General features: G+C 54.1%; 5 protein-coding genes across 8 annotated transcripts; 3 read left to right on the top strand and 2 right to left on the bottom strand.

The window, feature by feature from the left end:
* The first annotated feature begins 295 nt into the window (after positions 1-295).
* IDH3A (isocitrate dehydrogenase (NAD(+)) 3 catalytic subunit alpha) lies at positions 296-11,796 on the top strand. The gene is made up of 11 exons (XM_016125830.2): positions 296-389; positions 2,093-2,155; positions 4,156-4,239; positions 5,578-5,692; positions 6,331-6,518; positions 6,896-7,029; positions 7,688-7,790; positions 7,884-7,948; positions 8,833-8,917; positions 9,323-9,475; positions 10,435-11,796. Exons 1-11 carry the CDS (start codon positions 363-365, stop codon positions 10,516-10,518), a joined length of 1,101 nt encoding a protein of 366 aa, XP_015981316.1. The 5' UTR covers positions 296-362; the 3' UTR covers positions 10,519-11,796.
* Positions 11,797-12,052: 256 nt separating this feature from the next.
* ACSBG1 (acyl-CoA synthetase bubblegum family member 1) lies at positions 12,053-41,384 on the bottom strand. Of its 2 annotated transcripts, XM_036231835.1 has the most exons (16): positions 38,306-41,384; positions 37,518-38,019; positions 36,367-36,465; positions 35,580-35,680; positions 26,767-26,990; positions 26,375-26,463; positions 25,997-26,117; positions 19,988-20,068; positions 19,742-19,891; positions 19,288-19,464; positions 18,359-18,540; positions 17,236-17,466; positions 16,327-16,544; positions 14,727-14,866; positions 14,116-14,362; positions 12,053-12,632 (listed from the first exon to the last, which is right to left on the bottom strand). In XM_036231835.1, coding segments are annotated over exons 2-16 (2,148 nt in total). In that variant the 5' UTR covers positions 37,520-38,019; positions 38,306-41,384; the 3' UTR covers positions 12,053-12,546. The 2 variants fall into 2 exon arrangements, with proteins under 2 accessions (XP_036087728.1, XP_036087729.1); XM_036231836.1 differs by lacking the exon at positions 14,116-14,362.
* Positions 41,385-46,857: 5,473 nt separating this feature from the next.
* On the top strand, positions 46,858-57,006 carry DNAJA4 (DnaJ heat shock protein family (Hsp40) member A4). 2 transcript variants are annotated; one of them, XM_016125834.2, is made up of 7 exons: positions 46,858-47,067; positions 51,056-51,236; positions 52,627-52,731; positions 53,598-53,825; positions 53,918-54,148; positions 55,055-55,155; positions 55,247-57,006. In XM_016125834.2, the coding sequence occupies exons 1-7, from the start codon at positions 46,936-46,938 to the stop codon at positions 55,460-55,462; spliced, it is 1,194 nt and encodes a 397-aa protein (XP_015981320.2). In that variant the 5' UTR covers positions 46,858-46,935; the 3' UTR covers positions 55,463-57,006. The 2 variants fall into 2 exon arrangements, with proteins under 2 accessions (XP_015981320.2, XP_036087730.1); XM_036231837.1 differs by lacking the exon at positions 51,056-51,236 and having other exon boundaries at positions 46,945-47,067.
* A 744-nt stretch (positions 57,007-57,750) lies between these two features.
* Positions 57,751-70,640, bottom strand: WDR61 (WD repeat domain 61). Of its 2 annotated transcripts, none has more exons than XM_016125831.2 (11): positions 70,566-70,640; positions 68,114-68,164; positions 67,400-67,427; positions 65,573-65,678; positions 65,071-65,243; positions 61,853-62,001; positions 61,562-61,655; positions 60,720-60,813; positions 59,959-60,051; positions 59,461-59,539; positions 57,751-58,024 (listed from the first exon to the last, which is right to left on the bottom strand). In XM_016125831.2, the coding sequence occupies exons 2-11, from the start codon at positions 68,123-68,125 to the stop codon at positions 57,935-57,937; spliced, it is 918 nt and encodes a 305-aa protein (XP_015981317.1). In that variant the 5' UTR covers positions 68,126-68,164; positions 70,566-70,640; the 3' UTR covers positions 57,751-57,934. The 2 variants fall into 2 exon arrangements, with proteins under 2 accessions (XP_015981317.1, XP_015981318.1); XM_016125832.2 differs by lacking the exon at positions 70,566-70,640 and adding an exon at positions 70,339-70,530.
* A 10,092-nt stretch (positions 70,641-80,732) lies between these two features.
* On the top strand, positions 80,733-86,850 carry CRABP1 (cellular retinoic acid binding protein 1). The gene is made up of 4 exons (XM_016125506.2): positions 80,733-80,899; positions 81,358-81,536; positions 83,351-83,464; positions 86,587-86,850. Exons 1-4 carry the CDS (start codon positions 80,830-80,832, stop codon positions 86,635-86,637), a joined length of 414 nt encoding a protein of 137 aa, XP_015980992.1. The 5' UTR covers positions 80,733-80,829; the 3' UTR covers positions 86,638-86,850.
* The last annotated feature ends 33,012 nt before the right edge of the window (positions 86,851-119,862 follow it).

Below are 119,862 nucleotides of genomic sequence, written 5' to 3'. Positions count from 1 at the left end.
CAGGAAAATGAAAATCGAAACTGAAAGGAGACACCACTTCACCCCCTCTATGATGGCCGTAATAAAAAAGGCAGTTAATAACAAGTGCCTTGCATGTAGGATGCGCGCAGCCACGGTCCATTCTAAACGGTGCGTCAATGAATGGAGGAGGAGCCGGGGCAGTCCGCGGGGGAGATCCGAACAGGCAGCTTCCGGGTCGTGGCTGAGTACGTCACCGCAAGACGAGCCCGGCGATTGGCCAGCGGAGGCGGAGCGTGTCCCAGGGGGCGGGCTCTGGGGCGGGGCTTCTTGGGGGCGTGGCCCGGCGCGGGCTGCGCGGCTGCGCACTCTGGCAGTGCTGTCGCCGCGGTGAGAGGGACGCGATGGCGGGACCCGCGTGGATGTCCAAGGTGAGCGCAGGGCGGACGGGCGGCGATCGCGTGGATCAGGCGGGCCCAACGGGGAGGCGGCCTTGTGGCCTGTGGGCAGCGCGAGCCCCAACGGCCGCGTCCGAGGGGAATGGCGTCAAGGTCGAGGGGGGCGCGGCACTGCTCCCAGAGGCACCCCAGGCCGAAGCCCAGGCCCCGCGCCGAGCCGGACGGTCTGAGGCCGGGCTTGCGCCGTTCCGACGGCTGGGACTCCCCGCGTCCGCTCGCGGACCGCCGGCTCGGGGTGGACGGGGTCCCGTGGCGGACCTGAGGCCGCTTCCTGCCAGGACCCGCACCCCAACTCCCCGGGCTGCCCTTGCGGTTGTGTCCCCGCCAAAGGACACGGGCGCTCTACACCGCAAGTTGACCCCTGAACCCCCGGAGGGGGAGGCCAGCAGCTCCTGCACCTCCTTGGTGAGAATCTGCCATCTGGAGAGCAGCTGCTTCTGACGGCCGCGATGCCGGGGCTGGAGAGGGCTCAGACCATCTCTGAGGCTCCGTGGTTCCTGGGTGGCGCGCACCGCTTGAGAGGGCATTCTCAAGGTCACACAGGAAGTTGGTGTCAGAACTGGAGAGGAAACCAGGAGGTCTGGGTGTTCCCAGTTCTTAGTCCCATTCTGCCTGCTCTGGGCCAAGATCACAGCACAAATTGTAGGTGCAGGGAAAAACAGGCCCTCATGCCTCCTGTTGCTGGTGAAGAACCTCGCCTAGAAATCTACCATCAACAATTTAATTGTTCCGTGGCATTTGATACTCTATTTCTCCTTCGTTTTGTGTTTAAAATGAGGTCCCCATACACTGTTATTTAGTGATAAAGCTCTACTCTGGAACGTAGGTGTCTCCGGTTTAAATCCTGGAGTGCTACTGACTGGCTCTGTGACCCTGAGCAATTTACTTAACATCTCTGAACCCTAATATGCCCATCTATAAAGCGTCTATACTTGCTTCACAGAGTTGTCTGATGATTAAATATGAAAGCACCTAGCACCTGCAGAAGCTTTTTTAGTTATTGACACATTTATCCTGCAGTCACCAAACAGATAGTGGTTCTTGGGCATCAGTAGCTATGTAACTTCCATGTCATTGTCTAAACTGAAGCCAGTCCCTTAACCACTGAGTTTACACTTAACACCTAATCTGTGACAGGTACACGAAGTCTTCTGAACAAGGGACTGAAGCAGCACATTTGATAATCAACATGCTAGTCAATTTGTTTTGCCTTTATTGTGGCCTACAAGAAAAAAAAATCACATGGATATTGAGAAAGTGTTGGGTTGTGGATTCAGAGGACAAGGTTCTCCTCTGACACAGACTCCCTATGTGACCTTTGACAGTCATTTGACCTCTGTGCCTCAGAAACAAGTCATCTGAGGAAAATCCAATGTCCGAGCTAAAAAAGTATAGTTTCATTTTACCTTCGACATCTTTGACAGCTATTATTCATGAAATCAACTTTAAAAGTGTATTGTACTTAAGTTCTACAAGCAAAAGTAAACTGAGTATTTAGGTTTTCAAATCTGAGGTAGCTTGCCACATTGAGCTAATAGATGAGAAAATATTCCTAGGAAGTTCCTGAGTATCTCTGCAAACTTGCAGCATTAGCAGCCGTCAGAAGTGGCTTTGCCTCTGCCTCTTGCATGTGGTTTAATTCTGTGCATGGCATTTCTCTGTTGATATTAATATAGGTCTCTCGGCTGCTAGGGGCGTTCCACAACCCAAAACAGGTGACCAGAGGTTTTGCTGGTGGTGTGAGTATAATTACGTTTTTTATTTTTTCCTTTTAGAAGTTTCTCAAGAAAGATGCTCTAACACATTTATTATATAGCCCTTGATCTCCATTTATTTAAAATTAGAGAAAATTGGCCATACTTATGCTATATATTAATATTATCGGCTAACATGTATGAATCTATTAGGTCACATTTAAAAGAATTATATTACAACTGGCTATGTAAGCCTGTCACTTTAATATCTTGTTAAGGAGCCTTGTTAAAAATAGATAGAAATTTCCCTTGAGCCTGTGCCTTTTTTTCACAGCCTCATTTTGGTAAGACAGTTTTCTTCAAACCCACTACAAGTTGAGAAAAATTGTTGAGAAGCTTCAAAACCTGCTTTGCATTTTTATTTTGTGAGCTTCCCTAAAAACAGTAGATTGGTCGCCAATTCGAAATGCCTCAGAGTCCGTGCGGCCCGTAGGCTTGTGCTCTCCCTGCGCAGTCTTAGAGACTGTCTGGTTAGTGGAGCCTCTATTTCTCATTGAATCTGCTGCTTTTAGAATTCCTGCCATTAGAGTTCTGTGCTTTGAAAGCTGATGACCACATTTTTAGAGCATTCTAAGACTGTGGGTCAGTGATTTCCTACGCGGTTTTATTTTACCCCTTCCTACAGAACCTGATTTGTGTTTCATAATTCTTATACTCCCATATGACATCTTACTCCATGAGGGATTTGTAAGACCATAATATTTTTTTTCCAGTCACGTTCTGTACTGTGGAATAAAGTAGATTTTTCTGGTGGCCTGATGACATTTATTGAGACTAGTGAGGAGAATAAGAAGCCAGAAGGTTCTGGGCTCTGCTCATAACAAAGATGCAGAATACAGCTGCACTACAGGCTCAAGGACAGTGAAGCGTTTTAAACACATTCTAAAAGCTAATGAGATCATCATGGAGCTCTGCTATTATTTAATTTTTAGGCTATCCATTAAAAAATTGTTTTAGCCTGGTGGGAAGGTAGTTATATTTGAAAGAAATAAAAGGAAAAACTAATTTTTAAAAAGATTTCTTCAATGTACAGGAAAATTCAGAAATCATTAGTCTATCTGCTCAGGTAATATGACTGGAAGGCAAGACCAGGGAAACAAATCAGTGATTTAAGGAAGCGTAGTGCAGGCAGCTGGAAGAGACCATCATCTGGACCAAACCTCCAGGCTGGGGTTGTCCTCAAATTGTGATGTATCATTTCCATATGGAGAGAGAGTGTCTGAATATCACCTTAAGTCATTTGACTCCTCTCATTATTCCTCTTTACACATTTTTTTTTTCTGTATTTGAAACGCTGGCTTCATTTTGTTTGAAGCTTTTGAAATAAATAACTGATGTTACATTATAAATACACTGTCACTCTAAGTGTAACTCAGACTTTGTAGGTTTGATCACGTGCTGTTCTTACTGGTTACATGTAAACTTTGCTGAGCTAATTTCAGTTACATGTATCATTAAGGAGACAGTTTTATAGAGGAACTCAGAAAGATGGAGACCCTCTCTTGATGGTGATGTCCCATCTTCTCTGAGTGCCAAAATGGGAAGTGTTTCGTGGGGTACGAAACTTACTATGGAGAGGAAAGCACACACCTTTGTGACGAGCCCCCTAAATGTCAGCGAGAGGACACTGTCAAGATTTTTGCTTCCTTTAGTTTTATAGACATGAATTAATGGGACCCTTTGGAGCTTTTCTGAAAAAAAAAAATATCAATTGGGAAGTCCATTTAGTAGTTTAGTTTTGTTTTATCTAAAGAGTATCACCTGAGTTCTTTTTACTACCTGAACTCAGGTGAAGAGCAGCATCATGGAATATCTTGATTCCCACCTCCACTCTGATGAGCCCTCGGGAGGTCGATCTGTTTTCTTAATGGCATTTGGGTCTTCCTGAGATCCCCCATAGACTGGATTTCCTTGTCAATAATACTCTTTTTTAAGCTTTCAAAAATCAATGCTTACTGTCTTCTTTGATGATTTCTTATGTTCAGGTTCAGACAGTCACTTTAATTCCAGGAGATGGCATTGGCCCAGAAATTTCAGCTGCAGTTATGAAGATTTTTGATGCTGCCAAAGTAAGTGGGCTTGACACACACCTTCAGTGATAACTCATAGGGATGTTTTCTCACCCATTGGAGTCTGTGAACTCTTAGGGTGAACTGTGCACGTTTGCATGGGGTCGGAAAGACCTGTGCTTAATCCTCACAATTTCGAACAGTGGTATTCCCTGCTGTCAACTGTCGATAGTGTCAGCCACCTTATTGCCGTCAGTCTCGAGGACAGCAGTGCCACAGCATTCGTGCATCTCTGAGCCCTGCCTAGGTTTGAGGCCTCCCAAACCTGCTAAGTCACCTCTCTACCTCTTTCTGCCTTCTGCCGAAGAGGAGCACACAACTGACGTTTCAAAACACTGTATAGGCGATTTTGAAAGATTTTTTTTTTTAAGTTTCTGACGTGGTATTGTCAAGTGTGCGGTATTATTATTCCAACAGCCTAGCCTTCAATGCATGTAGACGTTTTTAAATCCTCTTGACTTGGGAATTTCGGAGACTTAGACTTTGTTTGATCTGATGCTTTATTATTGCTATTTACAGCTGCTAGGTGATATAACGTGTAAGATTAAATTGAATTGTTATGACACTGACAGTTATAGGTCGAAGAACAAAATTTATTTACCTAAACTATACATAGATTGTTTTTCCTACATGAGTTTCTTATGAAAGCTCCTGCAGAAGAAATGACAGAATCTGGTCGCTCCCTGAGCTGTGAGCACCCTGAGGACGAGGACCACGTCAACCTGCCCTCTTCCTAGTCCACGCTCAGCATGCTGGCTGCCACGTGGGTGGACAGAAAGGACAACCCTGTGTTTTATACCTTAAAAGTGGCCTTCGTAACTCACATTCTATACAACTCACCCTTTTAAAACGTACAACTCAATAGTTTTTGCATATTCACGGAGTTGTGTAGCTGTCACCACAGTCTAATTTTAGAGCGTTTTCATCACCCATAAGAAACCTCATACTCATCGGCAGTCGCTCCCTGTTCCCCCTGTGGCTTTCACCCCACCCCATACCAACCCCAGGCACCCACCAACCTGCTCTCTGCCCCATGGGTCTGCCTGCTCTGGGCATTCCACATGAACAATCTCAATGCGTGGTCCTTTGTGGCTGGCTCCTTTTGCCAAGTGTGACGCCTTCATCCGTGGGTCGCTCTATGGAAGGTTTCTGGGAGCCCTGTTTCCCCTCCCGATGGTGCTCTAATTATAGCCTTGTTAAGAGCCGTGATAAAAGGAGTGGGCAGGTGGAAGCTAGGAGTCTGAGCACACAGGGGCTGGGCACGCTAGACGACGACACCTGCTGGGCGTCAGTCATGTTCAGGCTTTACAGCTCACTGTGCTCTGGTGTGGCATCTAGGCGCCCATCCAGTGGGAGGAGCGGAATGTCACCGCCATCCAAGGGCCCGGAGGGAAGTGGATGATCCCTACGGAGGCCAAGGAGTCCATGGACAAGAACAAGATGGGCCTCAAAGGTACTCAAAGTGGCCGTGACGGCACCGCGGGTCTCTACCACCAGTGCTAGACTTTGGAAAGTTATGCATTTAAGCTAAATGAGGCCAGCCTTTTATAGAGCAGCTTACCCATAGTGAGATGCTTTGTTTTTCGTGTGGGGACATTTTTCCCCAGTAAAAACATGAAGTATTATTGGCCAATGTCAAATGAAAGTCCATAGCTACCTTTATCTAGATTTATCTTTTGCATAATTTTTACATTTTATTTGAATCAGTACATACTTAATGTCATGGTTCAGAATAGTGGCGTGTGACAGGTTTAGATTCAGCATGGCTCCAAACCCAGATGGGCCAGCTTGGGTCTTCCTCGCCCCCTGCTGGCCAGCGGCCAGCCATGATGGGCTTGTTCACCGTGGGGAGAGTGTCAGACTCAGCAACAGCACCCGTCTGTCCTTTCAGGTGACTCCTGCCCTGAGGTGCAGGTGTCCCTGGATCGTGAAGCACGTGCATTAGGTCACACCACCACCTCATGCCCAGGGAAAGGGCCCTGGCACAGCTCTGATGGAGAAGTGAGAGAGGAGAATTTTCTAGGCAACACCGTGCGCTCGTGTCTATGGGAGAGGGGCCTCCTGCCACCTGTGTGCTCTGCTTTATTACAGGCCCTTTAAAGACCCCAATAGCGGCTGGTCACCCATCCATGAATTTGTTGCTGCGTAAAACTTTCGACCTCTATGCAAATGTCCGGCCGTGTGTCTCAATCGAAGGCTATAAGACCCCTTACCACGATGTGGATATTGTCACCATCCGAGAGAATACAGAAGGGGAGTACAGTGGGATCGAGCACGTGGTATGTGCGTTCGGATCTCCTTCGTCCTTGGTCGGGCTGCTTCCTGTGCACTGGGCAGGTGTTTGGGTTCCCAACTGGGCGTCTGTCCTGGTCCCGGGTCTCTGTCCAGCAGCGCTCACGGGATGCGGGAGGAATGGGGCCCGGGCCTGGGGACACGCCCTGCGCTTGCATGGGAAAGCTGCTCCACAGGTGCGCTCCAGCGTGCGGTTCAGTCTTCCTCGTCTGGGTGGCGGGCGTCTGACTCCTGCTGCATAGGGCTGGGCCCACAGGAGCCCCGCTGACACTTGCACATGCTGCGGGGGCGCGCCGCTAGCGACCCTGTCCGGTGCCCACCATGGGTGCGGTCTTTGCAGCGGGCGGGACCACCTGTCTTCTAGATCGTGGACGGCGTTGTGCAGAGCATCAAGCTCATCACCGAGGAGGCGAGCAGGCGCATCGCCGAGTTCGCCTTTGAGTACGCCCGGAACAACCACCGGAGCAACGTCACCGCCGTGCACAAAGCCAACATCATGTGAGTCCCTGCGGGGTGAATGCAGGGCTTCCCCTCTGCGCTCTGGCCTGTTCCCCGATTCCCCGTGTCTCTGAAAAACACCTTCAGCCAGTCAGAGGTCGCTGTTTCTGTTGTCGCAATATCCCGCTTACCGGGCCTTGCTGCTCTGAGGGGAGCAAGTCGGGGTTCTGGTCCTGGGAGGCAGGAGGGGCCCAGAAGGTCGGAGAAGGGAGCTGTGGGCCACGGAGCCCCCGACCGGCCGGGCAGCCTTCCGAGCGGAATGGTGGGTGTGCTGGGGCGCAGAGCAGTCGGTGCAGGGCGCTGGCACGTGGGGACCTGAGCAGTTTACCACTTCGTGGCCAGTCTGCTCGAGGCCATCCCTGAATGTCTAAAGCAATAGCTTTCCTCGCCTAGGAAAAGTGCTGGATGGTAAAGTAGGAAAACCACTCACGTAACAGAGTGAGGTAGCCTTTTAAAGCGACTTCACCATTTTCTTACTAACAGGTTATTTGGTAATTATTGCTGGATAACATCGCTGCCTAAAAAAACAATTTTGCTCTAATTGAAATCAGATACTCTGGCTTCTAGAACCAAAATTTCTTGAATTTACTTTTCTAATGCTTTTCTTTCTGCAAGTTTTTGCTTCCAACCATTTTTTAATTTTTTTAATTAAATACAGGCGGATGTCAGATGGGCTTTTTCTGCAAAAATGCAGGGAAGTTGCAGAAAACTGTAAAGATATTAAATTTAATGAGATGTACCTGGACACAGTGTGCTTGAATGTAAGTGTTGCCCCCGCTTGCCTGCTCCTTTCCGGGCCGCAGGCTGCATGCGTGCGCCTCTGACTCCTGGACACACAGATGCGTTTCTTGTAGATGGTCCAAGATCCGTCCCAGTTTGACGTGCTCGTTATGCCGAACTTGTATGGCGACATCCTGAGGTGAGTCTGGCTGCACCATTTATCCTGTAATTTATAAATGTCTGAAAAAAATTGTAGTTTAAAAATCTCCATCCAATATTATAAAATAGCATGTGCTGTAAGATGTGAGTTCTGACAGTTGAGGTGGCTGCAGTAATCACCTGCTGGGTGGGTTATTTCCTCATTTTTGTGCCCTGTTGGCTCCGGGCTACTGATCCTTGGTCGTTAGTTCCTTCAGATTTTTCAGATGTTTTACTGGTTGGTTGGGTGATTGAGTTCCTCCTATAGCTAGGAAGGTGAGTGGTCATTTTTTACAAATTTTTTGGCAACTTTTGACATCATTTCAGACTAACAGAAAAGTTGCAAGAGCGGTACAGAGAATTCCTGTGTGCTCAGCATCCACATTCCCCAAATGTAACATTTTTCCACATTCACTGTTTTAGTCCCTCTCTCTGTTTTTCTACACACACACACACACACACACACACACACACACACACACACACACACGACACTGGCCACATGGTGATTTTCCGAGTTCGCTGTTTCTTCTGCATTCGTTAGTTGGCATTCTGTAAGGACAAGCATTTTCTTGTCTCGTATGTATGTATCTGTTGTTTGTTTGTGCCCTTTGGGACTCATGGTTTCCCTTTGATGCAGTGGTTATGTCTGTCGCTATCACTCACATGATGCTCCGGTTACCCCCACGCAGATGGAGGGCGTCCCTGTGAGCCGTCATCAGCTTTCTGGCACAGTCCAATGCTCCAGGCTCATCCTGTATCTTCCAGTGTCTCCAAGGAGCAGTGGTTCCTTTTTCTGGACGATGGTGTTTAACAGCTAAAGTCTGCGTGCTGGGTGACATGTTGTTTTTCAACCCAACACCCTGACGTGCTTTCTGTCCCCAGTGACCTGTGTGCGGGACTGATTGGAGGTCTCGGCGTGACACCAAGCGGCAACATTGGTGCCAACGGGGTCGCGATCTTCGAGTCGGTGAGGTCCCTGCTGACACTCGAAGCAGAATTTAAGTCAGGGCGGCCTGAGGATGGGGGGCTATTGGGGGGGCAGGGTGCATAACTGGGTTAGAGCTCTTGCGACTTTGCAGCTGTCAAAAGGAAATAATGCCTCCTTGTTCAGGTTTTTTACACCAGTTTGCTTTATTTGTGGTCCCCCTTATTTATTTTGTATCCTTATTATTTATCCTTTCTCAATTAAAATATTTTATCAGAAGTTGACCAAAAGTTGGTCAGTCCATAGTTTGGCAGTTTTTAGAAATTCCTTCCGCCATTTCTCCGCGGCTTTCTCTCTGCATGGGGGTGCGGCGAGTCCTCCACAGCGGTGAGGGCGGCGGCTGTGAGTGGCTCACTCCATGCTGATGGCTGTGCTTTCCCGAGGCAGGTTCACGGCACAGCCCCAGACATCGCTGGCACGGACATGGCCAACCCCACGGCGCTGCTGCTCAGCGCGGTGATGATGCTGCGCCACATGGGCCTGGCCAGCCACGCCGCGAAGATCGAGGCGGCCTGCTTTGCCACCATCAAGGACGGGAAGGTACCGCGCCTCACAGGCTTGCCCCTAACCTGTGGGAAAACAGGCATGATGTAAAGTGCACCTTTTTGATCCTTTTGACGTGTTCCGGTCAGTGCTGTTAAGCACCGTCACACTGTTGTGTGACCGTCCCCGCCACTCATCTCCAGCCCTTTTTTCATTTTCCTAAACGGAAACTATCTTCACTAAGCACTGACTCCCCATCTCCTTCCTGCCTTCTGTCCCCCCGACACTGGCACACACCCTTTGCTTTGTCTATGCCTTCGACTCCTCTAGAGACCTCGTGTAAGTGGGGTAATGGATTTGTCATCTTGTGACTGGATTTCACATAGCGTAGTGGTTTCAAGGTTGGCTCCTTTTTAGAAAATTCTGTAATTTGAAATTATTTCTTACAGCCAAAACAAAAAATCCGAGCTCGTTTTTGATAGCCTGGTAGCCACACTGAAGGGCAAGTGATCATGTTAGTTCTTTATTCCGACACTGTTTGTGAAGTCACAGAACCTGTGTCACGCGTCACGGGCAGCCCCCTCATAGTTGTGCGGCACACGGGGTGTGGGAGAGCAGGGGGAAGTGTGGCTGTCTGGGATCCAGGAGGGGGAGCTGCCGGAAATGGGGGTCTGCGGAGAGCCTCTCATCTGAAGAGGACGTTTCACAGCCGGTGACTTAAACATCGCCCAACATTTAAAGTACAGCAAAACGTCATAAGCTTTTAAACTTGAGGGACCCTGGGGGTTTATGAAACCTCCAGTCTGGTCTGCTCTCATTGTCCTCACCGCAGACATTCTCTTTGGGTCTATTGTGGGGACAAAGGCCTTTACCAGGCTTCCTGGGGCAGGCGGGCGGCTGTGGGGAGGGTGCACCCCTTCAAAAGAGGGGCTAATGCAAGACAGCAGCCCAGTAACTGCCTAGCAGCCTTCTCACCAGGGGTTTTAAGTTTTACTGTTGCTTGTTCCTTTCCTCAGAGCTTAACAAAAGATTTGGGAGGCAGTGCGAAATGCTCCGACTTCACAGAAGAAATCTGTCGCCGAGTGAAAGACTTAGATTAAGGCTTCTGCAGGAGCTGTCCACACTAGTCACTCTGAACAGACCCACGTGGCTATGTTAGGACACACACCCCGTTCTGCGTGCGCTTGGCTTGCTTGTTTCCTGCTTGAGTACACCCTAGATCTGGCCTTTCCGTAAAAATCTGTGCAAAGGATGCAGGCGACGTCCCTTGGCCTCCTTTCAAAGGACTTTTTCCAAATGCTCGTTTTATTTGTTAAATGTCTATTTGGTTATTTGGTATACATTTTTTGTAAACTCTAAGCAGATTGTATCATTTGGCATTGTGAACCATTTTACACTTTAGTTAAAAGTTTTTCCTTCTGTAAATATGATACAGAATTAATAAGAGAAAACATCTAACTTTTTAAAGAGTTTTCCTTGGTTTATGAAAAATATAATAGAAATAGAGCAGCATCGATATAATAGCACAGATGACATTCTTATCAACGGACGGGCACGAGAGACGTTTCCTAGGAAAAGGCTCACATCCAAAACTGAGTACAGCCTATTTCTTAGTGACATGGAAAATTAAGACAAATTTGTCCTTTATATGAATTACTGAATATGAATAAAGACTCTAGATCAAAGAAATTTGTAATGAGATGTAATTTTTATTACTAAGATCCAGGTAACCTATTGGCCACAAAGACACAAATGCATTTTTTGACTGTTACCTTGAGATTTGCTGTTCCCTTGAGGGGGTGCTTCCTTGTCAGCCGATGCTTTTCAAGTACCGTGCATGACACAGCCGGTGAGTCCCGGGACTGGCCGAGTCGACGTGGGAACTGACCATCACGTATGGTGATGCTCCTGCAGCATGTGTATCACACTCCAGCTGAGCCTGGTAACAGGCCTGACCCCAGGGCTGTTGATTTTGTCCCTTGGCACCAGGCCCAGCAGACTCTGCCCTGGGGAGGCTTGGCTCAGCATTGACCTTCAGGTACCCTGCCCCACCCCCGCCCATAGCATGATTTTTCTAAATCTTCAGACAGACCCTGAGTTTATTATATCGAACACTTACCCTTTGGCCCCAAACCAAAGGCAACTCATGACCTCCCTTGCCCCTTGTGTAATGTCACAAACCCGTGGCTTTGCATCACGTGCCCAGGTCACAAGGATTTGTTAAGGACAAGCACCCTGTCTGGGTGCTGCTCCAGGCTCATAACCAGACTTACAACCTTACGTGTATTGTGCTCTGTTTAAGCTGCTGCCTCCTCTGTTTTACGGAATTGTGCTAATTATTTTGGGGCTCGCTAATAAAGAATTCCAAAACTGACCGAGACATACGCTTTCTCTGCCTACTTCCGTCAGATGCCTCAGGTCAGTGTGGCTCGGCTTGTATTATGAATGGCAGCGCCAGGTGTCAGGGCAGGGGTGGCAAGGTGGTGACACCTGCAGAGCTGGCCGCTTGCCTGGAATGCTTTGCTTGTCCCTCTGGCGCCTTCGCTTATGCCAGGCGCCAGTGGTCACCCACACAGCCCTGTGGACTGGTTCCACCTGCTTGACAAAAAAAAATCAGGTCCTTGCCGACAGTTCTGTTAAGAAGTTTAATATCCAGATGATACATGAAATGTAATGCGTCAGCTGGCGTGTGTGTGGAGGAGAGCCCAGAAAAGGTATAACAGGTCAGCAGATTCCAACGAGGTCCCAGAATGGGCAAGTGAGTTACAACCGCTGGCACACAGGGTCATACAAGCTGACTCCCCCTCCCCCACATGGCCTGCCCGGTAAGCTAGCAGCCGTGAAATCTACCTGGAACCAAGACCAAAATCTGTCAGCTGTTTAAGTCTGGAAGAAGAACTGGTATTCTGTCACCTGAATAAAAAGCAACACTTAAAACTAGGCACACGTGTAGCTTTTCAGAATTGTTGGCTATTGGCACGAGACCTAACAAGTGCAGATGCCGGTGCCATAACTGACCAGAGGCGTAGCAGACCCACTGGGAGTCTGCACGCCCAGACGAAAGGGGATGCGGGCTCAGGAACACGCCCCCGCCACCTGCCACCTTCATGATACGCCGGGGGACCTGGTCATTTGCTCTGCTCTTGATAGAAAGAGTCGATGATGGCTTTGTACTTCTCCAGGACCACGCCTCGTTTCAGTTTCATCGTGGGACCTAAAGGAGAGATTAGAAGAAATGAGTGAGGCCTGGGCTCCGAGACCCCTGAGAAGGTGCGAGGTAAAGACCTCGCCACTGGCATTAGGCAGCCGGCCTGTGATGGCCCTCAGCCACCCGTGCTCCTGCTGGTCACCCCTCCCATGGCACAGCGGCCTTGGTCTGAGTGGCTAGCGAAACACAGAGCAAGTGACAGTTTTTCACTTCTGAGAACAGTCACGAGAGGCTGCAGTTCCCCTCACGTATGCAGCAGAGTGTGAGCTGCGTCCACCTCACCCTCGACTCATGCCTGCCTCTGATCCTCAGCACATCTGTCGATCTGTCCTTTAAAGGAACAGAGGATTTGAGCCACCCAGACAATGGAAGACAAGTGGGTCTGGGCTGGCTCTCAGACCACCCTCCCCGGGGCTGCAGCTGCTGCGTTGTGGGACATGGAGTGGCCTGTGCAGGGGTCCACTGGTTTGGCCAACAGCTCCAGTTGACATCTGCTGTGACCACAGGCAAGGCCCTGCAGGCCACCCAGTGAAGCGGCCGGTTTCTGGCCCACAGAAACCAACACAGAGTGGTTGGTGTCGGGTCACCTGCTACAGTAACGGATACGCAAACCCGTCTGCATTTCCGTTGAGTTCATACGATGCTGAGCAGCCCGCTTTGACCATCTGAGGATGCGGGTGCCCTGATGGGGATCAGCTCTGCCACAGTGAGAGGGCACCCCCAAACTACCTTTCTTGGCCTTGGTCCCCCCTCAAAAGCAACGGTGAAAGGGCTCTGATTCGAAGTTGTGGGCGGCTGAAAGCCCATTTCGTGTGAGCTGACTCTTCGCCGTGGAACTGGGGACCTCGGCGTCATTTCTGTGAATGGCTTAGTGAGGACATGACCATCTGGCTACCCGGCACTCCACATCACAGCAACGGCCAAACTCACTTGGCACTCTGGGTACCGGGTCAGCATGCAGCCTCGATGGGCCCAAGGGAACCTTGTGAGGACGCCATCTCTGCACTCCACCCACCCCCCAGCTGTGGACAGCCCGGGCACTCCATCCACCTGGCTGACGCCGCACAGAGGTCTTGGCTGATTCTGCGGACCACAGACCACTGCCCAGAGTGGGCTTCGCCCCCTTACCTGTCACAGGAGCTGACTTTACAGAACATGGTAGTCTCACCTCCTAGAGCCAGGTGACTCCAGCCCAAACACTAACGTGACTTTGGTGCCTGCCTGGTGGTCCCACGGTGATTTCGGGGGGCAGTGGTCACAGTCAAAGCCAAGTCAAATGTTGTATGTTCAAATTAACGAGTTCCAGCACATGTCCCATAATGTGGCCCTCACACCCAAGCCCATACACTAAGCAGTGAGTGTCCCCCATGGGGGGGGACATGGGTGTTCATCACCCCAAGTACCCTCTGGGACCTTCCTGCAGGCACCTCGCAAGCTCTGCCATGGCCTCCGCCCTCCCCAGGCAGCATTGGAGCTAAAGCCCACCTACCCAGCTCTCCACCCGAGATGGAGAAGTCTCTCTCGAGAACAGCCCACTTCTGGATATGGTGGGCCCGGGCCACTGCCTTCCTGTTGACCCTCTGGATGCCCTCTTCGATGGCTCGGTACACGGCCTCATCCCTCGTCCCCACGATCTTGGAGATGGTGGTGGCCGTGCTGCCCACCTGCTGGCAGAACTCCACGGCCTGCTCGGTCAGGTGGTCAGTTGGCTCAAACGTGTCTGGGTCCAGAATGCACTGAAAAGCAGACTGGGTCAGGGCTGAGCTGGTCACGCTGCTGGTGTCGGGGTGGGACGTCACCATGAGCTCCAGATCTAGGGGAACGAGGCTGTGGCCCCACTGTGCTGAGCCCAGGGTGCTGGACAGGGCAGTGGTCCGAGATGGAAGACCTCAGACAATGAGATCACAGCTGGGACAGAGACTGTGCCCCAGCTGCATCCACGCCGGAGGCCAGCACCCGCTGAGCTGAGAGGGCAGCAGCACTTTGTGAGTCGGCTGTGCCAGGACCCATGCTGCCAACCCGCATGCCGGTGGCACCTTGACCGTGCCAGACATGTCCTGGCTGGGTGTGACTTCCACTTGGGCCAGGCCCCAGACACACCTTCAGGGTGAGAAGCATGGACAGGAACTTCCTCTGGTCCCCAATCAGCATGGCGCAGTTGATGATGGGCAGCTCCTTCCTCACGGCATCCTCGATGGGCACCGGGGACACATTCTCCCCGCCGGCTGTGATGATGAGTTCTGGGAGGCAAGGCCAGGCCCTGCTGAGCCTGGAGCAGGCCTCGGCCGGCGCCTCCTAGCAGGAGCTGCGGCAGCACTGTGGGACACTCAGGGAGGCCCAGAGGAGCAGCACGCCCAGAGCCCCTCACTCCTGCTAGGGTGTGATGCTCCCAGAGGACAAACACTCACCCAAGGCTCCCCGCCCCCTACCCTGCTCATCCCCCAAGACTCAGCCTGCTCACACATCTCAGCCAGCAGGCCTCAGCCGGCCTACCTCACCCCTCCGGTCCCTATGTCACCCCTCCCAGCCTCTGCTGAGTGACCGTCACCTGTCACCTACAGAGCACTGACCATGTGTGGGCACCATGCCTAGTGCTGTGCTCACAGTCAGTCATTCAGCCCTCAGCACAGGCCTGCGACGTGGCATTCTTCTTGTTTTACAGATAAGGGACCCAAGGCACAGAGAGGTCAACGGGCTTGTCCGGGGCCATGGGGCAGAGCTAAGTGTAGTGCAGTCCCACAGTCTGTGCTCCTCCCCACCCTGCTAGAGGCCTGTCACCTTGCTCACATCTTCCTACTGGGACGCTCTCCCCTTCGCCCTCTGTCAACAGATGGCCTATTCTTCAGGACCAGCTCAGTCACTTCCTTCACGAAGTGTGTCCCACTCTGCCTGGCCACACCCACTCAGCCTCCTCTGAGCCATGCCCATGACCCCAGGTCCACTCTTCCAATCACATTTGCACTGGGTGTGTCTGGACCCTTGACGCTGTTTGGATGATGGCTTATGGCCAGGCCAGGTGGTGACACGCGGCCATCTCATACACACACTGTGAGTGATTTCAGCTGCATTGCGCCCCTGTCCCCAGTTCTACCTAACTCAACAGAGGTGAGTGGGTCCCATTCCGTGCACAGATCCTGTGTTGACATGAGGCACAGAACAGGACAAGACAGTCCATGGCTGCGAGGAGCCCACATTGTAGGGGGCAGTGTGACAGGGAGGCACCTGGCCAGTGGCCATCACGTCCACTTCCCACGGGCAAGCCCCCAACTTCTTTCTCTGGGAAAGCCAAATTCTTCAGGAGGAATTTCTCTGAGGCCTCATGTTTTATTTTGAATCTCGTGTCCAATTTGTGTTCTACTCTACATCATATCTGAGTTTGCATATAAAAACGAAATATTTGTGCCTCGAATATTTTGGGGAGATGGCCTCGTGTCTCCAGGGAGTCAGAATCTCAGCTCCTCCTTTTACCGCTGGGTGGCTCTGGACAAGTTGCTTAACCTCTCTGGGCATCGTCTTCGTAAGTCGGGGTGATGGCAGTATCTACCCCACATGAGAGGAGACCAAAGCGACGTCTCTCGAGGTGGCGGCACCCAGGGGCCCATGAGTCCACTGCTCGTGGCGCATGTGAGCGGCAGCGGCAGTGTCGCGTGCCCCTGCTGCAACCCCGCACCTGTCGCGTGCCCCCGCTGCAGCCCCACACCTTTGATACGCCCGGTGATGTAGAGAAAGCCGTCGGCATCCAGGCGGCCGATATCACCTGTGTGCAGCCAGCCGTCGGCATCAATGCACTCGCACGTCTTGTCCTCCTTGTTCAGGTAGCCCATGAAGATGCTACGGCCCCACAGGCAGATCTCGCCGGCGCCGTCTGCGTCCTGGTTCACCAGCTTCACCTGGCAGCCAGGCACTAACTTGCCGGAGCTGGGGGGGGGGGCGGCCAGAGGGACAGTGGGAGGGAGCTGGTTCCTCCAAGCCCCGGAGCAGCGCCCACCAGGAGACCTGGGCTCTCTAACCTCTCTGTCTTCACCAATGGGCAGAAGGTGTCCCCCTCCTAGGAATTTTGTATTTTAACAGGGATCTAGTGCTCAATTCAGGGCCTGTGAAAGGTTCTAGGGTGAATGAACAAACGAATGAATGAAATCCTAATGAATGAAAACTCGAAGTGCTGGGATAGGTGGGCAGAGAGGGGAGGTACTGAAGCACAACACTATTCTTCGACTCACCCCCTATACTGACTGGCCTCCCTGCCCAATGCAGGGCTGGCTCTGTCCCCCAACTCCCATCCCAAGTGGAGTCTGGGCCATCGGCAATGCCGGGACACCCTCTGACACACCTCCAACCTGGATGGGGACAAAGGGAGGCTCTCCAATAGAACTCTGTCCAGGGGTCCCGGGGCCCTTATGCTGCTTTCAACCACAGACTCGTGTGACACTGGCAGAGACCGCCTCCATGAGATTGAGGCCTGGCCGGGGAGGCAGGCCCAAGACAGAACTGCTTGCATCTGGGGACCCCGTGGTTCAGTGGCCCAGGCTCTGGGACCCATTCAGCAGGTGGGCACCAAGGGGCACGAACAAGGGCGTGAAAGCATGCAGGTGCCACACTGGGGCCATACCTGCGCAGCCGGTAGTTGCTGGTGCCGGATAAGAATTGGATGCCCGAGCTCTCGCTGAGGCCGTAGGCTGAGTACAAGCGGAGGTTGAGGCCGAGGAAGAAGAGCTCCACCTCCGCGGCTATGGGGGCAGCTCCGTAGAAGCTCATCTGGCACCTGGCAAAGCCCAGTGCCTGGCGGACCTTGGCCAGCACCAGGTAATCCACCAGTCTGGCTTTGATGGGCTTCGGGGAGCTGGCAGGAGAGGAGGAATGGGTTACAGAAAGAAAAGGACGCATGCGCGTGCCACACTCACACAAAAGGGTGGGCGCACACTGGCCTGGCCACTTCTCTGTTCTGACTGGTTGGTGCCTATGCTGGACCCATTGCTAAAGCTTTTAGAAATTGGCACTGGCTATGAACATGCATGTGCACACGGTGTGTGTGCATGTAGTTGTGTGCAAATATGTCCCGAGCCAGGAAGTGAGACCAACAGATTCAGCTATATACAGACACACAGGCGACAACACAAATGTACACAAGTTTGCACACACACGTGCAGAAACTTGAAACACATATGCATGTGCACACATGGACACACATGAGCCCATGTGAACCCCGTGACTGGGTCGGCCATACACGTTCACTTTTCAGGTCTGGGCTAGAGAGGTGTGGGTGCAGACACATGTACGCGTCTCAGGAGGCATAATGTGGTTTCACAGACATAAGTTGTGGAAAACACTTCCAAATCGAACAGGCCAGATTTATGTCACTCCCATGGCACTGTGTGGGAGTTTGAAAAGCAGCCCGGGCCACCAGAGATGCAAGTGGCCACTCGGGAAAGGCTGGGGATGTCCCGTCTCCGGGCCCCTTCTCAGCCACCCAGCACTGAGGTCAGGGGCCACTACATGATGATGAATGCCCCTTGGAGGGAGTCAGTTCTCAGGCACAGCCCAAGGACGGTGACTCCTGTGGGGGCTGGGAAGAGGACCGGGTGTCAAGCCCCGCCATCACTGGGGCCTCTGCACAGGGTCCTCATAGCTGACAGGCCAGTCGGCCTGGGACGAGCTGGCCTAGTGGATCCCCAGTTGTGTGCCGGGGGTGGGACTGAGCCCAGCTGCTTGCCCAGGCCTCCCGCCCGCCGCACCTGTCAGGGCAGGCGAGGTTCTGCTCCAGCATCACTGACATGGCCCACAGCAGCACCCTGCGCCAGACAAAGCCTGAACTGGCTATCACCTCCTGGATGTGCTCCATGATCTTCTCCCATATCCGAGGCACCGCTAAGTAGAACGTGGGCTCCACCTCCCGCAGCGTGTCCATAATGCTGCCCTGCTCACCGCCAGAGAGACACAGGCAGGTCTGCTAGTCCAGGGCCAGCCAGGGGCGGCGACCCTGTCACCAGTCAGCGCGCACACGACGCAGCACCCTATACACAGGTGTGCAGACGGGAGCACACACGCCTGCACACACCGCGGCACACACTATTGGCTGAGGCCCAATAGCCATCCACTCTCTGCTTCTCTGCCCACAGAACCCTGATGCCATTGAGATGCGTTAGAAGCACCTCAGTTCCCAGTCCTGGGTGGTGACTCCTCCTCAGTCTAACTTAACCGTGATATCCTGTCCCCCTGAGCAATGACTGGCTTAGGAGTGGACACGTGACTTCACCTGGGCCAGTGAGAGGCCACGTGGGGGAAAGTGGGCTGTGGGGGAACATCTGGAAAGTTCTGGTTAGAATAAGAGCCCAAGGAACAGGCGTAGTTGATGAGACAGGTCGGAGGGCAGGACGGTGGCCAGCTGTGTCATTACCCTGAGGATGGCCATCCTTGAAGGCAGCAGCCCCAGGACACCACCCTGCCTTGACTTTCCTCTAGGCATCGTCGTCAGCTTCCCTTCCTGTCCAGCCACTAAGGCTGTGCCGGCTGCAGCAGGAAGGGTTCTGACTCTGGCACTCCCCAGGAGTGCCCGCAGGGCCCCAAGCACACGCCCGCACACCAGCACACATGCATATACCAGCATGAGTGTGGTGGCCCGGCTCCCAGACGCGGCACCCACATGGGCTGAGCGCAGACCAACCTTCATGGCATCGGGTTCGGCAAAGCAGACGTGAGTCCCCGTGTGGATGCCCACCCACAGGTCGTATATCTGGGCAGCGACGTGGCTGAGGGGCAGGTAGCTGACTATCACTTCCTGTTTGTCATGTGGATGAAATATGTAGCTTTCCTGCAAGCTGTACTGTGCCATCCAAGTGATCTGGAATGGGTGGGTGGGGTGGGTGGGGCCCTCACTTTCTGCAGGCCAGTGCACATCCGTGGCTGCCCGGGGGAATGGCTATGTCTTTGGGGGACCCTCAGGGTGTTCACCCTCCTGGGAAGCTCTGCAGGACGCTCCCAGGGACAGGCCTCTGGTTCCCCTGCTGGGCTGTCTGGACCACAGACTGAGGGGGTGTCCGACCCATGCCAGCTCCCTTGGGCTGCCAGCCCCAGCCCACCCACAGTCCACTGCACCCACACCTGGGCACCGGCCCTACATTGTCTTGACTCAGCATCACGCCCTTCGGCAGGCCGGTGGTCCCAGATGTGTAGATCACCACACAGCACTGGTTGGGCCGCTGCATGTCGAGGATGGTGTCCAGGTCTTCCTCAGGCACCTGGGCCCCCAGCTCCAGGACGTCCTCCATCTGTGGCCAGCAGAAGAGAGTAGGCCGTGCAGGTCAGCCAGGTGGGCCGGGCAGGCTGGGTGGGCCTAGCGGATGCCCTGCGCCCCGTGTCCATACCGTGTACACCCTGGCCATCTTCTCTGGAGGAGGTTCTCGATACATCACCACTGCTTTCAGGCGGGGCAGGGTTTTCCATATCTGTGTCAATAAAAAAAATAAACGGGGTTCATCCAAAAAAAAAAGAAAAGAAAACAGTCACCTGAGAAGGGTCCCATCTCCAGGTGTCGCTCTGCCAACAGGCACTTTGTGGCAATGTTGCTGGCACCCCGGTGCTGACCTTTGACCCAGCAGGACACTAGCCTTTCATGTACAGCTTTTTCATGAGGACTTTGGAGCAGTAAAGAGGGACAAGTGGGGGTCAGGGAATGGCTCTCTGCTACAGGACAATGAAGCGACTGGGGGTCCGGCCCAACACTGACCCAGCCTGCAGTGGAGAAGCGGGGGGGGGGGGGGGGAGGAGAGGGGGCATCTGCAGATGAGACAGATGTGGGGGGGCACACGGAACTCCACTGACCCACTGAGTTGGGGGGACAGATCGGGGTTCAGGAAAGCCGAGGTGGCCGAAATCTGTGCGACAGACACTGAGGAGGGGAGAGCCCGGGAGAAAAGCATCCTAGAAATCTCTCGAGGGAGACTCTTCAGTCTTTGGCTGAAGAGCAGCCACACAAGCACAGGGTGGAGCTCAGGGAAGTGCAAGGAAGGACAACGATGGGGCCAGTGTCAGACAAGGGCTCCTGCTTGGCCACAGCTGCTGGCGGCTCTGATGGCTGGAGGAGCCGGGCCTCACCAGGCATGAGGCAGAAACCCTAAGGGCCAGGTCTCAGTGGGGGAGCTAAATGAACCTTAGAGTGAAGGCTGTCTAAACCTAGCCCCAAATGCATCCAACATGAGAAGACGCGTCTCACCCTCTGGTACCCACAGTGTCTCTCTTCATAGTCGCCCACACGCTGCCTGTGGTGCTGTCTCTCAAGTGTCTTAATTCAGAACAAAGCCCCACGTTTTGATCCTCCAGCCACAGACCCATGTGGTCCCTACAGGCAACATTGGTGTCGCCAGGGCGCCTGTTAGAGAAGCAGACCCTCAGCCCCAGACACGGGGCACTGGAATGGAAGTGTGGGCTCCCTGGAGAAAAAGCTTCAAAATAAAGTTCGGAGAGAAAAAGAACCAGAGGAACAGTGACATGTGGATAACACCAACAAGCCTATCATACGCGTAATCGAAGTCCCCAGAAATTTTTTTTTGATTGAAATAAAAAGAGAAATTTCCACATTTGATTATAAGTATAAATCTACCAATCAAAACTCTCGATGAATCTTGAGCAGGGTAATCTCAGGGTAACCACATCGAGACACAACAACATGATCAAATTGCTAGAAACCAGTGAAAAGAAAAAAAATCGTAAGAGCTGTCAAAGAAACAAGGTAGACCATGTGGAGAGGAAGAAAGATCAGAACTCAGACTTGTCAGAAACCAGATAGAGGCTCGACCGTGGCATGGAAGCTTTAAAGTGCTGAAAGGGAAAAAAGAAACCCCAGCAACCCAGAATTTTAAACCAAAAGAAAGTATCTTTCAAAAAATGAAGGCACAAATAAACACATTTCCAGACAAAGAGAAGCTGAGAGAATGTGTCGCCATCAGGCCTGTGCTGTAAGAAACGAGTCTGAAGGAAATTCTTAAGGTAGGAGGAAGAACCAAACGAAAACTTGGACTCACATAAAAGAACCAAGAATGCCAGAAATGACAAATATGTGGCTCAGTGTCAAAGACACACATCCCCCGCTTTTGAACGATATTTGACTTTTTAAAAAATAATGCATTTAGGGCTTATAACCTGTAACACTACAGGTTATAACGGTAAAACGGATGACAAAGATGGGAGGAGGCGGCGGAAGGGTTCCGCCTGATTCCTCGATCGCATGTAAAGAGTGTAACGTTAGAATGTTAATTGGGAGTAAATCGTGGTAAGTTAGAAATGCACACTATGAACCTGAGAGCAAACACGAGAGGGCCGGCTCCTTAGCCAGGGGAGAGAGAATGGAATACCAAAACGCCCACTGCAGATGGAGTCAGAAAAGAGGAGGAAAGGATAGAAGAACAGGTGGAACGAACAGGAAACAGCCAACTGGCAGATTTATAGTCAATTTTGTCAGGCCAGATAAAATGGCAAGGCCCAAGGACATGCCGTCTACAAGAAACTTGCTTTAAGTATAAGGACATGGGTCGGTTAAAAGTAAAACAATGCAAAGATGTGTCCCCCGCAACCACTAATCCCCTCAAGATCTGCAGGGGCAGCATTACCTTGAGACAAAGTCGCTCTGGAACAAGAACTGTTACCAAGGCTACAGAGAGACACTGATGAAAAAGGAGTTGATTCCTCAAGAGGACATCATCTAAATATGCATGTGCATAACCGAGTTCAAAATGCAGGAAGCGAAACCCGATAGGACTGAGAGGAGGAACAGGGAAGTCCACAACAGTGACAGGAGAGGCCGGTGCTCCCTTTCTCAGTGTTTGACAGGACAGGTAGACAGAGAGCCAACAGGGATACAGGTGGCTCAAACGACAGTATAACGCTCTAGACTAACCCAACATTAACATCAGAGGACACCGCGCCCCCAACCGCAGCGTGCACATTCTTACAGATACACATGGCACACTCACTGGGACAAGGGCAGACCTCTAAGACATGGGGATTCCCATCCAGACCAGAGCAGCAAAGCAAGTCGCCATCTTTTTGCGGGCAGAGGTCCTGCCCTCAATTTGCCAAAAATGCAACATCGGTGAGGCGTAACACAGCGATGCGCCAGAAAACGAAGAATGCCTGTGGACCATTATTCTGACTACCACACCTGCTCTGTAGCAAACAGTGCTTCAGGTAGTAGAGAGCCCCAGGTGCTGCTGATGACAGGAGAACCAACACTTTGCAGACGCTCACAATTAATTAAGTCCCGCAAAGGGTCATCTATGGAGAAAGGCTGATGGGGGACGTCACAGTGCATGAGCACGTGGCCACCTAAACCCATTGATGAGTTTCAGCATCTCTACAAGTGGTCCCCCTGACAGCACTGTGCCAGGGAGATGCAATAGCAAGTCAACAGCGCCACCTACAGGGTGTTCTTGCTCCCCAATTTATTTTTTGCCCCCAAAACGTTTGATTTGAAATACGAGAAGCCGCTGACAGTAGGAAGTGCAGAGGCTGGAGGAACAAGCTGGAGCACAGCGGTGAGAGGAAGCCGGCAGGTAAACTCAGAGTGTGGGAGGCTGAACCTAGTTTCTGGAGGTTCTCACAATCGAGCCTGTGTCACAATCACGGAGGAGAGGAATGCATGTTAAATGCACGGGGGCCCACACTTCCGTTCCAGTGCTCTGTGTCTGGGGCCTGAGGGTCTGCTTCTCTAACAGGCTCTCTGGCAACACTGATGCTGCCATTGGGGACCACACGGGTCTGTGGCTGAAGGATCAAAAAGTGGGGCTTTGTTCTGGATTAAGACACTTGAGAGACAGCACCACAGGCAGCGTGTGGGCGACTATGGAGAGACATTGTGGGTACCAGAGGGTGAGACGCGTTCTCCTCACGTTGGATGCGACCAAGTTACTGTGATGATTTAAGGGAAAATGTCCTGTTTCTTCGAGGCGCATATCGCAATCTTTGGGGATGGAAATGGTGATGTCAGACAGGTGCCTTCAAATACTCCAGCAAAGTGATGAATCAACGAATGAATGTGAGGAAAAAACATGGATGATCATTAAATCTGGGTGATCGCTGTATCGGGGTCCACTCTGCGTCTCTATTTTTGTTTGTTCAGAAACTTTCAAAACACAAATTTAATTAGTATAATTACCTAGAGTGGACATTTTCTAACTCTGGGCCTCAGTTTTTTCCTTTGCAAATGGGGGCGGGAGTGGGGGCACCACTTGTAAAATTCTTAATCTTTTAGCAGGAAAGGAAATGGGACATCTCTCGCAGAATTAATCTTTTCAGTGAACCTCATTAAGTGTTCTTCCCTCCTTTCTTTGGAAAAAAGGCCCTTTGAGTCCTCAAATTCTGGTAATTTCCCCAAACTGGTGACTCAGATCCTCTGGCTATTGATAAAGGTCATCAGCCCACTGCTAGCAGAAATGGTGTTAAGCCAGACAGGGCCCTTAGAGTCCGAGAGGGGAGGGGACTTTAGGCCAAAGGTCTTTTTTACTCTTTAAGAAATATATTAACCAACTATTTCCCTTTACTTGCTAAACAGGCAAATCGATAATAGAAATTAATAGATATATGATTTACATAACCAGTTTTTATCTTTTCCTTGTCTAGGGACTGAGGTGGCATTTCAGTAGGAAACCCAAGACCCCACCCTGACTGAGTCAGAAAGGGAAAGAGCTCCACGGAACCCCTGTAGGTAGGGACAATGGTCATTCTCAGCAGGAAGCAGATGCGGAAGAAGAGACCTCCCAACCCTCACCATCCATACAAATAATAAGGGGGTTCATGGTTCTTAGAAACGAGGTAGGCAGGAAAGTAAGTTAGGGGTTTCGGGTCTGCCTGCAAAGACACTGAGGCCATCCTATCCCAGAAGGGAGGCGGCAGTGTGGCTGGGAGCTTCCTAATCCACCCACAATTAAGCAAGCCAGAAAGCATTTTTTTTTAACTCTCACGAAGAAACAAGTAGGCAGAGAATTAGGTACCAGTTTAAGCCAGTCACTCGCACTTGCGCAATGAAGAGCCCAACAACATTTAACTCACCTGAGCCTCATTATAATATCATTTGATAAGATGATGTCTGGAAGTTCATTAATATCATTATAACAGACTGAATTCTAGGAACGAACATGCACAGAAAGCAAAATGATGAATCACTGAGTCCTGTCAATCTTAGTTGTCAATCAAGGAAGCTCACTCCTCTAAAAAAAAAGTAACCACCCACAGCAAATAGGGATAAAAACCCCAAAAGCTTTGTCACCAGGCCTTTGAGCCACACTTCTCTTGCTCAGGCCCGCTTCCTCGTCTGGAAGTGGACTTTCCCTTCTAATAAAACTTTTCTTTTCTACTGTGTCTCCCTGTCTTGCTCAATTCTTTGTTCGAGACATCAAGAACCTGGACAATGAGCTGGGAGAGGACCCCACTCTCTGGTAACAGATCAAATCAACATCCATGGGGAGCAGCTGTCTTCCCGAGGGACAGGACGAATCCCACTGGGGGCTTTCCATAGCTCTGCCCTGTTTCTGGGGCTGGGCGCACGGTCCTGCGCGGTAGGGCTGCTCCGCGGGGCAGGGCTTGCAAAGCTGCCACCCCAGGTGAACCCTACAGACCACCAAGGGAGCCCGGCAGGTCAGGACCCTGCCGCTACCCTCGAGGTGCCTGTCCCCTCTCTGTGCAGTGAAGGGCCTGGTGCTTAGGGTGGGGAGGCAAAACCCGTGAGAAGAGGATTTCCAGAATAACCATGGAAGGCTGTTGGGAGGGAGCAAACGCGGGTCAAGGCTGGCCTGCGGCCCGGAGCCTGTGGACAGCCCTGGCTCAGAGGCGTCCCCAGGCCACAGTTTGCCAGCGTGGTGTGTCGGCGCATGGTGCACGTGGTGACAGCTCGATGGGAACAGGTGTTCCTCGCGTCAGGAAGCATGAAGCCCCAGAAAGACCCGGTGGCTCAGAAGCTGCCGGGGCGCCCGCTGTATCCTCATTCTGTGCCGAGCTACATGTGCCTGGGTGGCCCGCCTCTGCCCCCATCCCCACCCGGAGTCACGCTGGAGGGCTCAAGGTGTCAGGGCCCTGAGCCATGCCTAGTGCAAAGGACCCCAGCCCCACAGTGGGCACCCTGCTCTGCAAGAGCAGTGCGGGCAGCAGCACGTGGCTGGGAGCTCCGGCCCAGGCCGTGTCACGCACTCGTAGGTGACGTGGGGCATGTCTCCTGGGCTTTTGGGTCTCAGGGTTCTGACGGGGCTAAGGGGTAAGAGGCCACAGCCCTGCCCTGCTCCGGGCCAGTGCACGGGGCCTGCTGCAGAGGGTGCGGAGGGTCCTCTCCGCAGTGGTGGTCATGACACGCCTGCTTTAACACCCACGCCCCGTGCCCTTGCCCAGACCTGCAGGATCTTCGCCAGCTGCTCCTGCGAGTCCAGCACGATGATGTTGGCGCGGCAGTCATGGATGATGTACTGGCAGGCCTCAGGAGAGCTAGTTGTGTAGATGCCTGTGGCAACGCCACTGCAGGAGACCGGGGCTTCATGTCCGGAAGCACCGCCACCCCGGCGGCTCAGCCGCAGCCCCAGAGAGCCCCCCATGCCTGACACACAGGGCTCCCACAGGGGCTTGGCACGGCTGCCCCACCCCTCAGCGGAGGGGGCCAGGGAAGGGATAGGATGCTGGGGAGTGGGCGGGACCTCTGAGAAGAGACAGTACCCTCTCTCCACTGTCTGCCCACCCCCGGCTCCCTGGAGACTGCCCCTACCCCAGCCACTCACCCTGCGAACACGGTGCCCACTGCCGAGAAGAACCACTCGGGGGAGTTGGAGCCGAGGATGGCCACGCTATGGGCCCGCTCCAGGCCGAGCTCCAGACAAGGAAGATGGGCCAGGTCAGCAGCAGCGGAGGTGCAGAGACCCCGTCCCAGGGTCCACCCAAGTGGAGAAGGCCTGTGGATCACCACTCAGCAGCCCCTGCTGTCCCTCCCAGGGCCTTCCCAGGGAGTAGGCCTCTCGGCCCAGCAGCTGGCTCCCAGTCCACTTGAGGGTGACCCCAGATGGAAAGCCCCCATGAGGTGCCTGGCACCTGACGAGGGCTCAGCAAACACCAAGCCCTCGGTGCCAGGGTCGCCAGGTGGGGGGTTGGGCAGGGGCCCAGGGAGGGCCCTCACCTTCAGGAAGCCCTTGGCGGCCCGGCGGGCCAGCAGGTAGTACTGGGAGTAGGAAATGTGCTCCCACACGCCCTGGCGCTTGAAGCCCAGCGCACGCAGGCCCCCATACTTCTCCAGGGTCCTGCAGAACATCTGGTGCACGGTGCAGGGGGGCTGTTGGGCGCTGCCGCAGTCCACACGCAGGCGCACCCGCCCATCAATTCGAGTTGTCCACAGCGCCTCCTCTGCAGGGTGGGGATACCATGGCTGGGGTCATGCAGCTCAGGACTATCCCCAGAGAGTCCCGGGTCCCTTCCTAGGCAGAGCACCCTGCCTGTGGTCTCAGCAAGGCCTTGGGCCCGCAGAAGAGCCAGGGGCGGTGGGTCAGGGGATGGGTGAGCAGAGCCTGCAGGAGGGGTAAGTTGGGCAGCCCTGAGGGGTGGGAACAGCTGGAGGGGAGATGCAGGCTTGGGGACTGCTGCGGCCTCTCTGGCCTTTGTCCCAGGTGGAATTTACCCCGAGGCAGGGTAGTGAGTGGTGTGGTTTTACTCCCTCAGAAAAGCAAAAAAAAGTCAGATCTCAGGGTGCCTTCAGTGGCTCCCCACTTCTTCTGTCTGCTGAGAAAGGGTTAGGGACAAGGCTGAAGTGAGATAAGATCAAAGCACCTAAATAGCAACCTTGGCAGGGAAGCCTCTCCTCCCAGGAGGTAAGTAACAGTCCAGCTCATTCTGGCAGAGTCCACAGGCTGTCCCTCACCCAGAGACTTCCAGGGCAGTGGCGGCTCAGAGAGGCTCAGTCACTGTCCTGAGGTCACACAGCTGGAATGTGTGCCTGATGCTACAGTTCACACGTGGGACACTACCCTGGGGCACCACCCAGCCTTTGGGATCAGGTGCCCTGTGTGTAGTAGGTGGGGACAGAGAGCCACCACCTAGGTGGCGAGGCTCTGGGGAAGCTGTGCAAACTCTGAGTCTGCTTCCTTGGCGGGGGGCATGGGGGCCGTTCTCAGGGGAGATGGGGACTCGTACAGGAAAGAGCCTTGGCCGGGGCTGGTGCTCAGCAGATGCGCATGTTTGTTTGTCCTCCTTTTTCCAGGTTCTCCAGACCATTTGCAAAGGAGGCTTGGGCGAGTGGTCTGGACTTTTTAGCCCATGGGACCTCCTTTCCCTAGGTGGTCGCTCTGAGATGACCGGTGGAGTGGAGCAGTCAGGGAAGGAGGCAGGGGCTGCTCTGCCACCTGCTGACCAGACCCACACTGACAGGGAAAGGCCCCACCTTGGCAGCTGTCTGTCTTCAGGTGGCACCAACAGGGTGCCCTGTGCCCAGTAGGCAGATGGATTGGATGACCTTGTCCCTCCTCTGTGACACATTTAGGTGGGATGCTGACCCCGAGGTTGGCAGAGAGAGGTAAAGGGGCTGGGACAGGAGTGGGGGACAAGGAGACAGACAGGGGGAGGGCATATATGAGCAAAACTACAGCAGCCCGCGGGGATGCAGGCCAGGACAGAGAGGAGGCTGAGACTGCAGAGGCCAAGGCCACGCTGGCCAGGCCGGGCCACTGCGGACACCTAGCACCCTCGGGGGGAGGTATGAGCCAAGGGCTTCCGTCGCCCCCCTCCCCCACTCATCACTCAGGAGTCTCTATGCCCCTTCCCTGTGTCCTGGGACCCCAGTCTGGGAGGCCCCAGGGAGTGGCCTCCTCAGCCTCCAGCCCCTGCACTCTGCAAAAGTCCCGCCGATGGGCAAAGAGGGCCAAGATGACAGGGCAGCCTGACTCAAGCCCGTATGCCACCCCGCTGCCCGACCTCCCCCTCCCAGCCCCATTTAATCCCCTCAAAGCACGAGGGGGTTTGGGGGGGGTGAGGGGAGGCTGTAGCCCTGGCATAGTGGTGACGGGCACGTAAAATGATGATGTCGGAAAAGCTGGACAGAAATCTATCATGCGACCTGGCCGTTCCAACTCCTAGGTATCGGCCCAAGAGGAATGAAGACACGTGTCCCCACAAAGACCTGTACGTGACTATTCATCGCAGCTGGCTTGGAAGCGCCAAGTGGAAACCAGCAAACCTCTGTCAGCTGGTAAAGAAAACGCCCCGTGGGCCCTCCACACGCTGGAACGTCATGCAGCTCTAAAAAGACACAAAGTCCAATGGCGGCCACGCACGGTGAAGCACAAGTGCTCGTTCTGGAAAGGGAGGCCAGAAGCAGGGGCTACGTGGCTTCTGGAGCGGAGCCAGGGCTACCTGGGGCCAGGGTGGGGCTGAGGTGCACCCAGGCACTCAGGTCCTCCGGCGGGACTGAAATGCTCTAAAACTGGATCATGGCGACGTTTCCACAACTACAAATTTGCTCAAGATCACCGTGTCACACACTGAACACGTCAATCCAATGGCATGTACATTACACCTCGATGAAAGCGCTTCAATGAATGGACTCCTCGGGCCCAGGGACCGAAAGGCAGGGCGGCCATGGGCTAGTACTTCCCTGAGTTTTCCTGCTCACTGGTAGCCAAGGTCAGAGGTGAGTCACTTGTCTGTTACCACAACTTTTCTCAATCAAAAGTTTTAACTTTAACACTGACAGTCTTTTTAGGAAATCACAAAACACTACATCCTTGTTCTAAGAAATCCAAAGCAATATAGAAGTATCTGATTTTTAAAAAAAGACAGGCCCTCCTGAGCCCCACCTCTCCAATGTCACTAAGTGGCATTGGTGTACATCATGTCACGCTGACAGAAAGATATGTACAAGGAGCTAGGTTTATTTTGTTGCTGTTCTTGTTATTTTTAATCAAAAGGTGGAAGGAAAAGGATCATGTCACTGCTGTATTAATCAAGGATGGCAAATCCCAAATGCCCATGGGGCCAGGTGGGTAATGTACCCACATCATAATAAATAATGCATAACAATGATACACGAGTGGCATGCCCCTGGATGACACCCAGCAGCAGGGGCTCCGTTCCCACAAAGAAACATGCTCCCTGCCATTTTCCTTGAGATACCCTGTTCCTGTTTCTCTACTTTTGATAAAGACAAGAAATAGGGCATGGTTTCACTAAAAAAAAAAAAAAAAAAAAAAACACTGCACAGGGCAGCGATCACTGTACCTGTCTAAGCCCAGGTCTGGGAGGCAACGGAGCAGTGGGGGCCGTGGAGGACGTGGCCACACAGCTCATCTGAGGCGGTGGCTGCAGCTCTACCAAGCGTTACCTGAAATCTGGGTGTCTGTGTCATTACCTGATTTTTAATTTCTGGCTCATGCTTTAGCCAAATCATCCACCTTTAGCTTTTGAGACATTAATGTTTCTCTCTCTCTCTCTCTCCCCATCTCCTTTCTCTCTCCCCCGTGTGTGTGTGTGTGTGTGGGTGGGTGTGTGTGTGTCTGCATAATACTCCTTTATTTGGTCAGACCGTAATACACTCAAATGCTTCCCAATTGAAAGATACTCAGAAGATTCCAGGTGTAAGCCCATGTTCCGGGCTTTCCAAAGGATAGATTTCTAGAGCTGGGTTTACTGAATCATAAAAAAATCATTTACAATTTTGATAGATAATTTCTTCCCTCCCACTGAGTCGCTCTGACCAGGCTAGGGGCCCTTGAAAGCAGGGCTGACCGCTCTCTGGTTCCCTAGCGCAGAAGCTGCCCAGAGCAGAGGTCAGGGGCCTTCAGGGAAGGATGAGTTAGCCTGTCCTGTGCCAGCCCCAGCGGGGCTGGACCCAACGACCAGGCGTTCAGGGCACCCAGGGCTTTGCCTCCTGGCCCCGCCATTGCCCCCCAGGGTAGCCTGATGACGATGCAGGGCATGCTGCTCCCCACCTCCAGGGAGGCATGGCCCACAGAGCAGAGGCCTACTCAAGGGGGCCAGGCCAGTATGAACCCATCCTGCACACTGAGGGGCCCAGGAAGGCCTGGCAACAGCCTGCCTTGCTCAGTGTCCTTCTGGCCTGAGTCCACCACAGTTCAGTGACCTCAGCCTCTGTGCCAGCAGCAGAGCCCACCCCTCTGTCTGTGTCATATGGCCACCGGTCTTGGCCTGACCCTGGCTGTGACTTATCAATGGTCCATTTTGCTGGGTGCCCAGGCAATGGGGAGCTGAGTTCTCTGGGGCTCTGGAACCTAAGGGTCTAACCAGCAGGAACTCAACTAGCTGGGAGGAGCAGAGAGAATCAGCTCTTCACACAGAGGCAGGAGGCAGTCCTGGGCAGAGGCGGCTCACGACCTCGGACAGGTGTCTCACCAAGAACACTCCTTCAGGACACCAGAGCCCTGCTGCAAAGGCCAGTCTGGGACTAGAGCCAGGAGGGCCTCCCTCTCCTTACGGGGACCCTTAGCTGAGGGTACCTGGAACACATTCAGCCCCAGGCCAGGCACTCCTGAGGATGGGGAAGGGGAAAGGGAAGGGGCCACGGTGGCCTCAGCATATGAGAGCCAACGAAGGCCGGCCTGGTCCACAGTCCGTCCCGACCTTGGCAGCGTGGTCTGGCACAGACCCACTAGCAGGCTGGCGAATCTGGCTCCTTTGCCTGAGCCCTCCTGCCAGTCCCAGGGAGAGAGCCCCTCCAGCCGCTGACCGCTCACTAAGCCTTGTCGCCCAAGGGTCAGGGGCTCTGACTTCTGGCCACAAAGCGGAGTGACCCTGGGCAGAGCCCCACCTTCCCTGAGCCTCAGTTTCCCCATCTGAATTTGACTGATATAGACAAGAGAGTCCCCACGAGCCCCTGCAAGATCATCATTTTAGCTTTTTTGCCCAGGCCTGGACCATGGGATGCTGAGGTGGGCTTTACTTGCCCCAGGTGCATGCTCAGGAAATGCACAGAACCCCGACTTGGGGTTCCCCCAGCCTGGAGCCAAGGGCAGTAGTGCCCCAGACCCGTCCCACACAGGCAGGGACCTGGGAGGGGACAGCCTGGTACAGGACACCCAGCTGGGTCTAAGAAAGGTCCAGGCAGGGCCTGTGTGGCCTTGCCCCCATGGGCTGGGCCTGAGGCCCTGTGACGCCTGCAGTCACCAGCTGCCTTGATGGGGCTGCCCTTCTCCAGGAAGCCTGAGACCTCGCTGAGCTCTGCTCCCCTCTGCCTGCTGTTCCCATGTCACTTTGGGCATGAGTCCCACCTCCTGACCCCTCTCCTGCATGCACACCCAGTCTGCTCCTTGGAGACAGACAGACACAGGCAGCTCTGGGCCTGGATGAAGCACCCGACACACGCCTGTGACTGACAGGACCGCGCGTTCTGAAGAGGAATTGGGTTCTGCAAGGACCCTGGAGGCTCCATTTTCTGAGACAGCTGGGGCCAGATGGCCACCTGAGTTTCTCTACACTGGCTTCTTCCAGCCTTGGGGAAGCCGTCCTCCCTCACCCCCCTTAAGTGACAGTGGTCTCTGCCTGCCATTGTCCCCAGGGCCTCTCCCTGCTCCCTAGCCTCAGGCTATGGGCACCCCAGGACAAGGGGAGTACCCCCCCTCCTTCCAACCAAACAACACCCATGACCTGGAGGCATCTGGAAAGGGCAGGGGCAATGGACAGAGGCGGCCGACGCCTCGCACCCTTGCTGGGCTGAGCTCCTGCCCCCGACTCCAGCTCCAAGCGCCCAGTGGGTACAAGGGTCTCATAGCAATGTGGGCAAGGGGCAAGGCCCTGGTGGGGTCCCCCCAGCCCCGACCCCCCCAGTCCCCTGCTCCAGCTGGGTTCATACTCAACCTAGAAAAGCCTAGAAAGAAAAGTGTCTCCTGTGCTGGCACAAGGCTGCCTTTGTGTGGAGGTCAGATGCCCACAGCTGTGGTCATGCTGAGTGGGCTGCCCCCTGGGCGTACAGCCACGTGGGGGCCAGACTTCAAAGCCGCTCCAACTTCATGGGAACCCAGGGACACCTAAGCGAGACCTGATTCCTCAGGCAAGGCTTCAGGGACAGCTCCCTCTAAGCCACCCAGAGGGGCTGGCAGCTCAGCAGTCAGGAGGCAGGGCCTGGAGGGGACCCCACTGTGTGCGATGCCAGCTCGGCCCACAGAGGTGCTTTGGCCAGCTAAAAGCTCCACAAACGAGCTGTGTGACTTTGACACAATCACTCTGAGCTCGGTTTCCCCAGAGAAATGAGAATGATACAAGCACCTACCCTACCACTGTGATGAAGATGAAAATGAAAGAATGCAGGCGTGCCTCTTAGCACAGAACCTGGCACAGGTCAGCAGCAGGTGTGAGGGGAAAGAGGCCTTAACCAGTTCTTAACCGGTTCTTAATCCCCAAGAGCCCCTCCCAACAGCCTTTGCTGCAGTTACCCTTTCTGACTCTGCGGAAGGGCAGCTCTAGACGCCTCCTGTGGCTGCTCTAGTCCCCTCCCCCGTATAGAGCACGGAGCCAGGGGCTGCTGGGGAGCTGCCGAGATAAGGGGTTCTGAGCCACAGGGCTAGGCTGGCCCACTGCGGGCGCCTGGTCCACATTGAATCTGGGTGTCAACAGAGCTGCACCCTAGAGGCTGCCCCTCACCCCCAGGGATGCCACAGGCCCATGGGAGCCGGAGGGCCTTCTCAGCACCGCCTTGGGCACTGCCTGGGGTCCCTTGGGGCATCTGCTCTGGGAGCCTGTGACAGCAGTGGTGCCAAGAGGCCCCCAACCCCTCTCAGACCCTTCCTCCTCATCACCAGCCCTAAACACCGCACTCCCGGGGCAGACCGTCCCGCTCAGACCCAGGCCTAGAAGGGTTTAAGGGTCTGAGGCTAGGTAGGGGTCCTTCCACCCAGGAAGCCCGCCCTGGCCATCCGGTTCCCAAGCAGCAGGCCTCCCTCCTCGGCTACGTGTGCGCTTCATCCAGAGGCTGTTGTCCTCGGACTGGGGGTTCTCAGAGAGCAGGAAGGCGGCTTGTCTGCCTCGGCATCCCAGCAGCCCTGCTCTGCACACGGGACGGGGGTTCAGGGCTGTTCCTACCAGCTTCCCAAGGTCCTGATTAACCGAATGGCCTTCCGCCTCCACCGCAGATGCCTGCTCACGTCGCTCCCTCATTAAACCCAGTGCCCCAGCCGGGCCCTTTCCCAGCCCCGCCAATGTGGCCTGCTCCAGGGTCCCACCCCCTCGTTTGAAACCCACCCGTTCCATGGCTCCACTGGGGTGCTTCAGATGAAGCAGCTGAGGCCACAGGGTGGGGGCCACGTGCCTGTCCCAGTGGATATCTGATGCCTTCCTGGGGCTGCAGGAGACACAGGGCTTTCCCCACTGGCTCCCACCCTGCCCAAGTGGCCACCACGCACGGCTGGGCTGCCTGAGCACCAGGGCCCCACCAGATGCAGGGCCTGGAACCCCTATGAATGCCGCAGAGAAGGGACAGCCTGGCCTACTGGACCTGGGCCTGAGCCTGCAGTTGGACCTGCTGGTGGTGAGTCAACAGCCAGGCAAGTCCCAAGATGCACTGGCTGCGGGGGAGGAGGGTGTGGGAGGCCCCTCGGGCCTCTCTCAGCCTCTGGTCAGAAACTAGTCTGTCCTCTCCTTGGCCCAGCTCCTCCTCTGTCCTGGGAGGGGCCTGGAGGCGGCTGCATCCTGGAAAGCACACTCCGCCCCTCAGGCTGGAGCCCTGCCAGGCCACCCTGAGACCCTCGGCTGGGAGGGAGAGCTTGTCTGATGGCAATGGCAAACCACGTGGGAAACGGGGTGGCATATGGTCTCCAGGGAGACCAGTGGCCTGGCCTGGGTTCTCCCCTCTGAGGCCTCTTCGCGCCTCGGCTTCCAATGAGTGGTGGGAGCTGTGATCTGTGCCCGGCTCCTACCCTCCAGCCTGTGACCACGCTTGTGACAGAGCAGAGGCCCTGACGATGCTAGGCCTGCCCCTGACCAGGAAATCCTGGTTCAGGAGACGCTGAGGGCGGAGCCCCGAGAACAAGACTGCAGGCCCCGCCTTCTTCCTGCCCTATCCAGAGACCCTTAGAACTGGCCCCCCAGCTAGTACCGCTTCAAATGCTGCCAGCCACTCCTCAAAACCCACACCCCGCCCAACAGTGAGGAAGGTGCTAGGCGCACCCACACTGCAGGACATTCTATAAAATACACGACCGCTCAACATTCACCCCATGCCCTCCCAAGCTCCCAGCAGACGCTCAGTGAGGGGGCACAGAGGCAAAGCTGCCACCACCGCAGCTCTGAAGAGCCTGAACCTGGGGAAACGCACAGCCATGAAAACCAGCGCCGGGCGGGGGGAGCTGTTCATCCCTGACAGGTGACACAGGCCTGAGGCGACACAGGTGGCAACCAGATGCTCATAACATCCCTCCCAAGGACAACACAGAGCTCGGAGGTGGTAACTAGTGCTGGCTCCTATCGGTTCATTTTTCTAAGACTGTGTTATTATCATTTCCATGACTCTTCAGGGAAAATGATAACTCTGACTCACTTGGAGCACAAGTATCTGAGGCAAAGATCGTGAACAGAGCACGTGACAGTTGAAACCTCCAAAGCAGACTCTGCCAGCCCCCGCTCGCCGGCTCGCCCTTGGCCACTCGCCATGGTGCAGTGCGGAGGCGACGCCGAAGCCCCTCCTGTCGGCGGCCCTGATGCCTTCAGCTCACAGAGACCCCGGCCCCAGGCAGGCCCAGCTGCCCGCGCCGCCGGCCCCTCTCCTTCCCAACCTCCCTGAAGAATAATCACGTGTGGCTCTGACGGCGATCGTGACACAAGGAGTGTGATGGGGTCCCCAGGGCCTGGAGCTGAGCAGCGCTCTACCGGTGCTGTCCCCTGACTTCTGTCCAGTGACTCCCTGGCTTGCAGCCTGTCCTCAGCAACCCCCACACCAGCACAGTGTAGTTCTCCACTCCGGCTGACCCCCGGCCCTGCCAGGTCTCCCGGCTGGCTCACCTGGAGGACTCAGCTGGGCATCCTGCCCCTTGCCTGGGGACGAGGGGTTGGGGGCCTGGCTCGGTGCCACTTTGGAGAGTGTGCACGCATCAGTCAGGGAGCTGGCGGTGGGGAGACAATGGTTAGAAGGTGGGACGCACACCTCGGCCCTGGGGCCGGCCCTGGTCCACCCGGCCTCTCTCCACGGGTGCCAAGGGCTTGGCCAGTCCCGCTCCGCTGTGCTCTGTGTGACTCTGGGCAAGCGCGTGCTTCTCTCTGGGCCCAGGGTCCTGTCTGGAAAGGAAACTCAGGGTCCAGCACTGGAGGACTTGGCACCACCCCAGGAGCACACAAGCTTCTGGCCACAGGGGCAATTCCCAGTGCTTACTCCTCAGGGACCGAGGACAGTCGAGCCAAGGAGCTCGGAGTGGGGCAGGGACATTTCTAGGCCCCACAGGTCCTGGGTAAGTCCCCTGTGCGAGCCTGTTTTCCGGGGTAGTGCCCGTGGATGTGCCCAGTGTTCACTCGCCCATGCAGGGGACAGCATGGGGCCCTGTCGCCTGTCCCAGTGGCCCTGGACAACAGACCTCTCCCAGCCCTCACAGCCCGAGGGGTCCACTGTGGACTGGGTGCTGAGCAGGGCCATACTTCACACAGCCCCGGGGGACCTCACAGTCGCCAACCTTGTTGCAGACCCCCCTGGGGCTGCGTGCACAGCCTGTGTGGCTGGTTGTGGCAGCCCAGGGATGCGGCCCCGGCCAGGGGTCCTGTCTGTTGGGGGCCCCGTTCCCAGCAGCTGGGCCATTACCTGCTTCTCACATGCAGCCTTACTCCTTGTAGGAACTGCAGATTCAAACCAAGTTTGTGAACACACCCTGGTCCCCCCAGTGGCCATCTTCTCAGGAACCTGAGATAGGTTTCAAAGCAAAGACGTCAGGAGTCGTGAAGGGAGCGGGCGGAGAGAAGGGACTGGGGGGCCCAGCTGCTCTCTTCTTGGGAACCTCGTTGGCAGGGCCTGGATGCAGGGCTGAGGCAGCCCTTCTGTTGCTATGGTGACCTACTCCAGGGATGCTGCCAGAGGACTCGAAGGATGACCAAGCCTCCTCCTGGGGTGAGGCCCGCTGCGCAGTCAGCAGACGGGGGTTCTGAACACCGAGGAGCTCAGGCTGCTGACTGTGACCATGGGTGCCACCGCTCCTCTCAAGGTGTCAAGCAGAAGCTACCTCCACTTTGACACAAAGGAGACTGCAATGCCTCCTGCAGCTCCTCCTTCAAGAAGCCCTCCTGGGTTATCCCCAACACCCTCTCAGGCTTATGGCCCTCAGACACTAGGCGTGGTCTTGAAAGGCCAGATGCGGCCTGAGAGGCTCGTGGAGAGCAGGGTGGTGCCCAACTCCGCTCTGCTCTCTGCCCTGAGCACTCGCTGGGGAGCACAGTACTTGGGCCTAATCCTTCCCAAGTTGTCACTGTGTAGATACGTAAGTCAAGGGGAGGCCTCTTTTTCCGCGTGAACCCCTCGTGGATGAGGACCCAGCGCCTATTTATTTCTGTTGCCCTTACTCCCCACTCAGCCCCCAGCAGCCAGGCCGCTGCTCTGTGTGCAGCAGGGGCTCAGTAAATGCCTTCTCAGAGCAAGGTAGCACTGGGGTTCGTCTGGCTTTACTGGCTGTGTGACCATGGGCAAGTTGCCGTACCTCTCTGGGCCTCAGTGTTCTACCTAAATTCTCTGGCTCTTATGAGGACAACGTGACACACAAAGGATGCTTAGTGCTATCGTGGTCACTGGTGGGCTCTCGTGGATCTTCTGCAGAGTAAGTAGAAGGAAACTCTTGGATACATTAGGAGGTTGACCGAGTGGGGCAAAAAACCCCAAACCCAAGTCTTGGGGTCTAGGCCCAGCTACACCTGAGAGGCACTGAGAGGACTGGGAGGTGGGAGTATGAGATCCTTGTTCCTTACATGGTACTCAGGGAGGAGCCGGCAGACCTGAGCAGGATCCTGTCTGGCACAGTCCCTGGGGAAAATGCGCTCCGCAAGCTAACCCGGACAGAACTTCAGAGAACGTGTCCGGGGGGACAGCAGCAGCCCCAGAGAGGCTTGGCACAACCAAACCGCCCTGCAACAGAGACATGGCATGAATCATGGCCCAGCCCAAGGCTGGGGACGAGGCAGTCACCCCCCTTCCTGGCCCTGACTCACTAGGTGAGGATCTGTCATTTACTGCCTCCCGAGCCCACACGGCATCGCAGGTGGCAGCTGCCTTAGGGCTCGGGTCTCTCTGTTCCCCAGGGCCCATTGCTTACCAAAACCCCGACCACCACGGCTACCCTCCCTGTCACCGGCCCAGTTCTCACCTCTCTCTGCTGGCGGCAGAGCAGTCTAAGAGAAAGCCATCCCCCAGAACACTGGGAAGCACTTCCAAGGGAGGGCTGTACCCAAGTACCCCCAAATCCTAAGGAGCCTGAGGAGGGAGAGGAGCAGGGTCTCCTCCAAGACTCTGGACATGCAGGCCAGTCCCTCGACAGCAGCCGCCGAGTCTGCAGCTCTGTGTCCACACTGGCTCCAGTGCCCTGCCCACCCACCCCACATCCCTCACTGCTCTTTAAGCCACATGCCTGGGTCACCTAGAGATCTGCTTGGGACCCCGATTCCTGGGGTCCTTGTTCCTTACATGGTCCTCACGGTAGAGCCAGCGTGGACCCCGGAGAAGACACGCAGGGCCGTGCCACAAGGGCCTGGAAGCTCACCTTTGTCGTCGAGGCAGACAGGCACAGGGCTCCCGTGCTCCCTTGGCTAAGGTGACTCGAGTGTGGGAACCATCCACCAGTGTCCCAGGCTCAGGGTGATGAGGCAGTGGGGCTGGGCATAAATGAGTCAGGTGTGGCCCTAGACATCTCTAACCCATTTGGCACAGGCCCCAACTGCCTACCTGCGGGAATTACAAAAGAGGGGCAAGAGAGGAACCGGCTGGTGTAGGTGGGGGAGGACCTTTGTTGGCTGCCTTCCTTAGCAGACACTGCTGCAGTCATGGGCCCCCCTCTGCCTGGAGCCCGCCCTGGGCCCAGAGAACGCCAGACTTTTCCATGTCACATGCCCAGCCAGAGGCAGAATCTGGCACTTCAGACTGAGGTATCCACTATGGACCTATGTGGCCAGGACACCACACCATACACCAGATTTATCTGTTATCTGCACCATAAAATGCAGCCACCTGCTCCCTCTCACCCAGGGTCCTGGAGGGCCCCTGCTCCATTGTGACAAGGTCCTCGTGCCTGGCCCTGGGCCCTGTGATGCCCCCTTGCTTCCCCTGCTCACTCCAGAGACTTGCAGATCTGTGGAACCTTCTGGAACCAGGGCCTCTGCTCCCTAGACACCAGATCGCTGCTGCCACGCTGTCCCCCACCCCCGGATACCACTTGCAAGCCACACAGCAGAATCCCACATGCCTTGGGGTGACTTGGGGTTAGATAAATTGAAACAGTAGAGGCAGCGCTCACCTGAAGGCTGAGGTCAGGGTGCAGTGGCACAGATGGAAACGGGGTTGTTTCAGGGCTCCCCGCCAGGTCAGACAGCAGACGAGCCCCAGATTGCTACACTAAGCTGGAGGTCAACATCCACATACCAAATTCCAGAAAATTCGGCCTTCCCCAGATTCTACTTCCTTAAAGGCCTTCTTTCCCAGCAACCGCTGCCCACAGCCACCTCAGGACACCCTGACAATGCAGGTCTGGGGCGCCGGCCTGAGCCTCCCGGGGTTGCAAGCTCCAGGGAGGAGAAGCGGAGGGGACACTGCAGGAGTTGTCACCATCTCTGACTTCAGGACAACATTCGATAAGGGCTCAGAGTCCTTTCCTCACAGCTACTCTCCCAGGCTGACGGAGCAGGCATTATCCTCCTCCTCTGACAGATGAGGTTGGGAAAGTGTCTTGCCCAGTGTCACAGAGAGGGTCTGGAGCGAAGCTCCCAGCCTGCGGCTACGATGGTTGCCAGTGTCACCAGGAAGCCAGCCATGGAGCCTTTGGGGGACCGCCGACACATACCCCCACAGGGTCTGCTCAGGCTTTCTGCAAAGTCAAGAGGGGTTTTGTCTCCATTTGCACAGAAGGTGATACTGAGGCTCAGAGATGCCGAACGACTCACCCAGCGTCACTAAGCAAGGAAGTGGAGGGCCGGCCGTCCAGCTCTGGGTGTTCAGCCCTCCTTCACCTGCTCGCCCTCCCCTGTACTAGGCAGGGGCTCTGCCTTCTGTGGGGTCTGCAGTGCAGGCCCAGGCCTCGGTGAGCCCAGGCGCCCAGCCTCCTCCAGGGTGTCCAGGCCCTTGCTGGGCACAGCAGGACCTGGCGCCCCCTTGTCACCTTGGGCCTGAGGAACCGGACTGCAAAAGCACTGGGCTCCTGACCCCACCATGGCCCCACCTGCAAGGGGGCCCGGAAGCTTGAGAACAAGCAGACCCTGTTTCTCATGCCCAAGGGCTGAGCTTCCGAGGCCTGCCTATAAGTGCCCAGGTGGGGCAGGGAGCCTTGGCCCCCAGGGAGGAGGGGAGGTGGCAGGACAACCTACGGCCAGAGCAGATCAGGGGGTGAGGGAATGCTGGCCAGGTCGAGGGAGTGCCACTGTCCCTCTGCACGTGGCCCTTGTCCAAGGAGGGGCTGGACCTCAAGCTCTAGGAGGCTGCAGGTGAGGAGGCCCTCCTTCCAGAAGGACAGGAGTCCACTCTGCATTTTCTGGCTGCCAGTGCTTGGAGGGGCCCCCACGAATGAGGCATGTTCATACTTCCTTTCACCCCTTCCTTCCTGCCTCATGCCCCCCGCCTGCCACCCATTAGAGCAACAGCTGCCAGCAACCTCTGTCACTGCAGAGGGCTCAGCCCCTGTGCGGACTCCTTCTTCCCGCGTCCCGCACTCCTGCTACGCAGACTGCTCCTGCTCCTGAATTGCCTGTCCTCCCTTGCGTCTTCTCACTATTTCCACACTTGCTCCTCTCCTTGGCCACTGTCTGCACCCTCGACCATTGAAGGCCTGCGTCAACCGGCCCAGTGAGAAGCCTCTCTCCTCCTCCCCGAAGCTGGGGAATCTCCTGGGCTCTGTGGTTCCATGTGTCTCCCTCCTCCCTGCTCCTGGCTGGCGAGTTCCCAGGGATGGGACTGGGTCCCACCGTCTCAGGACCCTCACACCTCGGATGGACAGGGCCTGGGGCAGAGTGGGCACTGGCAAATGTCTGACAAATTGGATTCACTTTCTCTGAATCACACATTAGCAGAACACATACGGCAGAAGGGCTGCAGGGAACCTTCGACCACTCACGTACAGACGGGGAGGCTGCAGCCCAGAGAGGGGCAGGGACCTGCTAATGTCATGCAGCAAGCTGCAGCTGGACCCTCTGGCTCCCCCTCGTCCTTGTCTGTCATTGACCCCACGTGCCAAAGGTGATGGGGGACTTTTTAGTGACCAGAAAATTGCTCCTCCTCTAGCCGCTGCCCCGACTCACACCCCTGGATATGACTCATTCTTCAGTTGAGACCCTCACGGTGAGCAGCAGCCCAGATGACACCTGTCCCAGTCCAGTGCCACTCCATCTGGACATTGCCCAGATCTCTTGTTCCCAGATGGAGAAACTGAGGCTCAGAGAGCAAAGCGCCCTGCCCAGTCTATGCAGCACAGCACAGTCAAGTCCAGACCCTGACCCCAGGCTCAGTGGATGGAGACACCTGCTCACCAACACACCTGGTCCCCAGGCTCACATGCGGCTGGCTGTCCCACGGGGCCTCTCTGCTGTCCGGCATGCTGGGGTCCTTGGGTGGGCAGTGGTGCCCAGCTGCAGGACCGCAAGGCGGGAACCACAGGCATCTGCGGGAGAGAGCTCAGTGTCCCACCGCCCAGGCCAGCCTTGGGTAGGTGGGGGTGGGGGGGGGTGGGGGCAGCGACTGCTGTGACCAGGAGCACCGAGAAAAACAACTTGGGGAAATAAATTGCGGAAGGGGTAGGAATATGGTGAGACCACAATCAATCAACCTGGAGAAAATGGTTTCAGGTCCTCGGGGCGAGGCACAGCGTGTCTGCGCCCCTACGGGGAAGGAACTGCTGCACCCACCTGGCTCCATGTGGGTGATGTGCGCTGTCACAGCAGAGTCCTTGCTCACTGGCTTTCAACTGCGATAACGAAGACCCGTTCTCCAAGAAATCTCTGAACTCCATCATGAATTTCGCCGTCTGCCTTTGAGATTGTACATCATTTAATCATTTTCTTCACCTCACTTTTAAAATTAAATATTGACTCTAGCTTTACCCTAAGCAGTCAGATGTGTGAAAGCACAAACTGAAGGGCTCACGGTATATACACACAGATGTAGATCTCCCAATGCATGTTAAAATTAACAGAGAACTATTCTTAAGTGTTTGTCCATGGGCTGCCTGTAATTGATCATAGGACACTTTTGGAATCTGTGATAGAAAAAGCTGGGTAATTTTAATTTTGTGTTCGTTAAAGAACATAAATGTCATTCATAACTCTGAAGGTAAGGACCGTTGACGGAGGGTGGGTGAGTGGGTCCCTCTCATCTCACACGGAGGGCTGGTGAGGGGAGGGAGGCTGTGCTGTGTGATCGCAGGTGCAAAAACGGGAGCAAACAACAGAAACAACGGGATGATGCATCAGAGAGATGGTCGGGGAGGGGGCTGAGCATGGTGAGCTGCGCGCAGTGTTGCAGCGTCGCTGATGGCTGACAGATTAACATCTAGGTACCCGTGTGCTTTAAACCTATGAAAACCTCTCAAGAAAGGTATTAATAGAAACTATCAGGGGGGAAAAAAAGTGCCTCACAGCAGGGCACTCAGGCAGGCGAAGTGCTGTGTATTTTCAGCATCGGTGCTTCTGGGCTACTTTCTTGTTACCGAGTATTACTGAGATATAATTTTTATTCTTATTTTTTAAAATTTCGAAATGCTGCAAGCTGGGGCTCGGGCTCCAAGCCTCCCGGTCCAGGTCCAGGGCCGAGAGAGCGAAAGTGCAGGCTCTGCTGTCCCCCGCTGGCCACATTGCCTCCCACCACCTGCCCACATTCCCAGGGAAACTTCCCAAGCATCTTGCCATCACCGCCTCCACCACCAGATGCCCTGTCCCCAGGACACCACCCAGCCGCAGCAGTGCAGGGTGGTGTCCTGGGGACTCCTGTGCCCTGAGGGCGCTGTGGCCCTAGGCTGCAACAAAACCTTGGGGCACGAGCTTTCCCATGGGTTGTTTGTTAGGAAAACCTGAATAAGAGCCGCTTACAAGCTGTGTGACCTTGAATATTACTTAACCTCTCTGTGCTTCAGTGTTCTCGTCTGTAAAATGGAGTTGTAATAACTCCTACCTCCTAGGGCTTCCGTGAGCTAAACATACGGAAGGCACTGGAGCAGTGTGGACACGGCTGGAGGCTGCTCTCTGCCTTTCTGGGCCTGAGATGGCACTGGATGGGGACACAGTCAGGTTGTCGTGAGAAGGTCCAGGGCTCTCATCAAGATGAAGGCTGGGGGCTAAGGACACTGCTGCTGCCCAGGCTGCCCACCCCCCGCCCCTGGGCTGGCTGCTCCAGGAGCTGGAGAGTGGTGACCACATGGACACCCATCTCTCAGGAGAGTCACCTGGGCGGGGGCTAAGGGAGCTCCAAAAGCTCACCCGACCAGAAACCCAGGGAACACTCACCCCTCTGAGGTCTGTGGGCGTCAGCCCCGAAGGACCTCCAGCCCTCTGCCTTGCAGGCTTGTGGTACTGGACAGGGACAGAGGGGTGTCCTGGGGGTGTGGGCGTGTAACCCCTTCTCTCTCTGAGTGGCAGGTCTGGCCTGAAAATACCTTCCTCTGGTACAGACCCCCAACACTAGGGAGCCCCAGGGGGGACGGTCTGCTCTGAGTCTGGGGACTCTCCAGCTTCTGTCTGAGCCATCTGCATCCATGACCTCCCCCAGGGACATAGGAATGGGGCACATGGACCGCCAGCCAAGGCCTCGAAGTGCTGGAGAGTGGCCCCGGCAGAGGAGCCAGGGCGGAAGCCGGCAGGGCAGGTCAGTGCTGCTTGTGTTGGACGCTGCACAGCCCAGCGTGGTGAAGCTACCACCTACTCAAATCCCATGTCCTACTTAATGACAAACCTGTAAGGCCAGGCAGCGGGGGAGCAGAGAGGGAGCACCTGTAGCCAAGTCGGGTTTCAGGGGAGCCGCTCCTCTCCAGCCCCTGCTCCTTGGTGACCAGATGGCACTAGCTGGGAAGAAACAAGTGCCCAGATAAGTTTGCACTCAGGTACGAGGGGATGTGTTCTGGCCTGATGGTGCTGGGAGCCTGGCCCTCAAATGCAAGGGTGGCAGGGGGGTCCCCCTGCGGCCACGTGCCCAGAGCCTCACCAGGCATCCACACCCATGTGCCTCACGCAGGGGGAAACTCTGAGGAACTGGGCCATGCCAAGTCCCACAGCTAGCTTTTACAGATAGGATAAGAACTCAGGTGGTCTGACCTCTGACCAGGCCTCGGTGTCCATGCCCAGGACTGCCAAGCTGCGGGTGAGTGCTCAGAGGGGGCCCTGCAGGAGGGCAGGGTGTGAAAGCCGCACAGACTGCAGTGAAGGGTCCTTCCCGCTTGTTCTCGAGGATGCAGCAGAACCCACGGTGCTGGGCGCAGCCACAGCTGAACAAATTGGCATTCTTTTCTCTAACGTTGCCCAAAAGTCTAAGAAACGACTTTTACCTTTTTCCAAATAGGAATCCGATCACTCCCAATAGACCACTCTTGCCTGGTAGCCTCATTCTTTATGGGGGTCTCCCTGAGGCAGAGCCCAGATAGAACTTGACCCCTGACTCCTCCAAGGAGAGGAAGCGGATTCTCCCCGTAGAGCCTGCAGGGGGAATGCAGCCCACGTCTTGACTGTAGCCCAGTGAGACCCATTCTGGATTTCTAACCTCCAAGACGGGAAGAGAGTAAATAAATATGTGTTGTTTTGCCACCGTGTCCCCGGAAACAGATTCGAGCCTCCAAGCAAGCACATTGTGGGGTGCTGTGGTTTGGGAAGCCTCGTCCCATGGGCATTTTAGGAAGCTGGAGTCAACCCCACACGTATTTACCAACCACCTTGCAGGCACCGCACTGGGCCACGGGGAGATAGAGATGAGCCGGCCCCAGGTGGAGCTACTGCGGCCCCGGAGGTCGCCCCACCCTACCTGGGTTTCAGCTGGTGCAGAGATGAGATTATCTCCACCCAGCAGCCCCAACACACCAGCTCCAAACGGCAGCTGCAGGGCCTCCCTTCACCAGAAAGGGGCGTTATTGGATGGCTGTGAGGAGGCACTGCAGCGAGTCTGTGCCCCCGGCTGCCTGCTGCCCTTTCTCTGCAGTGCGGCCTGACAGGGCCAGGGGTGGGGGTCTGCAGGGGGGGTTCTCAAAGCACCAAGCAGGCGGCTCTGTGGTGAAGGGAGTGGGCTGTGGGAAGGCAAGAGGGCAAGCCACCCCCACCTACACAGCAATTCCACTCTCGGGGCGTATCCAACAGAAGCATGAACAGACATGCGCCCAAAGACAAACGCTGGAATGCTCACGGCAGCACGACAACAGTCCCTGGAAACCACTCAAATGCCCACCAACGGCAGCCTGAATGCCCAAGTGTGACAGATTCACACAGCAGAGCACTAAACAGCAAGGATGAGTGAACCGTTGCGGGAGCCAGCAGCACTGTAATGTTCACCAGCTTAATGCCGAGCAAAGGAACACCTGCTACATGACACAATATTCCTTCTACACAATATTCACAAAGGGGCGCAATGATCGCTTTAGGGGTCAGAGTGGGGTTCCCCTGGGGGGAGCATTGAGGTTGGGAGACAGCACAGGGGCCCTCTGGGATGCTGGTGATGCTCTAACTGCGGATGGGGGTAGGTAGGTAGAAGTGTTCACTTTGTCATCACACACAGCCGTACACATGTGGTTTCTGTATTTGCTATGTGTACATTATATTGTGATGAGGAGTTTATTTTTTAAAGTATTCGTGAGCACATCACAGTGACTGGAGTATTTTGGCGGCCATGTGATATAGGGGACTTGACTGGGAGTTTGAAGGCCCAGGTTCTAGCCTTAAGCTGCCTGGACGAAGATGCTGTGTGACCCTGGACAAGCTGTGTAACACTTTGTGGGTGTCGGCTTCCTCACCCCCACGTTGGGAAGGTGTGTATGTGAATTCCATTGTTTCTGCAGAAACTCAGCAAAGGGACCAAACTGTGGCTAACTTGACTCATCGTATAAAAAGGAACCCAACTTCGCTGCACTGGAGGTGCTCCCTGTCTCTGCGCTGAGGCGGTCATGCAAGGAAGTGGCCCCGTTGCCAGTGTCCCGGCATGTGACCTTGGCTGGGAGGACCATGGGGACTCTGGGAGCATTCAGTCCGGGCTGGGGTTCCGGCAAGGTCCCCATCTTGGTAGCGTGAGAACCCACAAGCTAACTCACCTCTTGGAGCCCGTCTCCTCCTGGCAGAATGAGGATGGTGCTGTCTGCGGGGCAGGTGACACGGCTACATGGAAAGCGCCCAGTGGTCCCTAAGTCAGGTGAGGCCCCTGCTGGGGCCAGGCCAAAAACTTCGCTGGCCATTCTGACCACCTGCTGCCCAGAAGCAAGCAAAGGGAGCCATGAGCAGAGCGGCCATTGGCGGTGGCCCAGGGACCTCCCCCAGAGGACTCAGGCCTGGTCCTGACCTGGAGGCCTCTCTGCTGGGGTCCCCCGATCCCAGCAGAGCAGGGCACAGGCTGGGGTCCTGCTGACACAGCGGGGACCCATGGGGGTCCGGGGGTCCCTGTTTTGCTAATCCTGTGAGCCTTCTCTGAGGGGACTGGTGTGCTCCCAGACCGTGGTCTGGAGGTAGCAGGGTATGAGGACGTCCAGATCCCCAAGCATGGCCCGAGCTGCACGGCGCGCGGGGAGGGGCGGGGGTAAGGGGGGCTGCCGGGGAGCCTATCCGCGGGCCTCCGCGAAGGTTCCGGGCCTTTGTGGCGTCACCGTCCCCGCGGAAGCGGCCGCCCGCACCGAAGAAACGCCGCCGCGGAGGCGCCGGTGCCCGAGTGCGGGCCGGAGGGGACCGCGCCTGGGGGGACCGCGCCTGGGGGGACCGCGCCTGAGGGGACCGCGCCTGGGGAGACCGTGCCTGAGGGACCGCGACTTGGGGTACCGCGACTGACGGGTTGGGGCCATGACGCGATTGTGACGTGACGCCAGCGGGACGCGCCGGCGCCGTGACGCGGCCGTGACGCGCCGCCGCCCGGCACCGGGAACGGGGACGGGGCGCGCGGTGACCCGGTCGGGCGCGCGGCGGGCGGCGGGGCGCGCAGCGGCCTCCTGAGCGGCGTCGCCCGCCGGGGCCGCGGGACGCGATGGTGAAAGAGACGCAGTACTACGACATCCTGGGGGTGAAGCCCAGCGCGGCGCCCGAGGAGATCAAGAAGGCCTACCGAAAGCTGGCGCTCAAGTACCACCCGGACAAGAACCCAGACGAGGGCGAGCGGGTGCGCGCGGGGCGGGGAGCGCGGGGCGGGGGGCGGCGGTGGCGCGTGGGGGGCGCGGACCCCGGACCCCATGGCGCTCGAGCCCGGGCCCTGTGCCTGCAGCACAGCGGGCCTCCTGGGGCCCCCGCTGGGCGAAGCAGGCCAGACTCGCGGTGGTCGCGTTTTCTCTGTTAAACAGGGACACAGAGGTCCCTAATGTCGCCCATCATTGTGTACCAATGGTCTGAGCTTTTGGTGCCAAATGATCGACGGGTGATCCCAACTAGCAATAATGCTGATATACGCTCTGCATGAGAGCGAGCCCAGGGAGCCAGTCCCCCTGTCCCCTCCTGCTGCTGGCCCCCAGGGAGCCTGCCACCCCCACCTGAACAGAGTACTGCCCCACCCCACCCCCCAGAAAGCCTCCCGGCATCCCACCCCAACTTTCGCTTTGTGCCATTTTCTTCTAAAACTTTGGGCGTCCCAGATAGCTTGGGGGTTGGTGGGGCTTTCGTAGTTGATCCCTGGGGCCACTTTTGAAGTCACAGATCACCCGCCTAGCACTTAGAGTCGGGGGAACCACCTGGGATGAAAATCCCCGTCTGCCTTTGCTGTCCCCAGCCGGAGAAAGCTGCTTGTAGGAGGCTGGCTGGGCCGCAGCAGTGATAGAATAGTTAGTTATATTTAGCCACAGGTGCCGAATGTGGCTGTCACAGGTTTAAAGTGCTCTTCTGTCTTTACTCGCTGGTGTGCCTTCTCATCTATATTTAGGTGGCTTACTGTATGTAGCTTTTAAGGTCATTGGCTTTCCACGTGCTCCCTGAATTCATTGTGACCCATTTCTGGGGAGCTCCTTCAGGGAGAGCAGACCAGGGCTTTAACTGCACATGTTAGCCCACTGGCTGCAGGTGCCCGTGGGAAAGCCTCTGACCCTGGTTCAGGTCGAGTGTCACAGGGCACACTCAGAGTGAGCTCCTGGCTGTGTGTATACAGGTGGAGGGACTCCGCTTTGGGGGTGATAGAAACTGCTGTGGAGTTCCCTAGAGAGGACTCACTCAGTCACTCACTCAGCAGACACCTCTTGCGTGGTCCTACTTTGTGCCAGACACACTGTGCGCACCTTTTCTTTTTTGTACGAGTTTGCATGTAGTCATTGTCCACTTTATGTCGTAGGTGGAACCTTTTTATTTTTTCTCTTCCTAAGTTTGTCACTGCATTATTAATGTCTCTTCAAAAATAGATTAGACCAGTTCTACCCCCCGCCTCCCTTGCTCCGGGACAACTGAGACGCTGTTGGTATGCTGGTCTTTGTTTTGTGCCCTGTTGTCCTGCGTTGCTAAGCGCTGGGCAGCCTGTGTTTGTTGTTGGGTGCTCCGCATGGAGTCTGTACGCGTCTCGTCTCATCTGTGGCCAGTTTAGCACGCTCGTCCCTTTCAGGCTGTTGCCCTAACTGGCTTTTGAGATGAGTTTGATCTTTTGTTCAATTTCACTGTAACTTTTAGTTTTAATATTTTCAAGTTAAAAAAATTATGAAAGAGCATAGTAGTGCAGAAATGTTCAGAATGTAGAGGAAAACCCACCAAGTACACATCGCCCTAACCATTATCACTGTGCTGCTTCTCAGGCTTTTCCCAGGATGACCATATTTCTCACCATTTCATATTTTATCACAGTTTTCCCAAGTTGCTACATAGTCCCCAAAGCCAAGGCCATTTTTTTTCTAGTGGCACAGCAATTTCATTAAGGTCCTGTGGCCAAGTATCACATTCTGAGAGTAGAGCTGGGCAGAGATGGAGTGCAGGCAGGAAGCTGAATTTAAACTCTGGAGCGCTGGGCCCCCAGAGGGAGGGTGGACCCACTAGCAGTCGTGGGAGCTCCCGTCCCATGTGAGATCTGGCCTCTGGTTGAATGCTCCAAGTGACAGGCATTCCTTTCCTTCTTAGATTAACCATTAATTCTGTTAAGTCCAAGCATCTTTCGATTATCCAGAATATTTGGTGTTTCTGGTGGACATTCTCACAAAGCATATTTATCTAGTCTCTAAGCCACACATGGGCCCAGAAAGTCTCCGAGGGCAGCTGGCCTCGTTGCATTTTGATCTTCTGGGCCAGGCACCTAATCCTGACACCTGCTCTCCTGCTGCAGAAGGGCAGCAGTGAATACCTACCTCTTTGCAGAAATGGTGTCAGAATGAACATATCCCAAGATCTAGCTGCCTTGAGTATGACTCTGATGTCTCTTTAATTTCTTCAGTTACCCAGTTATTTGTTAGCTAGTATTAGCTATCATTTATTAGTTACTTATTAGATCTCAATCGGGGATCTGTAATACAAGAGAAAACGTAGTTATCAGTTTCCATCTTCACAGCACCTTTTTCCTGGATGTTTTATGGAGCCAGCCCCATTATAGGGCATTTATGTACACATTTGTCTCACAGACGACACTGCACCTCTGAGGGTCGAGACCCTATCTCATCTATTCATTTCCGAATTCTCAGAATCCAGCCGTTCATCTACCAAATATTTACCAGTGTCTTCCATATGCCAGACCCTGTCCTAGGTTCGAGTCACAGTGGTGAACAAAGCTGACCAAACTCCCTGTCCTCCCACAGCTGATACTGCAGAGGGGATGCGGTCTGAGCAGCGAGTGCCCCGTGTTGAGGAAAAGCAAGGAGGCCGGCGGGGCGGGAGCAGGACCACAGGAAGATGGGGGCTGAGTGTCAGGTTGGGCTCAGGTCAGAGCGGGACCAGCTTTTACTCTGAGTGCAGTGGCCACCTTGGAGGGTTTGGGTCTTAGAGCTGACATGATTGGCAGGCTTGGGTGGAGAATAGCCTGGAAGCTGGGGTGAGGACAGAAGATGGGAGACCGCTGAGGGAGGATAGCATAGTCATCCGGGCACAAGGTGGTGGCCTCTGCCAGGGCAAGTGTGGTGGTGATGAGAAGGGATGAATTTTGGATATTTTATGGTGTTTGGATTTTACTGTCAAACTTTCATGAACCTACAGAAAGGATGAATGGTCCAATGAGCACCTGCATTTCCTTCGCTCAGGTCAGCTGTAACTGTCACCACACTTGCTTTGCCTGTCTCTCACATTCTGTTATTATTTGCTACAGCTTTTGAGAGTAACTTACATACATCATAACCTTTCAGCTCTAAACACTTCAACATGTTTCACCGAGGAAAAACTCCCCTCTTATACGTAACCGTAGTACGGTGGCCAAACTGAAGAAGTTTAACATCAAGGGCAAACAATTCACATTTCTTCAGTTATTCCAATGTCCCTGGTAGCCATTTTTTCCCCCAGTGCAAGGTCCAATCCAGGACTACTCACTGCATTTAGCTTTCGTCTTAGTTTTGCAGAATGTCTTTCAATTTGGGTTTTCCGATTCTTACAACTGGATTCTAGTGAAATGTGCTTGTTAGGAACGTGACATGGGGTACCTTTTCTGTCTTGGGGTACTGGAGAGGTTTGAAGGTAGCAGCAAAAGGCCTCGTTGATGGATGAGATGGGGGGGGTTTGGATGTTGCCTGTGGCGGGGGCAGGACCTTGGGGAAAAGATCAGGCGTACAGGTGGGTAGTCTGCAGCCTGCATGCAGATGGTGCTCCAGGAGGTCTGTACTTGGCCTTCATGCTAGTGAACCAGAAAGCACTTTTCACCAGCTGGGAGGTGACAGCAGCATGTCCTGGGCTGTCCCGGCTATAGGTTAGGTTCTCGCCCAGGCTTAGTGCATACGTCCTGTAAACTCGACTTCCTCCTGTCCAGTGTGGGACAAACTGTTCTGCCCCGTGGCTCTCCCCCTCATTCTCTGCAGTGGCCCTGCCACTAGCCCCTTAATAATGTATGCCCCCTGTGTCCCACTTTACAAGGGGAGTAAGTGGAAAAATCGGGTTCCAGATCAGGGACAAAGCAGCTGCTTTGGAGGGGGGTGCAGAATACCTCTGTCATTGCATTCATGTGGTGGGTTTGCTTACTGACACAACTCAAACCTGCTCTCTTTCTTTTCAAGTTTAAGCTCATCTCCCAGGCATACGAAGTGCTTTCAGATCCAAAGAAAAGGGATATTTATGACCAGGGCGGTGAGCAGGCCATCAAGGAGGGGGGCTCGGGTAGCCCCAGCTTCTCCTCCCCCATGGACATCTTCGACATGTTCTTCGGTGGCGGAGGGCGGATGGCTAGAGAGAGAAGAGGTAAATGCTTTTAAAGACACTCAGCAGGTCATAGTTCCAAAGTGCACGCTGCTGGAGCCAGGGTGGACTGCGCCTTAAAGGGGCCCGATCATCACGGTGTGGCGTCATGAGCGTTAGCTGTGCCCAGGCCACCTGGAGCTTCCTAGCGCATTTAGCAATTCCCTGTCACCCTCCAAACACCACGTGTAAAGGAACAGGTGTAGTGATGAGTAGAAAGGAGGAAGGTCAAGTTCATATTGCCCCTTCCCACCTTTGTCGAGAGCCTACCTGCCTCTTTTAGAATGCAACAGAGTGAATGAGGGACGCAGCCCTGAGCTGCATGGCCCCCGGCTGCTGTTTTTAAGTTCTGGGGTTTGCTCTTCTTACTTTTTCTATTCTCACCTCCTGCCAAGGCTATGAGCTGTCGCCTCTGTTACTAGAGGTCTCTAATACCCTCTTTCCCTGTTCAGTTTACTGTTAATAAGCTTTGGACCTCAAAACCAGATGGATAACCAAGCTTATGACAATTCTGGATAAAACTGGAGAAACAAGCTCTGCACTGGGGTTTGGGAAGCTGCTGTGGGTCAGCAAGAGGCCGATGCATACGTGAGGCTACACTTGTTCTCACACCGTAACTGACTTCAAGCTTCAAAAAGCATAACTGTTGAGTCTGAGCAGCATGCTGAAAATCGCAGTGTTTATTAGGGAAAAGGCCTCGCCCTGTCGTCTGGGTACAACGAAAGGTGTAGATGTGACTAAAACCTTGGGCATCTCTTGCCCTGTGCACTCTGCCTTGAGATGAATGTCTCGCCCTTAACTGAGCCATCTCTCAAAGCTGACAGCCAGTAAACAAGCACAGCTGGTCTCAGTGGCTGCGAGAGCCCAGCGGGTAGCAGGGAGGGTCCTGACAGGCTGGCACAGCGCTGAGCAGACTCCCGCCATCTGGGCCACACAGGCGAGATTTAGGGAGAGCAAGTCCCCTCCTGGCCATGACTTGGAAGCACTGTGTTCCTGTTGGGAAGAGCTTCCGCTGAAGGTCCAGAGGGGGCTGGTCATGCGCCTGTCCCTGACGAGAGCGTCCTTCCGGGGGGGCCTGGTGACCCCTCATTGTGACACTGTTCCAGGTGGCTCAGCAAGCTGTCCTCAGCTGTTCTTTGGAGACACAGATGGAAAGTCTTTGTGCTGACATCCATAAATGATTGAGTAATTAGCTCACAGCTAGAAAGGGCATCAGCTCTCACTGCTGGTGGAGGGCCAGAGGCGTGGGCCAGGTATAATGGCAGCTCTGTCCTCACGGGGAAGGGAATGAATGACATGGGCACAGCTGTGAGCCTCTGCAGTGTCATCGGGGTGGTATTACTGCACTGGAGTCAATACAGTATCACTAACGTTTTTTTCTCCCTTTGGTAAGGCAAGAATGTTGTACATCAGTTGTCTGTAACTCTTGAAGATTTATATAATGGAGTCACAAAGAAATTGGCACTCCAGAAAAATGTGATTTGTGAGAAATGTGAAGGTAAAAATTTCTAAGTCAATCTCAAAGTTCTGATCCCTTAGATCTGAAAACAATTCAGATTGTTCTATAATTGAGAAAAAAATAAGTTATCTTTTCATAAGTGAGTGTCGAACAGATTGCAAACAGATGACCTGAGGGCCAAGTCTCATCTGGTCCTGTACATTGTTTATTTGGAATGTACATTTATTTAATATGTTGACAATTATTTTAAAAACTTAAAAATCAAGAAAATTCACCCAACCTAGAGTCAGCAAACTTCTTTGGGAAAGGGCCTGATGGTAAACACTGGGTTTTGTGGACCGTGGGGTCCGTCACTGACTGCACGAGCAGCCGCAGACACTGCGTACACGAGTGTGCGTGCTGGTGTCCCAGCAAACCGGGACTCAAAAACCAGGTGGCTGCCACAGATTGCTGACCCTCGACTTGAATGTAAACATAACTTTTTAAAATTTGATTTTTCAAGAAAACTCAGACCCACATCATCTCACCGAGAACTGGTGAGCTGGGCAGCCATCCCCAGGGACAGGGCTGTGTTCTTGTTCCCCACAGCCCCGCTTACTAGGTTACCTGTAGGCATGGGTGTTATTCCACCCTGGGTGTAAGAAAACAAAGTTGATGAAGCTGTGGCAACAACTGGGCTTGGTATAGCCAAACCCACAAACGTTTAAGACCCCACGATTATACCTGGCTATCATGTGCTTGGTGGCACTCACCCAGACTCTTGCACATTGCTTGTCGTGACTGTAAATAGTCAGGATCGAAACCTGGGGTACAGCTAGTAGCCTATTCCCATCCTGCTGTGATGCCCAGCAGCCATGCTCCCCGGGATGCACACAGCTGTCACCCCTGTCACATCCTCCCTGCAGGCGTTGGTGGGAAGAAGGGGTCTGTGGAGAAGTGCCCGCTGTGCAAGGGCCGGGGGATGCAGATCCACATCCAGCAGATTGGGCCAGGCATGGTGCAGCAGATTCAGACCGTGTGCATCGAGTGCAAGGGCCAGGGCGAGCGCATCCACCCCAAGGACCGCTGCGAGAGCTGCAGCGGTGCCAAAGTGATACGGGAAAAGAAGATCATCGAGGTGCACGTCGAAAGAGGTGAGGCCATGCACATGGGGGTGGGGGCGCGTGTGGTGCCGGGAGTCCGCTTCTCAGAGAGGTGGCCGATAGAAAGGTGTGCTGTCCCACAGGCATGAAGGACGGCCAGAAGATCGTGTTTCACGGAGAAGGAGATCAGGAGCCGGAGCTGGAGGCTGGCGATGTCATCATCGTGCTGGATCAGAAGGACCACGGTGTCTTCCAGAGACGCGGCCACGACCTGATCATGAAAATGAAGATTCAGCTTTCTGAGGCCCTTTGTGGCTTCAAGAAGACGATAAAAACGCTGGATGACCGAATCCTTGTGATCACATCCAAACCAGGTACTGTCTGAACGCATGCTGTGCTGTGGCTGTGTTGGGCACAGTGCTGCCGGCAACACGGCCTGGTGTCATATGAGGTTGACGTCTGAACACAAGGGAGTGTGACTTGATTTTCTCTCAGTTTAAGGTCATCACTAGTGACTTGAAAAAGTCATGAACTTTTTATATTTTCCTAGAAAAAAATTCAGAGTTGGGGGAAGAGCCTCAAACAGGAATCCTTGGGGTCGAAATTCTAACAGGAAACTGACAATTTAACTAATTTTAAAAAGTTAACTTTTGAATAAGAAAGCACAGCCGATAATAGGTGTTTTTCACAGCCAATAACAGGTGGTCATCTGTGCCAATTCATTCATTGTGCTGCCAACTCTATGTGAAACATTTAAAAACAGGATTTTCCCCCCATAAAACCTTGGCTGCGAGCTTATCCTTGGAAGTGCGCACAGATCTGCCCCTCTGCACACCCATGGGAGCCGGAAGGAGCTGCCTGAGGGACCAAAAGGGTTCCCAAGGGCGTGACCACTTAGCCTGCTGGCTCCTGTCACACACACTAGGCTCCCCGCTCCCAGGAGGGCGAGAACAGGTTGGCTCCAGGGCGCCTGCTTGGAGGGGCTGAGGGGATGGCAGGCAGACTAGAAAAGGGACAGGCCAAGCTATGATTGTGACTTGAAGCCTCCCCAGAATAGCATGTAAGGTCAATCGTCCATGTCAAAAGAGGCCTGAACAAGTATGCTGGTGGCGAAGCCGCTCTGACACCCTCGACCCCACCACTGGCTGTGAGCATGCTGCCGCAGGGTGAGGAAGTAATTTTTCCTGTGGGCATCTGAGGTTTGACGCTAGAGGGGTAGGAGGCTGACCCTTGGGGCCCCCTCCACTTCCTGTTCCCTAACGGAAGCTTCTCTGTGGCAGGTGAGGTGATAACGCACGGGGACCTGAGATGTGTGCGTGACGAGGGGATGCCCATCCACAAAGCACCCCTGGAGAAGGGGATGCTCATCATCCAGTTCTCAGTGAGTCTGTGTTTAGTCCTCCTGGGGCATTGCTAAGGGCCTTGGTTGGGAAGGGAAGTAACTCCTGCTTCTTCGCACTCACCCTTTGCAGGTGATCTTTCCCGAAAAACACTGGCTTCCTGCAGACCAGCTTCCTCAGCTGGAAGCTCTACTCCCTCCTCGGCAGAAGGTGAGGGTCACGGATGACATGGATCAGGTGGAGCTGACTGAGTTCAATGCCAACGATCAGAACTGGCGCCAGCACAGGGAGGCCTATGAGGAGGACGATGATGGGCCCCGGGGGGGTGTGCAGTGCCAGACGGCATGAGGTGGCCCACCAGACTAGCTCATGATGATGTAAAGGTGGCACAATGACAGTGGAATCACTTTAAAGGCCTCTGTTTGGGGTGTCCTGTTTGTATGTTCTGCATTCTGTCTTTTTTGAGTTTTTTTTTTTTTTGGTTGTAACTTATCGCTTAATTTATATTTAAATGTTTTAAGTGTAAATCACCTCTAGTCTGCACACGGAATCTGTTTATTTACAATTCCAGGATGCTTTGGAGATGCTGGTAACTGCACTGACACTTTGTGCTTCTAGTGGCTTTGCCGTAATTCAGTTCCACCCACAAGCACAGCCCCAGTAGCAGCCCTCAGCCCCTGAGAACATCCAGCCCTGACTCTGGTCTGGGTTCCCCCCTCCCTTGCACAGGTCCCAAGGGTGTGATCTCAGGGCTGCCAATGTGACATTTCCGAGTCTAGATTCCAGCCAATTCACTTCAAGAGTGTGAGTTATGCTGACTGGCCTGCAGGGCCGACTCAGCTACTAGTGTTCTGTGCCCCCGAGCAACAAATGGGGAGTAAGTGTGTCTGATCACCACTCTTGGAAGCTTCTGGAACCTTCCAAGCCTTGTGGTGAGGATAAACTCGTTTTAGAATGGAACACTGAGGAGCTGTTTGCCTGTGCCCCTGGACCTTATTCTCTGTGGTTTTAACGATCTCCTGGTGACGACATTTACAATGTTCACCCACCAAAGTGCTTATTTGTAAAGAAATCTAAGCCTTCCGTGTCCCCAGCAGCCTCTGTGCAGCAACAGGAGCCACGGCAGGGTGCTGGTGGCTCGGCACGGCACAGCCCGCCTCTTGGGTGACGCAAGGGTCTGGAGGACAGGCTGCCTGTTTTCCAGCCCATTCTGCGACTCAGCCTCTCTTCCAGACCATCACCCCTCCCCCACCCAGCTGTAATGGCTCCTTGCGGGGACCAGTAGCACACAGCTGCGGTCTGTGTGGGCGCCACTGTTGAGTGATGGCTTGTCTGCAGGAGGGCTTGGTCTGCACCTCACTCCTGGCAGGGTGACGACAATGTATGTATCGGGGTCACCCACAACCCACAGCCATTCCCACAGTCGTGAAGGAAATCCACCTTCCATGCAGCTGAGTCAAAGCAGAGGCGCCCATCAGCCCCACCGCCACTTGGTGACACAGTACCTGCGAGTGTGACTCAGGCCAGGGACCTCCCCTAGAAGGGTCCAAGGGCAGACCAGACCCACGGGAGGTAGGGTGAGCATAATGTGCTCCAAAATAGGTACATAAGGCCCACCTATGCCACTGACCACTGACCGGGACAGACGAAACACCTATTCTCCCAACCAGGCCCACATGAAAACCCACTTCCAGATGGACCACAATGCAGAGTGGTGTTTCTGTGCTGTGACTTCCTGTGGATGGGCATCAACTGTTTAGTTGATGACGGAGCAAAATTACATTCAGCTCCTTCCTTGTCACGTGAACGGAATCTGGAGGGTATTGCTTAAAATTTATCCTACCTGTACATCTGTCACTTTTAAAATTAAAGTTGAGCTGGTATGAGAAACAGCGTTGGTTCTCATTTTCTGGAGCTCAGAAGAGCAGAGTGAGGTGCTGGCCTGCCTCGCACTGGTTGGTGTAAAGGCATGGAGTTTCCAGGCACTTCTCTTTGGGGGATTGATGCACATACCAGGCAGGAACAACTGCCACGAAGAACAAGTGTAACGGGGAGGGTGGTAGGGAGAGGGGAAGCCTCTGCCGTGACATCTGAGCAGCTACCAGGACGCAGTAAGAGACCCTCGGGTCAGGGAGGGACGTCCCAGGCAGAGGAAATGCCCAGGGCAGGGCCAGGCGAGGAGGCATGATCGAGAAGGAGTGCGGTGCCAGCTACTTACGCCTTCCCCGTCCACAGGCTGGCTGGTAGGGTCCAGGCGCTCCAGGGTGACCAGCAGGGCTGCGGGCTGCTCGGCGCAAGCTTGAGCCTATAAACACTGTTAAGGCGGCAGTACCTACCAGCAAGCTACAAGTTTCCCTAAAATTAGTAGAGAAAAGACAGTGTGGCAGGGGCATTGCTAATACATCGAGTAGAAGGGCGTCCAGATGACAAGGATGATGGGACGGTCCCAGCCGGTCAGCTACCCCGCTCCCGTCAGGACCACATTCCAGATAATTGGCTCCCTTGCCAGCCTGGCGAGCCTGCACGTCCAAGCTGGAGGCCCTGGAAGGCCCCAGAAGCCTTTGCCCTGGGGCTGACGCTCGCTTGCACATAACGACGCCGATGCCTGTCTCAGGAATGACAGGTGGGAACCGGTGTTGGCATTAAAAGCACTTTATGTTAAAGAATGAACAGCATTTCCAACACAACGTGAAAAGACTAACATGTCTACGAAATGTAGGTTTTGCCACTATAAATGTGGTGTTTCAAACTTAAAAGGTAAGGAATGTCACGTTCGATCTGTACGTTCTCTCCATAGCATTTGCGTGTTGACTCTGATGTCTAAACTGGACAATCACAGATATGAATTTCCTGGTCATCTCCAACAGACACAATTTTTGAGCCATTTCCATTGTATTTTACTCCCCAGACCTGTAAATAAAGGGGGGAGAAAGTTGTTCCGACGCCTCTATTCTTTAGGAATGAACACCCTGACTCTACTGTCGTCATCCTGAACCTAGAAAGCACCGGCGTGAGGGGTTTCTGGTGCCATCCGAGCCAGTGAGAACCAGGCACCGGCCCCCACCGCCCCAACTGCAGAAAACTCCATTTCTAAATACGAGTCGAGATACTGCAGAACCTTCCACAGGCTCAGAATCCAGGGAGTGACTAAAAGCATGGAGCCCACAAGGGGCAAGCGTGGGTTCTCACGTCTCCAGAAAGGGGCCCCGCCAGGACCCTGAGGTCACCGCCTCCCAGGACGACTGCACATGGTGTCCCCACCCTGACGGCAGCGTGGGCATTGAGTCACACCCTGCCCCAGGCAGCACTGGCGTGGTTGGGGCCTGACCAGGTCAGCCCATCGCCCTGGCCCAGTGTGGGGTGTTCCAGCCCCGATTCCAGCATTGTGACTGGGCCAGGCGCTGGCCTCACTTACACTCCAGACACCTTCCTCAGCCAGCACCGCGCTGACCTCCACACACAAGACACAGCGGCAGTACTTACACCCGGGAGTGGAGGTCAAGGGTAAATGCCCTCAGCTTTATTGGCGACGGTTTAAGATTAAATGCAAAAAAATGTGAATAATCACGTTGGTTACCTCTGAATGATTTCCAAAGGGAAAATCCGTGCATTCATCATAAAAACGTTTAGAATGTACTAGAAGCCGCTCTGTACTACCATGGGCATCCATTTTTTCATACTGACTAGTTCCCCAGGACCCTGCTACTCGAAGGGCTGAGACAGTAGCACTGTCCGCCTCCCAGGACCAAGTCTGAAACGTCAGAAATGCAGCTGCTTGGGCCTTCCCACGCTGGCTGAAGGGCCACTTCATTGCTGCCAGATCCTACGCAAGCAGAGGGGTGCCCTGTGGGAACACAGCCCCACCTCCTAGCTCAAAGGCCGAGACAGAAGTAACCAATATCATGGAAGCCAACCAACCTGTAACTGTTCTGCCTTCAGGAACATTAAAAAGAAATCACTTGTTTTCCTGGGACAGCTCCCTGGCTGGCAAGTGCTGACTGTATTCGGGTGATGGCGGCGTCTGAGGGGTGGTCCTTCCCCAGCCCCACAGCCAGGGTGTCCCCAGACACGGGCCCCAGGCGCTCATCCCCTGGGCAACAAGCCCACGCTTCCGCGGCCTCTGCACAGGGGCATCGTGTCCTGTGGGCCACTGGGCGGATAGCATGTGCCCGGCCCCCGCACTCCAGATGGTGCACACAGGGACACGGCTGGACGGCAGCCTAAGAGGGCGAGGCACTCAGGGCTGACAACTCGAGCAACAAGGTCTGGAGAGGAAAGGGTGGGTGCCATGGTCAGGCAGCACCAGCAGCCCACAGACAAGGAGCTTAAATGTAGCGACGCCATACCTGATCCTGGTGATCGAAGAATGTGTGAACACAAGTCCTCGTTCCAACATCCCAGACTTTCACGCTTTTGTCGGACGAACTATTTTAAAAAAAGGAACATTAATATCAGAAACAGTTTTCAGACTGGTCTGAAGTTGGAAGGAATGTGATTAAAAATTCCACACTCCTTCATTCACTGACACTCTGCCTGTGTGCACCTGCTCACAGCACAGCCATGACCTGAAACTGTGACCTGCTGGCCCTCACAGTAAGCATTCCCACCAGGAAGCTCACTTCCCTTAAGCAACTGTAGGTAGAAGACTAGATGTATAAGCAGAAACTAAGATTTGAGCTCTTCAAAAGAATCCACCTTTGTTCCAACTAAGGACAAGTGACTTCACAACTTAAAAATAAAAAGCACTGCAGAAAATAAAGGCAATTGAATATAAAAAAGCCCACACCATCCTGAAACTTTAAGGCAATTCGTACATTTTAGAAAGTGCTAAGAATCTTAAGTACCTGGAAACAAAGTGAGTGTCATCAGGACAAAATGCCACGTTTAGCACCCAGGATGCGTGGCCACTCAGTGTGCCAGCCAAGTTGGCGTGTTGTCTGAAACGGGAAAGCGTCAAACACAACGGATGTACCATTAACTCCGCCTGTTCCCTTGGACCAACCCTTCTACCCTTATAATGACAGTATCGGTGTACCCAAACTCCCTTTCCAATGCAGGAGCATCGCCCACTGCAGAAACAGGTCCTTACAATGGCATTAACCCAACTGTGTTTACGCCGAGAGCCAAGAATAAGATCTGTGACAAGCAGAGAACTTAGAAGCTCAAAATACAGGAGGAGCTGCACACTGGAGGTTCAGCAAGTCAGCTCCTTATATGAGGGCACCGAGGACGGCAGGGGCCACCCCAAGACAGCATCGGGGTCCACGTAGGGCAGAACCTGCGCTCCAGCTGTGTTTCTGACCTACCCAGGCATTTAAAGTCAGCGAGCCCACAAGGGATAGGATGCCTGAAAAATAGTAGCAAGGGTCTGACCCTGCAGGCAAGCCACACATGTCTCCTCCGTGACACTCGCTCAGAGGCGGGGGGGGGGGTGGGTGGGTGTGTGTGTGTGTGTGTGTGTGTGTGTGTGTTTGTGTGTGTGTGTGAGAGAGAGAGAGAGAGAGAGAGAGAGAGAGATGGATGGACCCTCCTTGACAATAACAGGAAGACGCAAAACGGGCCCTGGTGTTAAGCGAGGAGCCTTGAATCGTGACGGGTAACTTACACGTCATAGATCTTGATGTAGCCATCATCTGAGGCCGTTACCAGGAGCTGAGAATCCGGGGAGAAGGTCAGGGAGCGAATGGGCATAGCATGGCCTGAAAGCGACAGGGCCAGTTAATGTGGCAAAGCACCGCCTCCAGGCCCTTCACATGGGCTCCCCCTGGCCACATCTCTCTCAACGACACGAGGTGCACTGCCCAGGTGCTTCAGATAGGGCGATACTGACTGGACCCTTCCTCCTACTGCTCTAGAAGTGTCCACATAACCAGGCCCCTCCTCTTAAAGCCGTTTCTTGTCAGTCCCCTTTCCTTACCTACTGGGCCCCAGCACAAATGGCTTACGAAGAACTGCTGTGGACGCGGCCAACGTGGAGACATGCGTTGCTTCAAATGGGACATGGTTTCCCACCCACCCGTGTCGTCGGTGAAGGGTATGGGGGGAAGGTAGCATGCTCACTCGGAAACACAGGCGAGTGTAGGGCGGAAGTCTCCCTCTACCCACCTGGAGGCCACCACATGGAGGTGGGCACAGCACCCTCACCCACCTTCCAACGGCCAATGAAAAGGGTCTGCTTCCTAACCACAAAATTCTTTGGAGCCAACCCCAACAGGACCCTCGTCTAGTTGAGATACAGCAACACGTGAATAAATGACACGGGTACGAGGACTGGGAAGTCCAGATCAAAACTACAGTGAGGAAACTAAACCACGAAGCACTTTCCACTTCCAACCAAAACTGACATTTGCAAACCTAATGCTCATTTGCCATTTAGTAGCATTTTAATGAAAAGATAATTCTCTGTGATCTGATAACCCCATTTGCACAAAATGAAACGAGCCACACCTTCCAGCGTATGCAGGAGCTTCCCAGTCGCAATATCAAAAATGTTGATGATGCCGTCTATGGCCCCACTGGCCAGGTACTTCCCGTCAGGGCTCTGTGCAGGGAACACAGGGGACCATAAGATTCTGTGCTCAGCTAGTCTCCTGTTGGCTGCAGGTGTCACTGGCTGGCCAGCAAACCGCACCAGTGACACACTCGCTGCAGTGAACGCAGAACCTGCACCAAGGCACACAACAGGCTGGAAGACTGAACCAAGAGTCAGAGAGAGAAAAGTGGGCAAAGTTTCCTTACATATGCAATACTGAGAATGAATTTTCCTCTCGTGTCCAAAGAATATTCCTTTTTCCCACTTTCCACACCAAAAATGTTCACTTTCCCCACATGAGTTCCTGTGGCCAGATACTGGGAATCAGGAGAAAAGGCCAAAGTCCAGGCGTCCACTGAAAGGAAAAAAAGGAAAAAAGTAGTGAGAAAAGATGTGACCTTAATCAGAAAACTTTGAAAACACTGGTGGGAACATAAAATGGTAGAGCCACTTCTAAAAACCATGTGACAGTTTCTTAAGTGAAAACAAATGCTTACCATAACACCCAGCAATTCCGCTCCTAGGTATTTCCCAAGAGAAATGAAAACGCGGGCACGTGCAGACTTGTACATGAATGTTCATGGCAGCGTGACTCATAAGAATAAAAAACTGGGAAGTACTCAGAGTCCCTCAGCCAGGGACCGATGGCAAAAATGTGGTACAGCCTTAGCGTGGTATACCATGCAGCAATAAGGGACAAATCACGGCACCTCGGACTCATGCTGAAGAACAGTGGCAGACGTGCGACGGTATAATTCCACTCGCAAAATTTTTTAAAAAGGCAAAGCCAGAGATGGAAAGTATGTCAGCGGCTGCCTGGGCTGCGGGTGGGAACACGGAGGGACTAGGAACAGGTATGAGGGAACGTTGTGGGGTACGGAAGCGTTCAAAACCAAACTGGAGTGATGGCAGCACAACCGCGGTGATCTACTGCAAGTCGCTGAACTTTTTAATCACACTGGATCGATTTCACAGTGTGATTACAGGGGTGAAGTTTTACCTCGACAAAGCTACACAAGTCGGGATCCAGAAACACTGTCATGTAAACCTACAATACGACCAAGCGTCTTCTGCAGAAAATAAATTGTTTTTAAAAAATCAACTAGTTCTAAGTTACCCCATACAACTTAGTTGACTTCGAGGGGTCTACTCAGGAGCTGTCAGCGTGCCATTGTATCTGCAGACCCCTGCGCGGCCATGTGGGCCCTGACAGCATGCTAGCCTTTCTCTTCTCAGCTATGTGGACCTCTGGGAGCCTCTGGGTCAGCGCCTAAAGGCCAGGGAACGATCCAGGTGTTCGCTGCCTGCCACGCCCCCTCTCAGAGGGGACAGGCTCACCCTCAGTCCTGCCACGAAGTGCCTGCCGCAGACAGTGCTGGTCATGTCACAGGGAAACTAGGGGAAGGCTCCAACTCCAGGCCCTCTCTTCATCTCCAGCACAGGGCTCAAAGAGAACATGCCCTCCTTGGCCCTGAGAAAGGACAGGGGAGGCCCTGACCCATGCAGAAAGGGGCTCCCATCATCAAGGGGTCAGCACCATATCCGGGTTGTTTCAAAAGAACACAGATGTTCAAAGTAATAATAACTCGTTTAACCATTTATCTTATAAAATGTTTGTTTTAAAAAGGAAATTAACTTCAGAAGTACTCACTTAACTGAGAAGATCTGAAAAAGCTTTTATAAGCAATCTCTCAAGGAGCTGCATTTTACTCTTTACCCCTAAATGACAAAAGCATCTATTCTAACAGGATTATGCTTCTTATTCCTACCTGGTAGGAGCTGTTTACAGCAACTACAGTCATCAGAAAACTTGACTGTTATTCCTTGAAGTTCAATGACACTACCAAATTATTTTTACATTTCTCTATTAACTGTTGAACAACATAGACTTTAGCATCGAGTGTCTTATGCTCAAAAATGAAGGCATTTCATTCCTCAATCAAACCCCGCACGTGAGTGTTCAGACATTTCTTTTGGTCCCCAAGCCCTGCCCCCGGCCGAGAGAGGAATGCATCTTCTCTGTGGGGCCATGACCCTCGCTGCCACTCCCTCCTCAGCCAGCACTTCAGGACAGCTCCCTCCTGGCTGGGCCACCCTGCGCACTCCTATCCGGGGTCTGGGATGCTCTCCTACTCCTCTCTGTCTTCTGTGGCGGTGCACATTTTCCATATGTATTTTCAAGGCAGGCATGATGTGTGTGTCCATGTCCCTCAGCGTTGGCCCTACTGTCATCACAGTGCGTCCGTCGTGAGGTGAGTCCAGCCACTCTGCACCAGCGCGCAGCAGTGCTGTGCTCGCTGCCCTGCAGCAGAGTCCTACCGGGCTCTGCGGGCTGGCCTGGGGACCCCCACCCTCCATGCGCGATGTCGCAGGTAAGGACACATGCAAACACAATCGCCTGGGGAATCGGAGTGTGTCTGGGTAGCTCTTTCCATATACACACCCAGCCCACACACCCCGGTCCTGTGATTCGGTGGGTCCCAAATGAGAACTGGGCACGTGTCCCTTACAAAGCCACAGCAGTAAGTCACAGACAAGGAGTACTGCCTCTGAGGGGTAACTCCGGCTCCAGACAACCCAGCCCCTTACGTGCTCTGGGACCGTCATGCCATCCAGCGTGAAGGCGGCCTGGAGTGGCTCCTGAGCAGAACGGAGAGAGGCAAGTCCGCCCAGGGCTCCAACCAGAGCATCAGGTCAAGGACACACCTGGGTGGCCCTGCTGTCATCAACCCACAAAGGAGTGTGCCCACCCGGGCTGGCTTTCCACGCTGGCTGGCAGCCACTGCGTCCTGCCACACAGGCTCTGCAGTCACTTACAACTGACTGAAACGTCATGTGGCTGGGTCCACAGCTGGTTCCACACCATCCAGCCCAGTGAAGTCGCTTCCCTCATGACCCAGATGTTCACCGAGGCAGGTGGACATGACTATGCTGTCCTATGGAACTGAAGACCAGACTGTTTCTGCAGAAGTTTCGCATCTATCACATACTGGAAATCAGACACTTGAACCAGAGTCGAGAGCCAGCACGCAGAGCTGCGAGGATGCCCGGCTTCACACCATGCAAGCAGGGGCCCCACTCCCAAACCAGCAATTCATACCCAAGGTTCTGAGAACTGCCTATTTCTTAAATAAGTTTGGCAGCGAAATTCACTTGGCAGGAAAAGCTGACTGGATGCGACGAAGGCCACTGAGAACCTGCACCTGCACCTATCTCTCTCAGGACGAACACTCATGCTTAGTTGCTGATGTTAATGTTGACTTCCTGCACTGCCCCAGACTCACCAAAGGTGTCACATGCATACAGTTCAGGCACCTGCTTGCTTCCCTCAAATCCAGTCGCTCTGAACTATAACACCGTCTACACCTAAAGGTTCTGAAAAGGGACTGCAAGCCTGCTGTCTCCCCAACAGCAATGCCCTTACCAGGTCCTGCATCTATGGACTTGATCTGTTTGCCATTTTCCAAGTCCCAAAGACGAATGTGAGCATCAAGAGAACTGGACGCAGCGATGGGCAGGGTGTGGCTGATGTCCACGGACACCACGCCCAGCTGATGTCCCTCCAGACTCCACTGCAGGTCCAGCCTTTCATCACGCCTTCAGTGGGGACAGAGAAATGGAGTTCTTCACACACAGCTCACTGCACTGCCTGGGCCCGTGACATGCATTGCCAGTGGTCTGTGTAATAAACAGAGAGCAACGAAGAGCCATAGAACACCAAAGGCCACCCGGTTTTAGGCATGGGACTTTTTTAAAACTAGAGGTCTTGACGGTGAACAACAAAAGAACAAGTGAGAACACACCGCCTTTCCACACCGCCACACCACTGTTGCTCTCCTGCCCAGAAAACCGTTAACACTTCCCTGACTGCAGCTTGGGACCCTTGAACCCCAGCTTCCCAGGCTGTGAGGAACAGGGGTGCTCACCATTTCCAGACCTTCACCAGGTCATCCAGGGATCCCGTGACCACCGTCTCAGAGTTTTCTTTCTTGTTTGTCCCCCAGGCAACTGACCAAATGGCATCGTCATGGGCTAGAACGGAAAGCGTGTCATTTAAAAAGTCTTCGTGCAACTTCTGAATCGGACGCGCTACATGAATGGGATTGAGACACCATTCCGGCAGTTCTACGTGTACCTGCTTCGTTGCTCCGCAAAGTGTGTTCCTACAGAGCTTTTACCACACTGTGTGGCCGCACATGAATATCGGGGGTTCTGCAGAGGCCGCCGGCCCGGAGCGCAGGTTTACCAGGTGGGGAGGCAGAGTGGGGGCAGGGGTGATGCAACGTCCTTCTCGCTTTGCACGCTGTCCAGCACACACTGTCTGCCACAGCTACTACAACTGACTGAAATGCCTGATACCAGCGGGGAGCCCTCCCCCGCTGCCCAGCAGCCAAAAATGGGACCGTGACTTGATAAGGGGTAGCCCTGAGACCTCTGGCAAGCAGCAGACGGCTCAACCATGAACAGCACAGGTATGAATGCAGCACCTACTACAGTCTTCACATGGGCTGCTACTGCCACACATCTGTGATGCTTAACGGGCCAGGTACCACACCGATCTTCTCTAAGTGCTATGTCAACTAATCACCACGACCCTGTGAAGCAGGCACGGTTAATGTTGCCCTCATTCACAGACCAGGAATCGGAGGGTGAGAGGCCGAGCGGCTCACCCAGAGTCAAAAGCTAAGAAGGGGCAGAGCCAGGGGTTCAAATCCAATCTGTCAACTGGAGTCCGCCGTAACACTGTTAAAGTGTGCAAGCTGCACATCCAGTGGGCCACACTGTCGGTCTGCAGACCTGGTGCAGGTGTGCAAGGGGAACAAGTGCGTGTGGAGGCTTTCTTTACACCGGCTGCGATTCCCCAGGAACACCTTTCCTACACATGAATGTAAGGTACCGAACTAAACGACTGTGAGCTACACATAGCATCATGGCTTCAGCTGCCATCCCCACCCGACCTGAGCCTGCTAGGTTGCCACCTGGATGGCCTCTGCAACTAGTGACCCATTCCCGCCAACATGGGAGAAAGCTTTAGCTCAGACTTCAGACTACCTGTTCCCCACATACAGTGGAAGAACCTTTATTCAGCATTCCACAAGTTCCTCCGGGCTCGTCCTAACTCACCCAGGCTGCGGAGAAGAGGAGACACGTGTGGACGGTGTACGCACACAATGCTTTCTAGGTATGGGGCCCAGCATCACCGGCAAACGACAGTCCCAGCATGGACTCTGACCTGCCTCCTGCCCCTGTGCCCCCTGCCACCACTGCAGTCCCCAGCCCTTCACACATACTCATTGGCCTTGAACAAACTCTGTCTCACTGCTACTTCTTCCACTGTCACTAGTGTCAAAGGTCCTCTGTGGGAGTCCCTGTAAGTGTAGAGGCCAAGCAAGATCCCCTAGGCAAACTCTGAGTTCAGGGCCAGGGTCGAGGTTGCCTGCCCAGAGGAGCTGCCATCAACAGAGTCCTGAGGCTCAAAGCATTTCCTTCTTTCACCCAGGAACTGGGAAGCTCAGATGGGAAAGCCTCTCAGCCTGGCGCTCTCGCCGTCTGACTCCTGTGAATTCTTTTTAGTTGCCTGGTTTTTCACTGTTGCTGTTTTTAACTATATCTGTCTTCAGATGCCTCTGGCAATTTTTCTGCAAAGTGAGTTTGCTTGGGAATAGCATGTCTGGTCAGCATGGGAAAAATCTTAAGCCAGGGACAACGTGGCTCTTCCTGGGTGAATCTGCTCGAACAGGCAGGCTGCTTACCTTGCTCTTGTTTGAAGAGAATGCTGTACTGAAAAAGGACAGAAGCCACATTAAACCAACAGTCGGATTTCGGATATACCACATCTCCTCCCAGAAACACTCCTTGGCACCCAGCCCACCACCCAGCCCCGGTGGACACAGTCACCATGCTGCCAGCTGCTTCCCATGCCACCTGAACCTATGAGCTCCCAGATTCCTGACCATGCCAGATTTTCAGCGTCAACAGAAACAAACTAGTTCTTAAAGAAACTGTCCTTTCCCTGCCCCTATCCCCCTCCCCCACCCCATAAAAGGAGACTAATAAATTCTGTGTTTCCTGCTCTGATCACCGGGAAGCTCAGTCCGTGTTGCAGTTTAATTTTTGCAGTTGTATAAAACCTCACAGTCTATATAACAGCCTGTTAACTTGGTCCCTAATCTTCTTATAAAGATGTTTCTCCTTTTCTGGTCTTTCCTTCTTTCTCATTTTTGTGTACTAATTCTTTAAGCTTCTTCAATCCCTCTGTAAACTGTCCCAAAACTTAGATACAATCCTCCTCTTAGTGCTGTGCCCTTTGCTAGTGCCACCTAAACATTCTCTGTTGACTACATGCCCAGGGTCAGCCAGCTCTTCCGGAGCAGAGCAGGAACTGGATGCTACACACCCAGACCACACACTGGGCTCAAACCTGCCAAAGAAACAACTGATGCTCCTTTCTTCACCACAGGCCTTACCTGGTTGGTCATTTCCTTAGCCAAGGATGAAGGGCTAAAGGCCAGATGGCTCTGTGGAAACAACACCAGGTTTTCAGTAAGGGGGGGTATCATCAGGACAGAGAGAGTTATAGGAGGGTCCCCTTGACCAAGAAAATAGGCAGTCTTTTGCCACAGAGTTGCCCCAACATTCTTCTATGGATCTGTCCCGTGAGCCCCCTCCTTTTTCCTTCCTCGAAGCCTAGGGACTCAACTACCATCTATTCCATCCCATGTTTTCTTCTCCCTAAGTCTGACTACAGAGAAGGACTAGTCTCTGTTCCTTGCTGCTTTTCAGAGAGATAAAACCACAGGCCTTTTAAAATGTTATTTACCAAAAGTCAATAAGCAAACATGAGGGAAGCAAAGTTCTTAAAGTCCATGCAGGGGTCCCAGCAAAGATGCCTAGGACAGCCTACAGGCATGCAAATAAGGGCAGGAGCTGAAGGGAGATACATGCCTGCCACAGCCATCGAAGTTTTCAAGGACTCAGCTCAGCTAAACACAGACTTATTCTAAGAATAGATTTAATTTCTCAGGCTATCATAAGCGTTCTTAATGTATTCTGCATGTTTATTTTAACAGCCTTGTAAAGCTATTAGAAAAGAAACCAAGCATGAGCAACTCTTGTTATTCAAGGCAGTTGTATCCTATAAAGTTACCGAGAACACCGATCCATTGCTCCCGGGGGACATACTGGGTTAGGGTCCTGCAAGCCTCTGGTAACATTTTGGTCAACTCGATCAATACACAGCTTTGTTTTATGTGAGTTTCTGTTTAAAGACATCTTACTATACACTGGTAATTCATTAATACTGAACTTATGGCCAACAGCACTGCTGGCCATGAATGAAGCTTTTCTAACACATGTATTTTTTTCCCTAAGACACATCACAGCGTTCTTGCACTTAGGAAAACTAAGACAGCACTTTAGCATTGTGCTTGGGGGTTAAACAGTGAAACGACCAAAAAACTCACAAACATACAAAAATCATGGCACTAAACAGACTGAAAAAGGACACTGACAGTATGAGCTGAAACAAGAAGGCAGAGCATCTCATTGTTCAACTATGTCATATGCGCATCAGGTGACTCAAAATTTTCACCACCTCAAACATGTCCTCAAAAGACTATAGAAGCACTCCAAGTATTGATTTTGGGGCCACAAATACATTTTAGCATGTAGGCAAATTTGCAAATACAGAATCAGAGTATAACGAGGATCGACTGTATATCAAAATAAAGTTTTACCAATATACGAATATCAATTTGTGATAATGTAATGTGATTTTATTAATACATTACATAATGCTATCTATCAGAAAGTCTAGAAACCAACATAATTTCAAAGCTGTAATGAGCTTACACAATATCCAAAGATATAAAAATACTTGTGCTATCTACCGGTGACAGAGTCACACTGTTAACACTGTAGTTTGTTGTCTACGTTGATAATCACGAGAAATGCTAAAATTTCAGAGGTTAATGAAGGGCGTAATTTTTTTTTTGCATCCACGTTCATGGTCCCCTCAAGTCTATCCATGAACATCAGCGACCATACAGCTAAGGCATCCAGGTTCGGGTTACTTTACATTTGCAAACCCGAAAAGGCTACAGCGAAGATTTTCCAAGAATAACAGAAAAAACAAAGGATTTCTAAATAATTCTCACCCATGAAGCTCTCCAGTCAAGTTAGTAGTGCTCAATTCATTTGTGATGCAAGACACGGTCCACTCAGTAGGTATTCTAACCATCCCCTGCCCTCCTTCCTGATGAGGAAAGTGAGACTCGGAGAGGCTAAGGAAGCTTCTCCTGTTTGACAGTAGAAGGTGGATCCGAGCTGTGCCGGAGGCTACCGAGCTACATCACCTCTCACACCATTCTCTTACAAGTCATTTCAGAGCTGCGAGGACCCCAAAGCCCAATTTTGCCACTTTCTCTCTTTAGGGAACTTCCCCCCCCCCCAATTTCCCAGGCAGAATTCACTGCTTGCTCCTGTGTTTCCAAAGGAACACTACACGTGCCTCTACGAAAGCACTCCGGCAGGTCGAAATCCCGCAAACACACCCGGCACCTGAAGTAAAGCGGCCACGGCCTGCGCGCGTCCCTGTCCGGGTTGGGAGGCCACCTACAGCGACAGCGTGGCCCGCTCTGGAAAAGTTCGGTTAGGACGGCCTTCCATCTAGAGGCACAGAGACCGCCCTCACCTCGAGGCTGCACAGAACGTTCTCAGGATGCAAGAGGAAGCCCGGACCCCGAGAGGCAGCATGACAAACGGAGTCACAGAAGCCGCCTCAGGCCCCGCGGCCGGCAGCACCCTCACGCACGCCTGCTTGGGGCAGCCTCGGGCCTGCCCTCGCGCATCCGCACTCCCGCCCGGGCCATCGGCGGCCCCGACGACCGCCACCCGCATCGGCCAAGGAGAGCCACTCACCGCCTCTCTGCCGGGTCGCACTGGCCGGCGCACGTCTGACGCCAGCTAGGCGCGACCGCGGCGCGCGTCGATGAGCGCACGAAGAGGCGGGACATTTCGCCCAGCCCCTGGGCGCCGGCGCACGACGCTGCGCCCCCTGCCGTCGCCACGCCAAGCGCGGCCGACGCTTGGGTGGGCGGGGAGAGGCGCGAAGGCCACGCCCCGTCCGCCGTGGGGCGGAGCCTTGGGGTGCGCCCTGCTCGTGGAAGCGCAAGTTCAGGTTCAGCTCTGCCATTCCACTACCCCTGCTGACTTCTAGGGTTCTGTCGCTTAAAAGTTAATTTTCAGTCAAGTAGAGCTTTGTTTTTCAGACTGCAAGTCACAACCTGGTAGTGTGACAGATACCAATTCAACTGTAAGTGCTCCGCCTCCCAATTATTCCGAAAGCACACTGGTCTCCTTTATGCTTTTTCATTTGATCTGCTGTCAAAATATTGAGGCTTTCACCCTTCCGTTCCCTTGCTTCCAAATCTGCTGCTAGTAATTTCCAATCGAAGCAAATCGTTTGGGGTATTAACTCGGTTTTTGTCAGCCATTATAGTTGTTCTGATTAAAAATTAAATTAATCATCTCCCAGAAAAGAAATACAATAGATTAAGGAAGAAAATAGAAGCTGTAAGAGTGTATCATGCATAGTAAAGATGCGTTGTTTTATTAAAAAAAAATTTTTATATTTGAATATGTGAAAATAAGTTATGGGACTCCCTCTCCCCAAAACAGTGATCACATACATATTGTTAAAATTTTTTACCATGTGCCCATATGTGTATATTATTTACAAGCCATGTGTGAGTACTACTCTGCTAATACATTTACACATATAATGAAACAAATACAAAAATAGAATTTAAAAAGTATGAGATAAAAATATTATTCTCCTTCTATACCCCACTGGGTGGTCTTGTTCACTATCTAGGATATGCATCCCACTTTGGAAGCTCTGGTGTCTCCACATTTCTGCTTTGGTTTTGAACTTTTGGAGAGCTACAGTGGTGAATGTGCTGACTGAGTCAAGCACAGAATACTTATGACAATGCCGCAGTGTAGGTGTTAAACCTATTTTATGCAAAGAAGGAAACTGACCCTAAGGGACACAGTGACTTCTCCAGGGTCACTCAGCCAGCAGGATGCAAAGCAAGGATGGGAAATTGGGCCAAATTGGGAGATGGCTATGTCTTTTTTTTCATTCTCGATTCCACAGTGTTAGGAGAGGGGAAGGTGGGGTACAGGTCACAAGAAGGAAAGGGGTGGCTGGGAGGGTTGGGCAAGACTATTGCGGGGCAAGAGGCAGAAGTCTGACTTCAAATCCAAACATACACCGTGCAAGTCACCCTCCATCTGAGAGGCTGAGCTGTGGAACCGGGGCTTTGCCAACGATGAACAGAGGGTGGCAGTCTCTGCCTGCTTTTGGCCACCTCGCAGGCGCTCACTTGCTAACAGGGATGGAGTGACTGGCCCAGGGCCTCAGCTCCTCCATACCCAGAGGCACTGACTATCTGCTGCTGAGACATTACAGAACCCCAAGCAAGGGCTTCCTGGGCCTCGAATGCCTCATCCAGAAAATGAAGGCCAAAACACCACAGCCTTAATTCCTAGAAAATGGGCAGAAGCCACTCCACATTGAGGGAGTGAGTTGCAAACCCAGGGGAACCAAAGGACAGCTGGAGGGAACAAGTCCTGGGCAGGGGGAAGGCCAGGGGCTGGCAAGCCCAGCAGTGCATAGGAACCTGCTGTAATGGGACCCACCATGACTTTGGCGCATTCACCTGCTAACATGGGAGGCTGCAAACACAGGCTGCCAAAGACACTGAGTGCAGGTTGGGTGAGCCGGCGAGGCCAGGGTACTGGGCCCGCCCGGAGGCTGTGGTCCCCAAATGGTGGCAGTAATTGGGTGGGGAAGCTGTGAGCCAGCGCCACAGTCTGCAGAGGATGAGGTAGGAGAGGCTGGTGGGCGAGAGTGACGAGGAAGGTGGGGGCCTACCTGGATGATGAGTCTCAAAGGGGCAGAGGGAGGAGGAACAGAGTCCAGTGTGCTGGTAAATGTCCAACACAGGCCCTTGAGGGCAGGAGCTGAGCCTGGTTCACAGCACATGCACCTGCTGTGGTGTAAGTGTAGCTCCCATGGGCAGTCCCACGTCACCGAGGAGATGTCACTGACCAGCATGTAGAACCTGATGTAGTAAGGGGGCTCGTATCAGCTCCAGACTCCCCTGGCGATTCCGACGTAGCAGTGGGGAAGACACTCTTGACCCCAGAGTGCCTGGGGTGTGGACACCCTGCAGCATCCACGCCAGAGGCTGCTGGGAGGGGAGTCCTCTAGGGCTGAGCCAGCTGTGAGCTGGGGCCCCTGATGCCCACTCCTCTGTGCAGCCCTCTGCCTGGCCAATAAGGGTCCATGGGCTTTGGGGGCGTGACCACCTATGGTTTCAGGGCTGCTACTGGCACTCGCTCCACCCCTAAGGGCCTCATCTGCCCTCCAGGGAGGGTTCAGGCCCATGCTGGCCCTGTGGGAACACAGGCTGGAGGCCTGGCCTCCAGAGACAGGGAGGTTCCGCTCACCTCAGAGCCCTACACAGTGTTTGTCACAGAATGAGGGAAAGTGTGGGAGGGTGGTCAGGGGCCTGGCCTCTCTTCACCACCCACCTGCTGTCGCGTGGAGCCCAAGCTGTCCCTGGGACCCAGTTTCCCTAATTTCAGAGACACAGATACTCACACAGGCCCTCAGCAGTAGCCAAGGTCTCAGTTAGCCCAGAAGGGCACTGAGGTCTGGCCTGGCTGGGGATAATTCTGTCCTCACAGAAAATAATAGCTCTATGGGCCAGGCCTCAGGGCCGTGGTCCTGCCTCCCTGCTCCACCCCTCCTCCAAGGTTACTTTGTCTTCGGTCCCCTTGCATGCATGCATCATTGCCTGGCCACCCCCTGATCAGCAGGTAGCCTAGCCACAGGGGACTAGTTGGAGGCCCATTACCAGTGCTGGTCGTGAGGGATGACGGAGGGCCATCTGCACACGCATTGGGCCCTTTGTCTCTGAGCTGGTAGGGAAGATGGACGAGGGCTGTCGCTAGGCCTCTGCTGCCTGGGGGACATCTGGGGCTTGGGAAAGACCTGGGCTGGGTGTTGGGTGGAAAGTGGACAGAACCAGATCAAACGGGTTTAACGAGAAAGAGCTGAATGGGGCGACTGGGACGGCTGGGACGAAGAGGCCCAGAGAGGCTGTGAGGGTGGGCGGGGAGCCGGCTTGATCTATGCCAGTGCTTCCCACAAGAGCTGGCACTTGGTCTTGTGGAGCTGCAGTTCCATTTGCGTTGCGATAAGTCCCGGCCCACAGAGTTCTCAGACCAGCTGGAGAAACCAAGGCGTGAGAAAGACCGGGTCCCTTCAGGGACCCGGGCGACCTCTACGGACACCCCACCCCATTCGGCGCAGGCGCAGTGAGGCACCAACACCTGGAGCGCACTTGCTCACCTGAGGGTCTCTGGTGAGTGGTGCTGAGGGCTGCTGAGGCCAAATGAACCCCGAAAATGGCTCGGCAACCCAAAGCGACGTCTACACAGGAGCAAGCAGTACCCCATGCAGGCGCTGGGCCACAGACAACTGGGGGCGTGAAACAGCTCGATCACACACCCCCTAGAGCGCACACAGGGACGCATCCCTGTCAGTCAGCTACTCTGGCGTGGCTTTCCAAGCAAGCCTAGCATGGAGACAGCAGGACAGTGGACATTTTCAGGTTAACAATTCTGGCCTCTCAAAGGTGGGTCCCCTCGTCTTACTTAACTGCACACCTGATCGAGGGGAGGCCTGGTCTCCAGGTTGCATGGAGGACACTGAGGTTCCAGAGAGGGGACGTGACTGGCCACAGCCACATGGCAGGAGAGTGATGCGGCTCCCCCTGACCCCACAGCTCTCCAGTGCTGAAGTGGTTGGAACAATGACAAAACTTCCCAAGCAGACTGTTCCTTCTCCCACCTGACAACCCTGCCCCCCTCACCACCACCACCGATGGAGGGTGATGCCCTAGGACAGCTGTGTCAGCTGTCGGGGTGATGAATGTGTCAGGGCAGAGTGAGGATTGACGGGTCATCGGTAATGGGTTAGTTTGTCCCATCCCCGCTGTGGGCTGGGGGCCAACGGCTCTAATTACAGTGGGGCCTGGCCTCCCACTGCTATCCTTCATCTGTGCCTCCAAAATGACAGTGGCAGGCAACACCCACCTGCCCTCGTCAGAGCTCCCCATCTCTGAGGCACCCAAGCCAAGTAGGAACTTCGTCAGGAACAAGGCAAAGGTGGAATCAGAAATGGCGGCTTTCCAAGGAGTGGGGCAGGCAGGCAAAGGCCTTGTCAGCCCAGGTGTGAGGTCACCTGCACCCAGGAGAACCCCCAGTTTGGGTGAAGGAAGGAACTCCGTTCTGAGCTTCTCTCTCACCTGCAAAGCCGAGTGCTTCCCCACAGAACCTTCCGGGGGCATTTTTGCTTCTCTCCACCATGAGGAAGGCGGGACACACGGGCTAAGTGGGGGCTGGGAGGGGTCCTGCCTTCTGGGGGTCATTTCCTGCTTCCCAGAACCAATGGCCTAGTCAGGCCTCGGTGACTGGGCTGGGGGGTCCTCCTCAAAGGCCTGATGACTGACTGTTCCAGATGCAATGTGAAGTGTGGCCTCCGCTTTCCACCCTGGTTCTGCGGAAGCAAAGGGCAGCTATGTCCAGGCCCAGGGGCCCCAGGGTGATGCCGAGTCCTGCGGGGCAGTGGGGTGCAAGGAGCTCTGGGGGATGCCGACAGGGATTTACTGCCAGGCTGCTGGCTGCTCTGGGATGCTCGGATGCTCTGAGCACTCACCAGAGGTAATGATATACCCATGAATTATATTCACAAACACGCCAGCAAGCCGGAGAGGAGCATTCATTAAATATCCACATCCTGGGGCTGGGAGGGGAGGACATGCAATTGCAGCTCTGCCGGAAATGCGGTGCTGCTGGAATTTGGGGCAGGTCTTATTCAGATGATTAATTTTCGAGTTATCAGCACTAATGCAATCACCATCAACGGGGCTACAAACCCCCTTCGTTACTCACAGCCCGGGCGGATGTGTTGGGATGAAGGGGGCACTGAACTTGCCAGGGAAGCCAGCTAGCGCTCAGTCCCCCGCTCCAAGGCCTCCTGAGTGGAGCCATGTGGTCTCACCTCCCCAGGGGGGTTGGTGGAGGCCTGAGGCCCAGACCCCTCAGGTGGAGCTCCCAGGGCTCACCCAGCTGCCCGCTGATGGGCAGAAGGGAGTGGCTGCCCCTGGACATCTGGGAGGCTGAGCAGCTGTCCTGCCCGCTGCCCCCGGGAGGAGCCAGTGGCTCTGAAAGACCCTCGCGCCCCACATCAGTCAACCTCGATTAGGGCGGCTGCAGGGAGCCGGGCTTCTGGGGATGAGGGCGAGGAGGTGGGCGTCGCCCTCATCTGAAAGGCCATTAGCCCGCAGTGGTGATTGAGCACCGTGACCGGCAGGCATTGTGCTGTGCCTGCCCATGCCACACAGGGGCGGTGAGCGTGATTGATCAGGCACCGATGGTGTCTCTTTCTTTATGGACTTTCAAAGGCACCATTTGGCATCCCGAGCAGGCGATCGATGAGAGGCAGCTGACCCCACTGTGGCCACCTCCAGGCAGCAGGTGGATAGGCCCGCGTGGGGGATGGTGGAGGGCCTCTGCCCCGTCATGGGCTCCGCACTGTCAGCGGGATGGGCCTTCCGGCGTGGGGCTGTCGGCCATCAATTTACTTTCTTCTTCTGCATTGAAAGCGAAGCTGAGACAGTGGCCGTGTTTTCTGATAAATTATAGCCACCCGTTCCCTAGCTTTGCACCCAGAGGACCCCAGCACTAGTATAAATCAGACTAATGAGAGCTGAGGTTGTCACTTTCAGTAGCGGGCATCTGCTCGGCACACCTTCACGCAGTGTCCGCTGGGTGCCCTGGCCTGTGCTCAGCACTGGGGATCTGCAGACAAACTGGAGGTGGTTTCTGCCTGTGCAAGGCCCATGGGGTGGTGGGATGGGCACGCACACATACCCGCTGGTACAAAAGGCAGCGGTCAGGTGTCCTGGTGGCAGGAGCCAGCTCTACCTCCTCCTGGCTGTGTGGCCTTGGGCTCATACCTTGCCTCTCTGAGTTTAGATTCCCTAATCCATGGGGACACCTACCTCGATGGCTGTGAGAATTAAGTGACAGTGCCTCCTGGGCCTAGCCTGGTGACCCCACACCCCTGGGGGCACGAAGAAAGGTGAGTTCCTTTCTTTCTCCTCTGCCTTAGCATCCAGCGACTGGACTGAGAAACAGCATCAGAGGAAGTGGAGAGCAGGCTGGCTGAGCTGCTAGGGGCCAGTGGAGCGACAAGCCCACAGCAGGGACACAGGTGACTAGACAGGGCCACCTGGAGAACACGTGACCCTCAGACACAGGCTCACTGGCAGGGAGGTTCACAGACACACACAGAGACAAACACACAGAGAATGTCCCGGCGCACGCAGATGAAATGTGTAGAGGTGGAGACACACAGACGGACATACGTGCGCACAGTCAGACACACAGACACGCACACCGTGAGAAAACGCACAGAGCACACAGCCACAGTTTGCACAGTCGCACAAGAAAACGGAGCACACAAAACATGATCACAGAGCACGCGTGTCCAGAGGGTCACACTACACTGGAAACGGGGAAATCAACACGTCCAGTTTGCCCCGGACAGGGTCCCATTTCACCAAAGTCCCACATCCCGGATCCCCTTGGTCCCAGGAAAGTGGATGGCTGTGGATCCGGGACTGAAGCCCAGGTTGACAGAGACGTGGACCTGCCACGCCCCCTTCTCTGGTCCTGGTTTTAAGCAGAGCTGTCCCCGTTAGCTTTCAGGTGGTCAGGAAGCCCAGGATCCCTGGGGCTAGTGGGCAGGATGAGGGCTCCACTCTGCTCCACAGTGTGAGCTGGAGCCAGGCACTTCCTCTCTGGCCCTCTGGGTCCCCATTTGCACAATAAGCCAGCAGAGGGGGAGGTGAAAGCAAAGATCTGGAGCTGGCCAGCCCATCTGATTCGCCCCCAGCTCTGTACTGACCAGCCGGTGAGCCTAGGCTGTGTCCTTCTCAGTGACAAGTACCCCTCACAGGGCATTGGCAGAGAACGAACAAATGAATACTCATGAAGTACTCTGCAGGGCCTGGCATAGTAAAAGCTCAGTAAAGGTCTGCTTCTTGTATTTGTTCTTCTGTGGGACTCTAGGATTCCCAGGCCCCCTTGGCCCTGGTGCTGCTGGCCCTGACTCCGAGCCCAGTGCTCCTTCTATGGCATTAACCTGGAGGAAGCCCCCTCCCCCAGTCTTCCCCAGGAATCCAGCTCTCCTTTGTCCTGTTCTGCTGACTCCTAGATTGTCTGGGCAAGGGGCTCCAGGCCCCACTACTGTGTCCCTGAAGATCCCCACTGGGACCCTCTCTAGAGCCCCCGGCTTTGGGACTGAACTCTGACCCTCATTCTTCCAGCATGAATTCTGTCCGCCTAAGGGCGTGGGGCTAGGCCAGCGGGCCCTGGGAGGCTGAGGCCCTGGCGAGCCTCCAGGCGGAAGAAGCAGACCTCAGCAGAAATGCCCCCGATGACGCGACAGCAGGGCAGCAGGTCAGTGGCCTGGGAGGAGCTGGCAACAGGGGTCTGTGAAGGCAAGGCAGAAGCTGCCAGCCGAGAACAAAGGGTCTTGGAGAGTGTGCCCAGTCCACATGGGGTCAGGGGACGTGGGGAACTGGCATCCCGTGTTCTGGCTACAGGTAATTGCAGTCAGCCGACAATACCCACTTTGGCCTGGCCTCTCGGACCCCCTATTCCTAAGGTGAGGCCATCCGACACCGAGGGGAGCCCCTTCCATAGAGGGCTCCTTGCAGATCTGTCCCCTATCGAAGGTGTCCAGGGCTCAGGGCCCTGCTCAGCTTCAGTCCCCTGCCTCTGCTGTTTCCTGTCCAGGAGGTCTGTTCCCTGTGTCCTCCTGCTGCTACCCTAGTCACCTGTCAGTGCCCTGTAAGCTTAACGTCACCTTCTGTGGGAAGTTCAGATGCCCCAGAAGTTAGATGCCCACCCGTGGATTCCCAAAGTGCCTCCCGCCCCTGCCCCCCATGGCACTCACACGTAGTCCCAGGCTCGGTCTAGGTGCAGCCTGGGGGCTCCGGGGCCATGTGCCTTCACCTCTGAACCCCACGCTTGGCTGAGTATTCCCTCCCAAAATCCTGAACGGGTGACTGAATCTCACAGAGCTTACGTTCCAGGGGTCTTTTTGCTCCAGAGATTCAAAGATCAATGTCTTAGCTGAACCAAAAGGGAATCCTGCTCGTAGACACTCGTGTGAGTGTGCAACACACACAGGGCACCAGGGATGTGCTAGCACTCACTGATGGAGGGCCGATCGGCGGTGTGTAGTCATGTTTAGCCAAGAAGCCCCCTCTTTGGCTGTCGGCCAGTGCCATCTCCTTGGACTAAGCAGTAGGAGCCAGGGTGTGATTCCCCTTCTTGGCCACCCAGGCAGGGCATTGCCGACCTCTCAGACCATGTGTCACCAGAATTCCATCTGGAACTCCAGGCCCCTGTAACCAGGCCCCCCGCAGCCCCACAAGCACTCCACTCTGAAGACACCAGAGGGATCTGTTTAAAATGCAATTTGACCAAGTCACCGCTCTCCTTAAAAATCTCCCCAACTCCCACTGCCTCAGTGGGACTGGCCACAGTGGGTTCCGCGGGCCGTTTGGCGGGGTACTCGACAGGTCTAAGACTCGGTAAGTTCAGGAAACGCCGCCCACTCTTTAAGACTCATAATGCATGCCAGCTTCCTGAAGAGGGCTTCACCATTATCCCCAGCTCCGGTGTCTTGATCTCCGACCATGGCCCCCTTCCTGCCCGCCTGGTATATGCTTCCTTCAACCTCACAGGACATTCAAGCCTCAAGCCCTTCATTTCCTCCCTAATACGCCAGAAACATGGAGGTACACTGGCCTCTTGCAAAACAGCTTCCCAGGCTCTGCCCCTGACTTACTGAATGGAAATAAATCTCCAGGGCTGGGGCCTGTAAGTCTGAATTTTGAGAGCTCTTGCCCAGGTGGCTGATGCCTGGCTCAAGGCACAGACTGGCATTATGGAACTGCTGTTCCCTACTGTGTCCCATTCCCATCTCCACTGCCAGGAGCACCAGGCTTGCCAACACAGGGCGACTGCCCCTGCCTGTGCCGGGGGCAACATGTGCTCCTCAGATCCACACTCTGCAAGGAAGCAGTGGCAACCTCACGGAAATGCAACAGGCCCAGGCTCAGCTCTGCTTAAAACCCTTCAAGGTGCCCACGAGGCCCTGTGCACTTGGTGGAGGATTTCTGCTCACCTTCTGTCACCTCCTGCCCCACCCGCTTCTGAAGATGAATTCCAGCCCCGCTGAGACACTTGGTCCCCCAAACATACAGCTCTGCCCTGGCACAAGCCACTCCTTCCCCTGCCCTGAGAACGCACAGGACCCACAATCTCGCGAGATGCTGGCTTCCATGCAACTGTGCCCAGGAGGGTGTTGGGGTCTGGGGGTCCCGGCTTTTTGGCTTTTCAGCCCCCTTAGTCTTAAGCACGCGGGAAGGGTAGAGTGTGCCGAATGGGATCCCCAACTGGGAGCAGCGGGGACCTGCTGGGCACACCCAGAGGCAGGCTGGGAGTGGGAGCGAGTGCCTCCCACCCCCAGGTGGCCCCACTATCCATTCTAACTGTATATTTGGGATATTCTCAAACATTACAAAAGCAGAGAGAATGGTGCAATGCTCTGCGAGTCCCCACGGCCCGACTTCCAGGATCATCCCCTCGAGGCCAATCTTGTCTCCTCTAACCCTCTCCCAGCACCCACTTTAAGAAGGGTGGTGGTGTGGTGGGGTGGCAGAAGTATCCCACCCCCAGCTGGAGGAGAGCGGGTGCCAGGCCTACACCCTGGAGACTCGGATGCCGAGGGCGCAGAGGGGGCACGGGGGCTGGGAGGCTGGGCTCCCGCCGGGCAGGGGCCGCGGAGGCGGGGCCGGGGGCGGGGCTGCAGCGCGCGGGGTGAGGGGCGCTCTCCCGGTGACTTGGGGCGCGCGCTGGGCACAGAGCGCAGTCTCGGCCGTGCAGCTCTGAGTGCGCCCGCCTTCCCGCCGCCGCCGCAGCAGCCACCGCAGCCACCGCAGCCCCCGCCGCCGCCACTGCCGCCACCATGCCCAACTTCGCCGGCACCTGGAAGATGCGCAGCAGCGAGAACTTCGACGAGCTCCTCAAGGCCCTGGGTAAGCTGAGGCGGACCGCGCGCCCCTTCCAGGTGCCCCAGGCCCGCGAGGGGTGGGCTTTGGGGGCCGATCCCCGGCAGGAGGGAGGCCCCGGGGTGATAGATCGCGGTGCATTCCGAGGCGCACCCCGCCATGGAGCGCGTGGACCCCGCGACCCGCGCGTCAGGCGCCTGTCGGCTGGACGCTGGGCGCTTTCCCCGACGGCTCCGCCTTTATCTCCTGCTTGATCATCGCGAGGAGAGGATCCTGGCGTCCAGGGTGGGTCAGGGACTTTAAATTTGGGACTCAGTTTCAGACCGGCCCTCGCCACGAATTCATTCTGCTTCCCAGAGAAAGCCACCTACCCTGAGTTTCTCCTCTGGAAAACCCGGGCGAGGGCGGGGGGAGGAGCGGCTCCGTTCTGAGGGTACCCGCCAGGCCTGGGACCCGAGCCTGCGGCGCGCGCATGCCTCCGGCAGGTGTGAACGCCATGCTGCGGAAGGTGGCCGTGGCGGCCGCGTCCAAGCCGCACGTGGAGATCCGCCAGGACGGGGACCAGTTCTACATCAAGACGTCCACCACGGTGCGCACTACCGAGATCAACTTCAAGGTCGGAGAAGGCTTTGAGGAGGAGACCGTGGACGGACGCAAGTGCAGGGTGAGCCCAGGGCCGCGCAGCGCCCCGCGGGTGGGCCGCGCAGTCACGCGCGCCCGTCTCCTCCTTCGCGGCCCGCGGCGCGCTTTCCCGGCAGGGCGTGTACACCGGCGGCTTGCAGAGATTTGTGCGGGCGGGTGCCCCAGGCTCGGGAGAAAGCCCTGCCCGTCCCTCCCAACCGCGTCCCTAAGCCGCCTCCCCAGGTGCTGACAGCCGCGCCGCGTTCCTGGCGGGGTTTCCGCAGCGCTCTATGGCGACCCCGGGCGCGGGCGGCGCGGGAGCAGGAGGTGGCAAGGCCGCCACGTTTCCTGCCGCAAGTGAATGGGCAGCTTTGGCGTTCTGCCCCGGGGCCCCTGGGTCCTGGGGACGGTCTGGGTCCAGTTACAGCAACCTTGAGGGGTCCCCGCACCAATCCCGCCCGCCCTCAGCCTGGTTCCTTAAAGGAAAGGCGGAATCTTTCCAAAAAGCAAGGCAGATTCTCGGCAGGGAAATGAACTAAATGCTCCTTCTCAGTCCTCAGAGTCAAGAGCTTTGTACTTCCCCGTGTCTCAACCCAGGGATGGCTGGACGGAGGCCGGCACCGTGAACGGGAAGGTTGGGTACTGTCTTTTGAGGACAGATGGGAAAATAATCGCTGCTGCTACCACTTCTTTAAAAAAGTGACTAAATGCCTCCCTCCTTCCCCCAGTGTTTTTAAAAAAACAAAAACTAATAACACTCCAGAGTGAGAAATTGTTTTCACCTTTCCTGAAGGGTGCCTGTCTGATGTTCAGAGGAGGATCTCTGGGCACTGGGCTTGGGACAAAGACACAGAGACGCAGCCCCCACACTGACCCCCACGGCAACATCTGACTCCCAGAGTTGGCACAGCCTGGAAATGATGTCCAGGCTAGGAGCTGGCGGGATCGAAGCCCCCTGTGACTGCCCTGATTGTGAAAACAGAGTGGGACGGTGTAGTCAGAGGCAAAGGCGGCCGGCCTAAGGAGGAAGGGCTGGCAACAGGCAGGGCTCCATCTGGGGGCATCCAGCAGCTGCTGGAGACGGTAATTCTGATCAAAGATCAATGGCTCACAGGACAGGCTGGAGGGCGGGGCTTCGTGGCCACCTGCCTGATGAACTGTCCCGTGTGTGGTGTAGAGCGAGTTTGTCCTGGGTCCCGGCCTGCGCAGCTCTGTGTGCAGACGCTGAGGAGACTGCAGTGTATCCCCACTTTCACCTACCACCTCCCACAGCATGAAAAACCTAGACTGCCGTTTGAGTTTTTTAAATTTTTTCTAGAGACGTAAACTGGAAAGTGGCAGTTTTTATCCTCAGAGTCAGAGAGAGACCCTAGGTTTTTTTGAGCAGGGTGATGAGCACAAACAGGACGGAGGGCATTACCCCAGAGCCCGTGCAGGGAAGGGGCTCCCATCTCACTGAATGTGGTCGCAAATGTGGCGTGTTAGCCGGTGTAAAGTTCTGTAGCTCTGGTGTGCAGTCTTGCCTTTGGAGTGCAGTTGCTCAATCGCATAGTCCATTCTGAGAGATGAATCAGTGCACGCTCGGTTATCCTTGGGGATGTGAAGCTGGCCTCAGGCTCTGCTGCACCATGAGTGCGCGTGTGTGTGTGTGCATGACACCAGGCGTGTTTATGCCCATCAGAGCCATGCCCAGCCCTCTGAATTTGGGCCCTATGAGGCGCAGCAGACAGATTCCGTGCCCTGACTGGGCCCACGCGTGGCTTCTCCACACAGCGGCTCCTCCCTGGGGCTCACTGTTGTCTCCACTCCCGCTGCCAGGACCGTAATTAATGTCACTGACTGTTTTCCTGCTCGCAGAGTTTGCCGACTTGGGAGAATGAGAACAAGATCCACTGCACGCAGACTCTCCTGGAGGGGGATGGCCCCAAAACCTACTGGACCCGGGAGCTGGCCAATGACGAGCTGATCCTGGTGAGGGCTCTGACCCAGTCCCCTAGGCGATGCCCATGCGGGCCACACAAACGTCCTCCTCCCGCGCATGTAGGGCGGATGCTGCCCTGGGCCAGGGTGAGAGCAGGAAGCCCGAGATGACAGCTCAGGTCAGAGGTGATCATTGCTCAGTGGCTGGCAGGACAGGGCAGAGTAGCGGCTCGAGGCAGGCTGCGAACTGGCTTGGTGACCCGTTCCAGGCTGGCCTCCCCTCCCTGGCTCAGGGTGTCTGGGCTCCATGAGACTCCCTGTTCAGCTTTCTCCTTCTCGTGCTCCGTGCTGCTGCCTGGGAAAGAAGTGGGTGCTCGGAGCCTAAGAACATTTCCCCCCATGGACCCACCAGCTCCATTGGACTCAGGGAGAAGGGCAGGTCCTGCTGACAGGGGCAGGGTCCCAGCATAAGGAGAGGGACATGCAGCATGGGGCCTTTCCAACGATATAGGCTGGACTCCACCTTAAAGAATACTCGGATTAAAACACTTTAAACAGTATAGTTCGAGCACACACCTCCTCCCCCTTTATTTTAGGTATGGGAGCAAAACGAGGAGGGGAGGGCAGGACACCCCCTGTCACTCTCCCTCTGTGCTCAGAACAGACCAAGCTGTTCTTGCAGCTGCCTTCTCCCCGAGACCAGAGAGGGAACTGCTGTTGTGGGTAACCAGGGAGTAGTAGCCTTTGTTCTCCATCAAGCATGCTGACATCCCCCGATCCTGGCCATATCACCTGCAATGTCGGGAAAGGAGATGGCGGGCGTGTTAGCAGGGCTCACTGCTGACCTGGGCATGGCCCTTCCCTTCCCAAGCTGTAAGACGAGGAGTTGGGCTGAAGTCTGAGGTCCCTCTCAGTCCTGAAATGACATATTTATGCCTTTTTACAGCAGCTAGGGCTTCCTGGTTCTCTCTCCTCTCATGCTCCCTGCAGAGGTGCCGCGGGCTTCCTCTTCTCCTCTCCTCTCTCCTCTCCTCTCCTCTGCTTTCCCCTCCCCTCCCCTCTCCTTTCTCAAGAAAAGGACCGGCTTGCTTGCAACCTGGATGTTTCCAGGGAGGGAACACCTGCTGGGGTCGGGGAGCAATTTGAGGCTGAGACATGGACGTTTAGGAGAAAAATCATGTATGGATCACTGGTCCCAGAGTTCACAAAAAGGGATGTGGTTTCAGCATTCTTGTGCGAGGCTGAGGGCTAAGTAGCCGCGGTTTGCTCTGTGAGAAAGTGTGATTTTAATAAGCTCTGCAGCATTGGAGCAGCCAGAGTGCAGGCCGGTCCCCCCGAGAGGACCCCACCACGTCCAAACCCCGACTGTGGCCTCACACACCCATCCCTCCCCGGCTCGCTGATGAGCACATGAGCTTCAAAGGGAGCATTAATTCTGGGCATTTAGGGTCTGAAATGTGGGCCTTTGTTCCCAGGGTTATCATCCTTAATAAATCCAGGCACAGGGAGATGCTGGCCCCATATCACAGGAAGCAAATTAATTCTAGTGGAGTTGATATGAGCTGTCCTCGTGCCAACAACATCTCACCCAGGGCTGAAGTCACCTTCTCTAGAAAACTGACTATCACCCTCCTACCACCCTGGAACATTCCACAGTTTCTTTCGGGAGTCTCTCAGCATAGTCTGTTGGCCGAGAAGGACATTTCAAATGGAAACGTGGCAATTTCTTGTGTCTTGAAGCCATCTGTTAGCCTGAATAAGGTGCTGGCCACAGTCATTTCAGCGTGGGTAAAGAGGCCAGTCCCCAAAGGTGGCATTCCAGTTGACATTCCATGGCTGTAGAGAACGAGGGTTTTGGAAAACTGAGCTGGTTCTGAGGGGTCCAGACGTCTGAGAGGTGAACATCGGTGGGAATTCCTGCCCCCCCAACACACACCCTGGTACACAGAATCCTCTGCTTCCTCACTAATGCAGAGATAACGAGTGGAACAGAGGTGTCCAGAGCAGGGAGACAACTGCTTGTGGGACCAGGAGCGCCCTCCTGAGAGGCAAAGCTGGAGATAAGAGTTCGCTTCCTTGGTGATCACTAATGACGAGCATTTCCCTGAGACTCATGTTGGAACGACGTCTTAGCGCATGTTCTCTGATAGCCTCTGGCGACTAGCAGAGGGACCCAGGCAAGGGACCTGAAGTCCCATGTAGCTCCCAGCCCTGCGTCCAGGGCTTTGAAATTTGCTGGGGCCTCTGGCCCTTCTGAGAATCAAAGATAGGGACCCTCCCATGGAAAAATGTCCATCTGCACACAGACACCCACATCAGGTCCCCAGATTGGGGGTGCTTGCATTTCGGTTTTGTTTTTTAATGAGCATATTGCTTTCCCTGTTCCAACTGCTCCCGAGAGCCCAGGGGAACAGGCCTGTGAGTTGCTGCTGGTTTGCGGAGCGTGGAAGCAGCTAACTTATAGGCGATAGCGTTTCGGGGGCCAGAAGAAACCGTCCTCCTCTATCTGTGGAATGGTTCGTGTCCCTCTCACAGGAAATAAACACAGAGCCATAGATTTCGCTGGAAAGAGCTTTTAGGATCATCCATCCCATTGCCCCGCTTTCCCTGCCCCCTCCGTGCACAGATTGTCAGGAGAGGGGGACGTGCCCCCCTCTAACCAGCTGCAGTGCCAGGTCTGGGCCGACGCCGACGCTGGGCTTTTGTAGCTGAGACCGATTTTCTAGCTTGCAGGTGACTTGAGCACTACTTCTGTACCCTCTCCAAAGCCGCCCCAGGGCTCCAGCTGCCCAAGCCCCTGGCTCTCTGGAAGTCATTTGAAAAGAGACAGAAACCACTTCAGATATGTCCCATATGACATTTTCCCCCTTTCACTTGAATTTCAGAATCAGAGCCAGGAAACTTGCATTTCTTATGTCAGCGTTTACAGGTTCCAGAAGCAAAGGAAAACCATGTATAACATAATTCTATACCCTAGTTGCCAATATGGAGCTTAAGGGAGGGGGAAAAAAAAGAAAAAAACTGCTTAGCACTTAGCATGAGCACATGGCACAGGAAATTGAATGTCTGTTTCAAAGAGTTTTTAACAGGGCAGTAAGTGGCCTTATTAGTGACATGCTTTCAATGTTTCTGCACAGGCATCTGCCCTGATTGGTTTTCCGTCTTTTCTGCAGACGTTCGGCGCCGATGACGTGGTCTGCACAAGGATTTATGTTCGAGAGTGAAGGCAGCCTGCCTGCTCCTGCCTTGGGGGCGCGATGCATGTCCCCTCAAGGAATGCCACTGGTCCGAGCTGCTGGTGGGCGTCCCCTTCCCCTGTATCACATTAGGTGGCCCCGTCTTCCCCCTGCCAGTGTGGTAGTGCTCCCCCGCCATGCTCTCTGCCCCGGTGTTCCTGACGCTCCATAGTGTGGCATCTGTCAGTCATTAAACCGGTTGGACACGTCTCAAGGTGTCTGCCTTCTTTGTACGGCCTTGTGGTTTCAGTGCAGGGCTGCCCCGTACCTGCTGTCTCGTTGCCAGCACAGCGCTGGCCTGGGCAGCGTGTCAGCCTCAGCCTGCTGCCCAGTGCGCAGCATTGTGGCAGGGCCGGCGAGCCAGGCTCCCTTGCAGGGTCCAGACTGCAGATCCACGAGTTTGCACCTCGCTGTGTTTTTCAATTCAATTGAGTTGTATATTGGTGGTTCCCCAGCAGAACGGGGGGGACACATGCAAAAGGGTTGATTGACAGAACAGGAAGAAGATGGCCAACAATGAGTAGGAGGCACTCAGGGACTAGCCGCAGCAGAGCCGTCCTCGTCCCCCCATCTTCTCACTCCCGCCCCGCCTGAAGACAGAAGGGTGGCCAGCACCATGAGCTGCAGCCCGGGAGAGGGGCTACGTGCAGGCGCAGTAGCAGCACATGGACACGGCCACCGCCGGAACCACAGTTCCCAGGTCGACGGGCGGGTGGCTAGGGGTCTCTTCAGGTTGGTTAACCACCCTGACCTCCCACCTTTCAGTCTCTGACCTGCTTATTCTGCCCAGTGGCCAAACCCAGCCGTGCGTGGGGGGTGATGAGGGCTCTGTCCACCCTCCCAGGACACAGCCAGGCAGAGACTGCATCCCAACATGCAAATGGACACTAATCCGCCGCTGCCAACTTTTACTTTTGAAAAACAGGAGATTTCACACAAAAATTTGGATTCCTGTAAAAGAAAAGTTGGGGAAACCTGGCATCCCTGGACTTCCCTGCCCACAGGGCAGCAGGTGGCCTGCTGCCATCCCATTTTTAAACAGAACCGTACCCTCCACCTCCCGCAGGCTCACTGATGCCCTCCCCGCATTTAGGGTGCCTACCTGGCTTCCTGGGCATCTCTCCTTGCCATCCTAGCACTGGCTCTTGGCGAGGCCAGACCAGAGCCAGCTGACAGGCGCTGTTTGGGCCTGGATGAGGCCAGAAGGTGACCCTCAAAGAGCTCGCTCTGACGTGCAGACACCTGAGCTCAGCCTTACCACCTGGATGAGAGAAGGACATGTTGACCCAATTTCGCAACTCTCTGCAGCCCAGAGCCCCACTGCTCATGGGAGATCTCGGCCCCTCCCAGACTCCACTGCTTCCTTGGGGGTAGGGTCTCGTGCTAGAGCTGGAGCGCAGCCCATACCTGCAGCCTGCTTGTCGGGGCCCTGTGGGAGGCCCCTCAACGAGAGCGCCAGAGGCTCCGCCGCAGCCCTGCTTCCCACAGTCCCTAAGCCGCCAGCCCCTAGCACTTCGGAGCAGGGCTGGGTCCTGGGTTAGAGCTGAGAGGGCCTGACACTGGGCTAGCCTTTGTCCCTGGGCCTTGAGGCACCTCTGTTCATGTCCAAAACCTCTCAAAGCCCCTTCTGAAAACAGTTCCTTCAATGCTGGCTCTGCCAGAGGGCCACTCGCACCCGCGGGCAAAGGCACCATCCCACCCCCTCCATTTAGCTGTTCCTTCTCTCTGGGGCTTGGTCACTCACCAGAAATAGCCACGACCACACTCAGCACCCGACAAAATGCAGTCTTGCCAGGCAGAGCAAGTGCTGGAGGGGTTGCCCGAGGGCTTCTTGGAGGAAGGAGGCTGGGTGGGGCCTCCGAGGAGGGCAGGGTGTGGGTTGCTATGCAGCACCAGCAGTTCACGCATGCGCAGAACAGCAGCTGCCGCCCAGTGCCCTCGAATCCTGTTCCTTCTTCATTTTCCAGAAGGAACATTCCCTCTTGGGACACCTCATGGGACATCAGTGTTCCATGTCACCAATTCAGGGATTACAGCTATAATGTTCGGCCTTAAAATGTGTATGTACACATATCACACGTGACATATGATATAATGTGCAAGCAAGACAAACACCTACACGATGTTCCGTTATTGGCATGATCTCGCTGAAACTCTGCTCTAAACCTGTCACTTCCTCGCTCAGCAGTCCCCCGGGTCTACAGCACAAAGGTCAAGCTCTCTGGCTCGGCCGTCAAGCGCTCCACAGTTTGGCCTCACCGGGTAAACCAGAAAGACCGAGGGCGCTGGTGTCTGCTCGACCAGCCTTCAGTTCCTGGTCTCACCTTCAGTGTATGCATGCTAGACACCCGACCACGGCCATTCCCAGCAAAAGGCAGTGAACTCTCTGCTATGACGTGGATGAACCTGGGAGACATTGCTCTAAGTGGACGAAGCCAGTCACAAAGGGCCACACAATGTGTGATCCCATTTATTGAAATGTCCAGAATAGGGACATCCAGAGATGGAAGAGAATGGTGGTTGCCTAAGGCTGGGGGTGTTGGGGAAATGGGAGTGCTGGTACAGGTTTTCTTTTTGGGGTGATGAAAATGTAAAATTGATGGGGTGAGGGCTGCACAACTCTGAATGCAACAGAAACCACTGAATTGCACATTTTAAATGGGCGAATTGTATCCTTTCTGAACGACATGTTAGTAAAGCTGTTTTTGGGGAGCATTTGAGATCTTGCTCCCTGGCCTATGTCGTCATAGTGTCAGGCTGCCAGTCACTGGTGATCATCGCTGGGATCCGTGGTTCACGAGGGGCTGACACTGGGATATTCGCATCCTATCGTTCCTGTTCATTTATGAGCTGGAATATTTTGTAAAAAGAAACTTTCCTTTATCTACTAGGCGGTCAGCCTGAGGTACAGTATACACAGGAAAGATGGAAAAAATGTTTGATTCTTTCCCTGTATTTACTAGGTTTTGAAGTAATGAATTGGTTCTTCTGGCATCCTTCAAAAGGAACCAGTGCATTGATGTGGGTTTTGGGGGTTTCATTTGTTTGTTTTTTGGGTTTTTTTTTTTGGAATGCCACTACAAATTTGCGGATAGAAAGACTTGACGTGTTTTGACACATCGCAGTTGTCCTCACAGCCCATCTTCGGCCAGCAGAGCCTCTTCAGAGTGGCTCTTGCATTTTGGCTGCACCCTTGTCATTTTCAAGAACTTCATTGCCATTTGGTATGATGAGATGACTCCAGGCTCATTCTGCACATTTGCTTCTCCAGACCAGGAATCAGCCATTTCTCCAAGGGGCCCAGTCCTTTTAGAAGGCGGTGGTATTTAGACACTGCAGTCTAGGGATGGGGGGATGAGGAAGCAGGGGTGTCTAACTTGATGCTAAGATGGAAGCCAGAATATTAAGACCCAAGAGTCAGGTCACAGACAAAAGACTCGCTCTGCAGTCCTTTGTTCCCTCTGTCTTTTCCCAAGACAATGCTAAATAACGCTTAAATGCCACCAACACTCTGGTCGGCTGTCTGAGAATGACATCTTTTCACTCAGAAGTCTCACCAGTTTCTGGCCAACCCTTTGGGGCAGGGATGGAGGTCGGGGCAGCAGACTTAGAAACTTTTGTCTGCAGCTCAGCACCAAGCTTCAAGGGCAATTGCTTTAAAGAGTGTGTGACTTGATGGGCAGCAGCCACTCCCAATCAAACCTCTTACCCCCTGGGAGGCGGGCTTAATGCTCCATTCTTTGGGAGGACTATTGAGCATAATTTCTGGGCAAAGGGCAAGTTCTCACAAGGATTCTACAAACATTATATGCTGTATTTGTTACAAGTGGGTAATTTATCTTTCTGAAAAAGTTTCCTACAGAACTTGGAGAAATTAACTTAATAAAAAAATAGACAGTCACAATTTTATAATTCCATTTGTTTTCACAAGGGAGGAAAGCTCATCAATTATGGTGAATGAAGAGGAGGGGTTTTGGGCCCCCAAAATGGAATTTGACCAAGGTCTCTCGTAATAGTCATACTCAGGGCACCTGGGATTTCAGGATTCTAGCATAAAAAATGCTGGCTTCAGAATCAATGTGTATGAAAAATATATTGAGTCATGAACTCTTACAAAGAACATAACGAAAAGTGAAAACTCTGAGAAAGTCTGGAAAAAATCCAATTCTCAGAAACACACAAAACTGAATTAACATGGGGTGTTTTTCCCTTCCCTGCTCTTTAGGACAATATTATTAAGTTCTCTTTGACCATCTTTTAAAAAAATAAATGTGGTGGTGTAGTTCGATGCAGAGCGTGCAGAGACCAGAGTCATAAACCGTGGCTCTGCCACTAACTCGCTCTGCGACCCTGGCCTGCTTGTGTCCCCTTTGGGCCTTCAACTGCCCATCTGCGCGGAGCAGAGGTCACCACATGGGGACAGAGGCTGCATTGCTGCATGTGAATCGCCAAGTAGAAGCCAAAATATTCAACAGGGAAACAGTTAACTCAATCACGTTCCGCCACCTCACATGGAATGTCTGCAGCTGTCAAGCAGAATGAGGCAAATCCAAGTTTACTGACATGGAACGGTGTCCAAGCTATATTAAATTTAAAAAAAAAAATGAGTGATGACCTTGTTTAATAGGGGAAAATAAAAACTATACGGTTAGCTCTTTCCAGGAAAACACAAAACCCTCGGGGACATGTACCAAGCTGTTAATAGCTGTTGCCTCTGAGGATTGGCTGTTCTCACTCTCATTATTGTATTGGTGAGATTCGTTTAGAATGAGCATGTAAGACGTTTGCAACTTATAATGAAATTTCACATGAGAAGCAAGCGATCCTGATCCCTGGGTTCAGGCGGGAGCCCAGGCATCTGTTTCTTTGGTTCCCTGAGTGATCCCTAACAGCACTGCCAAACCTGTGGCTACCAAGCTTTCCTACCAAGCTTTCCAGCTCCAGCACTCCAGGGGCCACACCCCACGGGCTCTGACTCACGAGGAACGCGTGGAACTGGAGACATAAATCCCAATGGCCGAGGCCCTCACTTTGTGTGGTTCCTAGGGGCCTCCGGATGGGTCCGTGAGGTACACAGCAGCCCCGGGCCATAGGCAGGGCATGTGTTATCAGTGTCCCCATTCTACGTACAAGGACCTGGGGCTCAGAGGGGAAGGCAGGATAGAGTGTCCCCCTTGACCCTGCCTTGGAGCTCTTCGCCCAGTTCGCCAGTGGTAGGGCTGTCTGGCCACAGAGCTAGTGCTTTCCCACTGCCTCAGCCATTAGGGACATGAAATATTTTCCTTACTATAATCACCAAACCCCGTGTTCATGGTTTAATGGTATTGAATAGCCTCTCATGGAAAAGGCGGGGAGGGGGGGAGGGAAGCATAAGAGTAAGTGACATTTAATAAGGGCTTACTGTGTTTCACATCCTGTGCTAAGCACTTTTTGCACAGTGTCACTGCTAATTCTACAATAAGCCAACCAAGTAGGTACTGTTGTCACCCCCATTTTACAGATGATGACGCTGAGGCTGAGAGGTTCAGTAACCTTACCCTGTGAGTAAAAGTGGGTGGCTGGGTTGAATGTAGGCTTTGTACCTGAAGGAAAGAAGCAGACAAAGAGGAGTGGGGAGAAAGTAACAGAGGGGGAGGTGGCGCCTCTGGTCCCCGCAGGGCTCCTGGGGGCCTTTTAAGAGAGCTCCCCTTGCCGCCCCGCCAGCGCCCTGGCTGTCGACCAGCTGCCTCCCTTCCACAGCACAGGTCCCTGCCCACGGCGGTGACGGGTGTCCAGTTTCACACAGGCCAGGCTCCCGGATCTGATTTTGATCAGGAGCTAAGAGCTGAGCCCTGGAGCCACCGCCTGGAAGCCCTCAGTGTGGCCCAGGTGAGCCTCACACCTTCTGTTTCCCATAGGCCTTGCACATACACCATTCAGGGACCCCTCTCCTTGGACACGTCCCTAGAGGGCGGATGAGAGGTTACAGAAAGGGACGCAGGGATCTGGCCAACAGCCTCTCATTACTGGAGTGGGGGCCCACGACTCTCCATACTGGTCTTCTGCGGCCACACCCAGGAGACGGGCTGTGGCAGCAAGGACAATGTCTGCCCCCCTCCCACCCACTGGACAGACCCCGCCTGTGCATCTTCCCTGCCCAGCCAGTGAGGGCAGCTTGGGCACACCCCCGACCTCACAGAGCCCGTCTTGGGCCGGGCGAGGGGGCCAAGGCCGAAGTCACAGTCCGTGGCGCATGGAGTAACTTGTGATCCCTCCCAGCCCATGCACGGAGGGGCAGGAATGGGAACCAGGACGCAGAGGTGGGAAGGGGTTTTCCAGGCGACACTGAAGCCTGGGGGAAGGGAAAGTGTGGCAACTTTGCCAAGCCCGGCAGCGGTCTACATGGCCGCCTTGTGTGAATTAGGACAAGTAGCTTCTCTGGGCAGACACAGAGGTGTCCAAGGTCCCTGTGCAGGGCACAACCTATGCAACTATCCTAGCGGCCCTGGGACTGTGCGGCCAAGTTTCATTCACCCTCACAGTTCCCTTTCGCCCTCTGGGTGCAGTACCCTTATTTCCTGAAATGAAGTGACTGTGTATCTACTGTGGGGTAAACCTTTATCCCTATGGGGGTCATGTGTGATTGGTTCTGGGAAGGGCGTGTGACCCAAGCATTCAGGGAAGAGGTGCCCTCTTTGGGTTGGTTCATTGGCTCTGGGTGTCAGCTAAGCCTAGTGCTTTTGAGCCATCAGCTGTTGCTTTGGGGGAGAACTTGCTTGAAAATAAGGCCAACACAGAAAAATGCACAGCTGAGAAATTGAGAGGAAGAGATAGAATTCTGATACCTAAACTCCAGGATTTGGTCCTAGAACATTCTAGTCACAAGAACTAGTGATTTCCCTTTTCTGTTTAATCTAGTCTGAGTTTTTAATGCCTACAATCAAAAGAGCAGACCATCATGGAAAGAATTGCTGGGATCCGAGCCAACGGACACAGAGCTTTTAGTGCTTTGAGAAACCAAACTGGAAAGTTTTGGCCAGGCCACAGGGGTTCCAAAATCAAAAGCTGGAGATGAGAACATGGGCGTGGGTACCAGCTGGACTCTATGTAATCCTCTCCTGCGTGGTGTCTCCCTGTGTGCTTACTTATAGCCCAGGGGCTGGGTGGGGCCAGGCCATTGGGGTGTGGATTTGCCACTCAACCCCTGGTCAGTGTGAACCCTCAGTGGGGGGGCTGGTGTCTGAGCTCTGGGCACAGCAGGGGCCTGGCAGTAGGGAGGACCAGCAGAGATGGCTGCCTGGGAGCTGGCAAGAGGGATGTCTGTGCTGAGTTCCTAGGAAATCCCATGGGAGTCATTTTGGGTAATGCAATTTACTCTTGTGCCCCTGGGCCTTTGCACATGTTGATCCCTCTTCCTGGGAGCCGTCCCCATTCTGCCCATCTGGCGAGTTTCTATTCTGCCTTCGGAATTTGGCTCCGGGGTACCTCTTCCAGAAAATCTTCTGTGGCAGAGTAAAAGAGAGGCTGCACATTTTCGCCTCTCCTCCCATCAAGAGGTGGATTCTGTGACTCCATGCCCTTGAGTCTTGCTGTGATGACAGCTGAGGCTGGGAGAGCATGTGGGAAGTCTCCAGTTAGCCAAGTGTCTTCAGCGGCTGAGTCATAAAAGGCCATGCTGCTCCTGCCTCTTTCCTGGGGATGCTCATCCTGGAACCCGGAGACACCAGCAACCCTGAGACGACCATGCTGGAGAGCCTGCACATTGGGTCGACAGTCCCAGCTGAGCCCATTCTTCAGTCAGCCCAGCCCAGACACCTTACTGTTCAAGTAGCCTCCGGCCATTGAAGTCACCCCAGCTGAGACCCCAGGCGTCATAGAGCAGGGAAGACACAGCCCCGAAGGGCCCTGTCATCGAATCTGCAACATCCAGGTTGTCTCATGCCGCTGAGTCTGGGGACGGTTTGCTCTGAAGCTAAAGGCACCCGGAGAGCTGCTCGGGCTCCTCCAGACAAACTTCAGCACTTCTTCCCACGTACTTTCTCCGCTTCCTCATCGCCATCCAGCAGCGCCCTGGCTGTGCAAGGCGGTGGCTGTCTCATTGCATGCCCGTCTCCTCCACCAGACTAAGTCCCAGGGAGACGGGGACCAGGGGCTGTGTCTCCTGCATCTCTATATTTCCATGCCCAGGAGTTGCACTTAGCAGACCGCAGCAGACAAGGGAGATAGAATGAGAGTGGCTGTTCAGGCAACAAGAGATGTCTACCCGGGTGAGCGGCCACAAGATCTGATGGGAGCTGACATAAGGCAGAGGAGACACCGTAGGCTGGAGGTCACTGTGAGCCCCACGGCAAGGATGACCTGAAATTAAGACATTGACGTGAAAGACAGACTCAGACTCCTTCTGTCTGTACTATCCATTGAGACTGGGGAGGAGTTGAGGCCACAACGAAGGTGAAGCAGCCTCTGCCATCCAGGGAGAAGCGCTCTGTTTCTGGGAGCCTGGACACCTGTCCTAGAAACAAAGGTACAAGCTACCCCATTCAGTAACGGACCCGGTCACTAATTTAGACCATTGTGATCTGGGGGTCAAGGCGGATGTCGCGGAGCTGAGCAGAGCGTGGATAAGCCAGCAGAAGTTTGTCCGCCAGAGAACCCAATGGCCCTGCCTTCCAAGGGCGGAATGGTGACTCTGGCTTCGAGAGCAGCTCCACTTCTTCTTCTTCTAGGAAAATTGTCCAAAATTTGGTTGGGAAAGCAGGCACAGAACTGTTCATAACAGAGAAAGTCACCCCAACGTGCACTCCTGCCTTGAGGAGGCGAATGACACCAAGCAGATCTGGATCTGGGTTTGGTACAGACCAGCCTGGCCGGCGGACTGCCTGGTATGGCCCGAGGCTTCTGGAGAGGTCAGCAATCTGGTCTGAGGCTCAGGGAGCTGTGAGGCTTTAGGATGAGGAAGGAGGAAGAAGGGGACTCACGCTTGCTGAGACCTGGTATGTGCCAGAAGCCTTATAGTCGTTGACAAATTTAATCATCACAACCTTTTGATGGGTGTTAGGGACCCCACTGCAGAACCGGGAAATCTGAGGCTTAAAGAGTTTCAGGAAGGAGTTGCTACCGTGTGACCTGGGATCCCCTGAGGGACAAGGAGGCAACATAGAGGGGCAGAGTCCTGGGCATGGATGCCACTCTGTCCCCTCAGTGTTCCCCTCTGCGCAGTGAGGGGCTGGGCTCACGACCCCACCCAGACCTGGGTTGAATCCTGCCTCTGCTGCTTACTAGCAGTGTGTGACCTTGGCTAAGTCACTGACATTCCCTGTGCCTCACTTCATCTTCATCAAGTTCAAAGGGTTAACCTTCAAGGAGCAGAGGCGGCCTGGACCTACCTGCCTCTCTGCCTGTCTTCATGGAGTACCGACAGACCAGGCGAGCCCAGGGACCCAGGCCTCCCTGCCTCTGGGCATCGGGGACTTTGGCTGGTGGCTGCGTAGGCAGGCGGCTCCGGCTGCGAGCTGAGGCCTTCCGTCCGCCGGCATTTCTAAGTGGCTACAGATGCGGTGTGAGCCCATCCAGGAGGACAGCTGCTGCTGAGAGGCGCAGGTCCTCGCCCTCACCCGCTCTCCCACCCGCTCCACACAGGGAGGCGCAAGGACTGGAGGCATCTGAAGAGGACACCTGTGAGAGACATGCACAGGAAAAATGCTGTGCTGTTTCTGCGGATGTAACTACAGGAGACTTGGGGGCAGATTTTGCTGGGTTTTTTTTTCTCCAGGAGGATGCCTTGCAATGAAAAAATATAACGGCTTTGCCCTTTCCGATGTACTAAATAGGAACGTCAGGCAAGCATCTTGTTTCAGATAGGCAATGTATATTGGTGGCACCAAGTTCAAAAGTACCAAAGTGTGTCCGATACAGATGAGCTCCTGTCGGCAACCACCATCACTACATCTTATGTAGCCCTGGGGTTCTCTGGGCTTCATCACACAACTTACTGTGCTGTCACTGTCATGCTAGTCCATGGACCCGGTCCTCATCCTCCTCACCCTCCTCCCCATAGGCACTGTCTCCCCAGGTCCTGAGCCAGCTGGCTCAGGTGGACTCAGCCGAGGGGAGGCACCAGGAGGGAGGTAAAGGCAGGAGGAGAAAGGGCCTCTCTTCCCCTCCTATGTCTCTGTGGCTTCTCCAGCAGCAGCTGTGTCTCCTCCATGGATGGGAGGCGGGTCTGCCAGGGTCCCAGGTGGGACGCCAGCCCTTGGGCTCCTGTAGCTGCCTCTGGTTGTCTTCGCTTATGAGTCTGCAGCTTCCTAGCCTCCTTGGTTTCTGGGCTGCTCCCCTTCCTCCATGTGGTAGCTCACCTCCTGCACCACTCATCCAACCAGTTGCCTGAATTCAATTCTGTCTGAAAAACCTTCAGTGGTTTCTGTTGTTCCAACTGGACAGATGATTCCCTCTTTTAATGCTCTTGCTTAGGTGAAAACTTTAATAGATTCACTGTTTTCCCTCTTTTCCACTCAAATTGTGACGTTACACAGGGTGCCGCATCTGCTTCCTTTTTGTTTGCTTACTGACATGCTTTGTAGGATTTTTGTTTTCATATCAACATATATAGGCTTTTTGGGGGGGGAAGGAGCAACATAGGATTCCTTTGTACGTTCTATAATTTACTCAACCAGTCCCCACTGATGGACACAGAGGCCTGCTCCATGTTTTTGCTATGATAAATAATATCTTGGTGAATATCCTTGAGCACAGGTCAGCTCACCCACCTGACAGTTTATCCGCAGAGTAAATACCTAGAGGTGGAAATGCTGGGCAGGTACGTTCATAACTTTGATGGATGTCACCAACTTGCCTGATAGAGACACTGTGCCAACTCAGTGCCCTGGACAGCACGTTGAGAGGCTTGTGGGAACCTGGACAGTCAGTGTCCCGAGCACAGGGGCTGTGCTCACGCCTATTGCTCACTAGGGCGTGCCCAGTGCCTGCCGTGGTAGAAGAGTCCCAGCGAAATCAGTAAGCGAATAGGTGCCATGGACAAGGCCAGGTCGGCAGCCTCCTGGCTCTGCCGCTGTCTCATAACTGTGAACAGGTCACACGGATGCATGGTCTCAGAGCCCCCTCAAGCTTCTAGTGCTTGGGACCAAGGACTTTCAAACTTGGCAGAGCATCAGAATCACCCGGAGAACCTTAAAAATGAAAGATCCTGGAGTCTCTCCAGGGACTTAGCTGCAGTTGGACTGGGTGGAGCCCATGGTGGCCTCTGAGACACCACTCAGCCCCCTCCAGAATGAGTGACTTTCTCCCAGCTGCTGGGAACGCCACTGGCAGGGAGCTCTCCACTGTCAGCCCTCTTTGAGAAGTGCTTTAGCTGAAAAGAGCAGCCTTGCTCAAGGTCACATCCCTTCCCCGGGGTTCATGCACTTCATAACTGGTCAATGTGGAGATGTAAAGGCCAGACACCCTCACTCTCGCCCAGGACAACGCGGAAGTGTCATTCTAGCTTCACAGCTGCACGCAGGGTCCGCTGAGACGCTATGGTCACGTCTTCTGTGCCCTGTGCCCAGTTCCATTTCCGTCCTCTCTCTTCCATAACTATTGATCCCAAAGGCACTTCCTAGTAAGCCCTCTGAACTCAAAACTCCAACTCAGAGTTGGCCTTCCAGAGACCCCTGCCTGTGACAGGGCCTGGAATCTGTATTTTAATGCCCCCGCCACCGTGACGTGACCTATAGCCTCTGCCCATTGTGAAGGTCACTTTGGATGCGGGAGATCTTAATGTTTTTGCTTTCTTGGTGCCACAGACCCCTTCTCTGAATAAATACATAAAACAAAATGCATAGGATTCCAAAGAAATCAATTATATTGAAATAGGGTTATCAAAGTGTTGTTTGAATTATGCTATAGTGATATGTTCCTTAGCCCATCAATTAAGTTCCACAGTGTGTCTAACAACTCCCCTAGTTTTGAAGCAGTGAGGAGCACGAACCAGATCTCAACATACCTGCAACCAGTATCAGCACAAAAACAAGGCGACCATAAAAATAAATATGTAACTATTAAAAAAAAATATGCCTGCCCTGCTGCAACGTGACAGGAAGAGATGGGGGATTTCTGCTCATACCACTGAGGTTTTTTTACCTGAATTCACAGCAGAAGGAAATGCTGAGTTTCATTTAAAAGTTAGGGAAAATAAAGAGGTCCGCCTAGCCCTGATTTCTATGTACAAGTCCCTGCTCCAATGGGTCCCTTTAGGGAGTGGGTGTTCTCATTATAAGCCTCCAGGTGGCCTGTGCTGTCAGCTTGAGGCAGAAGGTTTTTAAGCAAAGGGTGAGTAGGATTTCGGGGCCTCTCTAATCTCCGCCCTTGGCAGGAGTGGCAGAGAAAGCTGAGCCTAAGGCCTCTACGGGCAGCAAGGGAATTCATGCCTCTCAGGGCAGGTTTCCAGTTACACCAGGACAAGGTGCCAAGTTGTTTTCCAAGCCCTCAAAAGACTGCCTGTCCCACCTGTTGGCCAGAGGGAGCTTCACCTGCTTCTGGCCTGACCGCTTCATAAAAGGCCAGCAGGCTCCCACCCTGCTGGACAGCCCTCGATCTAGACCCACAGCCAATGCACTGGCTTGTTAAATTAAGGGCAAAATCCACTGAGGGTATATTAACTCTCTCATCCCTCTGAGTAAGTCATTGTGATTTATGTGCCCTGAAGCCTGTATGGTGGTAGCTGATGTAATTATACTGTGGGGAGAGAGGGTATTTGCTCAGTATCTTAAGGTACCCTCGGGAGAAAAAAGTGTGACTCCTGAGGAAGGTGGGGAAGGGAGAAGTGGGGAGCTTCTTGAATTCTGGGCCTCTGGGTGTGGGTGACAAGATGACAGCAGGCACCCTTGCCCACTAAGATGCTTGACCCATTCCCCACCCCAGGGTCACCTCACACTGATTGACGTCAGGAAAAGGGCACTTCTACATCCAGCCCCATCACCTACTAAGGTGATATTTACAAATCACTCCTGTCTTTTATCTTCAGTTTTCTCATCCCTAAAATGGGGTGATAAATGTGGCCAGTCTCGCAGGGCTGCTGTGAGGACTGAGGGCCTGTGGGGAAGCTTGGAAGGGTTCATAAACACTGAGCTCTTGTGAAATAAGGTCATGTATTATAGTGGATAGGATACAGATGCGGATACAGATGTGGTTGGGAGACTAGGCCTGCATGGTGTTTACCGTTCCAGGAAGTCTGCTTGCTAGATATCCAGCTCCTACCTTACTTGCCAAACCATTCACCGTGGCACAGGACTGGGGCGGCCATGACTTTGTATAGTCACACAGTGTCCCTGCCTGCCCTTGCAAACCCAAGTCACAACAGGTGGAGTGAGAGAAACGGACCTTCTGCTGGTCTCTAACGGGCTTTTCTGAAGCTCTTAGTCTATAATTATTTAACGGAGAAGTACTTGGAATAAAACATTTCTGTTGTTATCTACAGAGATAATTTTTTAAAGAGTATATCAGTTTTTTCTCTCTTTTTAACAGTTTAATCTGCAGTAAATGCAGATGCAGCCCAGAAAGCAGCGAGGTGGCCGTGACCTGGCTGTGTGGCAGGAGATGTCACACTTGCTTGTGGACCACCCACAAGTAATCAGGTCATCCAAACCTGCCTTAAATGCTCCCTCTTGACTCCTTGATTTCCAAACATATAACTGTTTTCAGCATAAAATCCCTGGCGTGGGAAGTTTGTACAACATCCACCTGCTCTCCCTGATGCCCAACACTGAGGCCAGGGCCATGCCCCATAGTTACAAGGGATGTGGCAGTCAGGGGTCGAGTGGCCAGCTATCAGCGAGAGTGGTGCCCTGGATCGCAGAGGCTGAGGGAATGGCGGCTGCGATAGGCTGAATAACGTCCCCCCAAAACACCCTAAGCCTTGTAACCTGAGAGTGTTATCTTTTACGGCAAAAGGAACTTTGAAGACGTGATCACATTAAGGTGCCCGAGATAGGAAAACGACCTCAAATTACCCAGATGGGCCCAAGGTCATCACAAGGTCCGTACAGAAGGGAGGCAGGTCAGACTGGGTGGCAGGAGACCATGCGCCCACGGAAGCAGGGAATGAGGTGATGAGGCTGTGGACCCCGAGAAGAGAGTCACTCGACGTCAACTCCTAGGGAGGATTTACCTGCGGAGGTGGACTTCCGTGGTCGACCGCGGTCCCGCACCTGATAGCGGAGAGTCTGGCAGCCGCGTCCTGATTTGACGGGGGCCGCTCCGTGGTCGCAGCGGCCGAAGAACCTCTGACTGAACTCGAGGTTTTCCCCGCTCTGCCCACGCTTTCGGGGGCCCTGTCCGCCGCTTTATGTGGTCCCCGTCAGCTGCTGTAAATGAGTTCCTGCGTTCCTCTAGCTGCCTGAGACCTGCCTGGTACAATGTGAACGACCTCGTTTACATAAACGGACCCGATTGAGAACCTTAGCTATAAAAGGCGGGCTCCCCTTTGTGTTAATCCGATTTAAGTTAATACGTGAGTCTGTCTCCCTGGCCGTAGCTCCTTTTGCTCAGATCAATTATTTTTATTCTAAGACAGTCTATAATTAATTTCCATTTACAAGGCCATGAGCCAAGGAGTGCTCGCCGCCAGCAGAAGCTGGAAGAGGCCAGGAATGGGTTCTCCCTGGGGCCCTCAGACAGGACCCACCTTGCTAACACCTTCATTTTAGCTCCAGGAGACTCATTTTAAACTTCCAAACGTCAGAACTGTAAGGGAATGGTTTTGTGTTGTTTTAAGCCATGAGGTTTGTGGTAATTTGTGACAGTGGTGATAAGTCATGATCTAAAAAACCTGTTTTGAGCTGGTTAGATTTCAGGGGTGCCCTGGCTTGCCAAGTTTCCACTCTTGATGTCTGAGGTCGCAAGGCTAATGGGAGTAATGGCTACCTTTAATGAGCGCTTCCATGTGCCAGGCTTGCGGCTAAGTGCTTTAACATCAAGACTGTCTCCCTTCAGCAGAGAAGTCCTCAGCCTGAGTGCTAATTAGCTTTCCCTTAGAGCAGGAGTGCCCAACCTCCGGGCCCCAGACCTGTACTGGTCCCTGGCCTCTTAGGAACCAGGCCACACGGTTAGTGAGTGAAGTTTCATCTGTATTTGCAGCCACTCCTTGGCACTAACATCACCCCTCAGCTCTGTCTCAGCTCATCAAGCGTTAGAATCTCATAGAAGCACCGGTACCTGGCACCGAAAAGTTTAGGGACCTCTGCCTTAGAGCATTTAAAAGACAAACCCACAGGCACCAGGGCTTCCCCCAAGACTTTCTGAATCAGAATTGCAGAGGTAGAGCCTGGGTACCTATAAGTTTTAATTACATGTGATTCTCATATGCTTCAATGGTGTGTTAAGGTACAAATTTCAAACACTTAGAACACGGAGTTCATACAAACGTATAGTGAGCATGCACATCAAAGATTCCTTTAGCTCACAAGTGAGGGAACCCAGCAGTATTGCAAAGCTGGTTCAAAAGAGGGTACTGGACACTGAAGGACGTATAGTGAGGGAAAGACAGAATGCTGCGATGAGATTGCTACATTAGACACGAAACTGGATGATGTCCTACAGAACAATCTAACCAGAAACTTGTATGGTGAGGCTTTCTAGAGTGTCTGGAAGTCATTTGCACCTTTTATCAATTTTCTACAGTTAACAATTTTTACAAGTCTGGGCCCTATTTCATGGTAAATAAGTCAAACAAAGTTATATCTCTAGTGTCAGTAACTCTCAGGCAACCCTCAGGAAATGCTCTGGGGAGACTTGTAAAGGGCACACAGTGATCTTCTTGCCTTATTTCCAAGTTCTGGGTAACATCTCTGCATTAGGGTGAGTGGCGGTTCCATTAAGACACAACTGCCCTTGGGCCAGGAAAACTTACCACGGATTTTAGGAGTCCATTCCTGCCTTCATTTGTTCAATATGCATTCATTGAGCACTTGCTGTGTGCATGGCCACTGGGGGGTATGGAGGTGGCTGGGACACTTGTTGCCTGCACACATACACTGTCCAGAGGAAGGGCCCACACCTAGCTAATCCACACTCGAGGCAGCAAGGGCCTTAGCAAGGTCTGTACAAAGTGCCTGGGATTTAAGGCGGGGAAATAGCACTTGTGATTTGAGAGATGGAAGGAGATGGAGCCAATGGAGCTGGGCTTTGAAGGGAGAGTGGGTAAGATTTCTACAGAAGATGAGAGGGAAAAGCGTTCTGGGCAGAGGGAACACTGCAGGCAAAGGCCCGAAGGCAGGAAAGCAGCAGGTATCCCTAGAGGGATGGTGACCAGTATAGTTTGATGATGCAAAGAGCTTGTTTAGGAGATCAGTGAGAGAAGGCAGGACAAACAGTCAGGGGTGGGATCGCAGAGCAGCTCAAATGCCAAATTTGGGGCTCTGGACCTTATCAGTGGACAACCCACCACCCACGCTGTTTGGGGACAGAAGTGGGCATGTGTATCTTGTGAAGAAGGATCAGGTGGTAGCACAGTGAGTGGAGGGAAGAACCCCCCGTGTCCTATGACAAGTATTTTCAATATCACAGTTTTGAGGTGTCAACTCTGGGTGTGACCTGACTCCTCATTTGGACCCCATCTTTTCTGCACCCAAATGGAAGTCCTTCAGGTTCAACTCCCTCGAAATTCACCCCAGTTTTGAGAATAGCAGGGGCAGGGGCGGGGAGGATCTGGACCATGGTGCAAGGGGGAAAGGAGGTGTCTTCTCCTGGGGTTCAAAGTGCGGCCTGCTCCCACTCTGCCTGTAGCAGCGGGGGCCAGTGGAGGTCCCCAGGGGCCTTCACATAGAACACTTGCTCAGCCAATTCCCGTTCACATTTCAGGACTCATCCTGAACCCACCTCCACTACGACCCCTCCACCCAAGCCTCCATCATGCCGCCTGGAACACAACGGCCCCTTCCCTGGGCTCTGTGCTTCTACGCTTCCTCCAAAGGTTGCAGTGCTTTCTCCACGGCAGCTAGAGCGGGCTGCGACAGTTATCACTCCTCTGCTCCAGATGCAAGGCTTCCAGTGGCTTCCTACTTTGCTTAGAATAAAATCCCACCACATTACATGGCCCTGCGTGATTCCCCCCCCCCCCCGCCTTGTCCTTCCCTCGGACCTTTAGAGGCTATCTCCTCACAACCATTAAAGACACACCTGAATATCACTTCCTCCAGGAAGTCTTCCCTGAACATTGCCATGCCTCTTGACTCCTTTTATTTTCTTTATTGTGTACACGTTTATGCTCCACTGGAATGCGAGCTCCTTGAAGACAAGCTCTCAGATTTGTTTCATAAGTTTTTAATCTCCCAGCACCTAGAACAGTGCCTGGCACACAGAAGGAGTTGATGTTTGCTGATCAACTCCTGAAATGGAAGGGCAAGTTTGTCAGTGAAGGACAGGGTTGTAAGGGCTGGGAACCCTTCCTAGCATCATCAGAATCATCTCTGGTTTCTTTAGAGTTAAAAAAAAAAAAAAAGTCCTCAAATGCAGCCCTCCCCATCAGTCCCACCTCACTAAGACTTGGCTGAGGCCAGAAATTTAATCCTTTTGAATTCCTTCTTCCACTGTCCTCAGCCCACAAATCCAGCAGAATTGTCACCCGGCTCCATTGTACCACAGACTTAGGACCGCGAAGCCCACCCCTTGCCTGCCTCGCTCACCGTATTTCCCCTGAGGTGTCAAGGGAAAGCCATGCAGAAGTGGGAAGGACTCGCACACTAACTTACCTCCCTACAGGGAGATGTAAAATTCGCCCGTAAAGAAAACACTTTATTACTTAGCTTGAACATTAAATTCCGTCGGCACATAGCACGTGTTTCATTACTCCAGACACCAATGCATACTCAGCAGTGAAGTGCAGGAAGACAGACTCTGACCCGGTCTTGGAGGGACGTTCGACCTCATCTTCGAACTTTTTATCACCACTTACACATTCATGTGGCACTTTGTGCTGATGCAGCAGGCAGCACCAGAGGTGGCTCTCGATGTGCCACCAGCCACTTCTCTCTGCCACAGCTGGAAAATACAATTCTGCTAAAGCAGTTAGAACCATGTCCAAAGCAAGCGTCCGAGGTGAGCCTCAGTACTCCACCGAATGGGTGCTGAGCGAACTCTGTGCAACAGTACAGACTTACGATAGCTGCTCTCCCCAGGCACTAGCCTTTTTCCTTTCTTCCGCCTTTGTTCTTGGTTGTGCTCCGGAGAAGTGATTCTCGAATGTTCCCATGTGCAAGAACCACCTGGGATCTCGTTAAAATGTGGTTCAGTTGGTCCAGGGTGGGGCTGACGCTGCTGGTCATCATCAGCCCACACTTGGAGTCACAAAACTCTAGAACCGCACTGTGCAATGTGATGGCCACTAGCCACACGTGGCTGTTTAAACTTAATGAAAGTTAAAGGAAGCAGAGTTCCGTTCCTCAGTCGAAGGAGCCATGTTTCGAGAGCTCACAGCCACGGTGGCCGGGGCTGCCACAGTGGACAGCATGGACAGAAGACATTGCCATCGTCTCAGGGAGTTCCGTGGGACAGAGCTGCTGTACAGAGCTGAAGGCATTGCTGCTGCCCGCCCCTTGGGAGTGGCTGAGGGCAGATAGAAATCCCTCTGGGAACAAATGCGTGTTACAACCTGGTCCCCAGGGCCCCTTCCCGCTACACTCTTCCTCTGTTAGGGGTCTGGAATGTGGAGGCAGCATTGCAGGGAAAGGTGCAGGGATCTGAGGCCCTTGGTCTGCTGCGTCCGGTTCTCCGAGCATCTTCGTCCCACGGGGAAGTGGGCAGAGGGAATTGCCAGGGGGCTGAGCTGCTTCCACACTCACTGGAGCAATGAAAGCCATCAGACCCAGGCCCCCTCTCGCCCCTCCCCGACCGATCCTGGCGGCCATGCTGCCTGTGGGGGTGGGGAGAGGCGGAGGGTGGAGACATTTTCCAAGAATGCCTTTCATGTGGACCCAGAGCTGCCCTGTTCTCAGCAGTCCTGTGAGCCAGGACCTGGGGCGATTTCCCGAAGTGCAGTTGGCAAACATGTGGCCCGCGGTAGCAGTTGCCCTGAGATGCGCAGGGCCCAGGGCCTGGCAGGGCTGCAAGGGACCAGAGGACAGGGCCAACCTGCTGTCTGGCTGGGGAGGGTTGCCCCAGCTGAGCTGCAAAGGACTGGCCTGGAGCCTAAGCAGGCGGCCTCACTCCCTGGGCGAGGGCTCTGCGTTCCCATCAGAACAACTGCCTCGCGTCCGGGATCGGCACGCAAGGCCGAGGCAGTCCACCCCAAAATCAGCTTCATCCTTCCACCGCCCCGTAGAGCTGGAGCTGGCAACGGGCAGAAGGAGTGCTGGCGTCCGAGTCAGACCCGGGTGTGAAGCCTGCCTCTGGCTCTTTCCAAGCGCGTAACTTGCAGCAAGTCTCCTCTCCTCTCTGGGTCTCAGTTTACTTCTCTGTATGAGGAGGATGATCCCCACTTTTCAGGGTCGTTCGGTGTGTGGTATTTGGTTGACCTCCCCATTCCATACTTACGGGGTGGCAGGCCCTGGGCAAGGTGTGGGGGAGATGATGGTGATAAAGTCCTTGTCTTCATGGACTTGGCTGTGTGGAGAGAGAGGTAGACACCAACCAAAGAAAAAAGTGCACAGTGATGGCTGTGACAGATGCAGCAAGGAGAGCTGCCAAGTGCGATGAGAGTCTCTGCTGGGGGCCTGGCCACGTCGGGGAGGCAGATTTCCCGAAGGAGGTGACCATTGGGTTGAGAGCTCAGATGTTGTAGTGGTTAACGAGGTGAGTAAGGTGTGGAGAACACTCCAGGCTCAGTGAGCAGCCCGTGCAAAGGCCCTGGGCAGGAGCTCACCCACCAGTCCAGCAGGAAAAGGTGCAGGATCTGTGTGGCGAGCAGTGGTGAGTCTGGGGACACGTGGAGGGAAGAGAGTGGAAAAAGAGTTGAGAGCAAACAATGCATCTCCCTCCCAGGGGCCTGCCTCAGACGATCTCAACACCTGCTTCAGGGAGCGTCCCCTCTGCTGGAGCAGAGGCCTAACTGCTGCTGTTTCCTTTCCATATTCTTGGGGGTGTCAAACCTACGACTGCATCCTACTGCCGCGCCCCATGAGAACGGCGACGGGGTCAACTCACCCCATCGGAATTTCCGAAACCACTGACCTCCCTCGCACACGCATGGCCCATGTGCAGGGGACCAAGCATGGCTCGGATCTGGCTTCCCAAACACATCCTAGGATGGTTATGGGAGAGTGAGTCCAGCCTGACCAGAAATGTCCCTTTTCTGCAAAACGCCCCGCCCTTCCACAGTGGCCACTGGCCTCTGGCGAGGGAAGCTGGAGTGTCCACGTGACTCACATCCCTTTTCCTCTGACTGCACGAATGGTTTGCATTAGTGACCAGAGCACTGCGCTGCCTTCATTCTTTCCAGACGAGGGTGGAGCTGCAGGCAGTCTCCAGGGAGGCTTCGCTGGCGCCTGGGCCCCGCCCTCACCCGCTTGGGAAGACTCGGTCCAAGGACCGGAAACCTTGGACAGGGGAGAGGACGCTGAACGCCCTCCAGCAGGTGTGTCTTTGTCCTCACCCTAGGTGTTGCAGCTACCATTATGACACCTGGTATGGGGTGGCGTTTGCCGCAGGGATGCGTCTGAGTCACAAACGCTTCATTAGTCTGTCAGTGGACGAGATGTCACTGATGAGCCTTGCGCTAGCAGGTGGTGGAAATGATGGAATCTTCCCATTTGGGATTCCCCTCCCTGTTCTGGCAGGATTGGATTGTGCCCAAGCTCTGCGGAGGCTCATGGAGCCCAGGGTGGGGTGTATGGGACCTGATCCTCGGGGGTCCTCGGGGTGTCGTCCACCAGGGCTGATGCCTGGGCTCGGCGAGGGCGGAGTAGTTTACCCTCGCTCACATCCCAGCTGGACCTTCACTGACCCTAGGCCCTGGCATAAGTCGATTAATCACTTGCAGCCTCAGGTTCCTCACCCATGAGATGCAGATAACAATGGGGCTACAAGACCAGACCGGGTTCTCGTGGGCGCTGGACAAGCTGACGTGTGTGACACGCTTTAGGGCGACCACCGTGTGCCATCAGTACATTTTTCCCCGATGAGGCTTTGACATCCCCAGGGGCTTGGCCCCTCTGGGTTCCCAGGACGCTGGATCCGTGTCCAGGCCACTGTGAGCACACAGCCCCATGGGGCGGGGCCACCATAAGCTGGACCCGGATAGCGTGTGGAAGGCTCTCTCGCACCCACACGCCTGGACACCCACTGGTCCCCTTTCTGCCCCTGCTCCACACTGCACGCCTGACCTGGAGGGGGCAGAGCACGGGTGTCCAGCCTTCGTTTTCCTCTGCCTCGCTCTAAGCTGCGAGGCCCACCCTCATGCCCCATCATGCCTCCGGGCCTGTGGCATTTGTGACTCAGAGGCCAGATGGACTCTCTTGTCCTCTGGGCTCTGCTGTGTCATCTCTTCCGTCAAGTAGCAAGGAAGGACTCCTCCGGCTGCTGGAACAGGGGAAGGGTCAAGGGCCAAAGAGAAACGTCTGGGACTCGGGAACCAGGACCCTGTTAAGAGGTTGACTGTTTCTCCCCACACTGCGTTGTCACCTGACTGAGGACTCAGTGGGGCTAGTGTCTGGTCGGGGGAACAGCAAAGCCCTGGTGGTCGAAGGCGGGAGTGCCTGAGTGTGTCAGCACGCAGCACAGCCAGCTGGTGCAGCCAGCCATTGCCCCCAGGTGCACGGGCGCCCAGCCAGCCACCGATGCCAGCCTCCAGGGCGCTTCCTACTCAGCAGCCCACTCCAGCTATTTCTGACTACACGATGGGCCTTACCCTGGCAGGAAGAGGACCAGCTTCACCCATCCTCTGGAGCCGGTTTCCATGGAGACCACTGCTCTGCTCCAGTCCAGCACCCTGTCCTCTTACTGGGCCCTGAACATACCATGCTCACGGCTACCCCAGGGCCTTTTCACAGGCCTGCTGTCCCTTCTGTCCAGAGGGCTCTTCCCCAGATATCCCTGAGGCTGGCTCCTCCCCTCTGTCAGGCCCTTGATTGGTTGCTATCTTATCAATGAAGACTTCCCTCATCATCCCATGTAGCATTGCTACCACAGGTCCTACTTTTTTTCATCGTACTCTGTGAGGACTTTGCTGTGTTCACCCCTTTCTGAAGGAGGGGTGGGATGAAAGGGGGCGCCCCCTGCTGTCCCCGCACTGTGCAGGCATCAGTGAAGCCTAGAGAGGGCTCAGCCTCCCCGGCCTCCCCAGGGCACACAGCTAGGTAGGCGGGACATCTCTCCTGCTCACTTCTGGTGAGATTGTTCACCTCCTGCTCCTCCAGCTTCCCTGGCGCCTACAACTCCCTCCTCTGCTTCCCCAGCTACGGAATCCCTCCCCCCTCTTTGGTGGACACCCCTCTTCGGCGGACACAGCCCGGTGACTTGCTGGGAGTGGCCCTTCCCTGCCGTGAACTCCCGCTTCACTGTCCCTGCACTCGTCAGAGCCAGCCTTGTGGCATGGCCGCTTGCGTTCCAGGCCCCAAGGAGGGGCCCAGGGGTGGAGCATACAAGGACGACCGGCAGGGAGACTCTCCTCGATTTCTCTCTGGAGTGTTCGTTCCATGTGGTCATTCTTTGGTGCCCCCACGGTACCTGCCTCTGGGTTCACAAGAGGTGGTCGGCCCCTCCTTATGGAAGGAAGAAAGGAAGAAATGGTAGAATGAGATTTCCAGATCCATTTTAAGTTCAATACTGGTATCGTGAACAAGCCATTAAATTGTTCCTTCCTGATGAATTCCCTCCTCTTTGGCCCCACAGCCCCCACCCCCAATGGCAGGGTCAGGCCCAAGTCAAAGGTCCCACTCAGAGCCCAAGGAGGCTGGCAGGTGCACTCAGAGGTCAGGGCCAAGGTCGACAGGGAGAGGATGGGGAAGGGCTGCAACCAGGCCTGCCTGGGCCTCAGCCCCCAGCTCCCCCCAGAAAAGCTCCGAACACTTCATGCCTGCTGACAACTTAGGGAGGGGGCAGGCAAGCCCAGCTGAGCCTTACAGCTTGCATTTCACATAATGAGCCTCTGGAATCCCGGAAGTGATTACGAGCCCACTGTGGGGTTGCGGGCGGGGGGGGGGGGGTGGAGACCACCTACAGGCTCTGGAACCTCTCGCTGCTCCACCAGATGTGGCCGTGGACGGCAGGCTCACAGAGAAGCTGCCCTTCAGTGAGAAAGAGGCAACGCACAGACTGCAGGTGAAGGGCTAGGGGTTTCTGTGACGGGGGTGGGGACGCTGACGGGTGACCCCGCGGTAAGGGTTTCTAGCATTTGCCAAGCTGCAAGAGGATGAGGAATGCCCAGAACACACGCACCTGGGTGACGTCCTAGCTGCCAGCCGATGTGTTCATTAAGTTCACTGAGCTCCAGTTATAAAGTCCCGGAGCTGGGAGTCTTGGGTCAAGCTGCCTCGTTTATGGATGAGACCACCAAGGCACAGAGAACGAAGCCACATGGTCACCCAGTGTCATTCTGTCCAGAAGGGGTGGGGCGGGGTAGGGGCTCATCCAGGCCGGGTCTCCGGCCTGGTGCTTATCTGTCAGCCCACCCTGCCATTCTCATCCAGGTTCGAGCCAAGAGGGAGCCCAGCTGACCCCAGAGTCCCTCCTCATCCGAAGCGCTGAGCCATTTGGAGCCTGGTCCCTCATGGGTGCTGGGGTTGAGTTGGGGTGACCAGTATGTTCGCATCAGAGGCCGGCATCACAGAACACTCAGAGATGAGCATGATGGAATGCCCAGTATTTTCCTTATGATTCTTCTGTAAATCTAGACCTAGTTCAAATCAAAAGGTTGTGAAAGGTAGAAAGACCATTGTCCACCACCACAAGTCAGAAGAAGTTCTGAGACACAATCTGGGAATGATATTGCAGTGAGGATTATATATTGGAGGAGATACTATCACATGACTGTGTAAAAAGGAGACGAAAATGTGTATTTGTCTGAGAAATAAATGCGAAGCCCCTAAAACTGATCTCCACTGATGGAATTCCTATTTATATATTCATGTGCATACCTCGTTTTATCTCACTTTGCTTTATTGAACTTCACAGATGCTGTATTTTTTATAAACTGAAGGCAACTTATAAAAATGCCTGTGTTTCAGTTTCTCTTATGTGATGGGTGAAATGTGTTATTCTCATTAGCATTCACCTATGATAAACATGTATTATGTTTTTCTCAATTTCGTACCAATGTTTTATCAATTTAATAGTGACATTTTTCAACAGTATGTTTTTTTTCCCCAAATTGATATATTTTTTCCATTCACCGGTATCAACAGACATTCATTAACACATTGTTGATTCATAGGCATTAATGTGAACAACACACTCTTTCTTCTGCTTATATGTGGTATCAGGTAGCGTTCCAAAATTATGCCCTTCTGTGTGGTTTTCTGTCTATTCCATCCCAATAGACAACTATATTTAAAAAATAAAAGAGAAAGGCCAGCTCATAAAACAGAAAGCTTTGCCCAGGTGGGCTTCAGGGACAGGTCAGAGGACTTGTCCTTGGTGTCCTTGGGGATGCAGAGCGTTCAGGGCAGCTGGCGGCAAGACACCAGCCCCGGGAACTTGCGGGCGAGGCTTAAGGGAACGGCTGGGCGAGGGGAACAGAGCCCGCCAGAGTCCAGTTGAGCCTTGGGCCAGGCTCAGAAGTCGTGCCCTTGAACAAAGCATCAGATGAGCACCTCATTAGCCATACCGGTCAAGGTCAAATTAACTCCTTCCTGCTCTGCCCGGCTCTGGTGGAGGGACAGGGCAGGCAGGCCCCAGGTTTGGGCCTTGTGTCCGCGTTGGTTTAGTTAGTTCCACGGCCGCCACTTCCCTTGCGCACAGCCTCGAGTGCCGGGCCTTGGCAGCAGACTGGGGAACAGGCAGGGATGGACCACTTGCCCAGGGCGGAGAGGCTAAGGGGAGCAGAGCAGTGACACAAAGACCACGGCTGGAGGTGCCAGGGTAGGACAAAGATCAAACAACCAGGAGAGGCTGCAGGTGGGACACAGAGGCCAGCAAGCTGGCAGAGTGAGGGCAAACCAACGCTGCCAGTTCAAGAGAGTCATAAGGATGCCTAAGGTGTCCGTGGCCAAGTTTTGGGTGTTGCCAGCTCTCCTAAATTGTCGCATGAGGGATGGCAGACCTGCAGGAAAAGTCGCAGATCTCACAGGACACTAATGAAGGTACCGAAAGCCTGGGAAGTCAGAACAATAGTTCTCAAAGTATGGTCCATGGGCCAGCAGCACTGGATCGCCTGAGAACTTGTGGGAAATGCAGAGTCTGGCCCCAGACCTGCTGTGTAGTTTATAACAAGATCCCGGGGGGCCCACGCACGTTGCAGTGTGACAAGGGCACAGCTGAGCCCTAGCCCTGGGGTTCTTTGGTCTGAGTGTGGGTGGGTGTGCAGGTCAGACGGACACAGGTGACAATGCAGAGGTGGCTGTGCAGCTCCAGATGTAGGCAATTCATGATGAATCAGGCTACTCCCTGAAAACGTCACCAGGGAAAAATGATGGCTTCGCCGAGCCTGCAAACATGCTCCAACCCAGACGCTGTGCAGAGAGCAGATTGCAACAGCAACATGACAAACAGCCCGACGGGCACTATTCATATTCCACAGGAGACAGCCGGAGCCCCTGGGAGGCAGGCGGGCTCCTGCCCCTCCAGGACGTGAAAGTGATTTAAGGACAAGCAGCTTGAGGTGGCTGCAAACGAGAAGACTGCAGAGGGTCTCCTGAGAAGGCAGAGCTGCTGGGACGGGCGGCTGCACGGGACCTGCCATCACATCTGCCCAGGTGACACCAGTGGGGCAGCGCTGATGAATTACAGGATAGGAGCAGGCCCCAGATGGCCCCAAGCAGAATAGAGATGGCTTGACCCTCATGACACCGGAAAGAATCCCTTCCCCATCTCCCTGCTGGCTTCTCGTTGCTCAAGATTCTGGCAGGTTAGCCTGCCCGTTCCTTCACTGACGGCTGCGAATTCATGTGCAGTGAGGGGTCACATGGCTGCGCTCCAGGCTATGTACCCCAAAGTAATTTTTTTCATTTAATCCTTCCAGCAATTCCATTAGGTAGATACTTAACTACTTAAGTTTTTACTCACGTTTAGGTGTTTACTAAATTCTAGTACGTACTTACTGTTCTACGGATGGAGACGTTGAGACTAGAAGTAGCAGCTTTGAAAACGTCAGCTGGATGGGAAAGTGGCACGAAGGGCCCAGCCCCCTGGCCCAGGCTCTCCCACACCTGTGTGGCTATCACTCCGAGTGCGGTCCACCGACCAGCGATTTCATTTGGGAGTTCGTATGCTAGAATCTCAGCTTCACCCAGATTGACAAACTCAGACTGCATTTCACCAGGGTCCACCCGGGTTCGGTCTCTTCCCCCCCGCTCCCCCGTCTGCACACTGCAGTTTGAGGAACGCCTGCTTTTAAGTGCTTCCTCCCACGTGCTGCTGCTACCTTTCCTTGCATGAGGCATGCAGCTGGGCTCAGATGTTCTCTGGGCAACAGGATGTTGGGAACCCAGCGAGAGTCACCAGACCCCAGGAGGACACGAGGGAGTGAGAGGCAGAAACGTGCGTGCATGCTTCTGTAAGGCCACCACCAGAGGCTGGCCTGGAAATCGCCATTCTCAGGGTGAAGGGCCGTCGGCTTTTTGCCCTGCAGAGGCTCAGGCGCAGACAGCTCCTTCAGGGACTGGAGAGAAAGAGCCGCAAGACAAGATGGTGTTTCTGAGGATCACTTGCCCGGGACCTCAGGGCCTCACCTGGCTGAGGGTAGCGTTTCTGTCCACCTCCCTCGCAGGTTTCTTTAAGGATGGTGGGGGTGGGGAACATTTGCAGGCTCCAAGAAGGATGAACATGGAGCAAGCCTTGCCATTAGCTAGGCCAGGTGCCTGACCCCTCCAGCCTGCGGAGCCACAGTGTAGACCGCAATGTAGACCCCTTGCTGAAAGGCCCGCCCGGACCTTCCTGGTGCTGCCCGGCTCCCTTGGCCCTCACCTTAACCCGGGCCCTTCGAGGGCCGGCTGTGCTGAAATGTGGTCCTGCTCCTTCTCACGGGACACGGCACACTCCAGACTGGATTCTAAAGGGTCCCAGAGGTGAGTGGGCAGCACCTGATGAGATGGAATGTGGAATTCAGTTGTTTTTCCTACAAACCTGTGGTTCCGTCTCTATGTGTGTGCCCAAAAAAGGTTTGGCTTGTGCAAGAAACACTTTGGAAGACATTCGCCCCAAAATGTCCACAATCACGTAAAACTAGAAACAACTCAGGTGTCCACTGATAGCAGCATGGCTTGGACAAGTATTGTACAGCCAAATAATGCCCTGTTTCACAGCATTCCAAAGGTACGTGTATCATCATAGGTACATCTCCCTTCCTGCTCACCCACCCTCCCTTCCTCCCCCCGTCCCTCCCCAGGTCCTGAATCATGGCGGGTACCCCAGGTATGCTTAGTCCTCGCCTTAGGCTCCTGGATCTCCCCCACAGCCTGCTGTGGGCCCAGCCACCCCGCCTGTCCAGCCTCCCCACCAGTCACCTTAGGAGAGGTTCAGACATTGTCTCCACTAGCAGTATCAACATCGATTTGCTTAACAAACAAACTTTTATTTGAAAGTGATCATAGACACAGACACTTGCAAAAATAACACAGGGAGGTCCTTTGAAACCCCCCTCCTCCGGCCCCCAGCTTCCTCCCATGGTGACACTATGCACGACAGCAGCATGCTTTCTGAATGAGCACGTTTGGTGCTTGTGAGCCTGTGGGCCACGGTCTAGCACAGGAAGGGGATTTGGAGCTTGGAACCTCATCATCATCGCCGGCCTCCGCTCCATCCGTCCCTGAAAGGCCTGGCCCTCGCTTGCTTCCTTGAGGACTGGTTCACTCCCCGCTTCTGCCCGGAGACAGCTGTTCCCCAGCCAGGACTCCGGCTAGCCCAAGTGCATGGAATTTACTGGAAAGGAATGGGGCCTAGCCGCATCTGCAGGGAGGCTGTGCAGCCGAGGCACAGCCAGCCCCGGGCCGGGCCGCCCAGGACCGCGGCCAGCCCCTCCGGGTGCCGCCATGGCGAGAAACTCACTGTCGTTTTGTTTCATTTTTCCTGTCCCTTGTCATCTCTTTGCGCAACTTTTCCACATCATGCAGCCAGAATGGCTTCGTCGTCTCCTGGCCACACAGACGGCCCTTCCTAGCTGGGCAACCTGCTTTTTGGGGGTCAAGTTCTTAGCCTCTGGACAGTCCATGGTATTTACTAGGCATAGGAAACTGAGGAGCATTATTAGTAAATAAATTCTGGCGCCAGAGGCAGTTCACTTATTTTACCAAATTCTTTGACGTTTTGTTCACGCATCTCTGAAATGGGGGGGAAATGGCCTCTTTTCTATTTTGATTCCTCTCCTGAATGGGAGGGTCGAGTAAATTAGATCACTGACAAAGCTTTTAAAGAGCCCCATGGACTTGAGAATAACAGCCACAGAAGGTTGTAATTAGCATGAAGTGAAAAAAAAAAAAAAGCCAACCATCTTTTAAAAAATGGGATGGTGAGAGAGGCCACCTGCTGTTCATTAACGAGTTAATGAGGCCGGTGGTGCCAGGTGCTGGAGCACTTGAGACCGTGGAGAAGGAGAAGCCCCCACCCAAAACGAGCTGCTGTGAAGGCCCTACCCAAAAACCCCATTGCGTCTACACTGCCTCCGGGGTCGGAATTCAGCGTGCTGTCCACAGCGTGTTGGGGACTAACTGGCTCCCAGCTCTCGGAAGGCTGGCAGTAGCCAAATGGCTGTGGTTCTCCGTTTGCCATGACATCACAGACATACATATTCTCCTGGGGTGGAGGTGGGGACTTATGGTGGTCCTGCCGCCTTCTTCATCCTAAGCCTTCCTCCGCCTTCATCTGGTGCGTAGCTCTTCACCACCGCTATTCACCGGAAAACTCAAGTGTTCGGTGCTGCCCAGCACGGTGCGGGGGGACACCAGTGTCACCATCCTCGGGTCTCTGAAGGGCAGGTCACTGGACACAGCAGCCGACCTCTGTCTGGCTCCAGAAAGCAGAGCCGGGACTGGTTTCATCATGGGTTCCAGCTCAATGTGAAAGGAAACTTTTTCCTAGTGTGACTGTCGCACGGTGGACAGGCGTGGGAGGTTGTGCATGCCCTGCCACCAGAGACAGCGCCTGTGCTCGGTAGTTGGCCGACCCCGTTCGGGGGGTGGCCTGGCGCTCAGCATCGGTCCCGCCTGCTCCTCATGCTCCTTCCTTGACCAGGGCTGCAGAGTCGGCGTCTGTTTTTCCCAGGACCGTGGGCCGCGGGGCTCATACGGGCTGGCATGCAGGCCCCTGGCGTGAGGAGGAACCTGCAGGCCTGCAGACTCCTCCGTGGCCCTTGCAGAAATCCCAGCATCCGGCCATAGAGGAGCAGTGCGTGCGGGGACCCCAGCAGGCATGCGGGGCCGGTTTCAGACCCGAGTGGCACCTAGATTGTGACAGCTTGAAAATCACGAGGTTGCAGCAGCAGCACTGTGGTGCTGGGACCAGGGCCACCCAGTTTGAGATGTGGTAGCCGCTCCCTCGGGGCCTTTCTGGCCGGTTTTCAAGGGACCTCAACCAGGGGTGGTGTCTTCAGCTCTCCTGTGACCTCTGCAAATTGTCCATGCCCTGAACAAACTCTTCCTGTGTAAATGAGCCGGAATGCGCTACATCCCCTGCAACAGCTCCCTGGCTGATACAGAAGGGTGGAGAGGACCTCGCCGACCACGGGGGCTCTGGCCCAAGCTTATGGAAACAGTTCACGAATGCCACCAGGGGGTGCCAGTCGGGAGGGTGCCACCTCCGCCCGCATGCCAAGCCAGCAGACAGACGTCCACGCCACGCCTCCTTCTCTACACAGCTCAGTTCCGAGTTGGAATGTCACACGAGTGCATTTGAGCAGCAGGACAGAAATTGGGTCTGGATCTGGACGTGCCAGGTTGTCTCAGACATGTGGTCATTAGTAGTCCAGCCCCTGCAAGTCTCAAAGCCCCAGTGTGGGGTCCTGGGAAGAGGATGGCCTGAGCTGTCTTCTGTTTTAACAGAACCCCTCTGGTGGCTGTGTGAAACCAGCCAGGAGGCTGCTGCGGTGACGCAGTGCTGGTTTAGGTCACAGGGATGCGGCTTATCCGCAGGGAGGGGCCAAGGTTCGTGGCATTCCCAGGGCACCTGTGATTTGTGGAGGGAAGGTCAGGTTTTAACATTCTGAGCCCTTGGTCCAGCCTAGGCGTGCAGGCCATTCTGAGCATGGGCTGAGTGGGGCGAACTCGTTTGAAACAGATGGAGCTGGGCGGGATAGCTGCGGGAAGAGGCCACCGGGGAGTCTTAATCTGTCTTTATGGCCCTGTTAGAGGGTGCCCTGGGGAGCCACCTTCCCTTATTGTTCCCTTCGCGTTTCATTAACTGCTGGAGCCGCTAGGTCACCCAGGCAGATGACGCCTCATGGTTCCCACATAGGCTGCTTGCTGACAGCAGCCCAAGCTGTAGCCCCCCAATATCGCTACAAAATCTCTGGGCACGAACTGGGGGCTCTGCTGCAGAATGCCCTGAGCCCCCAGAAGGGGAGTGGGGCTGGAGGCCCGAATCTGGCTCCCTGTTTCTGCTCTGCCAGTACCTTACTGGGTAACCAGCCCCCAGAGGAACCTAGCGAGATCCAGGCCCAGCTAGAAAGCCTTACACCAGATGACTTCTTGTGTTCCCTTCTTGCTCTGACATGTTAATGTAGAGTTTATGAAATCTCTACATTATGTATGGTTTGCACACCATCCCAAATTCCTTCCAGATCCCCCGAGTTCCTCCTTCTAGCTTTCTCCAAACCCCCTCCTGGCACCGGGCACTGTCCCCTGCCATCTGGGAGACATAACACAGGGGTTCTCCTGGGCCTCCCTCGCCCCATTTTTTGGGACCTCTCTCCTTCTGTCTCTTGCCCCCCCCCCATCTTTCTCTCTCCTCAAATCCAGCCTCTCTAGTTCCATCGAGTAGTGAGTGCTAATAAAGGATTCTATCTTTCCATATCTCTGAATCTCAGTTTTTAAATCTATCCAAGGCTAATAATAATGATGATCCTCAATGTTATTATGAAGATCACTTATAGTTCATGCAACCATCTGGCACCACATCTGAGGTATCTGATAAACGGCAGACATTCTCTAAAGTGCACTCATTTAGACATCATTTTCTCTGAACACCTCCTTTGACTCCCAGCTCGTGGGGTCCAGTGTTCTTCATCTGTGCTTTGGAGCTGGTCAAGGTGATTCATGAGTCTGTCTGTCTGTCCACACTATTGGACGGATTCAAGTAGTTGGCCCCTCAGTCCGTGAAAGATGTCCGCATCCTAACCCTAGAAGCTGTGAGGACGTTCTGGGGCACAGCAAGAGGAATTAAGGCTGCAGACCCTCGGACTGGAGATGGGAGGGTACCCTGGGTTACCCAGCCGCCCAGCGTGATCATGTATCTCCTTATAACTGAAAGAGGGAGGCAAGAGTGTCAGAAAGAGATGTGGTGACAGAAGCAGAGGTCCGAGTGATGCCACTGCTGCTTTGGGAGTGGAAGGGAGCCAAGGGCCAAGGGACGAAGGCCGCCTCTAGAAGTTGGAGCAGGTCAGGGACTGGCTTCCGGCCCACAGCGTTCAGCAGCATGGCCGGCACCTTTTCGCCCACCAGGCCCATATCAGACTTCTGATCCCCAGAGCTATAAGATAATAACGCTGTATTGTTTTAAGCCACTAAATTTGTGGTAATTTGTTACAGCCACTGTTTGAAACTAAAACAACCCCTCAAATATGATTAATTGGCAAGACCATCTAAGTAGTCATTGTTACTTGAAACCATTTACAATTGAGGAATCTACAGCTCAGAGAAGTTAAGTAATCTGACCCCATCTGCACAGCTTGTAAAGAGCCATCAGATCTTTTGATGCAAGTTACAAACTGCAAACAAAAACACAAATTGGCTTAAACTATTAAGCGGTTTTATTGGCTCACATAACTGAAAAAAATTCCAGAGGAAGTTCTCGTGAAGAATAGGCAAGGCTTGGTCCGCGGCTAAATGGACGACTCCAAGGGTCCATCACTCTTTCATCTCTTGCCTTTGTGTCCACACTCCTGGCTTTACTCTCAGGCCACACACAGTGGACTGCAAAGCCACAGGCTCAACACTGTGCTGGTAAAAATGACTTAGCAGTTCCAGGGGTCACAACTTCACACCTCACAACTTATAGAAGGAACAAGAAGGCCCAACAAATGTCTTGTAGTGACTCACTGCTTCTGATTATGTAATTCCCCAGATACTGAGTCCAATAGTGGGTCTGTGAATGCGGGGTGGGGAAGGGCTGAACTGCCTAAATGAAAATGAGACTGGTTTGGGCAAGAGAAGCAGGAAGTAGGTATCAAATGTCCACAGTGCTGGCTGGCAAATATCCTGACCACATAGTTTCTGAGTTCAAACACTACTGTCTCCCAGTAAGACTGTTTTCTGATTTTTTGGACACATGATCACTGTTGTTGTCTATACCTCTCAGTGTTCCCCTAGACTAAGGGACAAGCCTAGAGCCACCTTAGCATAGGGACTGGCTGAAGTCAGCAGTCAGAGAAATAGGCTTAGGACCTCAACATGTGAATTTGTAAGGGAGGACACAATTTAACTCCTAACGGTACTTTCGGAATTTAAGTTCCTATGTCATTTTACTCATGGCAATTCTTTTTCCCTTAGGAGAGGAAATATGAGTCTGAGGAGTGAGAGCCTTTTCTTTCTTTTCTATCTTACGGCAGTTCCAAAGATTGTGTTCTGAACTGCAAACCTGCACTGACCTTAACCATCTACTGGTGACAGACCGAGACTTCTGTGAGTTTCTAAAAACTTTTGAAGTGTGGTCTATTCTTGTTAGCTAGAAGAAAAGACTCTTACCTGCATTCCACTTAACCAGCCGGGCAGATGCAACTCAGACGGTTACCTGCCTTGTGTGTACCATGGTCCCCCAGGGGTTTGACTTCCTGTGCAACTGGAAAAAGAAATGTATTGTGAAAGCATCTCTTTGGAGACTACCAATGTGGTTGGGAAAAAATGCTTAAGATAATCACTTACAGTAGGGACATGAAGTTCCTAAGGGCAAGCTGAAGTTTCAATAGACGGCTACTGTCATTTCTTGGCTTCTCAGGAAAGGTCT

This window comes from Rousettus aegyptiacus, unplaced genomic scaffold, assembly GCF_014176215.1.
Source record: "Rousettus aegyptiacus isolate mRouAeg1 unplaced genomic scaffold, mRouAeg1.p scaffold_m13_p_14, whole genome shotgun sequence".
NCBI lineage: Eukaryota > Metazoa > Chordata > Mammalia > Chiroptera > Pteropodidae > Rousettus > Rousettus aegyptiacus.
Note: the sequence above shows the minus strand (reverse complement) of the source record. Positions and strands in the feature narration are given on the sequence as shown.

Bases quoted from the DNA above. Each gene is read 5' to 3' on its own strand.
- DNAJA4 (XM_016125834.2), top strand. From the start codon at position 46,936: ATGGTGAAAGAGACGCAGTACTACGACATCCTGGGGGTGAAGCCCAGC. The intron at 52,732-53,597 runs GTAAAAATTTCT...TCCTCCCTGCAG, and splicing joins GATTTGTGAGAAATGTGAAG to GCGTTGGTGGGAAGAAGGGG. The intron at 54,149-55,054 runs GTACTGTCTGAA...TCTCTGTGGCAG, and splicing joins TGTGATCACATCCAAACCAG to GTGAGGTGATAACGCACGGG.
- IDH3A (XM_016125830.2), top strand. From the start codon at position 363: ATGGCGGGACCCGCGTGGATGTCCAAG. The intron at 7,949-8,832 runs GTGAGTCTGGCT...TTCTGTCCCCAG, and splicing joins TTGTATGGCGACATCCTGAG to TGACCTGTGTGCGGGACTGA. The intron at 9,476-10,434 runs GTACCGCGCCTC...TCCTTTCCTCAG, and splicing joins CCACCATCAAGGACGGGAAG to AGCTTAACAAAAGATTTGGG.
- ACSBG1 (XM_036231835.1), bottom strand. The intron at 18,541-19,287 runs GTTGGTCTGCGC...GGCGGTGAGCAG, and splicing joins CCGAACCCGATGCCATGAAG to GGCAGCATTATGGACACGCT. The intron at 12,633-14,115 runs GTAGGTGGGCTT...TCTCTCCTTTAG, and splicing joins CATCTCGGGTGGAGAGCTGG to GTCCCACGATGAAACTGAAA.
- WDR61 (XM_016125831.2), bottom strand. The intron at 65,244-65,572 runs GTGAGCACCCCT...TCCCCACTGAAG, and splicing joins CTGGTGAAGGTCTGGAAATG to GCGTGATGAAAGGCTGGACC. The intron at 60,052-60,719 runs GTAAGTTACCCG...TTCCCGTTTCAG, and splicing joins TACATCAAGATCTATGACGT to ACAACACGCCAACTTGGCTG.
- CRABP1 (XM_016125506.2), top strand. From the start codon at position 80,830: ATGCCCAACTTCGCCGGCACCTGGAAGATGCGCAGCAGCGAGAACTTC. The intron at 80,900-81,357 runs GTAAGCTGAGGC...TGCCTCCGGCAG, and splicing joins CGAGCTCCTCAAGGCCCTGG to GTGTGAACGCCATGCTGCGG. The intron at 81,537-83,350 runs GTGAGCCCAGGG...TCCTGCTCGCAG, and splicing joins TGGACGGACGCAAGTGCAGG to AGTTTGCCGACTTGGGAGAA.